The sequence below is a fragment of the Acanthaster planci genome, linkage group LG09, assembly GCF_054643075.1.
Source record: "Acanthaster planci isolate LZ-2023a linkage group LG09, COTS_SCS, whole genome shotgun sequence".
NCBI classification, from domain to species: Eukaryota; Metazoa; Echinodermata; class Asteroidea; order Valvatida; family Acanthasteridae; genus Acanthaster; species Acanthaster planci.
The window spans coordinates 14,341,530-14,467,862 of record NC_141785.1 but is presented as its reverse complement, the minus strand read 5'-3'; the positions used below and the strand labels follow the sequence as shown (position 1 = coordinate 14,467,862).

The window sequence follows — 126,333 nt, the reverse complement described above, 5'->3', positions numbered from 1 at the left end:
AGCCAAAAGCTAGCAACTAGGACATGACAAGACTCACACAAGACAAAAGTATGACAGGACAGGACAAGATAAACAAAAGAGACAATGACAAGAGACGACACAAGACAACATGAGACAAGAGGGGAATAAAGGGAACAAGACAGGACAAACAGGATAAGACAAAGAAACAGTCCAAAACAAGAGACTACATACAGAACAAGACAAAAACACACGAATACAAGACGAGGACGAAGGGGACAAGGAGACAAGACAATAACAGTACAAACAAAAGACTTACGACAAAACAGGACAAAGACAAACAACATAGGACAAGACATTGGTCTCACATGGGCAGGGCTGACCACTCCCCTGGGGTACTAAAGAACTTGCTACCCTGCTACCCATCCCCACAAGACAACTGGGTGATACAGAGAGAACAAGACAGACAAGAAAGGTAAATCCTACCTATAACAAGCCCATAAAAACAGGACTTGGGTCTCGCACGGGCAGGGACAACCACTCCCCTGGGGTATTAAAGAAAGCACTACCCTGCTACCCACCCTACAAGACTAAACAACTAAGAACAAAAAAAAAAAAAGCAATGAGACATTAAACACAAAAACACAAACGGATACAACATGAAACAACAAGGCAAACAACAAGCAACAAAGACCAACATGAAGGAAACCAAAAACAAACACTCCAACTCCAGAAAAAATACAAACAAAAAACAGACATACATGAAACAATTCAGACAAAAAAAACAAACAACAACACAGGTGACAGGTAACAAACAACTAAGACAAAGAAACTACAAAGGAAAAAGACATTAAACACAAAAAAACACAAACAGATACAAAAACAAACATGAAACAACAAGGCAAACAACAAGAAACAAAGACCAACATGAAGGAAAACAAAAACAAACACTGGAAAACACCAGACAGAAAAAATACAAACAAAAAACAGACGGACAAAAGAAAGAAAGGACGAAAGAAAGGACTAAAGAAAGAAAGGATGAAAGAAAGAAAGGTTGAAAGAAGGAAAGAAAGGAAAGGAAGAAAGAAAGAAAGTAAGAAAGAAAGAGACGACGAAAGAAAGGACGAAGATAGAAAGAAAGGACGAAGAAAGAAAAAAAGGATGAACGACGAAGGGACGAAAGGACGAAAGGACGAAAGGACGAAAGGACGAGAGGACGAGAGGACGAGAGGAAGAGAGGAAGAAAGGAAGAGAGGAAGAGAGGAAGAAAGGAAGAAAGGACGAAAGGACGAAAGGACGAAAGGACGAAAGGACGAAAGGACGAAAGGAAGAAAGGAAGAAAGGAAGAAAGGAAGAAAGAAAGGAAGAAAGGAAGGAAGAAAGGAAGAAAGAAAGAAAGGGAGAAAGGAAGAAAGGAGGAAAGAAAGAAAGGAAGAAAGGACAAAAGGAAGACAGAAAGGAAGAAAAAAACGAAGAAAGGAAGATAGGAAGAAAGAAAGAAAGGAAGAAAGAAAAAAAAGGAAGAAAGAAAGAAAGAAAGGGAGAAAGGAAGAAAGGAAGAAAGGAAGAAAGGAAGAAAGGAAGAAAGGAAGAAAGGAAGAAAGGACAAAAGGACGAAAGAAAGACAGGAAGAAAGGAAAAAAGGAAGAAAGGAAGAAAGAAAGAAAGAAAGGAAGAAAGGAAAAAAGGAAGAAAGGAAGAAAGAAAGAAAGAAAGGAAGAAAGGAAGAAAGGAAGAAAGAAAGAAAGGAACAAAGGAAGAAAGGAAGGAAGAAAGGACAAGATAAAGAAAGAAAGGACGAAAGAAAGAAAGAAAGAAAGGACAAGAGAAAGAAAGAAAAAAAGCACGAAAGAAAGAAAGAAAGGACAAGAGAAAGAAAGAAAAAAAGGACGAAAAAAAGAAAGCAAAAGAAAGATAAGACAAAAGGACAAAAGAAAGGACGAAAGGAAGGATTGAAGGATAAAACAGGTGCAGGTAACAAACAACTGAGACAACGAAAATACAAAGGATCAAGACATTAAACAAAAAAACAAATACAAACACAAACATGAAGCAACAAGGCAAACAACAAGGAACAAAGACCAACATGAATGAAAACAAAAAGAAACACTCCAAAATACCGGACAGAAAAATACAAACAAAAAGCAGACATACAGGAAACAATTCAGATGAAACAAACAATAGCACAGGTGACAGGTAACAAACAACTAAGACAAACAAAGAAAATATACACACAAAAAAGACATTAAACACAAAAAGATACAAAAGAAACATGAGACAGGACATACAAAACAAATACATGGGCCCTGTCAATAAACATTAGACAAACAGTAACAAAACACAAACAAATACAAAAAAGACACAGAAAAATGAATAAACATTATAAAAACAAGACAACACAAACGCAAGACAAAAAACAAAGAAATAAAACACAAAAAAGAACAGACAGAAAAACAAAGACTAACATGACATATGAACCAAGACAAGACTGAAACAAACAACACAGACGCATGACAAACACAAAGCCTAAAAAGCTACAAAACGACCTTACCAAAAGACCAAACCAATACAAATCTAGCCAAGACGACCGACCGACTTAAGAACCAGAGAGAAAAAGCTGCAGATAGAAGAGGAAGCCAAGATAAAGAATAAGGTTAGTGGGGTTAGGATTAGTAGGGTTAGAACAGGGTAAAGGCACCTTTCCCTATGTACATTTTTGGGCGCAATGCTTACACAGTGTATTCTTGCATTTCAAATTCAAAGACTCAAAAATCTACTCAATTAACAAAACACACTTGTGCATTGCATATGGCCGCAAAAATTGCCCCGGGAGCAATTCTGACGGATATGCAATGCTTGGGGCAAGTGTTGACGTGCATAGGGAAAGGTGCCTTTAGTGGGTTAGTTGAGATAGGGAGAGAGGAGGAAAAGGAGACCAGAAAGAAAGGATAGACAGAAAAGAAAGAAGACAAGCCTGAAAAAGTACATTCAAACCAGACCAGCCCGAGCCAATAGCCAGACTCTAAAAAAAAACACAAAAAAAACAAAAAAACACACACCCACGAGACAAACAAGAAAAAAATGAAAAACAAAAAAAGCCAAAAGCTAGCAACTAGGACATGACAAGACTCACACAAGACAAAAGTATGACAGGACAGGACAAGATAAACAAAAGAGACAATGACAAGAGACAACACAAGACAACATGAGACAAGAGGGGAATAAAGGGAACAAGACAGGACAAACAGGATAAGACAGAGAAACAGTCCAAAACAAGAGACTACATACAGAACAAGCCAAAAACACACGAATACAAGAAGAGGACGAAGGGGACAAGGAGACAAGACAATAACAGTACAAACAAAAGACTTACAACAAAACAGGACAAAGACAAACAACATAGGACAAGACATTGGTCTCACATGGGCAGGGATGACCACTCCCCTGGGGTACTAAAGAACTTGCTACCCTGCTACCCATCCCTACAAGACAACTGGGTGATACAGAGAGAACAAGACACACAAGAAAGGTAAATCCTACCTATAACAAGCCCATAAAAACAGGACTTGGGTCTCGCACGGGCAGGGACAACCACTCCCCTGGGGTATTAAAGAAAGCACTACCCTGCTACCCACCCTACAAGACTAAACAACTAAGACAAAGAAACTACAAAGGAACAAGACATTAAACACAAAAACACAAACAAATACAATAACAAACATGAAACAACAAGGAAAACAACACGCAACAAAGACCAACATGAAGGAAAACAAAAACAAACACTGGAAAATACCAGACAGAAAAAATACAAACAAAAAAGAGGACAGACAAAAGAAAGAAAGAAAGGACAAAAAAAAGAAAAGAAAGGAAGAAAGAAACGACGAAAGAAAAAAGGAAAGAAAGAAAAGAAAAAAAGAAAGCAAGAAAGTAAGACAGAAAGAAAGGACGAAAGAAAGAAAGAAAAGAAGAAAGAAAAAGATGAAAGAAAGAAAGGACGAGAGAAAGAAAGGATTAAAGAAAGAAAGAAAAATGACAAAAGAAAGAAAGAAAAGAAAGGACAAAAGAAAGAAAGAAAGAAAGAAAGAAAGGACAAAAGAAAGAAAGAAAGGACGAAAGAAAGAAAGGACGAAAGAAAGAAAGGACTAAAGAAAGAAAGGACGAAAGAAAGAAAGGACGAAAGAAAGGACGAAAGAAAGAAATAAAAGAAAGAAAGAAAGGCAAAAAAAGAAAGGACGAAAGAAAGAAACGAAAGAAAGGACAAAAGAAAGAAAGGAGGAAGATAGAAAGAAAGGAAGAAGATAGATGAAAGAATGAAAGAAAGGAAGAAAGGAAGAAAGGAAGAAAGAAGGAAGAAAGGAAGAAAGAAAGAAAGAAAGGAAGAAAGGAAGAAAGAAGGAAGAAAGAAAGAAAGGACGAAAGAAAGAAAGAAAAGACGAAAGAAAGAAAGAAAGAAAGGAGGAAAGAAAGGACGAAAAATGACGAAAGAAAGAAAAGAAAGGACGAAAGAAAGAAAAGAAGAAAGAAAAAAAGAAAGAAAAAAATAAAGAAAAAGGAAGGAAAGAAAGGACAAAAGAAAGGACTAAAGAAAGAAGGACAAAAGAAAGGACGAAAGAAAGGACAAAAGAAAGAAAGAAAACACGAAAGAAAGGACGAAAGAAAGAAAGAAAAGAAAGGAAAAAAGAAAGAAAGGACGAAGGAAAGAAATGACGAAAGAATGAAAGAAGGAAAGAAATAAAGTAAGAAAAAAAGGAAAGAAAGAAAGGACAAAAGAAAGGACTAAAGAAAGACAAAAGAAAGGACGAAAGAAAGAAAGGACGAAAGAAAGAAAGAAAACACGAAAGAAAGGACGAAAGAAAAGAAAGGAAAAAAGAAAGAAAGGACGAAAGAAAGAAAGGACGAAAGAAAGAAACGACGAAAGAATGAAAGGACGAAAGAAGGAAAGAAAGGAAAGAAAGAAAGAAAGAAAGAAAGAAGAAAAGAAAGGGCGAAAGAAAGAAAGGACGAAAGAAAGAAAGAAAGAAAGAAAAGACGAAAGAAAGGACGAAAGAAAGAAAAGAAAGGAAAAAAGAAAGGACGAAAGAAAGAAAGGACGAAAGAAAGAAACGACGAAAGAATGAAAGGACGAAAGAAGGAAAGAAAGGAAAGAAAGAAAGAAAGTAAGAAAGAAAGAAGGAAAGAAAGGGCGAAAGAAAGAAAGGACGAAAAAAAGAAAGGACGAAAAGAAAGCTACATACAACAAGAGACTACATACAGAACAAGACAAAAACACAGGAATACAAGACGAGGACGAAGGGGACAAGGAGACAAGACAATAACAGTACAAACAAAAGACTTAAGACAAGAGGAGACTGTAGACAAACAACACAGGACAAGACATTGGTCTCACATGGGCAGGGACAACCACTCCCCTGGGGTACTAAAGAACTTGCTACCCTGCTACCCATACCTACAACACAAGACAACTGGGTGATGCCGAGAGAACAAGACAGACCGGAAAGGCAAATCCTACCCCTAACAAGCCCTTAAAGACAGAACTTGGGTCTCACATATGGACATGAACTGCGACCCTGCTACCCCATCCCTTCATGGCAAGATAAATGTGATTATACAGGTAAAAAACCAAATACGAAAAAAGAGCCACAAAAAACAACTTGGAAATGACAGAATACGACCCTCAAAGACAACAGACACGAATAAGAGGAAGTATTAAGAAATGACAAACATGAACTGACCACTCACCCATTTCCTCCAGAAAGGCAAAGAACGACTGCTTTCAGACTCCTTGTGGTGCAACAGAATTCATTCTTGAACTGTTTACTGCATCGTCCAAAGTCCTGGTACAATTCTCTGATGTCTTTGGTTTCCTGGCTGGTGGAGAAGTCAGTAGAATGCAACTTCAAATCTGCCCGAAACGGGTTTTGAGGATTCCATTCGGTGAAACTGAAAGTGAAATATTGAGACTTGATGATGGGCAGATTCACAGCAATGTGGAAGTTGTGATTAGTTACATAATCTGCAGGAACTGGGACTAACGGTTTTTACAGACAGATATAGAGGGAAGTGCAGAATTCCCAATTCTAATTTCAGACCTCATTTCCCCCATTTTTTCCCAATATTCTCATCAGAAAAAACATTGCATTCTGGTGACTTCGCTTCTTCAGTAGTTGCGTACAAATTGAAGTCTATCATGGGGAGTCTGGAAAATTTCTGAGAATTGGGAGGACTTCAATATTATGGACGCTAGTAATTATTCCCTACAGTGAACAATTGCCCATCAAAAGCTAAACATTTTAAGAAATGTTCAGTTTAGAAGGGCAAAATCCAAGTCATTTACAAAGAAAACACTGAAATTTCAAGTTTCAGACCAGTCTCATATGGTTTATGCACAGGGTGTCAGGTGGCTTCCGTATATGGATTTTTTTCCAATGAATGTCCTAACAAAATTTGATGTCTTTTCTCGGTCCCCGATTCATCTGATTTCCTGACAGTCGCTGATTCATCTGATTCATGCGATTGCAACATTCTTGCAATGACTGAAATAATGAAAAGGTGGAGGCAGGATGCAAAATATTTTCCTCTATTACATAGTAAACATCCATAAAGCTACTTACAGATTAGCTTGAGCAGATTTACCATCCTGAAACGCGGAAATGTGGGCGGCAAAAGCTTGTCCTTCCTCCATGGTTGAAGCATGTCAGGAGAGAACGTGACGAGGTGCTGCTCCGTGCTATCCCAAGTAGCAAAAATGCTCGCCAACTCCGAGCGCGACTTTCCGAGAGCTGCGTGCGAAGAAAGACCAAACTTTGCATATCAATCGAAAGCTTTCTCTTTCTGTATCCAGAACAGCAGGGGGAAATACTGCGGCTCATTCGACAACAGGCAGATGTACAAATGACAAACATTTGCCCAGAATCTTTGTGCTTATAACAATAAGGACAATTACACTTCACCTGCCTCGAGAGAAAGTTGCTGCATGGGAAACCATATGTACAAGGTGCGCACTGGAATCGGTCGCATAGGAAACGCGGGGGCTCATATTCGACCGACAAACTAGATTTTGCATATTATATATACAACTATGAAATCATAGAAGGGTACGATTGAATAAAATGGAATCATAGAAGGGCACTATTAAATACAAAATAGCATTGCTGTTATCTGAAAGCGTTATCGTAGACATATAAACATCTAGGAGTGGGAGACAGGCAAGTCTTTTCTGAACAATTGCCTACCTACGGAAGCGCATAAAGGCCACTTGCAATTTTTTTGGTGAGATTTTTTATCTGACTGCAGTGAAATAATATCTCGCCGCGGCGCGGCGAGCCATGAGATCTTCCCGCGGCGTCAAATAGCATTGCAGGTGTTTTATGGGTCCTATTGAGCATGCTATCGTTTTCAGATGTATCCTTATGGTGGAATGCAATGACATTTGATTTTAAAATGCTTGGAATAAAAGGAGATGTTACGTAAAGCTTGGTTTCCAACAAAAGAAAAAACCGGGCAAGGCAGACTTTCAACATATCAACAGCTTCCCTTACGTTGATTCTCCAGGAGAGAGAATGCTTCCTGAGGCACTTAGACAACTTTACTACTTTGGTGCAATCAACAAGTGAGTGCCATCTATCATAAACTTTAAATGCTGGATTGGATGTTCTTGCTAGTGGTTACAGTAAAATGATGCAAACAGTTGAGGCGTGGTGGTGCTGGTTGCGATAGAAATGATTGTGGTGAAAATAATAACGAAGTTGGTGATGCAGGTATGATGGTGATCATGATTTTGACAGTTACCTAGCTCCCTGAAATTTATCCCACTGTGTTGAGTTACAGTAGTTATTGTCTTCTGAGTTCACTAATTCAAACTTTAAATTTGACCCGACAGGAATGGGCGCATCACTTCCCTTGGGAGTCTGATGGTTGAATACCCCTTGCCACCCGGCCTAGCCAGGGCCGTCATCTACTCTGGTGCCCTCCAGTGTCACGAGTTGATGCTGCCAATAGCGGCCATGCTCTCCGTGGAGAACATCTTCATAAGACCAGGTATGAACCCATATATCTGCCAAAATGCAGCACTGTGCAGAAACCAATTGAACAATGATAATAGAGACAGACATTTGGAGCTGGGTTTTGAGCCCGAGTTGAAACTGAAATTTGGAAAATAGCCCAGTTGTTGGATTTGAAAGATTTATGGAAGGTTGTGTTAACATTAATGTATACTTTATAGGGCTGAGATGTAAATAGATGGGAATGAAACTTCTCCCTTGCTATTTAGTAGTTTTTACCTACTCACGGTTAGCAAAGGAATAATTCACAAAGTCTTTAAAAAGCTCACTCAGCTTTCAAAACACAACATAATAAAACTGCTAAATACTAAAATGAAAATACCGCCCTCTTTATTACAAATGGGTTAAGAGTGCAGTTTCAGGCAAACCAGTTGCCAATCTAGAGTGAACTTTCCACCAACCTTCAATAATAAAGGGCGTATGCGTTGCCACAAGCCTGGGAATGGTGGAGTTACCATTAAGTAGCAACTGTAAGGTGAAGAAAGTCTACCCATATCACCAAATATGGTCATAACTTTTTCCAACGGGCTAATTTGGCAAAGATTCCATGTAGTCCTCACCCCAGGCATACACCACAAGCCTGTAGACTCCCATTGGTTAGACCCCAACCACTGCAGAGTAAGGAGTGTTGAAAGATCAGTAACCCCTAAGGGCCCATGTGGTCACTCTCAGCATAGAGCTACAAACCCAACTGGAGCTCATTATTTACAGACATGTGCTGATAGGTCACAGCTGTTTGGGGTGTGACTGGTCTTACTGTACTTCCACAGCAGCATAATGAAATGTAGTAAGAGAGGGGACCTGAGGGATGTGTCAGCTGCCATGAAACAGTGGTACAGGTTCAGGCATAACCCGGAAACTGACCTGGAGACCCAAATCGCCACATGGAGTAACGGTGTTAGTTTGTGGGAGTGGCTCGTGGGAAAACAGAATATAATTGTATTCAACCTTTTTTGACAGGAGATGCCGAGAAACAGAAAGAAGCGGCCAATTGAGGCTCACGCAACACTTGCCAAGATGGCTGGAAGCAACAATGACTTTGCCACACTCCTTGCCGTGTACAGACGTTATGCTGACAGGTTGGTGTGGGTTGCATGCTGCCATTAAGTCTTTGCAAGTGCCTTGTCATTAACTGAAGTGGGTGTTTCAAGCAATCAGCCCCCAAGCTTGAGGTTGGCTTGTTAATCAGCAATGCTTTGTGTTAAACACAGTTTAGAGCAAAAGTAGGATTGATATGAAAATCATTTCCTGTTGTACTCTTTTCTTGCTTTCTTTCCTAAAACTGTGAGAAGTGCAGCAACTGAATTTGAGTTCCTTTTTTTCAGTTTTTAACCATTTTCCCTCTTTATTCTTTCATATTGCTTGAACAGGACAATATCAGTGTCAATGTTTCTATTGAGGGAAAACCTGCCCTAACCTCACAGATCATCACATTGAGACGTTTATGTGATTTGATTCTTTCCCTGTGAGTCTCCCTCGTCATGGTGCCAAAGGAACTACATACACTTGAGAGCAGTTAAGACAGCATCCAGCATCCACAAACAGCTGGAAAACATCTTGAACAGGCAACTGAAGGTACGATGCTACCAAATAATGATGCAAGATTGTCACTGTGAAGTTTTTAGTGAAGCCCCTAGTAAATAGAGCCTTTTTCCAAGTCCCCGAGTAAATTTCAGTAGACTTGAAGCTGTGAGTGGCAGGTGAAACGTCTGGTAACAACATGGTTATGTCCCAAATACTGATTAAACACTGTGAATACTTGAACACTTATACCTGACACTTAAAAATGTACATTGGAACACGACTATGGAGATTTCTTACGTGACATAACATAACGGGCGAAGGCATTACAGGAAGTGTACCCTATCTGTTGTTGTACTTTTTTGAATCTGTGTATTTGCATCGGCATTTTCTGAATGTTGAGAGAGTTTGAAGGCGAGCGTTTCCACGCACATCCGTGTCAACTGAACACTGACCGTCAAAAGTAATGTGACTGAAAATCCTCTTTAACAAGGTCCTTGGGAATTAAACAGTTTTTCTTGTTACAACAAGTACATGTCTGTGTACCTTTGTTATCAATAAGGCAAAACAAAGAAAAACAAAGATTTGGGACCTAAACTTGTACCTGTTATAAACGAGACTTTATACGAACAATGCTCTTCTTATCAGAGTTCAAATGTACCATACTTTCTTGCTTTTCATTGATACCACCTTGAGTGTCAATATTCTTGGCAGACTGAATAAAAAACTTCATTCCCGTTCTGGTTTGTTGGTTTGAGGTTTAAAGGGTGTATCTGTACAGTTGAGTCGGCAAATAAATATCCGTTAGGACACATCCCACCAGCCTGCGCATTGTGTGGATTGTCCAAACATGTCATTGTTAACCCATCTTTGAATATCTCTCGTGAAGTGCAAATAATGATGTTTGCAGGTAACGCCTTCCAATCCTTAACAGATGATGGGGGAAAAACTAGTTCCAAAGGCTTGAGTAGAGGATCGGATTTGACGAAACTGTTTATGGTGTTTTTCCTTGAGTGGTATTTCTGCCATGTTATTTTCCATCTTGTAAATCAGGCTGAGTTTCTTATTTTCCTTCTCATTTCCAAGGACTCCAAGCCAATATCCTTGAGCATTTTAGTGGCTGTTCCTGGTGAATTTTTGTAATTGCCTTTTGCGAAAACGTGCTGCTTGTCTCTGTATAGCTTCGTGATGTTTTTCTTTTGATATACTCTAGGACAGGCTGTATCTCTTATCTGTATATTTTCCCCTCTCACCCCTCCGCAGAGCTAGATAATTTCCAATTTTATCCATCTGAATCAAACAAAGGTTGCTTTTGTATTGACCCTGCATTAACAAAAGATTTTTTTCCTTTCTTGTCAGTTGTAGTCATCTGCTTTCCCCGAAGAGTCAAACCAGCCTGTGGCTCCTGTGTTGACTCAAGTCTCAAGATCAGTCTCTGTGTGATGACTCGCAGGGAGCACGGGCGTGGTGACTCGCAAAACTGGGGGAAAAATGAACAAATTAAACTTATATTAAAAAAGATCCATTTTGTGGCTCTTGTGAATTTTGAATTTTTTTCTCAAATGTGAAATGGAAACCTGCTGCAAACTGCTTGCTGACTGCAGTGACCAACATCAACAAGACAAATCAACAAGCAGAATCTTTCTTAAGTGTTTTTCTGTTTCATTGAATGATCAGGCAAAGTATGAGTGGATTAAGGAGCTGTTGCCACGGTTACACCAACTTGATGTGTACGCCTTGAGTGGATGTCTTGCACCCAAGATTTCTGATGAAACTGACATTGTCGAAGCGGAGTTCTCTGACAGAACTGCTATTGAACAGCCCAAATGTGAGATCCTTTCTACAAAATTATAAAGTTTATAGATTAATGATAGAATGTGCTTTTCAATTTGAAACACTAAACTCCTGTACTCTTTTTTTTCTCACACAGCTGAGAAGTCAGGAGAGACGCGGGTTCAGATCAGCAAAAGAAATAGCGAGGACTCTGTGGCAGAGGCAAGGAAGTGCTATTTAGAGCGCAAAAAAGCCAAACTTCATAGATGATCAGATGACTTTGCCCTGGCTGGCTCTGTATTGAGGAGACACATTGGGACCGAGTTGTGGGATAAAATTTTGCCCCATATAGAATTCAACACGTCATGAAACGAAAGGCCGAACTCCAACATTTTGGCCGAGGAGAGTTGATTTCCTTTGTAAAAAAAAATGTTCAGTATTCATTGCAAAAACAGTGTACTGTACATGTACTTGTCCAAATGTTAATTTGGAACCTATTTTGTAAAAAAAAAAATTACAGTATTTCTCTGATTCAACCCTCATAGTTTTCAAAACATTTTCCAAGTAGGCCTGAACGATTCGATGTTGTCTCTCCTAAATGTAACTCTTAAAAACTGTTATCGCTTACTGATGGCTGATACATCATTGTAGAGAAAAAGACATGAAAGAAGTATATGAAACTCTTCCCAAAGAGGCCTAACATTCTTTTTTATCTATGTGAAATTGTATCATACCTCTTATCAATGGAATTGTTATGCCCCTAACTGCAGTATCACTCTGAACTACAGTTGGACCATCCCAACTAAAGTGCTATAGTTGAGCTAGCCCAGCTACAGCACAGAGGTCCAGAGTAAGCAAGTAGGCGCCAACATCACTTTGTTTACATCAACTTGTGCCTGTAGAAACAAGTTTTTACTATTTAATAGACAAAGTGCCATATTTTAGATGAATTATGTCAGGTGTGAAATGCATAAAGTTGGAGAAGGTTGAGAAATTTTGTACAGAGACTGGCCAACAATAGTTGGGCAGCCCAGCTTCAGCCCAACAGAATTATACTATTGGTCAATCGTGGTTTGCCTTGTATGCAGTCTTTCACTTGGATTAGTAACTCGGAACTAATGTTTTTTCTTGTTATAATGTCCAGGATGAAGAGATTGCGTCATTGGAACAGTGACCGATGTAGACCGATGGCTTCGATGGGAAGACCAGTCAGCCCGTCATCATGGCAGCTGCTGTCACTGCCTTTTTCCTGTCAGTCTTTCTCCTCCCTGGTCTTTGGTTACATCAGAGTGCAGGCGTAGTCGGGAAAGATTCCAAACTTCTAATTCATGACAATAACTGACCGCCAAGTTGGGCAATTCGGTGAAAAGCTATGCAAAAGAGGAAATATCAAAAGAGCATATGTCTATTCCAAGTTGTTTTGCACTGTGTGTAGTTTCATGTCAGACCAGTGCTGAGAGATGAGAAATGTGAGAAATGATCTTGAGGACTGAATATTATTCACAAAAATGGTTCCTCCTGGAAGTTTCTACTTTCGTGTAGACTTTTTTTCACCTCTTTAAGTACATAAATGTAGACGAGTTGCATCTGCAAAGTTACAGCACCATGTTACTTCAATATGCCAAAATAAACCCACCATTAAAAACACATAATACAATTTCAAACAGAATGAGGTAGAGATTAAATGGTTGCTGAATTTTGTCCAGTCTGAGGGACCATCTTGTCAAAAAGTAAAATTTATTAAGTTAGACAAATTGTTAGAGAACGTTGCCAAATGTTGTCAGCTAGTATGTCATGGGGAATAATATCTACGTGTATGATATTTTGCCCACATTTACAGTATTTGAAGTATCAATCAACTGTGTTGAATTGGGTCTTTATGTGAACATAGGTTGGTTCCAGTACATGCCACACTCTTGCTGCATTAGAATGACCCTTCAGTTTTCAAGCTTGTAACTGGAAGCTACTTGTTTATGGTCTCTCATCATCAGGATGCTCTGTACTGACAACCATCTCATTGCTCGTCATGGTCGTCTGTTTAGCTATCTTGGACCCACCGTTTTCCATTCTTACATCTGTCCACCTGCAGAATGGTCAGTGTCATTCAGTCACTTCTTCACTGCAACAGGCCAGATGCAGTGGTTTGTCTGTATGGTTGGTTTTACATTAATTAAAGAGATTCTGCGCACACAGTTTCCCTATTCAAGCAGGATGTAATAGTTTTTTTCATTGTACCTAATATTGTACACGTACATGAGTTTATGATGTTGGGATCGATTTAAAGTAGTTACAACAATTCAAGTTACGATAAGTAGCATGTATTTTCTGTAATTGCCATTTCAAAGTTGTTTATTTTGTTGTTGAAAGTGGACGAGCCTATATAACCCCAATACCTCTATTTGTATGAATTGTAGGACAGCTGAGCATCAGCGACAGTACCAGCAGGTGTGCATGAGCCTCATCAGAACCAAGGGTGCATTGATGCATAGTTACCAGTGCCTGAAAACAATGAAAGAAGAAAAACAGGTAGGACCAACTTGTTCATCAGTTGGTATTGCTGTAATATACAGTGTAGTTGAGCTAGTTGAGCTGTTTAAGAGATGTGTGAACTTGAGACCTTTCATGTCAGCATCCCTGTTAGTTCATCTTAACAGTCCTCAATTTTCAAATGGGAGGATTGAAGCCTGCTAGAGATGACCTCATACATTTTCCTAGATCCAGCTGATTATAATGCCACCGAGTGTAATTAGTTCCACCTTTTAGTTATCCATAATACTCCCCACATTGGAAAAGCCATTGGAGTAAATTGCCTTGCTCAAGGACATAAGCGCTTTGGTTTCAGAAAGACATGACTCCTTCATATGAAAGTATATGATAATGGAGAAACCATTACCGAATCAAAGCCTCCATCAACGGCTGTTCAAGATGTCTACCAGAAACCTTCAGTATGTTGTTTTTGCTTTGTTGACAGTACTTCATTCTGGTCATTGCTGTGCTGGCAGTCATTGCTTTCATTGGTAACCTCATCCCTAATATCTGCTTGGCATACTTGTTAGGTAAGTCACTTCTTTTCAAATGACTGATCCATTTAATATGTATACAAATGATTAGAGAAATGATTAAAAACTTAAGAATTATTTCATTTTTAACTGGTACATTATAACATATTTCATGAACATTTGTTTCTTTGTGAATTGCCTAGCTTACAGTTGTAGATTTGACTCAGTTCATTTTTTTATGAGGCAGGTCCATGGTATAGCACAAGAAAACTTACATTTTTATCTCTAATTTATTATTTTTTAAATTAATAATTTGAAGTTTATTTACCGTTTATTTATTATTGCAACATTAAAACAAGGAATTATGCTATTTGCTTTTATTTTCTTCATGATCAAAATACTCAAGCCCATGAATTACTTTAGCCAGAAAAGTTCAGATGTGATAATTTTACCACGTTAAGAATGACTGATATTTCTTATGGCACTTTTCCAGCCGTGTTCCTTGTACTTCTGCTTGGCCTGCACCAACGGGGATTGCTAGCTCAGGCCTACGCCACCTCCCTGCAGGTGGTCGTCATCCTACTCAAACAGACCAAGAAGAAGGATTAGGCTGACAGAGATCTTGGATTGGTTATCTCATTTCCTGGTCCTTTACATCAGTGCGACAGGGAGAGGGAGATATTGGTAAAATTGACTGTTGAACAGACAGAATGTGACCTGTGGTTTGGAGACTGTTACCATTCATACATAAAGATATACCCGCCGCTAGTTCTTACGTTCTAAGGAGTAAAAATACATATGCCAGATATAAATTGGGTCCCTCAAATGTGCCATGAAATTAGTAACTGGGTACATTATTCTGAGTTATTTGCTCATGTCTTGGAACTCCGTGTTTGTGTTGAAGTCTTATATCGTACTCTTGCTTCTGAATTTTGTTCACTCTGAAAAACAGAGAGGGGTCCGTAGCTTTTTCAAACAGAAGTTTTCATCCCCTCATAAAATGGCCACCTTATCTATCAATGCATATCTGTAGACAAGGCCCCTTCCCATCATAGCAATAATGGACACATTTTCAATATACGCCTCGTCATTTTAGATTTTTCCCAATATGCCTCTTGCATCATTAAAGTGCAATTTGTTGGAAAGTGATGGTATTTTCCTGGGGTGCTTTTTAGAGCAAAATTCATTATTGAAATATGGGTCCAGTACACAGAATTTGCACGAGTAAGTAAATTTTGTAAAGTAAATTTATGTGCTACTTGTTACGTTACAGAAGACATAATTGAACACAGTTAATAGATTCTTCAATAAGTCGGTTCGATATTTTAAAAAGGTAAGGTCGTTTGAAAAATAAAGCAAACGAGCAAGTCGGAGTACAGCTATGTTGATAGGGCAGACCTTGCATGTAACTATTGTATATTACCATGGAGACCATGTTCAGACTGGTTATAGTATTTGTATAAATTGGTTTGTTATGCACTGGCATAAAAATTGGGATTTTTTTTGTAAATAAACAAACTTGTTGAAATAAAAATCTCCGGATGCAATCAAGTTACCAAATGAATGTGTTTCTTTTACTTAAAAATCACTACAAATATAACGCAGCTCAAAATAAAGACTGGTGAAACCATCTGAATCTCTGCACAGATATAAATTACCTATTTTGTTTGTTAGGTAAGAGCTATAAACAAAATTATAGCTTTATGGTACAAATGCCAGAGTTTCATGAACTCTGAATGAAATTATCAAATCACTTTCAAGATAACGGCGAAAAAATAATTCATTTTTCATTTTCCTATGATAATATCACACAATGCCAAGAATTTTATAAATACAAATTATCTAGCATTTATGAGGTAATTGAGTTAATTCGTGAATTTTTTCAATGGCACTGGATATTATAGAGCTAAATGCATTTTGGAAAAATGACAAACTGATAGAAAAATAAGATTTTGGTAACTGTGACAAAAAGTTCTGATTAATAAAATATGCGTACATGTATAATGACAATTATGGTGATATTTTTTCCAGACAAAAGGAAAAATGACAAACTGATACAAAATCAGAATGAGATTTTGGTAATTGTGACAAAAAGTACTAATTAATTAACAAAGTATGTATATGAGGACAACTAAGGTGATTTTTTTTTGGACAAAAAGAAGAGTCTAATTTGGGATACCTGCCATTTTTGTGATATTTTGAGAGTCACTGCAGAACAAGAAATTTAATGCAAAATTACACATAGTTTGGCGTTTGACAAAGAACACAACTTAAAACATCACTGGCTCTGTAATTACCTCGTATTCCTCGCAATAAAGTGAATTTTTCTTGGGGGTTACTTATTTCCATTTCCCATCTTGCTTGTATGAAGCAAGACCTTTGCCTCATACATACTGTACACTGCAGTTCTTGACACACTCTGTGCAAATGGAGTCAAGAGTGGACTCTGATGTAACTCTCCTCAGATAGGCCAATCAGCAACCTCGGCAGCTCCTGGTGATTTGTGGTACTGTGTTTGGAATTCTCAAGTCCCGTAACTATTTCAAGCTTGGAATGCACTCAGAATATAAGTAGCAGTCCCTTTGAGGCCCCATCTTTTCACCGTAAGTGCGGTGACTACAGCCACTCCAATGGCGCCCCCAATGAACAATCGCCGCTTCCATTTTCCAACCTCTTCACCGTACCAATGAGTTTTCCTCTGGTTGTCGAGACATCAGTAACAAATCAGTAACCAATCCGCTCGGCGGTGAGGTTCAAGACGTCTTAGGACCTCGTCCGCTGCCCGCATCCCGGACTGCACTGCGCCATTTATGAAACCCGTGTGGTGTGTGGCTGTTTCTGTTCCAGCCCAATGCACCCTGGAAAAGGAAGGGGCGGGGGAAGACAGCCTTTTATAGGAGCAACATGGATTCGGAAGACTCAGATATTCATCCTCAGAACTGGTAGTTCAAGGGATAAATATGTTGCATCATGGTGCAGTTTCAATCAGAGCAACTAAGCTACCATCAAGCCCTAGACCCTTTTCCGGGTCTAAATTTATGCTGAACTTTGTAGGACACCAAACTGAACTACCGTAAAACAGTAAGCTTAGCTACTGACTCGGTATTTTATGCTATGCACCATACCAGCACTGCCTTCCCTACAGTCAGATATGTCTAGTCCCAGTTAAGCAATAAAGTGCCTACTCGTGTATCACATTGAGTTGACCCCCTACTGTGTCAGGGGTCATACGGACAACAATACAAAGGGCAATTTCAAGACCCTAAGTCCATGTGGGAAATATAGGAGCTGTGTTCAGTGTTAAGTCAGCAACCTGAAAAATGGAGTCCTGAGCCCACTGTGAAAGGTCATTGCTCCTGGTGTCATAATATTGACAGGGCAACCACCATTGTCAGACTCCAGTGCCCAGTCCTGGAAAAAGAGAACAATCAAACAGTTGGATTTATTCACTTGCGTTTTTTTTTCCACTAATGAAACTACAGGTTTCTGAAAGTGCAGGCACCAACTTGGAAGCCAAGCGAAACCTGCAATATGGCACATGTATGTGGGTTCTACAAGGGGTTGGGAAGACATGGGGGAGGCAATCATATTGCTGATTGCTCGCAAACAACCACAATGTATACTGACCTTTTCACAGTAGTCCAGTGGGTCTCTTGCCTTTGGCCCAAGGAACTCGGCTAAGGAGTCCAAAACAGCTTGCTTTCTGGTTGGGGCTGTTTTTGAGGAAGAAAAAAAATGCTTCCATTTACCTTTGGCAGAAACAAGGAGTAAAGAGGACTTTAAGGGTCACTGATCAAATGGTTTCCAAAAATAAGAGAAATTCTCTTTTTTTTCTCCACGAAGAAGAAATGCAACTTACTTCAATGTGACTCCACTCTCTACTGTTGGCATAGAATCCAACAATGGCAGGGTTGCCGTTGGATGTCATGCAATCGTAGGTGAGTTGGAGAGGGCCTGAGCTGAGACCTTCAATAGTTGGTTTACTCCCATTGCTGACAATTTCACCAGAAAAACCATCCTCCCTCCAAAAAGCCTACAAAGGAAACTGAGACTGTATGGCCTGGACTTTCTCAGTAATTACTAACCTGAGCTACATTACTATGGTTGCCGATATCGATGTACATATTAAAACAAGCAAGCAGAGGTGAAAGACAAGATGTAAGCTAACAGGTACTGTCTTTCTAACAGACAACGAATCAACATGTCATCTTTAAACTACAGTCCACAAATGAAGATGTCTTAATGGAATGACATGCTCACAGTTACTTAATTAACATGGTATCGCTTTCAATGGTAGAATATTTGAAAATTAATTACTGTCAAAGATTCAGAAGACCAGGGGTGCGTTCTATGGCACAATAAGTATGCAAGTACATGTATTGGCATACCCTGTATACTTTATTGTTTCTGATATGCATATGCATGCAAAGTATTGTGTAATTGAATGTGCTCCCCTCCCCCGGAAGAGAGATAATTTATTTATTCACCGTTTGATATGTGACAATGAACTTGATGATATGTCCCATCGGAGACAGCTGTGCCAGATTGATCCTGCTGAATGGCTTGGCAGGGGTGTAGTTGATGACAACTAGAACAAAATAAACTACAAATGTACAGGCTGGTTTATACTCCCCTTTAAGGAAATGCAAATTCTGAATTTGACATTTCAGAGCAGTGTCTGCTCTGCAAATACGTTAACTCATTCCAACTTTGATGAAAAAATACAATTATTTTGCTAGTCATATTCACCTTCATGCCAAGCGTGACCTGATTTTAACAACTTTGTGCTTTGAAAAAGAACAAATTGGAGCAGGCATTTTTCTCACCAACTCTAATTTCAAGAGTTTAGGTTAACATAACTTACTTGAGCAATGAAGGGGTGCGGCAACGACCACATACTGACAGCTGAATGCTTTGCTTGAAGCAGTAACCACGGTGACCTTGTCAGCCTCCTGTTGGTCAATGTGTTCTACAGGCTGGCCAAGTAGCACTTGCTCCTGGCCTATCTTGTCTACCAGTAACTTGGAAATTTGCTGAGCTCCACCCTCAATTAAGAAAAAACATGTCTGACTGTTCCAAATATAATTTGATCACATGCATAAATGTATGTTCACCCATAAAGGCATACTACAGATATTTAATAATGATGAAAATAATGTATATTTATACCGTGCCATATCTGTCAGAACTAGACACTCCTTGCACAAAATTACGGAGGGTGAAACAATACTTTATACAGTAATTGGCAAATAATAATAAGATAATGAACACAGATTTACGAAGGAAATGAAACATATTGGACAACTGTCTTGTATATTTCAAAGTCTGTTTCATTAATTTTTCTTACTTTGTTCAAAGCACTAAAACTACGGAGGTTTTTGATGTCTAAAGGAGAAGAATACAATCATTCAATTCTGAAGCAAGAATTGAATTTCAGGGCATGGTTGCAGATGGGGGGTGGTGGACTGCAGCGGGCAGGGAGATAGTGAAGAGTCAATGTGGGTTGCCTTGAAGGAGTGAAGATTGAAGAACAGTGGGGAATATGTGGGAGTAGGAGGAGGCTGCGAAGTAGGCAACTGATGATATCCCCCAAGGAGTGATGTGGACATAAGAATGGGAGGAGAGGTGCGAGGAAGTATGCAGGGAAGGCAGTGCAGGGCAGAAAGGGATGAGGACTGGAGAAGTGAGGACAGTCCATCTAGCTGTCATTGTAGAGGAGTGCGGGGTCAGGTATTTGACAGGGCAGGGAGTGCAGTGTTGCATAATATAGGATTGGAGCTAGGAGGGTGGGAAGTAGGGGTACAGAGGAGGTGGGGGGCCTTAAGGGAAAGACAGATAAGCATGCAATACTTTTATCCTGAAGCTGTTGTTGGAATCACCTTCTGCTTCTATCAGATTCTTTACGCCCCCAGCACTGCTAATGTAATGCATAAAGTACATGACTGACATCATACGTGGTGAGGCACCATTGATAAGAGCTGTGGAGAACACTGACTAATACTTTACTGACTAGTACTTTAAGTGAATAATCTCCTGACAACTCACTGTATGACAAGGAAGCTGAGATGTCTATTTGAAGTGTTAAGTCTGAGAATGGATGAACTTTCACGATAGTTACTGTAATTCACCTCTTCCTTTATAAGTAAAAAAAAAGCATGAAAATGTGGCCAAAAATTCTAGCCCTCTGAAATAAACGATTAATCAGTGAATGTTTACCTTCTAACCCACTGGCCACCTAGGTCCCAGACATCCTTCCCATAAGCTCCTTCCAGCTCAGTTGTGAGTGTTCAACCTCCTACACGGTCTGGAATAGCACCGATTAAACAGAAGAGCACTATGATGAATCATACGTTAGCTTCAGCTGGGGCTAATTTCATAGAGCTGCTTAAGCAAAACATTTTTAATCATGAAAAACCTTGCTTGACAAATCAGGTTACCAGCCAAAACTTCTTATGATGTATATTGTTTTGGAATGTATTTACCTGTCTTTTGGTTAGCAAGGATTTTTTATGCTTAACCCCTTCGCGCCGGTAGACGGTAAGAGCCGCTGTAAAAATTGAGATCCCCAACCTGCTTTTCAGCTATTATTCTCGGCCCATGCTCGAGCAAACACGGTGAAAGGAGGCAGACCCTGGCTCTTGTATATATGGTGATTGGCCTTTGTATGTAGCCCAGAAATGAAAAGACCAAATTTGCATCATAATCACCAGCCTCACAATAGTCCCCACTTTGAAACGAGGCAACGGGAATGTGGAAGCGTGAGTAGAGCCGCATGCCATCCAACAATGAGCCTTTTCACTGTGTAATTCAAAGCATGCAGAGCACGCAGGGCCACAAACTGAGAATTTGCAGTTTGGCAGGTGGCCTTTGTGGCAAGCGAGGCTGGAATTCTTGGAGTCGGATTTCGGAAAATAATTCCCGTTGTCAAGGGTTTAAGCAAATTCTGTGCTTAAGCAGCTCGGTCAATCGGTGAATCCAGCAATTTTTACATTGGGTGGATATTAATTTATATTGGTGATGCATGCATTTATGAACCGTACTCAAGGTGTTACCCAAGGGCTTGTGATAAAATTGAAGAAGTGACTCAGATCAGACTCCCACCCACAACCTCCTGCTTACTGATGCAGGTGTCTAAACACTCAACTGCCAAGCTTACCAGGGTCTGCTGGCCCATCTTTGTTGCAGTGTCTCTTGGGGGTTGGAGCTAACACACGTTAACACACTCTAATTTTCATCTGAGAGTGTACAAAACTGTACGGTCTTTGCATGCACACAATGCACAGGGCACTTATCTGCCTGTGTGACCTTTCTTTTTTCCACTAGCAAAGAGGACTTACATGTATGCAAGCAGCCCAAAGAGCAATAATACTGCCATTACATTGAGGCCACCATGCATTTCAGTGCACATGGACCCAATCTAATAGCACACCTGCATGTAAGCCTAAATTAAACCTACCAATAAAAATGCAGCACTGTTACTCTGTATGATGTCAGGCATTCCCAGTAGTGGCTGAGAAAGAGATTGAACAAAAGATTTAATACAAACTTTTAGCCTCTACAACCAGAACTTTGCACCCTGGCTTTTGTTGCTGGAGTCGGTAGGCAGCAGTCAGGCCAGCAATACCAGCCCCTACGATGATGAAGTCCCACTCTGGTGGTAATGTCGAAACGGATCCGTCCGCCATATTGCCAGCTCCTTGAATACCACTTCAAGTTGTCTTACTGATGAAAATAAGACAGAAGATGAAACAATGTCAAAAAATGTCACAGCATAACTTACTAAAAGTAGGTAAAATTTCTAAGGGCAATGAGGGGACACCCTTGTCTGAGTATCAGCCATTGTTTAACAGAATTCTAAACTACAAAACAACTCTGCAAAAAGTGTACAGGTTAGACAGGGGGTACCCAGAGGAGCGCACACATTTTTTCAAGGATGCACTGAAAGCAAATACCGGTTTACATTCATGGCATTTCAAGTTTCAAATTGAGAGATCCTGTGGGGTAAGGTCCTGGACTTTCTCTTGGGGGCATGTGAACCTGTGGCCCCCTCCCTGTTATGCCACTGTCTATCAGACACCAATACCAACATCTCTTCAATGAGCCTTTTGCAAGTTAAATATGAATAAAATCTGGAGTTAAATCTGATTGCAAGTGAACATAATTTGAATTTCCCAGACAAAAGACTCTAGTTCTTAGTTTTGCTCAGTTCATTTATTTTCCACATAATGTTACTCTACAAAACAGTTTCACAAAGTGTCTACATGTGGATGGGGGCCCCAAGAAGCAGTGCTTGTCGAGTGGGGGCCCCAAGAAGCAGTGCTTGTCATGTGGGGGCCCCAAGAAGCAGTGCTTGTCGTGTGGGGGCCCCAAGAAGCAGTGCTTGTCATGTGGGGGCCCCAAGAAGCAGTGCTTGTCGTGTGGGGGCCCCAAGAAGCAGTGCTTGTCATGTGGGGGCCCCAAGAAGCAGTGCTTGTCATGTGGGGGCCCCAAGAAGCAGTGCTTGTCGTGTGGGGGCCCCAAGAAGCAGTGCTTGTCATGTGGGGGCCCCAAGAAGCAGTGCTTGTCATGTGGGGGCCCCAAGAAGCAGTGCTTGTCATGTGGGGGCCCCAAGAAGCAGTGCTTGTCGTGTGGGGGCCCCAAGAAGCAGTGCTTGTCGAGTGGGGGCCCCAAGAAGCAGTGCTTGTCGAGTGTGGGTCCCCAGTTACGAATAACCCTGATGTACTCCACAGTATAGATTAGGAGGAAGAGATTGGGTACCATGAATGGATAAAAATTGCTGACGGTTAGACAGGTAATTTCTGATCCATTACAAGGCCACTCCTCAAATTCCGTAATATTCTACTTTAAACAAAAGTTTATCATGATCAACTGTATCAAAGGCCTCGGAGAGGTCCAGAAAAATACCAGTTGTTGATAAAGAATCATCTAAATCAGTAGATACTTTAAATAATAAGTTGAGTACCGGCATGTGTAGTTGAACGATTTGCACGAAATCCATACTGGTCATTAGATAATATATTGTACTTATCTAAGAACTGCATCGTATGTTTGTAAATAACTCGTTCGATAATTTTAGAAAATGAAGTAAGTGCAGTCTTGGTCTGTAATTACTGATAATAGTTCAATCACCATGTTTCAAAATGGAGGTCACCCTAGCAATCTTCATGTCATCAGGTACTACGCCAGTAGAGATAGAAGGATTTATGACAAATGTCATGGGCACAGAGATTGCATGGTTCACCTGTTTGATTAATGAGCTATTAATCAGATCAAAACCTGCACTCATTTCGTAAGGTAAGTTACTGACAATATCAAGAACTTCATTTCTTCCCTAACCAGTTTTCTATGAAAACTCTGACATCTAATACAAAATCACAACTTGAACACACTTCATGGGTTCTGTCAGTGTATTTGGGTGCCGGTGGGACCTCACAATCTCAACTAACTTACAAGTCCACTCCGATAAATCTACTCCCAACCGCAAAAAAATCCGAACAAAGCAACCGGTATACTGCCAGCTAGGAAAAAACTCACCCTCTTCTCTTTTTTTTTAAAGGATGAGAAGCGTAGGTCTGAACTTATGCAGTATAGCTTAGTGTCAGACACCACTATGCTTTGTGCATCCCCTTTCAATCCTAACAACCGTCAATCTTCCAGATCATAATCCAACCCGCACATAGTGTAAGGAATTAGGGTTAATAGGGAACATTCAAAAAGCTTCCATTTGTTAATTCATATTTCACACTTCCATGAGCCAAATAGTGAATAAGGACTGATCAAGATACAATACAAAGTAGTTAACTCCAGGATGAACAAGACAAAATATCTTATTGATACAAATCAATTCAAATCCATCTTATAACCGCAAGACAAGTGTAACTTAAGAACTAATTGAAAACCATAGATTTCTTACATCTAAGCCAATCATGACGACCTTTCAACAGCCGTGATAACTGACAAATCATAACCCCAAATTGTTATCAGAATCATAAACATACCCGTCTTTTGCACTTTCCGATTTTCATCTACCATGTCGCTTAAATAAGCGATCGGGGATACCACCATCGGCCACAACAGTGGCACCTCCTGCCCGCAGGCTATGAACTCCGAAATGTGAAACATCATCCGCAAAAGGTTTAATGGCATCCAAAATCAGTTCTCTTGCTCTGCTGTACGACAGCAGCAGCAATATAAGATTTCAGCATTTCTACCAGACAATATGGCGAATGCCAACAATGCGTTGCCAACAAGTACCGATCTACAACTTCTGTACGTCGGTTATCCTAGATAGTAGAAACAATTTCAAGCCAGTTGAGGTGAAAACTACATGCTCCAGCTTCACTTGAGATAACTTGTTAAAACGCAAAAAAACAGCGTATGCCACTAAACACACTGTGACCATTCTTACATTCAATAAATTAGCCACATTATGACCATTAGGCCCGATATATTTGTCGACCATCTGCTTGAGGATGTCTATAGACATGGGCTCCTTTTTTATAACTGGTTTAGCAAGAGACCTTTTAATACCCTCGGCAGTAAACAAAACTAGGGAAGATGAAATATCATTTACTCCAGCTAGTTTGTGAGCCCAAGAAATAGCTGCCACTGCCTTGGTGATGGGAGCAGGCGATTTCGGAAATTTACTCAAATGAACTAAATAAAGAGCAAAATGAAACGGATTAGCTGGAACTGAGGGCTTACTATACTTAGTTGCCCAATCAACCCATCTCCTAAGCGCTCTGGCATAAGCACCCACCATGGAGCTGGCGCTTGCATTTAACATGACTGCAGGGAGTTGTAACGCTAGTTCCCCTAACTCCAGACTACTCCCTGGTTGCCTTCGATCCCAGATTCCTTTGCTGAATATAACCTGGCTTGAGCTCAGAGTTGAATGCTATTAGCAAGGATCAAGTACGTAAGAGTGTTTTAACACCAAATAATTCAACCTTATAAATTCTTCACTACCGCCTCTACCTGGGATAAACAATCCCGGATATGTTGCCATTTCATAAATATCCTCCACTGCTCTAGTTGGATTATAACCATCTGGAAAGAGCAGGGGCCAAAAAGGTGCCGAGTACCAGCATGGACATATCAAGGTACCAACTGACTTGGTATCTGCCATGTGCAGTAGCACTCGAGGAATTAATGATATTGGGGGAACAAGCCAATTGTTCTCGTTACTCCAATCTCGAGTACAAGCATCTATAGCTTCAGTACCCGGGTTCCAAAATCTGGAATTCAAACGCTGTAACTTTGTCTATAGAATGAGGTCCCCATAAACCATCGAAATATTTGAACACTTCGTCAGAAATGCTCCAATCATCATTGTCTATAATTCAACTGAGTTTGTCTGCCTTTTCATTCTCTGAACAGGGGACCCACTCCATGTCAAGCTGAATATTATATTCCAAACACGTCTTGCAAATGGCCAAAGCCAACTCTTGTAACTCGCTCTTCATATTACCACATACTGCAATCTTCTCTACTGCTTGGTTATTGGTAAACCATTTAGTCCTTCGCCAGGACAGCTTGGGGGCCAACGCCTTCAGTGCTAACTCACCAGCTTTGAGCTCTCTCTACGTACTACTCTGAGCTTCATTCTTGTTCCACAAACCGTGAGACACTGTCTTGGCCATGTCAACTACATAACCACCGAAACCTGAACCACTGGCATCTGAAAATACAATCCTCGAGCAATCTGCACAAGGCCCTACAACAAAACCTTCGACATTTTTCTTCAAGAATTTTAACTCGTCTATGGCTTCAAAAGATAGGGATACTGTCCCTGCCCAGGAACTTCTGGATTCTATACACACATGGAGAGCTTTGGTCATAACCCTGGCAATGTTACCTGTAAATAGGCTGGTTGACATGACTTTTCCTACAATACTGGCCAACATTCGTGCATTGATACAAACCGGCGATCGTTTTCCGGACAGTATACTATCTATTGTGTTAACTATATCTGAAATCCGCCTCCCTGGGATCGATATATAACCATCCGAAAGATCGATATCGTATCCTAACCACTCAATCTTTGAAACTGGTAACCCTATACTTTTTTACACATTTGGTACAAAACCCGAAGCTATAATATCTTCCTTTACTTGGGAGCTAAGCTTTAACGCCTCTGAATGTGCATTAGCAAATCCGAGCCCGTCATCCAAGAAAACTACAATGAACTTATCCTCGCTTCTCCATTTCTTCACAAGAGGCCTAACTACATGTAACTTCGTAATATACATGGAGCAGATGAGAGACCGAATGGAAGCTGCTTGAATCTGAAAAATTCAAAAGAGCCGTTGAACACCCACGCAAATCCTAAGTATTCTCTATGTGCCTGGCACATATCTACATGATGATATCCTGACTTGAGATCAAACTGGTACACATAGCCTCCTTTTTTTGAGGAAAACCATCGCTGTGCGCATATCTTCATACTTAACCGAAATCTTTCAAAGATGTTCGTTAAAGGCTAACCTTAAATCCAAGATAAGGTGCTTCTTACCGTTGTTTTGTTCTGAAACCGTGAGTGGATTAACTACTTTAGGTGGATTTTATATCTTTTTACAGTACCGAGATGAAGTAATTCCGTAATGGCTTGCTGTACAAATTCTGCATGAGATAAAGCAGATTTATCATTTTGTGAAAACATTCTGGCCGGCTGCGTAATAAATGGGATCACGTAACCAATTTTTATAGTGTAGAGAATGAAATCTGGTACCAAAATGCTCGGCCAAAAACAGAAATAGTTTGCCAATCTGCCTGCTACTTTAATAGGAAGTACTCCCTGTTTTCTTCGTATTCACAAAAATTATCTACGTAAAGAAACTGGCCATCTATACTTTCAAGCATACATACATCATTCAACTTAACTTCATTGTGAAGCACTGGAGGCGGAGGTTGCACTAGCTCTGCACTTTGGGCAAGTGGCTTTCCAGTGGTTAAAACTGCCGCATATGAAGCAGGCTCCTCTCCCTGTGTAGGATCGAGTGGCACTTTGGTTGAATGGTGAAAGTGAGCTTGCTCGGCGAAAAAGATGACTGCTACCACCAGTGCCGTAACCGGCCAAAAGCTGATCCCCCTTGAACCTTTTGGCTTGACTGGAAGCCACCATCTCCTTCTGCTTGACTTTCCGCCCGGCCTGGTTTTCTGCTCTCGTGATCTTGTTGTCATCACTCTCATCATCGGCCGCGACTGACCATGAATGACACACCCGTGGATCACACCATTCACCCAGCTACACCCTTACATAACACCTAACCATACCCATAGAAATCCATGCACCGTGAAGGAAATAAATATGTTCTAATTCACACCTGGTCGTTCAAACGAATATATATGAATTTTCTGTGACATAAGAGAGGAATAGGGAATTGGGATTAGCATTCAATAAATGATTCAATAATGATCAGTGACTTTAAAATTATATATAATTAAATAATAATATTGACATTTGGAATTCTGAAGGACATTTACAAGTATATTCTTATAATGTAGGCCTACATACTTGCAACGATTGAAGTCGGTGGGACTGGTAACATATCTGTGATAAAGCATATTCTTATGATTAATACATTTACATAAACTGGGAGTAACCCAAAGGGATTTAGGGGTTGATTTCCTTGCTTAGGTTTATTCTGAATAATGGGAATCTGTTTATTGACACTTGCTTGAAAAATATTCATAAAATTAATAAAGGCAGAATTGGCATCATCATTGCACGTCAAAAAGGTGTCCAGTCACTAGAAAAGTTTGTGTTTAAGGTTGACAAGATTATTATGTGAATAGTCACGAGTGACAATACCCATATGTTGTGAATCAGAGCGGTTTAGTGTAAATGGAAATGATGATGGAAATATAGGGAAATGATCTGGTATATCAGTGATTATACATGTAATACCAGATTTTGGTTGGGGTAGTAATTTGGAAAAAGTGTTTTCAATAAGTGTAGCAGAAGTCTTTCTTACTCTAGTTGGTTGATGGGTTTACGGCAGGAAAGAAACAGAATAGACAGTGTCTAAAAATTGTTGTCACCTGGTTTTGGCTGACTGCTACAGAGTATAGCCCCATTAATATGGCCTACGGTACGCTGCGCTCCGGCTACCGGAATGTAGGGGAGCGCAACGTACCGTAGGCAATAATGAGGCTAAGCTGAGTAAATTCTGGTTAAAATCACCGGTAACGATACTGGGTTTGTTTTCATCACTTACATGGTAAAACAAAGACTGAGAGAGTGGGAGCATGTTGAGAATTTCTAAAAATAGCTATCGGGGGCCTTAACTCCAACAATAATATTTTGGCATTATTTGGTGTACCTACAAACTTTGATTTAAAAATCAAAGGAGTCGTCACCTGCGACCCCACCACAGCAACTGTGAAGTTTTACCTGTTAATTACCCCGTACTTCTGTTTATTTCCTCAAGTCCTCCTGTCAATGCCACGGTTCATCAAAGTTAAATTTGGATGTAGGCCTATTTCTGATGATATTACTGCAGGGAATTGAGCCTGTGTTTTTATAAAGTATTTTATTTTTTTGTGTGTAAATAGAGAGAGGCGCTGCATTCTACTACAATGTGAGTACTGTAGTACACGAGCCCGTCCTACTTATTGCGATCTTCAGAGGGCGGTGTTTACAGAACACTTGATCGAGGGGCGGGGCCAAGACGCGCATTTCTGCTACTTGGAATCGCACGGATCAGCACTCGTCACGCTCTCTCCTGACATGCTTCAACCATGGAGGAAGGACAAGCTTTTGCCGCCCACATTTCCGCGTTTCAGGATGGTAAATCTGCTCAAGCTAATCGGTAAGTAGCTTTATGGATGTTTACTATGTAATAGAGGAAAATATTTTGCATCCTGCCTCCACCTTTTCATTATTTCAGTCATTGCAAGAATGTTGCAATCGCATGAATCAGATGAATCAGCGACTGTCAGGAAATCAGATGAATCGACGGAAGCCACCTGACACCCTGCGCATAAACCATATGAGACTGGTCTGAAACTTAAAATTTCAGTGTTTTCTTTGTAAATGACTAGGTTTTTGCCCTTCTAAATTGAACATTTCTTAAAATGTTTTGCTCTTTAAGGCGGTGTGAAGTTGGTTCCTCGTTTGACGTTCGACATTCAATGTTGAACAAGTAACTGTTCCATATTCGAACGTCGAATAAGTAACCGTTTGACATTCCGGGTGAACTCACCTTAACGGCAATGGAGTGCAACAGGAACAAAACACAAACTGTTTCCAATACATGTTGATTTGAAGCTTTGCATGGTGAAGTCATGAGATGTACAGTACAATAGGCTTGCGGGTACAGCATGGACTCAGTCTCTTAGAAGATGTGTGGTTATTAAAAGAACCAGTAATTGTTGACTCGGTCAGGATACTCTTGCTGTCCTTTGGAGAGGGTGCTAGACTCAAGCACCTGAAATGAAGGCGCGGGATTTTTACCCCAGTGGAATTATGAGAGGGAAAGTATATTTCATTAATACAAACTTCCCGTTTTCATTGAACTACTTTCCGAAATCGAAGAAATACACATCAATCCCACGTCCAGCTCTAAACTTCTTTTGATCAAAGTCTTTCCCTGGACTAAAGCCACAGTGTTGCCTACATTTCACACAGGGAAAATGCAGATTTCCACTGTGAAAACGGGATTGACTAACATTTTGCCTTGTTGGAGGATTTCTTCATCTGGAAACTAGAGTGGAAAAAATAATGAATTACGCAAAACTTTTCTAAAATCGATATAAAATACCTAAATCCCTTATACCGGCCAGGGATTACATTGAATACGATGTCATTGGTCTCTTCAATCGGGGGAGGGGTGAACCCTGAAAACCTGGGGCATGGGGTTCTTCGGGGTCAAACAACCCCTGAAATGAAGGCGCAGGGTTTTTACCCCAGTGAAATTATGAGAGCGAAATTAGAGGGTCATTATAAAAAACATCCTGTTTTCATTTAACTACTTCCCTAAATCGAAATAATACACATCAATCCCACATCCAGCTCTAAACTTTTTTTGATCAAAGTCTTTCCCTGGACTGAAACGACCCCGTTGCCTACATTTCAATCATGGCAATTGCAGATTTCAACTGTGAAAAAGGGTGCGATAAACGATTTGTCGCGTAGGAGGATTTCTTAGTCTGGAAACCAATGAAGTACAGCAAACATTTCTAAAATCGATATAAAATAGCTCAACCCCATGCCCCGGCCAGGGATTACATTTAATGAGATGTCATTGGTCTCCTCAATCGGGAGAGACTCCCTCCAACCTTGAGCATGGGGTTTCTTCGGGGTCAAACAACCCCTGAAATGAAGGCGCAGGGTTTTTACCCCAGGGGAATTAAGAGAGTGAAAGTATATTTCATTAATACAAACTTCCCGTTTTCATTGAACTACTTTCCGAAATCAAAGAAATACACATCAACCCCACGTCCAGCTCTAAACTTCTTTTGATCAAAGTCTTTCCCTGGACTAAGGCCATGGTGTTGCCTACATTTCATACAGGGAAAATGCAGATTTCCACTGTGAAAACGGGATTTACTAACATTTTGCCTCATTGGAGGATTTCTTCATCTGGAAACTAGAGTGGAAAAAATAATGAATTACGCGAAACTTTTCTAAAATCAATATAAAATACCTGAATCCCTTATACCGGCCAGGGATTACATTGAATACGATGTCATTGGTCTTTTCAATCGGGGGGGGGGTGAACCCCTGAAAACCTGGGGCATGGGGTTCTTCAGGGTCCAACAACCCCTGAAATGAAAGCGCGGTGTTTTTACCCCAGTGAAATTATGAGAGCGAAATTAGAGGGTCATTATAAAAAAAACCCTGTTTTCATTTAACTACATGTACTTCCCTAAATCAAAATAATACACATCAATCTCACGTCCAGCTCTAAACTTCTTTTGATCAAAGTCTTTCCCTGGATTTCAAAATGGACGTCATATTGGTCCTACTTATGCCTATAACTTCTAAACAAAGGCAGATAGAAATGCCATTTCGATCCCGTTGCCTACATTTCAACCATGGCAATGGCAGATTTCGACTGTGAAAAAGGGATTGACAAACGTTTTGTCGCGTAGGAATATTTCTTAGTCTGGAAACCAAAAGGGAGAAAAGAATGAAGTACAACAAACCTTTCTAAAATCGGTATAAAATAGCTCAACCCCATGCCCCGCCCAGGGATTACATTTAATGAGATGTCATTGGTCTCCTCAATCGGGAGAGACTCCTTCCAACCTTGAGCATGGGGTTGTTTGGGGTCAAACAACCCCTGAAATGAAGGCGCAGGGTTTTTACCCCAGGGGAATTATGAGAGTGAAAGTATATTTCATTAAAGACTGATTTTTTAGGATGTTGTCCTGGTGCCGCGTCTGACCATGAATGACACACCCGTGGAACACACCATTCACCCAGCTACACCCTTACATAACACCTAACCATACCCATAGATATCCATGCACCTTGAAGGAAATAAATATGTTCTAATTCACACCTGGTCGTTCAAACGAACATATTTGAATTTTCTGTGACATGAGAGAGGAATAGGGAATTGGGATTAGCATTCAATAAATGATTCAATAATGATCAGAGACTTTAAAATTATATATAATTAAATAATAATATTGACATTTGGAATTCTGAAGGACATTTACAAGTATATTCTTATAATGTAGGCCTACATACTTGCAACGATTGAAGTTGGTGGGACTGGTAACATATCTGACTGCTACAGAGTAAAGCCCCATTAATATGGCCTACGGTACGCTGCACTCCGGCTACTGGAATGTAGGGGAGCGCAACGTACCATAGGCAATAATGAGGCTAAGCTGAGTAAATTCTGGTTAAAATCACCGGTAATGATGCTAGGTTTGTTTTCATCACTTACATGGTAAAACAAAGACTGAGAGAGTGGGAGCATGTTGAGAATTTCTAAAAATTGCTATCGGGGGCCTTAACTCCAACAATAATATTTTGGCATTATTTGGTGTACCTACAAACATTGATTTAAAAATCAAAGGAGTCGTCACCTGCGACCCCACCACAGCAACTGTGAAGTTTTACCTGTTAATTACCCCATACTTCTGTTTATTTCCTCAAGTCCTCCTGTCAATGCCACGGTTCATCAAAGTTAAATTTGGATGTAGGCCTATTTCTGATGATATTACTGCAGGGAATTGAGCCTGTGTTTTTATTTTTTATTTTTTTGTGTGTAAATAGAGAGAGGCGCAGCATTCTACTACAATGTGAGTACTGTAGTACACGAGCCTGTCCTACTTATTGCGATCTTCAGAGAGCGGTGTTTACAGAACACTTGATCGAGGGGCGGGGCCAAGACGCGCATTTCTGCTACTTGGAATCGCACGGATCAGCACTCGTCACATTCTCTCCTGACATGCTTCAACCATGGAGGAAGGACAAGCTTTTGCCGCCCACATTTCCGCGTTTCAGGATGGTAAATCTGCTCAAGCTAATCGGTAAGTAGCTTTATGGATGTTTACTATGTAATAGAGGAAAATATTTTGCATCCTGCCTCCACCTTTTCATTATTTCAGTCATTGCAAGAATGTTGCAATCGCATGAATCAGATGAATCAGCGACTGTCAGGAAATCAGATGAATCGACGGAAGCCACCTGACACCCTGCGCATAAACCATATGAGACTGGTCTGAAACTTAAAATTTCAGTGTTTTCTTTGTAAATGACTAGGTTTTTGCCCTTCAAAATTGAACATTTCTTAAAATGTTTTGCTCTTTAAGGCGGTGTGAAGTTGGTTCCTCGTTCCTCGTTTGACGTTCGACATTCAATGTTGAACAAGTAACTGTTCCATATTCGAACGTCGAATAAGTAACCGTTTGACATTCCGGGTGCACTCGCCTTAATGGCAATGGAGTGCAACAGGAACAAAAAACAAACTGTTTCCAATACATGTTGATTTGAAGCTTTGCATGGTGAAGTCATGAGATGTACAGTACAATAGGCTTGCGGGTACAGCATGGACTCAGTCTCTTAGAAGATGTGTGGTTATTAAAAGAACCAGTAAGTGTTGACTAGGTCAGGATACTCTTGCTGTCCTTTGGAGAGGGTGCTAGACTCAAGCACCTGAAATGAAGGCGCAGGGTTTTTACCCCAGTGGAATTATGAGAGGAAAAGTATATTTCATTAATACAAACTTCCCGTTTTCATTGAACTACTTTCCGAAATCGAAGAAATACACATCAATCCCACATCCAGCTCTAAACTTCTTTTGATCAAAGTCTTTCCCTGGACTAAATCCACAGTGTTGCCTACATTTCACACAGGGAAATTGCAGATTTCCACTGTGAAAACGGGATTGACTAACGTTTTGCCTCGTTGGAGGATTTCTTCATCTGGAAACTAGAGTGGAAAAAATAATGAATTACGCAAAACTTTTCTAAAATCGATATAAAATACCTAAATCCCTTATACCGGCCAGGGATTACATTGAATACGATGTCATTGGTCTCTTCAATCGGGGGAGGGGTGAACCCTGAAAACCTGGGGCATGGGGTTCTTCGGGGTCAAACAACCCCTGAAATGAAAGCGCAGGGTTTTTACCCCAGTGAAATTATGAGAGCGAAATTAGAGGGTCATTATAAAAAACATCCTGTTTTCATTTAACTACTTCCCTAAATCGAAATAATACACATCAATCCCACATCCAGCTCTAAACTTTTTTTGATCAAAGTCTTTCCCTGGACTGAAACGACCCCGTTGCCTACATTTCAATCATGGCAGTTGCAGATTGAAAAAGGGTGTGATAAACGTTTTGTCGCGTAGGAGGATTTCTTAGTCTGGAAACCAATGAAGTACAGCAAACATTTCTAAAATCGATATAAAATAGCTCAACCCCATGCCCCGGCCAGGGATTACATTTAATGAAATGTCATTGGTCTCCTCAATCGGGAGAGACTCCTTCCAACCTTGAGCATGGGGTTTCTTCGGGGTCAAACAACCCCTGAAATGAAGGCGCAGGGTATTTACCCCAGGGGAACTATGAGAGTGAAAGTATATTTCATTAATACAAACTTCCCGTTTTCATTGAACTACTTTCCGAAATCGAAGAAATACACATCAATCCCACGTCCAGCTCTAAACTTCTTTTGATCAAAGTCTTTCCCTGGATTTCAAAAAGGGACGTCATATTGGTCCTACTTATGCCTATAACTTCTAAACAAAGGCAGATAGAAATGCCATTTCAGTGTCTAACCCCCCATTTTCAGGATCAAGGAATTCGCTCAAGTCATTATTTTGCACATCCGGTGTTGGCCATATTGGATTCCAAGATCGCCGCCGTATTAAACTTAGTTGCCCATAACTTCGAAACTAAGGCATATTGAAAAGCAATTCCAGTTGCTAATACCCCATTTTCAGGGTCAAGGAATCCAGTAAAATAATTGTTTTGAACATTGGTGTTGGCCATATTGAATTCCAAGATGGCCGCCGCCGTAAACCTGATTGTCTATAACTTCGAATCTAAGACAGATAGAAACTCAATTCCAATGGCTACCCCCATCAAGGATTCCAGTGAAAGAATAGCTGTCAGATATCTGCCATATTAAAATCCAAGATAGCCACACCTTTTTTGTTTGTAAGGCATAATGCCGTGCACTGTTGTACCTCGCAGTTAACTCAATTCGCATAACACTGTCCATCACAAGCGCATAGTGAAGTGCACTGGAGGTTTGCCCCATAGCACTTGCAGTTCCCCTTGCAGGTCTTCTTGCACTTGCAGCTCAGCAGCTCGTAACAAGCTTTAGTGGCCTCAGGAAGCATGGTCCGTAAAACTTTCCATTGTCCATCACACTTCTCCCAACCCCAGTCACCTGGTGAGGGAACAGCTGGATTGGCAACTAAGCATTGACCCCAGATGTGGCCTGCTTGGAATGCAGCTCTTTTTGTGTGTTCTAATAGAGCTGCTGCCATTGGAGGAATATTTTCGATCTCCCTGGACTTCTTGGAGAAGAGATAGCGCCTTGCCTCATCTACACCATGAAGTTCATTGGTGCGGTCATACATTAGGACAACGAATCGCCCCAGAATTTCGATGACTGTCTTCAGTACGTCAGGTGCTGCCAACACAGTGCCTGGAAGGCCTCTGTAGCCTCAGGATATACCTGCCATGCCTGCCAAGCAGATTTCTTCCCACGGTTTGAGAAGAAGACACTGTGTCGCAGCCTGTAAATGCATGGAAAAATGCCAGTGCCTGTGACTTCTCTGCCCCAATGTTACTGACTATCTGGTGTACTGCAATGTGTCTGTAGTTCTTACCAGTCCCGAAAGCGACCCAAAGCTCCTTCAGGCCAATCTCCTTGAATATACTAACTGCTATGACCACCACATCCGTGTCCACAGTGCGGATCATCACTTTCTTGTGTCCTTGCTGGGCCATGTCATTAACATTAACTTGATTGTTCACCGTGCTGTAGATTGTCTTGTCACCTGCAGTTTCATACTCCACACATCTCTGTGCAAGAAACTGAAACAACTCCTGCTTGTTTTCATTGTTCCGAAGAAATCCTGGCCAGTTGCCTGGAATTCTTGTGGAGGATGAAACCCGACGCCTAGTGCCACAGCCCCTCTTCTCTCTTGTTGCGTTTTTCAAGCTTTCGGACAGATACACATCCCATACAATATCAATTCGTCTGACACTATGCAGTTCCTTGACAACATATGGTAGGAAGACCTCCTGGGCATACTCCTCGAAGGTACCACAGGTTCCAGGAACCAGAAAGTGAACTACAGCAGGTCCATCGAGGACTTTAACATCAATCACCAAGGACGTACCATGACTGGTTGTCACATTTCCTTCGATACAGTCCAAAAGGTAATGTTTGTCACCCTGGCGCATCTGACCTCCAGTTGCCAATGACGGTGGAGTAGATTGGTTCTCATGCCTAAAGAATTCATCAACATTACCTTCTCTAGTTTGACTGGCAATGTACAACCTTGAAAACAGAGCCCTGTCATTCTTCAGCTCCATCAGTCTCCCCGCTGCTTTGGTCTTCTCCACACCAGGCTTGCTAAACATGGCCAGATTGTTGCGGGAAATGGTGTCTCCAATTGACTTCGAATTGGAATTTAAACGCTCTTCCATGAATTGGTAATATTTTGCCTTCCCCAGTGAATGAACGCTCCTCGTGGCAAGTACAACTTCCTCTGGCATGATGGCTTTGGAATTGAGATTTAGCAAGCCATACTCTCCTCCATAAATGGATTGCCCATCTCTTCAGTTGTGGTCACCAGTGACTGTACATCTTGAACGAATTTCTCTTGGACGTTTTTTGTCTGCTCATGGAGGCGATCAGGGGTCGTGACAGTCCAACCTTCGTCCAAGTCATCCTCAAACTCTTCAACTAGCCTCGCTATTTTGGGCCCAGCCACTATCCATCTCCGAAGTGCTCCAGGGTTTTCAGTTAGGCCAACAGCTCCACCGTCACCCTGAACCAGGGCATTAATCTGTTCGTGTGCCTGGTCCAATGAAATGGCAGAGAACGGTCTGCTTGTCTTGGCAGTAAATGCCCCGCGTTTGAACTCGCAAAAGACATCTGGACACCTCTCCTCCAAGGTTGACATATCTCTCACATGAACCGGTAACCAGCGTGCATAATTTGGATGGTCCAATGCGAAGAACCAGGGTACTAACTCGGCTTGCGATGCAATGTACAAGCCAAAATCGGACACTCACAAGGACCTCACAAACTGGAAAATAGTCCGTTCAAAATCTAAGACTGTCTGCCAAAAATAAAACTGTGGGTACATTTCTGATCTCTCAGCACACCACTGTGTCAATCTATCTGCTTCGGTCTGACCACTGTCATTCTGTTCCATCTCCTTGGAGTTCAAGTAGGCTTTCTGCTGTAACTGATACAAAGCTGCAGCTGTAACCTGATGGGCCCTGTGGGTTTTGGTCACGTGATGCGTGAAGGAATCCTTCACAGGTGCCTGCAGTCAGAGCGTCTGTCCATCCACTTCCGTCAAGAATATCTCCGATCGTCCTGAAAGCAGCGATCTCTGTATGCAATCCCCCTAGCATAATGACATACTTGTCCTCGCCATACAAGTTGGGAAACCGCCATTGGATCTTTTTCGCTATGGCAACGACACATTCGTCTTTGTAGCTGGGGGTTCCTCTTTCTGTGACGTATGGAATGCTGCCCAAGACGCATTACCAGTGTCACACAGGGTCTCCTTTAGGCAGAGCTTCATCCGGTGTTCTAGCCACATATACTCCAGCTTACGGTCCTCCTTCAGTATCTACGGTTCATCTATAGGTGGCCTAACAGGACCATAGTATACAGGAACATACGCATCATTATGAAGAGCTTGTGCTAGTGTACTGTGTTGGCAGTGGTTGAACATGCTTGGTCCGACTAGATTCTTCCTGAAACAGAGACGCATCCGAGCGTGTTTGGCCAGAATCAGTTCCGTCTGGATGCTGACAAAGCGAATGAGCAGTCCCGTGAAAGGAATCTTTTGCCGAAACTGAACTTGGGTTGTGATCTATATTATCAGCTTGACCTGTGGTGAATACACCCTTCAGAAGCTGCGGTGGGCAGACCACACCGTCCTCTTCATACTGTGTGCAAAGACGGTTTGCTACACCAGAAGACATCCTCAGCAAGCGGTCATACAAAATGCTGAGCCCCAATGTATGCAACCGATCCACAAGTTCACGCTTCCTGGTCTCTGAATGCATCTTTAGGCCAACATAAATTGGCAGAGGGTTTTCCCGTGATCTGTTGTGTCTAACAGTACAACTCTTGAGACTGGCGTGCTTAACACTGTTGAAGACAAGTAACTGAGCAAGTGTTAATCCAGCATTTCGCTGGAGCCTTGTCCGATCTATTTGGTCTTTAATGTTAGGTCCTTCAAGTAGCATACTAACGAAGGCAAGCAACACGCTGGGCACAGATTTCATTTGCTCATCCCGACTTAATTTTGCGTTGAACGTGTAATAGTTTTTAAAAATTTGTCTGCGAACTATTGTTGCTGCTTTTGCCAAGCACATGAAATCCGAATCCGTGTTGCAGGCTCTAATAACCGCATCTCCAATGTTGCGGTCAACTACAAATATGACTTCACGACCATGCCTTGTTGCAGTCAGATGTGGACAGTTCAGAAGGAGTCTCTCCTTTAAACGCCTTTGATTGACTTGAATCTCAGGAGCCATCCCAAGATCAACCAGACGTTGGCGATACGTCTCAGTGAGGTCAGCTAGACGGAAGACAGGAGCTGTGTCTTCCAAACTACTGGCTTCATTAATGTGAGCTATAAGTTCTGCCAATGCTATACCATCAAATGATGAAATGTCTGTTTCATCACGGCATTTCTCTAGATTCCTTGCATTGTGAAACAGTTTAGTCATACAGGCTTTGTGATACTCTGCTTCTATCGCTACCAGATCACCACCAGCAAGTTTTCTGAGCAAATTTGTGTCCTTTAGTTTAATTGCATATTGTCGCACTGTATTGTCAATTGCAAACGTTGACGCATTATGGAGGTCACCATCAGTACCATCGCAGAACAGGCACATGTTATTTTTGCCTGTTTTACTCTGACCTGCACTCATTCTCTGATGAGTTTTGCGAGGAGAGGCTTCAGGCGTATCGTCACAGGGAGCACTACGTTTTCTCCACCTATGGAACTTCAGCTGACTGTATTCATTTCTACACAATTTATGCCAGCAAGCTTCACGTGCACGAAGTGTTTGTTCAATGCCAAGTCCATCATCAAGTCTATCAAAATCAATTTTGAGTGGGTTGAAGCCAGCATCTCTAGCGTCACTTAGTTCTCGGGCCAATGTACAATATCTCATTCCTTTGGCAAACCGCTTTCCCCTCCCTGGCACGACAATGGAATTTTGTGTTTCACTTTGGCAAAGGACACAGATACTCCAGTTGAAGTCAGGTTTTTCTGCTCCTTCCGATGCACCGTCCGTTGACGTAGAAGGGACTAACTTGAAAGACTTGGACATCATCAGTTTGTTTCAACACCTAAAATATATAAAAAACAACTTGCAATCCTGAGCTCTGCGAGCTCTTCCTCCCGTCATAGCTTCGAGAGCGGTGATGAGAGGTAGAGCTCGCACAAGCACCTATGTGCTCACGATGATATTATATCAAGCAGTAAGAGAGGACTCAGACATAATATTGCCCTATTACACCACGCCACACCTTGTGGAAGAGCCCAAATAGCCTGATACCAGTTTTTGATCTGTCTGTCTGAGCTGCACCTCGAGTTAGCTATGTGTGCACTTTGCGCTCCATATTCATTAAGCTATCATGTGAATGACTTCTTTAGGCTTTTAACATCACTTTACATGTACCTGCCAAATATCATGCATTATTAGTTACATGTAAGCTGAACATGTCTGCATGTAGGTCTTGAACTTGTCCTTTATGCATTATTGAAATAAGAATGAAATTATTTTGTCTTAACTGAAACGTGGAACAAGCTTAAGGTGGCAGCACTGGAAACCTACGGGAGTCTAATTAATATATACAAAAAAATACCAACATATCCAATTTGTCCTTGACGCCTCATCCTTCATACAAGATACTGGAACTTCATAAATATACAAGTTGATACATGTATTAATAAGTGGATTAATTTATCATAAAATAAACAAATATGAAATGTTGCATTTTATATAAGGCTTGCCGCCATCTTGCAAATCAATCTGGCCAACACCAGATGTTCCAAATAACGATATTAACAATGGCGGCCACCGGGGGGCATTTTAGAGTTGGGTCCTATGGAAAAATGATCCTATAGGGGTCCCCTGCATGTGTGCCAAGTTTCACAATTTCTCCACAAAGTGAAATATTCTGCCATTATTTTGGTCTTGGCCGCTGGACTGTGTACTTGTAGTTTCCAAGCGGAGAAGTCCACCGACGAGACAAGACTTCCGTCACAGCTGTTTTCACTATGGGAATGTCTGCCTTAGGTTTACCCTGGTTGAAATGGACGCAACGGGGTCACTAATGTGCAGATAAGCACAGTAAAAAAGTATACTCAGTCTTGGGATTGGTGTGTTTTCGATTCTGTGAAATAGTTTCATGAAAAAAGGACGTTTTTAGTATTAACCTCTACTTCTATCTATTAAACGACAAATCCTTCATTTCAGGGATTGTTCGACATCGAAGAACCCCATGCCCCAGGTTGGAAGGAGTCTCTCCCGATTGAAGAGACGGATGACATCATATTCAATGTAATCCCTGGGCGGGGCATGGGGTTGAGCTATTTTATATCGATCTTAGAAATGTTTGCTGTACTTCATTCTTTTCTCCATTTTGGTTTCCAGAGAAATATTCCTACGCGACAAAACGTTTGTCAATGCCTTTTTCACAGTGGAAATCCGCAATTGCCATGGTTGAAATGTAGGCAACGGGGTCGCTTCAGTCCAGGGAAACACTTTGATCAAAAGAAGTTTAGAGCTGGACGTGAGATTGATGTGTATTTTTTCGATTTCGGAAAGTAGTTCGATGAAAACAGGAAGTTTACTTATAAATACCCTATAATTTTGCTTTTATAATTCCACTGGGGTACTGCGCCTTCATTTCAGGGGTTGTTTGACGCCGAAGAACCCCACACCCCGGGTTGGAAGGAGTCTCTCCCGATTGAAGAGACAGATGACATCGTATTCAATGTAATCCCTGGGCGGGGCATGGGGTTGAGCTATTTTATATCGTTTTTAGAAATGTTTGCTGTACTTCATTCTTTTCTCCATTTTGGTTTCCAGACTAAGAAGTCCTCCTACGCAACAAAACGTTTATCAGACCCTTTTTCACTGTCAAATTCCGCAATTGCTATGGTTGAAATGTAGGCAACGGGGTAGCTGAAGGTCCAGGGAAAGACTTTGATCAAAAACAGGAAGTTTGCATTAATGACCTCTGTTTTGGCCCTAATAAGTCCACTGAAGTATTAAACAACCCTGCGCCTTCATTCCAGGGCTTGTTTGACCCCAAAGAACCCCACGCCCCGTGTTGGAAGGAGTCTCTCCCAATTGAAGAGACCAATGAAATCACATTCATTGTAATCTCTGGGCGGGGCATGGGGATGAGGTATTTTACATCGATTTTAGAAAAGTTTCGCGTAATTCATTATTTTTTCCACTCTAGTTTCCAGACAAGGAAATCCTCCAATGAGGCAAAACGTTGTCCATCCCATTTTCACAGTCGAAATGTGCAATTTCCCTAGATGAAATGTCGGCAGCACGGTCGCTTAAGTCCAGGGAAACACTTTCATCAAAACAACTTTACAGTTGAACGTGAGATTGATGTGTATTTTTTTTATTTCGGAAAGCACATGTAGGATGAAAAAAGGAAGTTTATTTATAATTACCCTCTAATTTTGCTTTTATAATTCCACTGGGGTAAAAACCCTGCGCCTTCATTTCAGGGCTTCTTTGACGCCAAAGAACCCCACGCACCGGGTTGGAAGGAGTCTCTCCCAATTGAAGAGACGGATGACATCGTATTCAATGTAATCTCCAGGCGGGGCATGGGGTTGGGATATTTTAATTTGGTTTGAGAAATTCAGTGCAGTGTGAGGCATTCACCCGTCTACTCTGGTTTGCAAGCGAAAAAGTCCAGTGAAGAGACACGACTTTCTTCAAAGCCCTTTTGACCATGGAAAACTGCCTTTGCCCGGTTGAAATGCAGGCAAAGGGGTCGCTAAAGTGTAAAGAAAGGCACCCAAAAAAGAACGTTGATGGCTGGGGCGTCTGACTGATTTCTTTTGAGTTGGGTTGAGTTGGGTGAAAACAGGGAGAACATAACATTAACCTGTATTTCTCTTCTAATATTTACAGTGCCAAAACAAAACATACAATCGGCTACACCTCAGGCTTCTTTGACCGGTTACCCGTTGGCCCCGAAGAACCCTACTCCCAAGGTTCCCTTTGAGGGAGAGAGTTGTTTGTTTATACACGTACATTTTTGTGAAAAGGCACGTACAATGTTATTTGCGTACATGTGAATGGAAGTGGACGTTCGCGGTGCGTTTCTTTTTTGTCCCTTTGGCGCACCATACTCAAACGGTTACTTATTCAACGTTCTAATATGGAACAGTTACTTGTTCAACGTTGAATGTCGAACGTCAGACGAGGAACGAGTAACTAACTTCACATCAGTTGCTTTTGATGGGCAATTATTCAATGCAGGGAATAATTACTGGCGTCCATACTATTGAACTCCTTTCAATTCTCAGAAATTTTCCAGACTTCCCACGATAGACTTCAATTTGTACGCAACTGCTGAGAAAGCAAAGTCACCAGAATGCAATGTTTTTTCCGATGAGAATATCGGAAAAAAATGGGGGAAATGAGGTCTGAAATTAGAATTGGGAATTCTGCACTACCCTCTATATCTGTCTGTAAAAACCGTTAGTCCCAGTTCCTGCAGATTATGTAACTAAACACAACTTCCACATTGCTGTGAATCTGCCCATCATCAAGTCTCAATATTTCACTTTCAGTTTCACCGAATGGAATCCTCAAAACCCGTTTCGGGCAGATTTGAAGTTGCATTCTACTGACTTCTCCACCAGCCAGGAAACCAAAGACATCAGAGAATTGTACCAGGACTTTGAACGATGCAGTAAACAGTTCAAGAATGAATTCCGTTGCACCACAAGGAGTCTGAAAGCAGTCGTTCTTTGCCTTTCTGGGGGAAACGGGTGAGTGGTCAGTTCACGTTTGTCATTTCTTAATGCTTCCTCTTATTCGTGTCTGTTGTCTTTGAGGGTCGTATTCTCTCATTTCCAAGTTGTATTTTGTGGCTCTTTTTTATATTTGGTTTTTTACCTGTACAATCACATTTATCTTGCCATGAAGGGATGGGGTAGCAGGGTCACAGTTCATGTCCATATGTGAGACCCAAGTCCTGTCTTTACGGGCTTGTTAGGGTAGGATTTGCCTTTCTGGTCTGTCTTGTTCTCTCTGCATAACCCAGCTGTCTTGTCTTGTAGGGATGGGTAGCAGGGTAGCAAGTTCTTTAGTACCCCAGGGGAGTGGTCATCCCTGCCCATGTGAGACCAATGTCCTTGTCCTGTTTTGTCTTATGTCTTTTGTTTGTACTGTTATTGTCTTGTCTCCTTGTCCCCTTCGTCCTCGTCTTGTATTCCTGTGTATTTTTCTTGTCCTGTATGTAGTGTCTTGTTTTAGACTGTTTCTTTGTTTTAACCTGTTTGTCCTGTCTTTCTGTCCTGTCCGTCTGTCCTGTCTGTCCTGTCCGTCTGTCCTGTCTCTCCTGTCTGTCCTGTCCGTCTGTCCTGTCTGTCCTGTCTGTCCTGTCTGTCCTGTCCGTCTGTCCTGTCTGTCCTGTCTGTCCTGTCTGTCTTCTCTGTCCTGTCTGTCTTTCTGTCTCCCTGTCTGTCTGTCCTGTCAGTCCTGTCTGTCCTGTCAGTCCTGTCTGTCCTGTCTGTCCTGTCAGTCCTGTCTGTCCTGTCTGTCCTGTCTTTCTTCCTGTCTGTCCTGTCTGTCCTGTCTGTCTCTCTTCCTGTCTGTCCTGTCTTTCTTCCTGTCTGTCCTGTCTGTCTTTTTTCCTGTCTGTCTGTCCTGTCTGTCTTTGTTTTTTCCTGTCTGTCTGTCTGTCCTGTCTGTCTCTCTTCCTGTTTGTCCTGTCTGTCCTGTCCGTCCTGTCTGTCCTGTCTGTCCTGTCTTTCTTTTTTCCTGTCTGTCTGTCCTGTCAGTCCTGTCTGTCCTGTCAGTCCTGTCTGTCCTGTCAGTCCTGTCTGTCCTGTCCGTCTGTCCTGTCTGTCCTGTCCGTCTGTCCTGTCTGTCCTGTCTGTCCTGTCTGTCTTTCTTTTTTCCTGTCTGTCCTGTCTGTCTCTCTTCCTGTCTGTCCTGTCTTTCTTCCTGTCTGTCCTGTTTGTCTTTTTTCCTGTCTGTCTGTCCTGTCTGTCCTGTCTGTCTTTGTTTTTTCCTGTCTGTCTGTCCTGTCTGTCTCTCTTCCTGTCTGTCCTGTCTGTCCTGTCTGTCCTGTCCGTCTGTCCTGTCTGTCTTGTCTGTCTTGTCTGTCTTGTCTGTCCTGTCTGTCTTTCTGTCTCCCTGTCTGTCTGTCCTGTCTGTCCTTTCTCTCTTCCTGTCCGTCCTGTCCGTCTGTCCTGTCTGTCTTGTCTGTCCTGTCTGTCCTGTCTGTCTTGTCTGTCCTGTCCGTCTGTCCTGTCCGTCCTGTCTGTCTTGTCTGTCCTGTCTGTCCTGTCTTTCTTTTTTCCTGTCTGTCTGTCCTGTCAGTCCTGTCTGTCCTGTCAGTCCCGTCTGTCCTGTCAGTCCTGTCTGTCCTGTCAGTCCTGTCTGTCCTGTCCGTCTGTCCTGTCCGTCTGTCCTGTCTGTCCTGTCTGTCCTGTCTGTCCTGTCTGTCTTGTCTGTCCTGTCCATCCTGTCTGTCTTGTCTGTCCTGTCTGTCCTGTCTTTCTTTTTTCCTGTCTGTCTGTCCTGTCAGTCCTGTCTGTCCTGTCCGTCTGTCCTGTCTGTCCTGTCTCTCTTCCTGTCTGTCCTGTCCGTCTGTCCTGTCTGTCTTGTCTTTCCTGTCCGTCTGTTCTGTCAGTCCTGTCTGTCCTGTCAGTCCTGTCTGTCCTGTCAGTCCTGTCAGTCCTGTCTGTCCTGTCTGTCCTGTCTGTCCTGTGTGTTTTGTCTGTCCTGTCTGTCCTGTCTTTCTTTTTCCCTGTCTGTCTGTCCTGTCAGTCCTGTCAGTCCTGTCTGTCCTGTCTGTCCTGTCTGTCCTGTCTGTCTTGTCTGTCCTGTCTGTCTTTCTTTCTCCCTGTCTGTCTGTCCTGTCAGTCCTGTCTCTCTTCCTGTCTGTCCTGTCCGTCTGTCCTGTCTGTCTTGTCTGTCCTGTCTGTCTGTCCTGTCAGTCCTGTCTGTCCTGTCAGTCCTGTCTGTCCTGTCCGTCTGTCCTGTCTGTCCTGTCCGTCTGTCCTGTCTGTCCTGTCCGTCTGTCCTGTCTGTCCTGTCTGTCCTGTCTGTCTTGTCTGTCCTGTCTGTCCTGTCTTTCTTTTTCCCTGTCTGTCTGTCCTGTCAGTCCTGTCTGTCCTGTCTGTCCTGTCTGTCCTGTCTGTCCTGTCCGTCTGTCCTGTCTCTCTTGTCTGTCCTGTCTGTCTTGTCTGTCCTGTCTGTCTTTCTTTCTCCCTGTCTGTCTGTCCTGTCTGTCCTGTCTCTCTTCCTGTCTGTCCTGTCCGTCTGTCCTGTCTGTCTTGTCTGTCCTGTCAGTCCTCTCTGTCCTGTCAGTCCTGTCTGTCCTGTCCGTCTGTCCTCTCTGTCCTGTTCGTCTGTCCTGTCTGTCTTGTCTGTCCTGTCTGTCCTGTCTTTTTTTTTTTCCTGTCTCTCTGTCCTGTCAGTCCTGTCTGTCCTGTCAGTCCTGTCTGTCCTGTCTGTCCTGTCTGTCTTGTCTGTCCTGTCTGTCCAGTCTTTCTTTTTCCCTGTCTGTCTGTCCTGTCAGTCCTGTCTGTCCTGTCTGTCCTGTCTGTCCTGTCCGTCTGTCCTGTCTGTCTTGTCTGTCCTGTCTGTCTGTCCTGTCAGTCCTGTCTGTCTGTCCTGTCAGTCCTGTCTGTCCTGTCAGTCCTGTCTGTCCTGTCAGTCCTGTCTGTCCTGTCCGTCTGTCCTGTCTGTCCTGTTCGTCTGTCCTGTCTGTCCTGTCTGTCTTGTCTGTCCTGTCTGTCCTGTCTTTTTTTTTCCTGTCTGTCTGTCCTGTCAGTCCTGTCTGTCCTGTTTGTCCTGTCTGTCCTGTCTGTCCTGTCCGTCTGTCCTGTCTGTCCCTGCTGTCTCCCTGTCTGTCTGTCCTGTCTGTCCTGTCTCTCTTCCTGTCTGTCCTGTCCGTCTGTCCTGTCTGTCTTGTCTGTCCTGTTTGTCTGTCCTGTCAGTCCTGTCAGTCCTGTCAGTCCTGTCAGTCCTGTCTGTCCTGTCCGTCTGTCCTGTCTGTCCTGTTTGTCCTGTCTGTCCTGTCTGTTTTGTCTGTCCTGTCTGTCGTTCTGTCTCCCTGTCTGTCCTGTCAGTCCTGTCTGTCTTGTCCGTCTGTTTTGTCTGTCCTGTCCGTCTGTCCTGTCTGTGCTGTCTGTCCTGTCTGTCCTGTCAGTCCTGTCAGTCCTGTCTGTCCTGTCCGTCTGTCCTGTCTGTCCTGTCCGTCTGTCCTGTCTGTCCTGTCTGTCCTGTCTGTCCTGTCTGTCCTGTGTGTATTGTCTGTCCTGTCTGTCCTGTCTTTCTTTTTCCCTGTCTGTCTGTCCTGTCAGTCCTGTCTGTCCTGTCTGTCCTGTCTGTCCTGTCCGTCTGTCCTGTCTGTCTTGTCTGTCCTGTCTGTCTTGTCTGTCCTGTCTGTCTTTCTTTCTCCTTGTCTGTCTGTCCTGTCTGTCCTGTCTCTCTTCCTGTCTGTCCTGTCCGTCTGTCCTGTCTGTCCTGTCAGTCCTGTCTGTCCTGTCAGTCCTGTCTGTCCTGTCAGTCCTGTCTGTCCTGTCTGTCCTGTCTGTCCTGTCTGTCCTGTCCGTCTGTCCTGTCTGTCTTGTCTGTCCTGTCTGTCTTGTCTGTCCTGTCTGTCTTTCTTTCTCCCTGTCTGTCTGTCCTGTCTCTCTTCCTGTCTGTCCTGTCCGTCTGTCCTGTCTGTCTTGTCTGTCCTGTCTGTCTGTCCTGTCAGTCCTGTCTGTCCTGTCAGTCCTGTCTGTCCTGTCAGTCCTGTCTGTCCTGTCCGTCTGTCCTGTCTGTCCTGTCTGTCCTGTCTGTCCTGTCCGTCTGTCCTGTCTGTCCTGTCTGTCTTGTCTGTCCTGTCTGTCCTGTCTTTCTTTTTCCCTGTCTGTCTGTCCTGTCTGTCCTGTCTGTCCTGTCTGTCCTGTCCGTCTGTCCTGTCTGTCTTGTCTGTCCTGTCTGTCTTGTCTGTCCTGTCTGTCTTTCTTTCTCCCTGTCTGTCTGTCCTGTCTCTCTTCCTGTCTGTCCTGTCTGTCTTGTCTGTCCTGTCTGTCTTGTCTGTCCTGTCTGTCCTGTCTTTCTTTTTTCCTGTCTGTCTGTCCTGTCAGTCCTGTCTGTCCTGTCTGTCCTGTCCGTCTGTCCTGTCTGTCCTGTCTGTTTTGTCTGTCCTGTCTGTCTTTCTGTCTCCCTGTCTGTCTGTCCTGTCTCTCTTCCTGTCTGTCCTGTCCGTCTGTCCTGTCTGTCTTGTCTGTCCTGTCCGTCTGTCCTGTCCGTCCTGTCTGTCTTGTCTTTCCTGTCTGTCCTGTCAGTCCTGTCTGTCCTGTCTGTCTGTCCTGTCTGTCCTGTCCGTCTGTCCTGTCTGTCCTGTCTGTCCTGTCTCTCTTCCTGTCTGTCCTGTCTGTCCTGTCTGTCTTGTCTTTCCTGTCCATCTGTTCTGTCAGTCCTGTCTGTTCTGTCAGTCCTGTCTGTCCTGTCAGTCCTGTCTGTCCTGTCAGTCCTGTCAGTCCTGTCTGTCCTGTCCGTCTGTCCTGTCTGTCCTGTCCGTCTGTCCTGTCTGTCCTGTCCGTCTGTCCTGTCTGTCCTGTCTGTCCTGTCTGTCCTGTGTGTTTTGTCTGTCCTGTCTGTCCTGTCTTTCTTTTTCCCTGTCTGTCTGTCCTGTCAGTCCTGTCAGTCCTGTCTGTCCTGTCTGTCCTGTCTGTCCTGTCTGTCTTGTCTGTCCTGTCTGTCTTTCTTTCTCCCTGTCTGTCTGTCCTGTCTGTCCTGTCTCTCTTCCTGTCTGTCCTGTCCGTCTGTCCTGTCTGTCTTGTCTGTCCTGTCTGTCTGTCCTGTCAGTCCTGTCTGTCCTGTCAGTCCTGTCTGTCCTGTCCGTCTGTCCTGTCTGTCCTGTCCGTCTGTCCTGTCTGTCCTGTCCGTCTGTCCTGTCTGTCCTGTCTGTCTTGTCTGTCCTGTCTGTCCTGTCTTTCTTTTTCCCTGTCTGTCTTGTCTGTCCTGTCTGTCTTTCTTTCTCCCTGTCTGTCTGTCCTGTCTGTCCTGTCTCTCTTCCTGTCTGTCCTGTCCGTCTGTCCTGTCTGTCTTGTCTGTCCTGTCAGTCCTCTCTGTCCTGTCAGTCCTGTCTGTCCTGTCCGTCTGTCCTCTCTGTCCTGTTCGTCTGTCCTGTCTGTCTTGTCTGTCCTGTCTGTCCTGTCTTTTTTTTTTCCTGTCTCTCTGTCCTGTCAGTCCTGTCTGTCCTGTCTGTCTTGTCTGTCCTGTCTGTCCAGTCTTTCTTTTTCCCTGTCTGTCTGTCCTGTCAGTCCTGTCTGTCCTGTCTGTCCTGTCCGTCTGTCCTGTCTGTCTTGTCTGTCCTGTCTGTCTGTCCTGTCAGTCCTGTCTGTCTGTCCTGTCAGTCCTGTCTGTCCTGTCAGTCCTGTCTGTCCTGTCAGTCCTGTCTGTCCTGTCCGTCTGTCCTGTCTGTCCTGTTCGTCTGTCCTGTCTGTCCTGTCTGTCTTGTCTGTCCTGTCTGTCCTGTCTTTTTTTTCCTGTCTGTCTGTCCTGTCAGTCCTGTCTGTCCTGTCTGTCCTGTCTGTCCTGTCTGTCCTGTCCGTCTGTCCTGTCTGTCCCTGCTGTCTCCCTGTCTGTCTGTCCTGTCTGTCCTGTCTGTCCTGTCTCTCTTCCTGTCTGTCCTGTCCGTCTGTCCTGTCTGTCTTGTCTGTCCTGTTTGTCTGTCCTGTCTGTCTTGTCTGTCCTGTCTTTCTTTTTTCCTGTCTGTCTGTCCTGTCAGTCCTGTCAGTCCTGTCAGTCCTGTCTGTCCTGTCCGTCTGTCCGTCTGTCCTGTCTGTCCTGTCCGTCTGTCCTGTTTGTCCTGTCTGTCCTGTCTGTTTTGTCTGTCCTGTCTGTCGTTCTGTCTCCCTGTCTGTCCTGTCAGTCCTGTCTGTCTTGTCCGTCTGTTTTGTCTGTCCTGTCCGTCTGTCCTGTCTGTGCTGTCTGTCCTGTCTGTCCTGTCAGTCCTGTCAGTCCTGTCTGTCCTGTCCGTCTGTCCTGTCTGTCCTGTCCGTCTGTCCTGTCTGTCCTGTCTGTCCTGTCTGTCCTGTCTGTCCTGTGTGTCTTGTCTGTCCTGTCTGTCCTGTCTTTCTTTTTCCCTGTCTGTCTGTCCTGTCAGTCCTGTCTGTCCTGTCTGTCCTGTCTGTCCTGTCCGTCTGTCCTGTCTGTCTTGTCTGTCCTGTCTGTCTTTCTTTCTCCTTGTCTGTCTGTCCTGTCTGTCCTGTCTCTCTTCCTGTCTGTCCTGTCCGTCTGTCCTGTCTGTCCTGTCAGTCCTGTCTGTCCTGTCAGTCCTGTCTGTCCTGTCTGTCCTGTCTGTCCTGTCCGTCTGTCCTGTCTGTCTTGTCTGTCCTGTCTGTCTTGTCTGTCCTGTCTGTCTTTCTTTCTCCCTGTCTGTCTGTCCTGTCTGTCCTGTCTCTCTTCCTGTCTGTCCTGTCCGTCTGTCCTGTCTGTCTTGTCTGTCCTGTCTGTCTGTCCTGTCAGTCCTGTCTGTCCTGTCAGTCCTGTCTGTCCTGTCAGTCCTGTCTGTCCTGTCCGTCTGTCCTGTCTGTCCTGTCTGTCCTGTCTGTCCTGTCTGTCCTGTCTGTCTTGTCTGTCCTGTCTGTCCTGTCTTTCTTTTTCCCTGTCTGTCTGTCCTGTCAGTCCTGTCTGTCCTGTCTGTCCTGTCTGTCCTGTCCGTCTGTCCTGTCTGTCTTGTCTGTCCTGTCTGTCTTGTCTGTCCTGTCTGTCTTTCTTTCTCCCTGTCTGTCTGTCCTGTCTCTCTTCCTGTCTGTCCTGTCTGTCTTGTCTGTCCTGTCTGTCTTGTCTGTCCTGTCTGTCCTGTCTTTCTTTTTTCCTGTCTGTCTGTCCTGTCAGTCCTGTCTGTCCTGTCTGTCCTGTCCGTCTGTCCTGTCTGTCCTGTCTGTCTTGTCTGTCCTGTCTGTCTTTCTGTCTCCCTGTCTGTCTGTCCTGTCTCTCTTCCTGTCTGTCCTGTCCGTCTGTCCTGTCTGTCTTGTCTGTCCTGTCCGTCTGTCCTGTCCGTCCTGTCTGTCTTGTCTGTCCTGTCTGTCCTGTCAGTCCTGTCTGTCCTGTCTGTCCTGTCAGTCCTGTCTGTCCTGTCCGTCTGTCCTGTCTGTCCTGTCTGTCCTGTCTGTCTTGTCTGTCCTGTCTGTCCTGTCTGTCTTGTCTTTCCTGTCCGTCTGTTCTGTCAGTCCTGTCTGTTCTGTCAGTCCTGTCTGTCCTGTCAGTCCTGTCTGTCCTGTCAGTCCTGTCAGTCCTGTCTGTCCTGTCCGTCTGTCCTGTCTGTCCTGTCCGTCTGTCCTGTCTGTCCTGTCTGTCCTGTCTGTCCTGTCTGTCCTGTGTGTTTTGTCTGTCCTGTCTGTCCTGTCTTTCTTTTTCCCTGTCTGTCTGTCCTGTCAGTCCTGTCAGTCCTGTCTGTCCTGTCTGTCCTGTCTGTCTTGTCTGTCCTGTCTGTCTTTCTTTCTCCCTGTCTGTCTGTCCTGTCTGTCCTGTCTCTCTTCCTGTCTGTCCTGTCCGTCTGTCCTGTCTGTCTTGTCTGTCCTGTCTGTCTGTCCTGTCAGTCCTGTCTGTCCTGTCAGTCCTGTCTGTCCTGTCCGTCTGTCCTGTCTGTCCTGTCCGTCTGTCCTGTCTGTCCTGTCCGTCTGTCCTGTCTGTCCTGTCTGTCTTGTCTGTCCTGTCTGTCCTGTCTTTCTTTTTCCCTGTCTGTCTGTCCTATCAGTCCTGTCTGTCCTGTCTGTCCTGTCTCTCTTGTCTGTCCTGTCCGTCTGTCCTGTCTCTCTTGTCTGTCCTGTCTGTCTTGTCTGTCCTGTCTGTCTTTCTTTCTCCCTGTCTGTCTGTCCTGTCTGTCCTGTCTCTCTTCCTGTCTGTCCTGTCCGTCTGTCCTGTCTGTCTTGTCTGTCCTGTCAGTCCTCTCTGTCCTGTCAGTCCTGTCTGTCCTGTCCGTCTGTCCTGTCTGTCCTGTTCGTCTGTCCTGTCTGTCTTGTCTGTCCTGTCTGTCCTGTCTTTTTTTTTTCCTGTCTGTCTGTCTGTCCTGTCAGTCCTGTCTGTCCTGTCAGTCCTGTCTGTCCTGTCTGTCCTGTCTGTCCTGTCTGTCTGTCCTGTTCGTCTGTCCTGTCTGTCCTGTCAGTCCTGTTTGTCCTGTCAGTCCTGTCTGTCCTGTTCGTCTGTCCTGTCTGTCCTGTTCGTCTGTCCTGTCTGTCCTGTCTGTCCTGTCTGTCTTGTCTGTCCTGTCTGTCCTGTCCGTCTGTCCTGTCTGTCCTTTCCGTCTGTCCTGTCTGTCCCTTCTGTCTCCCTGTCTGTCTGTCCTGTCTGTCCTGTCTCTCTTCCTGTCTGTCCTGTCCGTCTGTCCTGTCTGTCTTGTCTGTCCTGTTTGTCTGTCCTGTCTGTCCTGTCCGTCCTGTCTGTCTTGTCTGTCCTGTCTTTCTTTTTTCCTGTCTGTCTGTCCTGTCAGTCCTGTCAGTCCTGTCTGTCCTGTCCGTCTGTCCTGTCTGTCCTGTCCGTCTGTCCTGTTTGTCCTGTCTGTCCTATCTGTTTTGTCTGTCCTGTCTGTCTTTCTGTCTCCCTGTCTGTCCTGTCAGTCCTGTCTGTCTTGTCCGTCTGTTTTGTCTGTCCTGTCCGTCTGTCCTGTCTGTGCTGTCTGTCCTGTCTGTCCTGTCAGTCCTGTCAGTCCTGTCTGTCCTGTCCGTCTGTCCTGTCTGTCCTGTCCGTCTGTCCTGTCTGTCCTGTCTGTCCTGTCTGTCCTGTGTGTCTTGTCTGTCCTGTCTGTCCTGTCTTTCTTTTTCCCTGTCTGTCTGTCCTGTCAGTCCTGTCTGTCCTGTCTGTCCTGTCCGTCTGTCCTGTCTGTCTTGTCTGTCCTGTCTGTCTTGTCTGTCCTGTCTGTCTTTCTTTCTCCTTGTCTGTCTGTCCTGTCTGTCCTGTCTCTCTTCCTGTCTGTCCTGTCCGTCTGTCCTGTCTGTCTTGTCAGTCCTGTCTGTCCTGTCAGTCCTGTCTGTCCTGTCAGTACTGTCTGTCCTGTCCGTCCTGTCTGTCCTGTCTTTCCTGTCTGTCCGTCTGTCCTGTCTGTCTTGTCTGTCCTGTCTGTCTTGTCTGTCCTGTCTGTCTTTCTTTCTCCCTGTCTGTCTGTCCTGTCTGTCCTGTCTCTCTTCCTGTCTGTCCTGTCCGTCTGTCCTGTCTGTCTTGTCTGTCCTGTCTGTCTGTCCTGTCCGTCCTGTCTGTCTTGTCTGTCCTGTCAGTCCTGTCTGTCCTGTCTGTCCTGTCCGTCTGTCCTGTCTGTCTTGTCTGTCCTGTCTGTCTGTCCTGTCAGTCCTGTCTGTGTTGTCTGTCTGTCCTGTCAGTCCTGTCTGTCCTGTTCGTCTGTCCTGTCTGTCCTGTTCGTCTGTCCTGTCTGTCCTGTCTGTCTTGTCTGTCCTGTCTGTCCTGTCTTTCTTTTTCCCTGTCTGTCTGTCCTGTCAGTCCTGTCTGTCCTGTCTGTCCTGTCTGTCCTGTCCGTCTGTCCTGTCTGTCCTGTCCGTCTGTCCTGTCTGTCCCTGTCTGTCTTGTCTGTCCCTTCTGTCTCCCTGTCTGTCTGTCCTGTCTGTCCTGTCTCTCTTCCTGTCTGTCCTGTCCGTCTGTCCTGTCTGGTCTGTCCTGTTTGTCTGTCATGTCCGTCCTGTCTGTCTTGTCGTTCCTGTCTTTCTTTTTTCCTGTCTGTCTGTCCTGTCAGTCCTGTCAGTCCTGTCTGTCCTGTCCGTCTGTCCTGTCTGTCCTGTCCGTCTGTCCTGTTTGTCCTGTCTGTCCTGTCTGTTTTGTCTGTCCTGTCTGTCGTTCTGTCTCCCTGTCTGTCCTGTCAGTCCTGTCTGTCTTGTCCGTCTGTTTTGTCTGTCCTGTCCGTCTGTCCTGTCTGTGCTGTCTGTCCTGTCTGTCCTGTCAGTCCTGTCTGTCCTGTCCGTCTGTCCTGTCTGTCCTGTCCGTCTGTCCTGTCTGTCCTGTCTGTCCTGTCTGTCCTGTGTGTCTTGTCTGTCCTGTCTGTCCTGTCTTTCTTTTTCCTTGTCTGTCTGTCCTGTCAGTCCTGTCTGTCCTGTCTGTCCTGTCTGTCCTGTCCGTCTGTCCTGTCTGTCTTGTCTGTCCTGTCTGTCTTGTCTGTCCTGTCTGTCTTTCTTTCTCCCTGTCTGTCTGTCCTGTCTGTCCTGTCTCTCTTTCTGTCTGTCCTGTCCGTCTGTCCTGTCTGTCCTGTCTGTCTGTCCTGTCAGTCCTGTCTGTCCTGTCAGTCCTGTCTGTCCTGTCAGTCCTGTCTGTCCTGTCTGTCCTGTCTGTCCTGTCCTGTCCGTCTGTCCTGTCTGTCCTGTATGTCTTGTCTGTCCTGTCTGTCTTTCTTTTTCCCTGTCTGTCTGTCCTGTCTGTCCTGTCTCTCTTCCTGTCTGTCCTGTCCGTCTGTCCTGTCTGTATTGTCTGTCCTGTCTGTCTGTCCTGTCAGTCGTTCTGTCTCCCTGTCTGTCCTGTCAGTCCTGTCTGTCTTGTCCGTCTGTTTTGTCTGTCCTGTCCGTCTGTCCTGTCTGTGCTGTCTGTCCTGTCTGTCCTGTCTGTCCTGTCAGTCCTGTCTGTCCTGTCCGTCTGTCCTGTCTGTCCTGTCCGTCTGTCCTGTCTGTCCTGTGTGTCTTGTCTGTCCTGTCTGTCCTGTCTTTCTTTTTCCCTGTCTGTCTGTCCTGTCAGTCCTGTCTGTCCTGTCTGTCCTGTCTGTCCTGTCCGTCTGTCCTGTCTGTCTTGTCTGTCCTGTCTGTCTTGTCTGTCCTGTCTGTCTTTCTTTCTCCTTGTCTGTCTGTCCTGTCTGTCCTGTCTCTCTTCCTGTCTGTCCTGTCCGTCTGTCCTGTCTGTCTTGTCAGTCCTGTCTGTCCTGTCAGTCCTGTCTGTCCTGTCAGTCCTGTCTGTCCTGTCAGTCCTGTCTGTCCTGTCTGTCCTGTCTGTCCGTCTGTCCTGTCTGTCTTGTCTGTCCTGTCTGTCTTGTCTGTCCTGTCTGTCTTTCTTTCTCCCTGTCTGTCTGTCCTGTCTGTCCTGTCTCTCTTCCTGTCTGTCCTGTCCGTCTTTCCTGTCTGTCTTGTCTGTCCTGTCTGTCTGTCCTGTCCGTCCTGTCTGTCTTGTCTGTCCTGTCAGTCCTGTCTGTCCTGTCTGTCCTGTCCGTCTGTCCTGTCTGTCTTGTCTGTCCTGTCTGTCTGTCCTGTCAGTCCTGTCTGTGTTGTCTGTCTGTCCTGTCAGTCCTGTCTGTCCTGTTCGTCTGTCCTGTCTGTCCTGTTCGTCTGTCCTGTCTGTCCTGTCTGTCTTGTCTGTCCTGTCTGTCCTGTCTTTTTTTTTCCTGTCTGTCTGTCCTGTCAGTCCTGTCTGTCCTGTCTGTCCTGTCTGTCCTGTCCGTCTGTCCTGTCTGTCCTGTCCGTCTGTCCTGTCTGTCCTGTCCGTCTGTCCTGTCTGTCCCTTCTGTCTCCCTGTCTGTCTGTCCTGTCTGTCCTGTCTCTCTTCCTGTCTGTCCTGTCCGTCTGTCCTGTCTGTCTTGTCTGTCCTGTTTGTCTGTCCTGTCCGTCCTGTCTGTCCTGTCTGTCCTGTCTTTCTTTTTTCCTGTCTGTCTGTCCTGTCAGTCCTGTCAGTCCTGTCTGTCCTGTCCGTCTGTCCTGTCTGTCCTGTCCGTCTGTCCTGTTTGTCCTGTCTGTCCTGTCTGTTTTGTCTGTCCTGTCTGTCGTTCTGTCTCCCTGTCTGTCCTGTCAGTCCTGTCTGTCTTGTCCGTCTGTTTTGTCTGTCCTGTCCGTCTGTCCTGTCTGTGCTGTCTGTCCTGTCTGTCCTGTCAGTCCTGTCTGTCCTGTCCGTCTGTCCTGTCTGTCCTGTCCGTCTGTCCTGTCTGTCCTGTCTGTCCTGTCTGTCCTGTGTGTCTTGTCTGTCCTGTCTGTCCTGTCTTTCTTTTTCCTTGTCTGTCTGTCCTGTCAGTCCTGTCTGTCCTGTCTGTCCTGTCTGTCCTGTCCGTCTGTCCTGTCTGTCTTGTCTGTCCTGTCTGTCTTGTCTGTCCTGTCTGTCTTTCTTTCTCCTTGTCTGTCTGTCCTGTCTGTCCTGTCTCTCTTCCTGTCTGTCCTGTCCGTCTGTCCTGTCTGTCCTGTCAGTCCTGTCTGTCCTGTCAGTCCTGTCTGTCCTGTCAGTCCTGTCTGTCCTGTCAGTCCTGTCTGTCCTGTCTGTCCTGTCTGTCCGTCTGTCCTGTCTGTCTTGTCTGTCCTGTCTGTCTTGTCTGTCCTGTCTGTCTTTCTTTTTCCCTGTCTGTCTGTCCTGTCTGTCCTGTCTCTCTTCCTGTCTGTCCTGTCCGTCTGTCCTGTCTGTATTGTCTGTCCTGTCTGTCTGTCCTGTCAGTCCTGTCAGTCCTGTCTGTCCTGTCAGTCCTGTCTGTCCTGTCCGTCTGTCCTGTCTGTCCTGTCTGTCCTGTCCGTCTGTCCTGTCTGTCCTGTCTGTCTTGTCTGTCCTGTCTGTCCTGTCTTTCTTTTTCCCTGTCTGTCTGTCCTGTCAGTCCTGTCTGTCCTGTCTGTCCTGTCTGTCCTGTCCGTCTGTCCTGTCTGTCTTGTCTGTCCTGTCTGTCTTGTCTGTCCTGTGTGTCTTTCTTTCTCCCTGTCTGTCTGTCCTGTCTCTCTTCCTGTCTGTCCTGTCTGTCTTGTCTGTCCTGTCTGTCTTGTCTGTCCTGTCTGTCTGTCTGTCCTGTCAGTCCTGTCTGTCCTGTCAGTCCTGTCTGTCCTGTCAGTCCTGTCTGTCCTGTCCGTCTGTCCTGTCTGTCTTGTCTGTCCTTTCTGTCCTGTCCGTCTGTCCTGTCTGTCTTGTCTGTCCTGTCTGTCTTGTCTGTCCTGTCTGTCTTTCTTTCTCCCTGTCTGTCTGTCCTGTCTCTCTTCCTGTCTGTCCTGTCTGTCTTGTCTGTCCTGTCTGTCTTGTCTGTCCTGTCTGTCTGTCCTGTCAGTCCTGTCTGTCCTGTCAGTCCTGTCTGTCCTGTCAGTCCTGTCTGTCCTGTCCGTCTGTCCTGTCTGTCTTGTCTGTCCTGTCTGTCCTGTCCGTCTGTCCTGTCTGTCTTGTCTGTCCTGTCTGTCTTGTCTGTCCTGTCTGTCTTTCTTTCTCCCTGTCTGTCTGTCCTGTCTGTCCTGTCTCTCTTCCTGTCTGTCCTGTCCGTCTGTCCTGTCTGTCTTGTCTGTCCTGTCTGTCTCTTTTGTCAGTCCTGTCTTTCCTGTCAGTCCTGTCTGTCCTGTCCGTCTGTCCTGTCTGTCCTGTTCGTCTGTCCTGTCTGTCTTGTCTGTCCTGTCTGTCCTGTCTTTTTTTTTCCTGTCTGTCTGTCCTGTCAGTCCTGTCTGTCCTGTCAGTCCTGTCTGTCCTGTCTGTCCTGTCTGTCCTGTCTGTCTTGTCTGTCCTGTCTGTCCTGTCTGTCCTGTCTGTCCTGTCCGTCTGTCCTGTCTGTCTTGTCTGTCCTGTTTGTCTTTCTTTCTCCCTGTCTGTCTGTCCTGTCTGTCCTGTCTCTCTTCCTGTCTGTCCTGTCCGTCTGTCCTGTCTGTCTTGTCTGTCCTGTCTGTCTGTCCTGTCAGTCCTGTCTGTCCTGTCAGTCCTGTGTGTCCTGTCAGTCCTGTCTGTCCTGTCCGTCTGTCCTGTCTATCCTGTTCGTCTGTCCTTTCTGTCCTGTCTGTCTTGTCTGTCCTGTCTGTCCTGTCTTTTTTTTCCCTGTCTGTCTGTCCTGTCAGTCCTGTCTGTCCTGTCAGTCCTGTCTGTCCTGTCTGTCTTGTCTGTCCTGTCTGTCCTGTCTTTCTTTTTTCCTGTCTGTCTGTCCTGTCAGTCCTGTCTGTCCTGTCTGTCCTGTCCGTCTGTCCTGTCCGTCTGTCCTGTCCGTCTGTCCTGTCTGTCCTGTCTGTCTTGTCTGTCCTGTCTGTCTTTCTGTCTCCCTGTCTGTCTGTCCTGTCTTTCCTGTCTCTCTTCCTGTCTGTCCTCTCCGTCTGTCCTGTCTGTCTTGTCTGTCCTGTCCGTCCTGTCTGTCTTGTCTTTCCTGTCTGTCCTGTCAGTCCTGTCTGTCCTGTCCGTCTGTCCTGTCTGTCCTGTCTGTCCTGTCCGTCTGTCCTGTCTGTCCTGTCTGTCCTGTCTCTCTTCCTGTCTGTCCTGTCCATCTGTCCTGTCTGTCTTGTCTTTCCTGTCCGTCTGTTCTGTCAGTCCTGCCTGTTCTGTCAGTCCTGTCTGTCCTGTCAGTCCTGTCTGTCCTGTCAGTCCTGTCAGTCCTGTCTGTTCCTTCCGTCTGTCCTGTCTGTCCTGTCCGTCTGTCCTGTCTGTCCTGTCTGTCCTGTGTGTCTTGTCTGTCCTGTCTGTCCTGTCTTTCTTTTTCCCTGTCTGTCTGTCCTGTCAGTCCTGTCTGTCCTGTCTGTCCTGTCCGTCTGTCCTGTCTGTCTTGTCTGTCCTGTCTGTCTTGTCTGTCCTGTTTGTCTTTCTTTCTCCCTGTCTGTCTGTCCTGTCTCTCTTCCTGTCTGTCCTGTCCGTCTGTCCTGTCTGTCTTGTCTGTCCTGTCTGTCTCTCCTGTCAGTCCTGTCTGTCCTGTCAGTCTTGTCTGTCCTGTCCGTCTGTCCTGTCTGTCCTGTTCGTCTGTCCTGTCTGTCTTGTCTGTCCTGTCTGTCCTGTCTTTTTTTTTTCCTGTCTGTCTGTCCTGTCAGTCCTGTCTGTCCTGTCAGTCCTGTCTGTCCTGTCTGTCCTGTCTGTCTTGTCTGTCCTGTCCGTCCAGTCTTTCTTTTTCCCTGTCTGTCTGTCCTGTCAGTCCTGTCTGTCCTGTCTGTCCTGTCCGTCTGTCCTGTCTGTCTTGTCTGTCCTGTTTGTCTTTCTTTCTCCCTGTCTGTCTGTCCTGTCTGTCCTGTCTCTCTTCCTGTCTGTCCTGTCTGTCTGTCCTGTCAGTCCTGTCTGTCCTGTCAGTCCTGTCTGTCCTGTCAGTCCTGTCTGTCCTGTCTGTCTGTCCTGTCTGTCCTGTTCGTCTGTCCTGTCTGTCCTGTCTGTCCTGTCTGTCTTGTCTGTCCTGTCTGTCCTGTCTTTTTTTTTCCTGTCTGTCTGTCCTGTCAGTCCTGTCTGTCCTGTCTGTCCTGTCCGTCTGTCCTGTCTGTCCCTTCTGTCTTTCTGTCTCCCTGTCTGTCTGTCCTGTCTGTCCTGTCTCTCTTCCTGTCTGTCCTGTCTGTCCTGTCCGTCTGTCCTGTCTGTCCTGTCCGTCCTGTCTGTCTTGTCTGTCCTGTCTTTCTTTTTTCCTGTCTGTCTGTCCTGTCAGTCCTGTCTGTCCTGTCCGTCTGTCCTGTCTGTCCTGTCCGTCTGTCCTGTTTGTCCTGTCTGTCCTGTCTGTTTTGTCTGTCCTGTCTGTCTTTCTGTCTCCCTGTCTGTCCTGTCAGTCCTGTCTGTCTTGTCCGTCTGTTTTGTCTGTCCTGTCCGTCTGTCCTGTCTGTGCTGTCTGTTTTGTCTGTCCTGTCTGTCTTTCTGTCTCCCTGTCTGTCCTGTCTGTCCTGTCTCTCTTCCTGTCTGTCCTGTCCGTGTGTCCTGTCTGTCCTGTCTGTCCTGTCTGTCCTGTCCGTCTGTCCTGTTTGTCTTGTCTGTCCTGTCTGTCCTGTCCATCTGTCCTGTCTGTCTTGTCTATCCTGTCTGTCCTGTCTGTCTTTTTTCCTGTCTGTCTGTCCTGTCTGTCCTGTCTTTCTTTGTTTTTTCCTGTCTGTCTGTCCTGTCTGTCTCTCTTACTGTCTGTCCCGTCTGTCCTGTCTTTCTTCCTGTCTGTCCTGTCCGTCTGTCCTGTCTGTCTTGTCTGTCCTGTCTGTCCTGTCTTTTTTTTTCTGTCTGTCTGTCCTGTCAGTCCTGTCTGTCCTGTCAGTCCTGTCTGTCCTGTCTGTCCTGTCCGTCTGTCCTGTCTGTCCTGTCTGTCCTGTCTTTCTTCCTGTCTGTCCTGTCTGTCTTTCTTTTTTCCTGTCTGTCCTGTCTGTCTCTCTTCCTGTCTGTCCTGTCTTTCTTCCTGTCTGTCCTGTCTGTCTTTTTTCCTGTCTGTCTGTCCTCTCTGTCCTCTCTGTCTTTGTTTTTTCCTGTCTGTCTGTCCTGTCTGTCTCTCTTCCTGTCTGTCCTGTCCGTCTGTCCTGTCCGTCTGTCCTGTCTGTCCTGTTTGTCTTGTCTGTCCTGTCTGTCCTGTCTTTCTTTTTTCCTGTCTATGTGTCCTGTCTTTCTTTTTTCCTGTCTGTCTGTCCTGTCAGTCCTGTCTGTCCTGTCAGTACTGTCTGTCCTGTCCGTCTGTCCTGTCCGTCTGTCCTGTCTGTCCTGTCTGTCCTGTCTGTCCTGTCTGTCTTGTCTGTCCTGTCTGTCTTTCTGTCTCCCTGTCTGTCCTGTCTGTCCTGTCTCTCTTCCTGTCTGTCCTGTCCGTCTGTCCTGTCTGTCCTGTCCGTCTGTCCTGTCTGTCCTGTTTGTCCTGTCTGTCTTGTCTGTCCTGTCTGTCCTGTCTGTCCTGTCCGTCTGTCCTGTCTGTCCCGTCTGTCTTTCTTTTTTCCTGTCCGTCTGTCCTGTCTGTCTCTCTTCCTGTCTGTCCTGTCTTTCTTCCTGTCTGTGCTGTCCGTCTGTCCTGTCTGCCTTGTCTGTCATGTCTGTCTTTCTTTTTTCCTGTCGGTCTGTCCTTTCTTTCTCTCTTCCTGTCTGTCCTGTCTTTCTTCCTGTCTGTCCTGTTCGTCTGTCCTGTCTGTCCTGGCTGTCCTGTCTGTCCTGTCTGTCCTGTCTCTCTTCCTGTCTGTCCTGTCTGTCTGTCCTGTCAGTCCTGTCTGTCCTGTCAGTCCTGTCTGTCCTGTCAGTCCTGTCTGTCCTGTCTGTCTTCCTGTCTGTCCTGTTCGTCTGTCCTTTCTGTCCTGTCTGTCTTGTCTGTCTTGTCTGTCCTGTCTGTCCTGTCTTTTTTTTTCCTGTCTGTCTGTCCTGTCAGTCCTGTCTGTCCTGTCTGTCCTGTCCGACTGTCCTGTCTGTCCCTTCTGTCTTTCTGTCTCCCTGTCTGTCTGTCCTGTCTGTCCTGTCTCTCTTCCTGTCTGTCCTGTCTGTCTTGTCTGTCCTGTTTGTCTGTCCTGTCCGTCCTGTCTGTCTTGTCTGTCCTGTCTTTCTTTTTTCCTGTCTGTCTGTCCTGTCAGTCCTGTCTGTCCTGTCCGTCTGTCCTGTCTGTCCTGTCCGTCTGTCCTGTTTGTCCTGTCTGTCCTGTCTGTTTTGTCTGTCCTGTCTGTCTTTCTGTCTCCCTGTCTGTCCTGTCAGTCCTGTCTGTCTTGTCCGTCTGTTTTGTCTGTCCTGTCCGTCTGTCCTGTCTGTGCTGTCTGTTTTGTCTGTCCTGTCTGTCTTTCTGTCTCCCTGTCTGTCCTGTCTCTCCTGTCTCTCTTCCTGTCTGTCCTGTCCGTGTGTCCTGTCTGTCCTGTCTGTCCTGTCTGTCCTGTCCGTCTGTCCTGTTTGTCTTGTCTGTGCTGTCTGTCCTGTCTGTCCTGTCTGTCTTGTCTATCCTGTCTGTCCTGTCTGTCTTTTTTCCTGTCTGTCTGTCCTGTCTGTCCTGTCTTTCTTTGTTTTTTCCTGTCTGTCTGTCCTGTCTGTCTCTCTTACTGTCTGTCCCGTCTGTCCTGTCTTTCTTCCTGTCTGTCCTGTCCGTCTGTCCTGTCTGTCTTGTCTGTTCTGTCTGTCCTGTCTTTTTTTTTCTGTCTGTCTGTCCTGTCAGTCCTGTCTGTCCTGTCAGTCCTGTCTGTCCTGTCTGTCCTGTCTGTCCTGTCCGTCTGTCCTGTCTGTCCTGTCTGTCCTGTCTTTCTTCCTGTCTGTCCTGTCTGTCTTTCTTTTTTCCTGTCTGTCCTGTCTGTCTCTCTTCCTGTCTGTCCTGTCTTTCTTCCTGTCTGTCCTGTCTGTCTTTTTTCCTGTCTGTCTGTCCTCTCTGTCCTCTCTGTCTTTGTTTTTTCCTGTCTGTCTGTCCTGTCTGTCTCTCTTCCTGTCTGTCCTGTCTGTCCTGTCCGTCTGTCCTGTCTGTCCTGTTTGTCTTGTCTGTCCTGTCTGTCCTGTCTTTCTTTTTTCCTGTCTATGTGTCCTGTCTTTCTTTTTTCCTGTCTGTCAGTCCTGTATGTCCTGTCAGTCCTGTCTGTCCTGTCCGTCTGTCCTGTCCGTCTGTCCTGTCTGTCCTGTCTGTCTGTCCTGTCTGTCCTGTCTGTCTTGTCTGTCCTGTCTGTCTTTCTGTCTCCCTGTCTGTCCTGTCTGTCCTGTCTCTCTTCCTGTCTGTCCTGTCCGTCTGTCCTGTCTGTCCTGTCCGTCTGTCCTGTCTGTCCTGTTTGTCCTGTCTGTCTTGTCTGTCCTGTCTGTCCTGTCTGTCCTGTCCGTCTGTCCTGTCTGTCCCGTCTGTCTTTCTTTTTTCCTGTCCGTCTGTCCTGTCTGTCTCTCTTCCTGTCTGTCCTGTCTTTCTTCCTGTCTGTGCTGTCCGTCTGTCCTGTCTGCCTTGTCTGTCATGTCTGTCTTTCTTTTTTCCTGTCGGTCTGTCCTTTCTTTCTCTCTTCCTGTCTGTCCTGTCTTTCTTCCTGTCTGTCCTGTTCGTCTGTCCTGTCTGTCCTGGCTGTCCTGTCTGTCTTGTCTGTCCCATCTGTCTTTCTTTTTTCCTGTCTGTCTGTCCTGTCTGTCTCTCTTCCTGTCTGTCCTGTCTTTCTTCCTGTCTGTCCTGTCTGTCCTGTCTTTCTTCCTGTCTGTCCTGTCGGTCTGTCCTTTCTGTCCTGTCTGTCTTGTCTGTCCTGTCTGTCTTTCTTTCTTCCTGTCTGTCTGTCCTGTCTGTCTCTCTTCCTGTCTGTCCTGTCTGTCCTGTCTGCCCTGTCTTTCTTCCTGTCTGTCCTGTCCGTCTGTCCTGTCTGTCTTGTCTGTCCTGTCTGTTCTTTGTCTGTCTGTCTGTCTTGTCTGTCTGTCTTCCTGTCTGTCGTGTCTTTCTGTCTGTCTTCCTGTCTTTCGTCCCGTCTGTCATCCTGTCTGTCGTCCTTTCTGTCGTCTTTTCTTTCGCCCTTTCGTCTTTTTGTTTGTCCTTTCTTTTGTCTTTTCTTCCGTCCTTTCTTTCGTCCTTTCTTTCTTTCCTCTGTCTGGTTTTTTTTTTATTTTTTCTGTCTGGTGTTTTCCATTGTTTGTTTTTGTTTTTCGTCATGTTGGTCTTTGTTGCTTGTCGTTTGCCTTGTTTCATGTTTGTTTTTGTATTTGTGTTTTTGTGTTTAATGTCTTGTTCCTTTGTAGTTTCTTTGTCTTAGTTGTTTGATACCTGTCACCTGTGTTATTGTTTGTTTGTTTTGTCTGAATTGTTTTGTGTATGTCTGCTTTTTGTTTGTATTTTTTTGTCTGGTGTTTTGGAGTGTTTGTTTTTGTTTTCCTTCATGTTGGTCTTTGTTGCTTGGTTGTCTGCCTTGTTGTTTCATGTTTGTTTTGGATCTGTTTGTGTTTTTGTGTTTAATGTCTTGTTCGGTTGTATTTTCTTTATTTGTCTTACTTTGTTACCTGTCACCTGTGTTATTGTTTGTTTGTTTTGTCTAAATTGTTTTGTGTATGTCTGTTTTGTGTTTGTATATTTTCTGTCCGGTGTTTTGGGGTGTTTGTTAGACCAGTGTCTGTGTGCTGGGTGATGTTGGGTGATGCAGAATAGCAATTTCTTTAGTACCCCGGGGAAGTGGTCGTCCCTGCCCTTGTGAGACCAATGTCTGTGTCCTGGGTAATGTTGGGTGATGCAGAATAGGTAGGGTAGCAGGGTAGCAATTTCTTTAGTACCCCAGGGAAGTGGTCGTCCCTGCCCTTGTGAGACTAATGTCTGTGTGCTGGGTGATGTTGGGTGATGCAGAATGAGTTAGGTCTTTTACTTTCTGCAGTCTAGTTTCTCTCCTACTTTCTCATGGTTGTCTTGTTAGTTTTTCTGTTGATTTTATCCCTGTAGTCTGTCAGGCTCTTGGTCTCTTCTCTTTATCGAGCCCCTTACTTTGCCATTTCCTTTTCCACTTCCTTTTGCCATCCCTTTCCCTAACCTTGCTAACCCTAACATCGCTAACCTAATCCTCCCAAAGTGGTCATTCATTTATCTTACCATTTTCAAGAGTCTCGTATAGCTCTGTCCCCTTCCTAGCATGTGTACAAATAATGAAATTGAAAGCAATGGTTATTTTTCTGCTTGATATTGCCCAAATTTGCAATCCCTCCCAGCGCAAAAGTTTGATGCTCTTGATAATGGTAAAAAAATTGATGACTCTTTTACCCAGCCCCACTTACGACTTCAGTAGGCACAGGACATGTTTTCAGTGTTGATTCCATGGTGAAATGATGCTGAAATGACATCACAGTGTCATTTTGTCATTTAAACAATATTGGGACAATGTCCTGTGCCCGCTGGGCCAACCCCTCTTACTTGAAACCCTCCTAATCCTAACATACCTAACCTAATCCTCCCTAAGGGCCCTTCTATTTTTCTCACCATTTCCCTGAGTGTATATGGCTTCCATCCCCTCCTGCAGCGCATACAGTGTGAACAGATAAAAATTTACTTTGCACCAAATACTTTCCAAATTTTTGAAACTTCAAAGGATCGATATGGACATACATGTAGGTGCAGTGCGCAACCCCTTTAAAAAAAGATATTTTTGTTCCACAAATTGGTGAGATACTGTATATGAACGACTGCTTACCCAGTGGGCACAGGACATTTTTCCAATGTTGATTCAAAACTGAAATGGTTCTGGAATGACGTCACAGTGTCATTTCAGTACTGAAACAATGTTGGAACAACGTCGTGTACCTTCTTCTCTAGTCTGTCTCTTACGTCTTTTTTCCCCTTCTTTTCTTCTTTTCTTTCCCTCAACTCCTTACCCTGCTTATCCCAACACACTTATCAGAAGGGGCCATTCATTTTCCTTCCTTGGTTTAATTTCTTTATGTGTAAAGCGTCCCTCTCCTATCACTGCACGTACAGCTTGAAAAAGACAAGAAGTTACTCAGATACTTTCAAATCTTTGGAATGTGTGCCTGTACCTAGCCCCCAATCAAAGTAAAAGGTGTTTGCAATTTTGATTATGGAGAGGAAAAGGATGACTCCTCACCCATACCCCACTACCTCACCTGTGGGCACAGGACATTTTTTCAAAGTTGGACCAATGCTGAAATGATCCTGAAATGACGTCACAGTGTCATTTTGGCATTGAAACAATGTTGGAACAGTGTTGCATGCCTTCTTAACCAAAGCCCTTCTAACATGTTCTCCTCTTTGCCTCCTCGTAGGGAAACTCTTGCTTATGTCATGTCCTCTTGTCCATCTTTCATGTCTGGCTTTTTCTTGGTCATATTTCCTGTTTCATGGAGTATTTTGTGTCTGGATTTGGTCTGGTTTGATAGCATAATGTACGTTGCTGTGTGACACGATTACGCAAAATGAGTCATTTGTCATGATTGTTTTTTAGATATGCCCAAAATGAATAATCTAACACTAAGTGTCCATCTTTCCAAATGCTCAACCTTGATTTACATACTTGTAAATCACCAATTTCAATAGGATTTAAATCAAATGTAGTTTGATTGATTTCAGCGACATAGAATTTGAAAATGGTAAAGTTACTGGTATGTGTTGCTGTTTCAACTGATTTATAATTTTGTTCTCTTTGTCAAGGGACAGAAATACACAACTCTTTATTATTAATGCACAAGACAGACAATACATGTACATGTAAGATATACACAAGGCCAGCAGCAGATGCCGGGAGATGAAAAGTTGACTTAATAACTGACCTAAGAGCCTCGATTTCCTATGCTACTGACCATACAAAAACACATTTAAAATAAATATATCTAAATGTACATGTTAAAAAAGGTTTAATCATTCCAGTACATAAAGAAATAAAACAAATAATAAAATGAAGTAGCAGAAATAAAATGAATAAAGTAAAACCATCAAGACTAATGAAATTAGATAAAAATGAAACAGGATGAAATAATTATTTATAGGCTAAGATCAGAATAGAAAAAAGTGGAGAATTCTGAAGGAAGAATTAAGAAAAGAATTAGGTGGGTTATAAAAGGCATTAAGGCTGCAATAAAGCTTTTTGGAATCAATCGATATTATGATATAGGACTCTGCCGAGTCCTTAAATTTAAATATGAGTGCAAGTGTGTATGTAACAAGCAATTTAGGTTGACAGCTTTTTTGTTAAATTTCTGACACTTGCATTGCCTTGATTTTGTCTTTGGATTAAGTGTAGGAATTAAATGATTTTCACTCGTGATTTCATGTCACTTCGAAGTGTTTAATTCGGAAAGTAAAAAGCCTTGGTTAAATCAACTTTTTTCTCCATTTTATGTTCCTGAGAAATGTCAGTCGTTATATGCAGTGAACCAAAACCAGTATGAAATATTCTTTGAATTAATAATCTATTTATCACTAGGAGCTTGATCTTCAGCAAACCCAATACATGTTGCAGGTCATTAAAACTTGGGTTTTGTTAAATATATGTACATGTATAGACCTGTTGAGGGTAAATAACCATAAGCATGCTTTATTAGTTGTTTATCTCGGGTTAACTTCTCTAGACCAAATTTTACTGATGAGACAGCTTCGTATAAAGAGAGCCTTGTTAAATACCAAATCCTGTGTTAGTAGAAAATCATTTTCTATTAATTAAAGCAGCGCCAAGAAAACGTACCTCATTAACAGAATTTAGACCATAACTATGAACGTGGTATTTTACCCTGGGCTGTAACTAGGCTACAGGTACTAAAAGCTATTAAAGTACTAGCTTAAATGGTAAATGTATGTGGGCTTAGTCATCGTGAAAAGCTTAAGATCATGGCTATTAATACGAGCATTTGGAAAGGGTCAACAGATTTTGTGCATTGTGGTGGCCAATGCGTTGCAAACTGGGCGGCACACTATTGTGAATCACCCCTATTGCTTGTGTGTGATTCCAATTACATAACTGAATTTAATCTTCTCAATTGAAATCAAATGTATTGAATTTGGTAACAAATGAAAGAAAAGCTTAAGGTCATGCACACATACAGCTAAATTGGCTTACTTTGTAATCGATAATCAGGCCAACTTACTTGTAAATGGAAAAAAAATCACCAAAAGTATATCCTGATCTTCACCAGGTCATAGTAACTACAGCTTTTAAATTGAAGTTGACGCTGCATAGTTTTCAAATGTATAAAAAAGTCAATAAATTGAGCAGTGTCAACAAGGAACTCATTTTGATTGATCGTGTCACACGTTTCTTATTTTTTTGTTTTTGTCAGATTCATATTAGATCGGCATGGAGAGAATCCTAATTTTAACAGCTTTGCTGCATTTACTGTGTGAAAATCGGCCTTGTCTGAATCCCCTTCACCATGGAGCAAGAGAGCAACATAGCATCAATTGATGTCAGTGTCTCCAGAAAGCAGAATGACACATTGTGGCTGGTGTACCATTCACCTGGGGGACATTATACGCTGCCCCTACAGCATCTGTGATGAAGAGCATCCCAAGAACTCCATAACCTGATCCTCACATCGAGGGACAAAGGATACAAGATTAGCCAAGTTGACTAAACATCCTAGACCCACAACCAGACCAGAGGGTCTCCTATACCCAAGGTCAGATTAGGGCCACTAGTTCTATCACCCTGCCCTATGGGTGCACTGAACCAATTCAAGCTCCATCGAAAATAGTGTAAAATCAACCAAAATTGGAGCCCCATGGCAGGCAACTGAAGTCCCTGAGGCCTCTCAAACAAAAAACAATGTGTTGCTTGGTCCTTCAGATTTCATTTGATTTTCAATTTTTAGTAGATTAACCAATGAATTTTTTAATTATCCGCCCAAAACAAACCCCCCCCCAAAACGTGAATGTTGCCAAGCCCTCCCAACGGCCATTTTTCAAATGACATCCCTCACCTTCCTGGGGCTCTTCTGACTAATTTTCAATCCCATTTTTGTCTGCTTTGCCCCCAGATGGGTGCCCCTGAATCTACAGAGATGATCCTGGACCATACTGACACAATTTCACCACTTCTTGGCCCAAACAGACCCCTCTTTTCGAAACAATCTCTGGGGGTACTTTTTGTGCTGCTCGGCCTGGCGGAGAATTTTCCTTGAATTGGGACACTGCACCCCTATATAGCCTATGGGTCACCTTTACCCTTGGCAACCTACCTACCTCACCAGCATTGCCACCCAATCTGCACTTTGCCTGCAGAGTGACATCCTTCAAGCCTCCACACTGCATCACAGTCAGGATCAAGCAAAAGTCCTCCAGAGCTACCACAGGCTGTGCTGCCCAAAACATAATCAGGTTCTCTCCAGAACCTCACAAATTCACAAAAGAGATATGTATCTGCAGCGCTGTTACTGCAAACATTAGATATTGCCTGGCCCTGACCGTAATTAACAATTCAAATCCCCTAAGAGTGGGCCTGAAGCTTAAATTTCTCATATGTGGTCAGCAGATTGTTTATGTGGAAATCATTCCCATAAATCTTTTTTTTTTGCATTTGATATCTTATACTCCTTTCTTTATATATATATATTGATTGTGTGGGAAACATGTCATTTGTTGCAGTGTGCAAACTACAGAACGCACTCAACTCATTGCTTTTGCCCGAGTGTTGGTCACTTTGTAAAACAAAGATACAGGTTGACTTGAAGAGTTAATTAATGACATTTCACAGAAGCATTCTATCCTAAATTTTCCGCGATGAATTTACACAGAAATATGAAAGGTTAAAGTTCCAGCAAATTTGATGTGTAAGCATTGGGAACAACATACCTTGAGGGCCACTTTCACTTTTAATAAGATCACACAAATTACATCCCCCAAATATCCTTAATTTCAAGATAATTGGAGCATGGAAGGAAAGCAAAACAGCACAACTCGACCTGTATTGATCCATTTTCCTCAATGGTTTGAGCAAATCTAGACAAACAATGGACAGTCGGTGTCTGACAATGAACGCCATGAAAATTATTTTTATCAGTGATGTTATGGGTATTGCTAAATCTAACAGGGAATTTCTCCAAATCAAAGAAAGTGGTAGGAATCATCACAGAATCATCTATGAAGGTGAAGAAACCATTTCCTGCTCCTGGGAGACATGATCTCAAAGTAACGATGGGTACAAAGTAGTTGCAGTGATCGTTCAGTGAAATTTAAGGTGGCAGTTTCAAGTTCGCAAGCATAACAGTTTGGTTTAATGTGAAAGTTAGTAGTTGGTGTAAGTTCTTCAATTCTTTATTTTTCTGTAGAAACGATACAGTTGACATCAGCCGACATCATCAGATGAACGTACTGCATCACCTGAGTTGTGATGTAGATGAAGGAAATGAAGACTCAAGATTCCTAATGTAAGCCTATTCCTGGCAGTCTCTAGTGTTTGGTCAAGCACTTAAAAGGTACGTGTACGTTTACCTACATTCTGAAAACAGATTGAGTATGCACATGTCTTTTGTCGTATATGGATTGCTAGGATTTGGGAATCATGACTCCCTCCCTACGGTAAGAATAAATGATAGAGATCTGAGAACTATTAATGACAACAGCACTCATAATTATACATGGGGCCTACTTTACAATTTACCTGGTCAAGAACTTACTTAATGCTGGCGATAGAGAAGTATCCACATTGATCAATTCAGTGACTAGAATGAGAAGCCATTACCAGAAGCATCAAAAGCAAATAATCATCGACATCCATAGATCTGCAGCCCCACATCAGGTTGTAGAATATTAAATTACAAACAGTCAGTAAAACTTAGTTTTGTATTTACAATAAATGGTTTAAGACATTAAAAATACGTGAAATTTTGAGCAGCTTATGCATGCAAAATGATATACACGTTAAAAAAATGGAAATTATTTTTAAAAAATGCAGGGAAAAGGGCATATTATATGATTTATTTAGTAAATAAAAAAATATATATTAGAATGAAAATAAGAGTGGAAACAAAAAAAAAGAATATATTAATGTCTAAATGAATCTGTTCATGGATGTGAGTGGTTGCATTTAATAACTCTTCAACCAACAGAGTGTTGGGACTTGCCTAAGTTTTAAAACCTTGCCCGAGTGTGGAACAAGTCAAATTTACTTTGCCTTGCCTCAAAAACCCAATAATTTCAATTCAATTGTTGAAAATGGGAATTGAACCATTTCATCCGTAGGGGATTTTAGGTTTAGATGCACTAACAAAAGTAAAAGGGAATTTGGAAATGATCATTCCTTTAAGTCCCACTGAGCCTAGCAGACAGGGAAAACATTCCACTTGGGCATGTTACGGTCACAAAACAATTTACACATGTACCTAAATGTACTTTTCCATTTATGAGACCTCGAAGGCCACAAGGTAAAAATGAAATGGAATGGAGAGTTCACTGGTGGGTCACATTCAAATTGGAGTTTCCACATTTGTACATGATCAGTTGTCCGTCTGACGCAGCATGTTTATCCTGTTAATATTCATTTTGAAATAGTTTTCATGGAAAGTAAGCAATGAGCTGTAAAATGTAATAATGTGTGTGATCTCTGTTCACTTTGAATCTTTTCTGTTCCCTACAAATTACCCCAAAGACAGGGTTTTCCATGTGAACACGTCAACTGCCATATAGTGTGGCGGGACCACTGACACCTTTTTGAGGCGGACCAGCAGACTGGCCTGATCGGAGATAGGATTGACTTGGCCTAACCCCACAAATATATTTATTTAACCTTACGCAAGAATGAGCGGCTATCCAAACGCAAGAAGAAATAATATCCTGACATCGATCAAGTGACGTGTATATGAAATACCATTTTTTGTTACATAAATGAATTAACAAAATAAACTTTTGTTAGGGTAGATTGTTTTTCTCGATAACTTAGTTACTCTAGACTTAGCTTTACTCATTAATGGCCTGACTTTAGGTCTATAGCCTATGTAATATTTCTGTCTGTCCATGCACGATATCCCACAGAACGGAATGTAGATAACAAATTAATTACAATGTTTGATTCCTTAATAGTTTTCATAAGAGACGAACTGACTCAATATTTTTTTGAGGGCGGGTATACCTATGATGAAATCTGCTGTATTCCCCAAATTAGACATGACTTGAGTTGCAGGTAGACTCACAGAAGTCTTTTAAACAGTAACGTTACTTGTTAGCCCCATAAATACTGCTGATATGCTGGACAACCTGTTCTCATCAGTCTGTCCACCGTGGCAACCACACCCACAAAAACCAACACGTCACACTTTCTGAAACTTAAACCAAGTGGTAATTGCCCCCTAACAATACATTTAATAAACAGTTTGTTATCCACAGCACTGTCTAGTATTTCTGTATTTCAAAGTGAAATTGAGAGGACAAAATGGAACATCTGTATCGCTTGGCAGATTTCTTTCTAGGATTTGATGAAAACAAGTTGGCACATTTGTAAAGTATGCAAATTAGAATTAGACTGTGGATAAGTTGGCCTGAACATTTTTGCTATGCTGAAAATGCTTTTCCCCCAAAAAACACTTGGTTGAATTCTCAGACAGGTGACATTTTCTTGTCAAGGGGCAGGGGTAGTCTAGCATTATTGGCATTAATTATGGGACTAGTATTGCAGGTGGGATTTGTACTTGCCTTATTGGGAAAAGATCCTTAGAAGTGAATGGAATCATCACATTGTCATTTGTTAAACCCCGGCTTTTGCAGGTCCTGTTTGCGATGCACGACTAGCCCCATAAGGATTGGATCGGGAGTGAGAGTCCTTGCCACACTAGTGGGGCTAATGCACGACAGGCAACGCACGGCGGGTGACAGAAAATAGCATGTTTGGAACTGGTAAATGGCAGAATTGGGACACAACAAAAAGCAAAAGGCAGACGACAGGCGACGGCAGATATGGAACTCCATAGAGACATGTGCTTGAGTATGCAACGGCTGCGTGGGATTCTGGTTTTAGTAGAGCTAAAACCAGTATACCATCATTGGAAAGAATCCAACAGCAGGCTGCCAGATTTTGTACCAACAACAACAGTAGGGTCGAGAGCTCCGTAACCAGAACCCTAAATAAGCTGGGTTGGGAAACTTTCCGGTCAAGAAGGAGAAACCAGAGACTTTGTGTGCTCGACTAGATGAAATACGGATTGGTTGATGTTAACCTAGTTTATCCAGCCTAACACCAGGAGAACTAGGGGGAATGATCAAAAATTTCTACAAATTCGTCATAAGTCTAAAGCATTCCAGGACTCATTTTTTGTTTCCCCTATAAAAGACTGGAACAATCTACCTGTTGTAAATAGTTCTTCACAGGATGTATTCAAATCCAAGCTAAAGCAGCACCGTTAAAATGATTTGGTCTAGTCATTCTACACGCTGTGCACTTCTCAGAAGTTAGCGAGGATGTGGACAGCATGCAGCCAATCACAACGCTGCACGCGCTGTCCACATGACTCACTGGGGGACTCCCCTAAATTGACTAATCTTTTAAACTAAACTTCATCGTACTTTCACTACAGTATTTCACCTATATTTATGCATTAAAAATACCAGTGAAAATATGTGTATTAATATTATGCCAAATATATCAAATCTCTGAGAACAATTTGATTGCTTTTCCTTCGTTTTACTCATTGTTTTTTTACATTGTTTAGGTTTTGTAGAAACATTTTCAATTAATCTCCCTCCTTATAAGTTTAATAGCTTATTGATTATTCTTCCATATTAGATCCATTCCATAGTCTGTCACAGCTCGTACTTCTGCTCTTTTGAAAGCCTTTAATGTCCGCGCCTGGGAGGCGTTAAAACTTATCAGAGTGGGGTATGACAACAAGTTTAACAACCTGTGGATGGAGTCCCTTCTCATAAACATATCCGAAGTAATTACATCAACTTATTTTCTTGGTAAGTTGCTTTACTCACAAGTACTGCCACTGGCTATTCAACTACGGCCCATGCGGGCGTGGCACCACTCGCTGGCAACAGGTCTACCAGGAACTTACCCCGCACGGTGCACTTGCACTTTTATACCCAGACATCGATGACAATTCATTAAAGGTACTCTATCATATGTGCATTATGCTCAAATTGTGAAGACAGGTACCTAAGGCAAACTGCCAATGAGAATTTTTAAAAAATGCATCTTTAGAGGTGTCATTAGAAATGGCCTTCTTTCACTGCTATCTTCAAAACGATCACTTGCCAGAAAAAAAAATTCAAAAGGAGTATTAATCAATCAGTCACTTTTTATGATGGACTGTATTTCTAAATATACTTGTGTTTGTCTGTTGAACTTGGGACAAGTCCATAAGTTATTCATTCATGATTTATTATTAAAATCTCAATAGCAGCCAAAGGCTGAATTGCAGAGATCTTTACATGCATACATTTGAAACGAAAGATTAAGTAAGAAATAAAATACAAAGAGGATGCAATAAAAAAACAAACCATAACAAAAGTATGGAATCGAGTTAAACAAACAGGCAAAACATTGCCAATGACTTGTCGTCCAGCAACTGGATAAGATAGGACGTCACACTTTTCTTAAAAAGTTCTGTTCCACAGGACGGTACAGAAAATTGTACTGCTTTAGTAGTTGATATGTAGTCAAGACAGCAGAGATGAGACATTTATTCACTTCAGAAGTAGGTATAGACTTTGCAAGTGACTCGCACAGCTTTTGCCTTTATATCTGTAACATGTCTTACCCAAGTGTTTGGAGGGCATTATCACAGGAATCATATTCCAAGCCAAGGATAATCTTGCATGTTCTAGATTAACACACAGTGTATTAGTTATCTGTAATGATCTTGCTAGAAGTGAAATCATTGACAACAGCCAAAGGAAACTATAGGTATCAATAACAAAACAAGAAGACAAAGATGATCTTCTATTTTTACTCATTTATGTATGTAGGGCACTACATATGCAATGAATTCTGTGGGGAGATCTAAAGGCTGAGCTCTACACAAATGCAGATTTATTATTACTTGAATGGAGGTTTAATCTGAATACATCAGGGCATATTTGCAGATCTGGTGGCATCTAACAATCAATGCACACTCAGCTAGATGACTTGTTGTTGCCGTGAAATATATCATTGAGAAATGTTGATCTGAGTCATTATGCCTCCCTCTCAAAAAACGTGTCTACATGTAGGTGTAGTCACACCATCTTCAGTAGACCATACTTCTAAATGGAAACAACTAGACAAACAACGGCTTGCCAACTCCTGACAAGTTGGTAAATGTGTCCTTGCTGTTGAGTACACTGCTTTAAGTTTGTATTTGCAAAGGTTTGACTCAAGAATCTCCATGGCACGTTTCGAAGGACAACTATATGTTGTGTGACCCTTTCCGGGTCCCTAAATCCAACTATAGTAGCTTAAGGCTGACAAATCAAACTGTTGGTGTGCTAGAATAGCTTTTGAATGATTTATGCAAGAGACCTATCAGAGGTAGTTACATCTAAAAATACTCCTTGGGCAGGGAAAAAATCCAAAATTCATTTACATCTCCCCGGTGCAATCTCATCTTTGAAATTAAATATTCCTGTTCATTAAAGTACAGGACAAGGGTAAACTTAAAATATATAGTTTAATATTGTTGTGAGTAAAGCGGTTCTTTCATTTCAAGGCTAGATTGAGTGTTCAGACTGAATGTCCATACTACCAAGGCAATAGTAAAACCCATCTGGCCGGGGAGGGTCCATCATGGAGCACAGGTGGATGGTATCTATGGGTTGTACACCAATAAATGCTTGTGAGAATTGTTGGTAATGATCAAGGCGTATGGGTGTGTTGTCAAACGCATCAGTTGCCCTCCAATCCACCTTTAGGAGAGTTATATGGGGGCTGAATTTGGGACGATTGCCCGCTAAATTGATTCCTGCCTCAGCCAACCCCACCTGTAGCATCTGGGAGAGTTTAGCCAGAGCCGGGGACTCCTCTGGAGCAGAGTACAGGATGCGGCCGTGAAATTGGTCCAACCCTTGAAACCTGAGCATGGTGACAAGGGAGAGGAGGCTGGAGATGTCTCCCTGGAGCACCTTGAGGACTTGGATGGCCTTGGACATATCCTCCTGGCCGTCCAGGCCCGTTGTGCACAGTGTGAGGTGGAGACGGGCAGTGTCAGTGCGCCAGTTCTCCAGACGTGGCTCCTCATCACAGACTGCATTCTGGATGCGTTAGACACACCTACGGATGACGGGATCGGTGATGCGGATAGCAAAGAAGTAATTGGGGCTGCGTGAAGGTCGCTGCCTCCTCTCTGTTTGTAGTGTAGCATGTTCTTGCTGTGATTCTTCTGTTACTTCCATTCGCTCCTCATTCTCCACTGCATCACATGCCTCCTTCTCCTCAGTGTTCTGGTTCTCTTTTTTGAACATCTCCACAGTGTCCAGAATTGATTTCTGGGCAGTGCTGTAGTTGAGCCAGACCTTCTGGTTGCACTTGCACCACACAGCAATAGTCTCCATCTTTTGGTAACTCCTCAACTTTAAATTCTCCCTCACCCACAAATATTGCACGGAGGGCCTCCAGTTCACTAGACAGATCCTCTGAGAAATGAGAATAAGGGTCCAGAGCCATGATCTGGGATTAATTGCAAGGAATGAAGACATATGCTGTAAAAATGACACTGTATTAATACTTGAATTTGTTAATAAATACTAGAAATCATGGGTGTATGCTGGAATGTCATCCAAGAGTGTTCCACATGTACCATCTGTGAGCTGCCTTGCCTTGTTTCTTGACAATTTTAATGTCATTACTTGCCAGCACTAGTCAGAAGCTGCATATTGTATTTTCATAATAAAAGAAAATTAATATTTATTAACATGTCATCACACAGATGTTCAGGAATTAATAGCTGAAAATTCAAACCAAAGTTTTCAATTAATTCAGCATTTCATTTCTCTGTAAAATAGCTCACATACATGTACTGCATCTGTTGGAAAGCTAGCTTTAGAAATCTTAGCTCGTGAATATAGTTCAATACATGTACATACATGTGCAATGCTCAGACTCAGTGCATTAAACTGACTGGACCAAAATTCCCACTCTCAAAAAAAAAAAATTATTATCATGTTTGCTGCTATCGCTGCCCATGTCCAAATGTTAAGAAGTGATGTCAAAGATGATGTTAAGAGAGTGTCAAAAGAATCCCATCGAAGTATCACAGACAGAGCATGTACTTTAACTTACATGTAGAATGAGTTCAAAGTGAAATCAAGTGTCAAAAGACACCACATGTACATTTAAAAACTTGATTTCATGCGTTTCATTTATTCTTTCATGTCCTTTGATCTAAACTTGACAAGAGGGTGAAACTACCTGAAATTATACAAAGTTAAACGCGCCCTGCCCCCTCATCACTCCTAAGAGTAATAATGCCATGCTCAGCCGACAGTGGTCGGTACCCATTGCTCTGAACCCACCCTTTCCCGTTCACGTCACCGTACCACTGAATCTGATCACACTCCTGCACAGAAAACCTGACGACTTGGGCAAGCAACCCGTGTTTTGTGTTCTGATGAGTGACAACATGATTTCTGATCTTCTTTTATCATGTTTATACAGCCTCTAGCTTCGGAAGACAAAATTGCACCAAACATCGACAAACTTATTGCACAACATAATGAAAAGATGTTTACCGTTGGATACTGTATGTACATGAGTTGTGGTGGAAAGAAGTCCAGGATTCAACTGTTAAATTGATAGCTTTATGTGTAATAATAGTCTGGCGCCTCTACCTTCGCTACGTAACCGATCATTCAAGATGGCAGCCTCCATGACTGACAGTTCCGGTTCTGTTTCGCTTCCAATTCAAAAACACAAAAAAGACATTCTTCAGGCTGTTAAGGATTCACAGTCCCTTGTTATTGTTGGCGAAACCGGGAGTGAAAAGTCAACACAACTTCCGCAGTTCCTTTATGAAGCAGGTTTGTTGTTCTTGTTCTCATTTTTGATGTTTTTTCCTAGTAGTACGGTACTAGTACTAGCAGTATTAGGCCTACTACTACTAGGCTTAACCTATCAGTATCAGTAAGCATGGTAAGGCCTGTGCCGCCGGCAAGGTAAGCCTGTAGGCTGGCAGTACAGTTCCAGCGAGGGAGTGATAGCATAAGTAAGGCAAGAGTTCCATACACGGACATCACTCCTTTTCCCTTGCGGTAGTTTATAACATTAGCATGATTAGCCATCTCAAGGTGATAACATACATCCTAAAAAGTCAATTTTAGCAGTGAAAATGTTGAAGCATTTCAAGATTTATTTCATTACAGCATAATAATCACACACAATAATAAAACTTTTAATAAATACATAAATATGATTGAATGATACTACAATACACTTTAGAAAGGATGCTGTAGAGGGGTACCCAATGAAAGCAATGCTTGTAGATTTGGGCCCCGTTTGTAACATTACTTATTAAATTACAAACACACACACACAAAACCACACAAAGACAGACAAAACAAGTAAACATGTAGTTGCAAGTTTGTGTAGCCTGAAACCAGTATGGTATGTTAAATTAAGATATCAGTATTAATTGCAAAAACGCAGAAATGTGTGTATGTGCGAATTACGAATATATATTTAACGAAGAGATCTTGTATATTCTTTTTAAAAGCTGACAGAGTATTTAAATTTCTAAGTGAATCTGATAATGAATTCCATAACTTAGGTCCCTCATATTTAACAGTTCTTTGGGCAAGGATAGTACAGGTTTGTAGGGGGTGAAAATGAAAGGCTAGATGAGTGAAATAAGTGTGTAGGTCAAGATTACGAATGAACATTGCCTGAACAAGAGAAGGTAAGGTATTTGTAGTAAACTGGTACATGAGAGACCAAAGTTAGTGGTAATATATATCCTTAATGTTAAGAGTCCTACACTGAGCAAATAGAGGGTCTGCATGAGCAAATTATGGGAAGAGCCCTTTTCTGTAGAAGTAATAGTCTGTTAAGACTATTTGATGAGGATTGTCCCCAGATAAGTGTACTATAATTCAGGTATGATAAAATCAATGTATACAAATGACCCCAATGTTTGTGGGTATTATGTTACACAAGTAATTAATATGATCCTTCCAAGTTAAACCAGCATCTATATAAACTCCAAGAAATTTAAGACAGCTTTCTAAAATTGAAGTATCATTAATTATAATATCCCCAGCAAATTCATGGGCAGAGTTGTTAAACAGCATATAATAAGTCTTAGTGATATTTAGTGATAATTTGTTAGCCTTAAACCAATTAGCAATAGATTTCAGCTCTAAATTAACATTTTCAATAAGTGTATTTAAGTCATTTTGTGAGAGAAACAGGTTTGAGTCATCCGCAAATAAAATAAATGAAAAGACATCTGACGATTTAACAAAATCATTAATATAAATTAAAAACAGCAAGGGACCAAGGATTGAGCCTTGTGGAACTCCACAGCTTAATCTTTGTATACATGTATCTGAATTTGACTGTCCAATAGTTAAAAATACTGTCTTCGGTCCAAGAGATAACTTCTAAACCACTACTCCTCGCACGCCATAATAATTCAATTTATACAATAGAATGTCATGATCAATTGTATCAAATGCTTTAGAAAGGTCAAGAAATATCCCCAGAGTGTGTTTGGAATCATCAATAGCACAAGAAACCTTGTCCAGAAAGTCAAAGATTGCATGAGTAGTAGTATGATTGGTACGGAAACCAAATGGACAGTCAGTTACCGGACTAAATTTATTTAAAAACTTAAGAATACGAATATATACGCATTTTTTGAATATTTTAGAAAAATAGGATAATATTGAAATGGGTCGGTATTGTTGATGCTATTAGGATCACTATTTTTATATACAGGAATTAATTTTGCAATCTTTAATTGTTTAGGAACGATACTACATGAAGTTGTGAAAGAAAGATTAATGATACTGGCCAAGGGTTTACCAATTGCTGAGGAGGAATATTTGATTAACGATGCACTAACTAGGTCATGCCCAACACTTTTTTGTCGTTTAGTTTTCTTATTATGTTAAGAACCTCCAGCTCATCAAGTGGTTTAAAGAAAAAACTCATTGTGGAACCTATGGAGATTATCAGGAGTAACATTCCGAGTTGCAGTACAAGTATGTTGAACATGAGAAAAAGCATTGGATATACCACATTGCGTTAGTGTAAATACAGGTAGGTGATCAGATATATCACTTATTATTATACCTGATTTTGCTGAGGGTAAAACATTTGTTAAAACTTATCAAAAAGTGTGGCAGAAGTATCTGTTGATATAAGCAAGGGCTTGTAGAGAACAGCCTGTAGACAGACAATTGGACTAATGCTTCTTGGGGCCCCCACTCGACAAGCACTGCTTCTTGGGGCCCCCATCCACATGTAGACACTTTGTGAAACTGTTTTGTAGAGTAACATTATGTGGAAAATAAATGAACTGAGCAAAACTAAGAACTAGAGTCTTTTGTCTGGGGAATTCAAATTATGTTCACTTGCAATCAGATTTAACTCCAGATTTTATTCATATTTAATTTGCAAAAGGCTCATTGAAGAGATGTTGGTATTGGTGTCTGATAGACAGTGGCATAACAGGGAGGGGGCCACAGGTTCACATGCCCCCAAGAGAAAGTCCACGACCTTACCCCACAGGATCTCTCAATTTGAAACGCCATGAATGTAAACCGGTATTTGCTTTCAGTGCATCCTTGAAAAAATGTGTGCGCTCCTCTGGGTACCCCCTGCCTAACCTGTACACTTTTTGCAGAGTTGTTTTGTAGTTTAGAATTCTGTTAAACAATGGCTGATACTCAGACAAGGGTGTCCCCTCATTGCCCTTAGAAATTTTACCTACTTTTAGTCAGTTATGCTGTGACATTTTTTGACATTGTTTCATCTTCTGTCTTATTTTCATCAGTAAGACAACTAGAAGTGGTATTCAAGGAGCTGGCAATATGGCGGACGGATCCGTTTCGACATTACCACCAGAGTGGGACGTCATCATCGTAGGGGCTGGTATTGCTGGCCTGACTGCTGCCTACCGACTCCAGCAACAAAAGCCAGGGTGCAAAGTTCTGGTTGTAGAGGCTAAAGGTTTGTATTAAATCTTTTGTTCAATCTCTTTCTCAGCCACTTCTGGGAATGCCTGACATCATACAGAGTAACAGTGCTGCATTTTTATTGGTAGGTTTAATTTAGGCTTACATGCAGGTGTGCTGTTAGATTGGGTCCATGTCCACTGAAATGCATGGTGGCCTCAATGTAATGGCAGTATTATTGCTCTTTGGGCTGCTTGCATACATGTAAGTCCTCCTTGCTAGTGAAAAAAAGAAAGGTCACACAGGCAGATAAGTGCCCTGTGCATTGTGTGCATGCAAAGACCGTACAGTTTTGTACACTCTCAGATGAAAATTAGAGTGTGTTAACGTGTGTTAGCTCCAACTCCCAAGAGACACTGCAACAAAGATGGGCCAGCAGACCCTGGTAAGCTTGGCAGTTGAGTGTTTAGACACCTGCATCAGTAAGCAGGAGGTTGTGGGTGGGAGTCTGATCTGAGTCACTTCTTCAATTTTATCACAAGCCCTTGGGTAACACCTTGAGTACGGTTCATAAATGCATGCATCACCAATATAAATTAATATCCACCCAATTTAAAAATTGCTGGATTCACCGATTGACCGAGCTGCTTAAGCACAGAATTTGCTTAAACCCTTGACAACGGGAATTATTTTCCGAAATCCGACTCCAAGAATTCCAGCCTCGCTTGCCACAAAGGCGACGTGCCAAACTGCAAATTCTCAGTTTGTGGCCCTGCGTGCTCTGCATGCTTTGAATTACACAGTGAAAAGGCTCATTGTTGGGTGGCATGCGGCTCTACTCACGCTTCCACATTCCCGTTGCCTCTTTTCAAAGTGGGGACTATTGTGAGGCTGGTGATTATGATGCAAATTTGGTCTTTTCATTTCTGGGCTACATACAAAGGCCAATCACCATATATACAAGAGCCAGGGTCTGCCTCCTTTCACCGTGTTTGCTCGAGCATGGGCCGAGAATAATAGCTGAAAAGCAGGTTGGGGATCTCAATTTTTACAGCGGCTCTTACCGTCTACCGGCGCGAAGGGGTTAAGCATAAAAAATCCTTGCTAACCAAAAGACAGGTAAATACATTCCAAAACAATATACATCATAAGAAGTTTTGGCTGGTAACCTGATTTGTCAAGCAAGGTTTTTCATGATTAAAAAATTTTTGGCTTAAGCAGCTCTATGAAATTAGCCCCAGCTGAAGCTAACGTATGATTCATCATAGTGCTCTTCTGTTTAATCGGTGCTATTCCAGACCGTGTAGGAGGTTGAACACTCACAACTGAGCTGGAAGGAGCTTATGGGAAGGATGTCTGGGACCTAGGTGGCCAGTGGGTTGGAAGGTAAACATTCACTGATTAATCGTTTATTTCAGAGGGCTAGAATTTTTGGCCACAGTTTCATGCTTTTTTTTTCTTATAAAGGAAGAGGTGAATTACAGTAACTATCGTGAAAGTTCATCCATTCTCAGACTTAACACTTCAAATAGACATCTCAGCTTCCTTGTCATACAGTGAGTTGTCAGGAGATTATTCACTTAAAGTACTAGTCAGTAAAGTATTAGTCAGTGTTCTCCACAGCTCTTATCAATGGTGCCTCACCACGTATGATGTCAGTCATGTACTTTATGCATTACGTTAGCAGTGCTGGGGGCATAAAGAATCTGATAGAAGCAGAAGGTGATTCCAACAACAGCTTCAGGATAAAAGTATTGCATGCTTATCTGTCTTTCCCTTAAGGCCCCCCACCTCCTCTGTACCCCTACTTCCCACCCTCCTAGCTCCAATCCTATATTATGCAACACTGCACTCCCTGCCCTACACCCTACCTGGCATCCCCCCTTACAGGCACCACTTGCTGCCCCATCCCCCTATACATATCCACACTGTACTCCCCCAGACTGTCCCTACACCTTACATTATACCTTGCACTCCTCCACCACAACCCCACTTCCCATCGGCAGGGCCCCACCCCTATCCACACTGCACCAGTCCCAACACCCAACCTCACACTCCTCCACCACAATCCCACTTCCCACCATCCAGGCCCCTGTGACCTCTATCGACACTGCACTCCCTGCCCTGTCAAATACCTGACCCCGCACTCCTCTACAATGACAGCTAGATGGACTGTCCTCACTTCTCCAGTCCTCATCCCTTTCTGCCCTGCACTGCCTTCCCTGCATACTTCCTCGCACCTCTCCTCCCATTCTTATGTCCACATCACTCCTTGGGGGATATCATCAGTTGCCTACTTCGCAGCCTCCTCCTACTCACACATATTCCCCACTGTTCTTCAATCTTCACTCCTTCAAGGCAACCCACATTGACTTTTCACTATCCCCCCGCCCGCTGCAGTCCACCCCCCCATCTGCAACCATGCCCTGAAATTCAATTCTTGCTTCAGAATTGAATGATTGTATTCTTCTCCTTTAGACATCAAAAACCTCCGTAGTTTTAGTGCTTTGAACAAAGTAAGAAAAATTAATGAAACAGACTTTGAAATATACAAGACAGTTGTCCAATATGTTTCATTTCCTTCGTAAATCTGTGTTCATTATCTTATTATTATTTGCCAATTACTGTATAAAGTATTGTTTCACCTCCCGTAATTTTGTGCAAGGAGTGTCTAGTTCTGACAGATATGGCACGGTATAAATATACATTATTTTCATCATTATTAAATATCTGTAGTATGCTTTTTGGGTGAACATACATTTATCCATGTGATCAAATTATATTTGGAACAGTCAGATATGTTTTTTCTTAATTGAGGGTGGAGCTCAGCAAATTTCCAAGTTACTGGTAGACAAGATAGGCCAGGAGCAAGTGCTACTTGGCCAGCCTGTAGAACACATTGACCAACAGGAGGCTGACAAGGTCACCGTGGTTACTGCTTCAGGCAAAGCATTCAGCTGTCAGTATGTGGTCGTTGCCGCACCCCTTCATTGCTCAAGTAAGTTATGCTAACCTAAACTCTTGAAATTAGAGTTGGTGAGAAAAATGCCTGCTCCAATTTGTTCTTTTTCAAAGCACAAAGTTGTTAAAATCAGGTCACGCTTGGCATGAAGGTGAATATGACTAGCAAAATAATTGTATTTTTTCATCAAAGTTGGAATGGGTTAAACGTATTTGCAGAGCAGACGCTGCTCTGAAATGTCAAATTCAGAATTTGCATTTCCTTAAAGGGGAGTATAAACCAGCCTGTACATTTGTAGTTTATTTTGTTCTAGTTGTCATCAACTACACCCCTGCCAAGCCATTCAGCAGGATCAATCTGGCACAGCTGTCTCCGATGGGACATATCATCAAGTTCATTGTCACATATCAAACGGTGAATAAATAAATTATCTCTCTTCCGCGGGAGGGGAGCACATTCAATTACACAATACTTTGCATGCATATGCATATCATAAACAATAAAGTATACAGGGTATGCCAATACATGTACTTGCATACTTATTGTGCCATAGAACACACCCCTGGTCTTCTGAATCTTTGACAGTAATTAATTTTCAAATATTCTACCATTGAAAGCGATACCATGTTAATTAAGTAACTGTGAGCATGTCATTCCATAAAGACATCTTCATTTGTGAACTGTAGTTTAAAGATGACATGTTGATTCGTTGTCTGTTAGAAAGACAGTACCTGTTAGCTTACATCTCGTCTTTCACCTCTGCTTGCTTGTTTTAATATGTACATCGATCTCGGCAACCATAGTAATGTAGCTCAGGTTAGTAATTACTGAGAAAATCCAGGCCATACAGTCTCAGTTTCCTTTGTAGGCTTTTTGGAGGGAGGATGGTTTTTCTGGTGAAATTGTCAGCAATGGGAGTAAACCAACTATTGAAGGTCTCAGCTCAGGCCCTCTCCAACTCACCTACGATTGCACGACATCCAACGGCAACCCTGCCATTGTTGGATTCTATGCCAACAGTAGAGAGTGGAGTCACATTGAAGTAAGTTGCATTTCTTCTTCGTGGAGAAAAAAAAGAGAATTTCTCTTATTTTTGGAAGCCATTTGATCAGTGACCCTTAAAGTCCTCTTTACTCCTTGTTTCTGCCAAAGGTAAATGGAAGCATTTTTTGTCTTCCTCAAAAACAGCCCCAACCAGAAAGCAAGCTGTTTTGGACTCCTTAGCCGAGTTCCTTGGGCCAAAGGCAAGAGACCCACTGGACTACTGTGAAAAGGTCAGTATACATTGTGGTTGTTTGCGAGCAATCAGCAATATGATTGCCTCCCCCATGTCTTCCCAACCCCTTGTAGAACCCACATACATGTGCCATATTGCAGGTTTCGCTTGGCTTCCAAGTTGGTGCCTGCACTTTCAGAAACCCGTAGTTTCATTAGTGGAAAAAAAAATGCAAGTGAATAAATCCAACTGTTTGATTGTTCTCTTTTTCCAGGACTGGGCACTGGAGTCTGACAATGGTGGTTGCCCTGTCAATATTATGACACCGGGAGCAATGACCTTTCACAGTGGGCTCAGGACTCCATTTTTCAGGTTGCTGACTTAACACTGAACACAGCTCCTATATTTCCCACATGGACTTAGGGTCTTGAAATTGCCCTTTGTATTGTTGTCCGTATGACCCCTGACATAGTAGGGGGTCAACTCAATGTGATACACGAGTAGGCACTTTATTGCTTAACTGGGACTAGACATATCTGACTGTAGGGAAGGCAGTGCTGGTATGGTGCATAGCATAAAATACCGAGTCAGTAGCTAAGCTTACTGTTTTACGGTAGTTCAGTTTGGTGTCCTACAAAGTTCAGCATAAATTTAGACCCGGAAAAGGGTCTAGGGCTTGATGGTAGCTTAGTGTTGCTCTGATTGAAACTGCACCATGATGCAACATATTTATCCCTTGAACTACCAGTTCTGAGGATGAATATCTGAGTTGCTCCTATAAAAGGCTGTCTTCCTCCGCCCCTTCCTTTTCCAGGGTGCATTGGGCTGGAACAGAAACAGCCACACACCACACGGGTTTCATAAATGGCGCAGTGCAGTCCGGGATGCGGGCAGCGGACGAGGTCCTAAGACGTCTTGAACCTCACCGCCAAGCTGATTGGTTACTGATTTGTTACTGATGTCTCGACAACCAGAGGAAAACTCATTGGTACGGTGAAGAGGTTGGAAAATGGAAGCGGCGATTGTTCATTGGGGGCGCCATTGGAGTGGCTGTAGTCACCGCACTTACGGTGAAAAGATGGGGCCTCAAAGGGACTGCTACTTATATTCTGAGTGCATTCCAAGCTTGAAATAGTTACGGGACTTGAGAATTCCAAACACAGTACCACAAATCACCAGGAGCTGCCGAGGTTGCTGATTGGCCTATCTGAGGAGAGTTACATCAGAGTCCACTCTTGACTCCATTTGCACAGAGTGTGTCAAGAACTGCAGTGTACAGTATGTATGAGGCAAAGGTCTTGCTTCATACAAGCAAGATGGGAAATGGAAATAAGTAACCCCCAAGAAAAATTCACTTTATTGCGAGGAATACGAGGTAATTACAGAGCCAGTGATGTTTTAAGTTGTGTTCTTTGTCAAACGCCAAACTATGTGTAATTTTGCATTAAATTTCTTGTTCTGCTGTGACTCTCAAAATATCACAAAAATGGCAGGTATCCCAAATTAGACTCTTCTTTTTGTCCAAAAAAAATCACCTTAGTTGTCCTCATATACATACTTTGTTAATTAATTAGTACTTTTTGTCACAATTACCAAAATTTCATTCTGATTTTGTATCAGTTTGTCATTTTTCCTTTTGTCTGGAAAAAATATCACCATAATTGTCATTATACAGAAACCTAAAAATATGTACAATACCTGTACTTGTCAGACAAGGATCAAGATACCTAAACTGTACTTCCATTTTTGTGATCAGCTTTTACACCGAACTTTTAAGAGGTAGAACAAAATCAAAATGAGAATTCCACACATCACTGCTTCATCAAAAAGCTTGTTACTCCGAGCAAACATCTGCACTAAATGATATTTTCTCAAACAACTCTCAGGAAATCAGCTTCAAAATAATTTTAAAAAACTGAGAAATCAACAAGATCATAAAGGGATGTAAGATAACTCTAGGTCCAGATTTTTCCATTTGCTCTCCTTGAGAATGAGCCCCCCCATGGACTGCCATGAATAAATACCCTGATATGTCATAAATGCATGTACATCCTGAAAAAATCCCGACAGCACCTTTGTACAACTGACTAAACTGATGCGTGTAAGTTATTCTTGTTAAGTATTCAGCAAAAAATAAAATCTATACATCTGAGATCTAAAGACAATTCTTTTGCACAGGTAAAGCAACACATTATTATATCAAAGTACATGTACACATCATTCAGTGACTTTCTGGTTACTCTTTGGACCAATATGTGACCTGTCACCACAAAATGAGCTGAAAGTTGGAATTTTTGACAATTCAGATATTGGTACATGTATATTTGGATTTAGCAAAAAGCTAGCTTTCCAATGGTACATGTACATGGAACACTTAGAGTAAAAGTACAAGTTAACATGATATTATTTTGGCAGCTTTGCATCTATATTCCTGACACTTTCAACATTTCTGATATGGCACAAATAATGGTACCGTCAAAATTGCTGACAAAATTACATTTTTAAATATATGATCCTACAAAATCTTTACAATTAAATAGGAAACAGCTCACTCTTTCCAAATATTACAAATCCAAAAATTGAACTCCACTTCAATATGACTTTGAACCCTCAAAACAGAAGAGAGCTGAATGTGACTTTACGCTCATTTTGTTGTGATGGGTCACATACATGTACACTGTATGTGTGTACATGTATATGTATTTCTTTTGGTAATAAAAAAATTTAAACTCTGCTGAAAAGAGACAGAACAGTGTTAAAAACCTGTTCATACTTCTAAACTGCTTTGGCAAGTTGCTGATGGTAACATGTATTTTTAATATTGAGCAATTCAATTAAACAGCAAGTTAGCAATTTCCAATTGTACATTTTTATCAAACTTAACAAATTCAGTGACTCAACTATTTCCACTCTGGTGGGAAACTCTAACTCCGCCAGCTAAGCTGACACCCTGAAGTGAGGCTATTCCAAGGAGAGAGAGCATTCCCAATAACTAATGAAAACATGTATTACAATGCACAAACAATGCACATACATTTTGGTACATGATGAAGCGAACAAGAACAAGTCAACTTTTACTTTTACATTGATTTTAAATTTTTGCCTGCCAAAAGTGGGGAACACTTTGGAACACAACAAAGTAAAACAGTTATTAAGTTTTAAAATCTGTTAAAACTTTTTTTAGGTGTTAAATTACCACTGGTACTACTAAATGCTCAAGGAAAATACATGTATAACCTGATGTAAAGGTATAATTAGGAAATTGTACATTTTGAGATCAAATCTGAGACCCAAAAGGTACCGGTACATGTAATACAGTACATTACATTGCAATTGAAAATTAACTTGTGAATAGGAAAATCTGTGCACGTTTTTTTCTCTTCCCATGCAGGAATTCACTTTCATTTCACAAAACATGAAAAATGTTTCCTGAAGCTGGAAAAGATTTTCAAAGGCTTTCACACAAGTACATGTAGGAATAAGTGAGATATGTTTTCTTAGACTTTCCAACAAAAAGGGAAAAAGCGGGAAAAGATTTTCACAGATTTTCCCACAAGTGGCAAATCAATTCCATGCATTGTATAATGTCAATGTGAGTGTAAATATGAAAGTGAATTCTTTTAACAAAATTTCCTATACCAATTCAGTGTTAACTTTCAATTGCAATGTACTGTACATGTACATGTACCTCTGCAAATCTTGGCCGCAATAAGGCAATGTCAGAGCAGCCCATTGGTGTTGTGGAAAAAAAGTGTATTTTTAAAGGAGCGAACTTCACAAATTCAGTCAAACTGGATGAACATTTAAGTGGGAAATCTTGACTTCATCAGCCTAAAGCTCACACCGTGTTGTGAGACTGTTCCCAAGACAGACGATTCCTACTAATTTATCAAACAAAATCAATAAAAATAATATCTCTGTGATGTTTAAACAAAAATGAGAATGTCAATTAAACCATCGTATCATTTAACATTTCTTTACAGAACTGAAGCATCTGCATAATACTGAATTATCTCACAAAATTTAGTCATTTTTCTGTGTGTACTACTCAAAAAAAGTTAAGAACCGCTTTTTATTTTGTCATGTGCCTTTTCCCTGAAACTGTCCATTTTGAGAAACTGTACATTTGATGTTTTGAAACAGTTTTTAAATTTCTTATTCCAATGAGGACACCATCTACAATGTAGATAATCAAAACATGAAATAACTACATGCACACCTCACTCATTTCAAAGCAGAAAATTACTGATGTAAGTTAATGAACAAGTGGGATACTATGATATTCATAACGTTATTTCACCACCATTAAATAAATTAAAAGCAAGAAACCATATTGTATGGGTCTTTTTCCTCATGAATTCAAAATGGCTGAAAAGAATCAACTAAACCTTTCCTCAATACATGTACCTTGGAGAGAATTTACCAGAATGAAAAAATGGTCATCAGAAAACAATGTTATGGGTTTCCAATTGATACAGTCTGCAACTTGCTGGAGAAAACTCCTACAAAGTCTTGCAGTTCACACTCATAGCAATATCGATGTTATAAAATGCCAGTAGGTTTCTATTTTTTACCAAGTGATGAGTTACCATTGTCATTGTCATACATGTACACGTATAACTGAGTGGAGACATGACTCATTATGATTTGTAACAATATGCCATTTTGTGGAGAAATGTCAACACTGATTAACTATAATAGGTCTCCACTTGCTACCGGATAGAGAGCCATCAATGCCATGATCTGTCATAGTCTATTCTTGGGTGGACGGATGTCAAATCTGATAAATGTCGCAGTTCTCCACTTACAACTGCGGGGAGATCCGTTAATGTCATGATCTGTAGCAATGTGCTCTTGGGTGGAGGGATGTCAATTGTACATGTAGATGGAGAGGCATCATAAGTGTTGCATGCCTTCATTTGCAACTGCGCTGAGATACATTACTGTGATGAGCTGCCATACAGGTAATGTCAGCTACATATGTAACGTAGTCCCTCAAGCAGGACCGCTTCTGCAGTGGATCCCCAGTAGATGTCCTCTGGGAGCTTCATCATCCACTTGGCCTTGTGCAGGTCTCCACTGGCAACTGGGTGTAGAGATTGCTGGTTTTCACTTGCCACAAGTTGGAGACACTGATGTGATGAGCTGTCACAGGCCTGTAATTGCTTTTTAGTGAGGGGACACCACTGTGCTGAATGATCTCACAGGCCTTCATTTGCGACATTAGTGAGGAGACATCACCATGATGAACTGTCCAAGGCCTCTATTTGCTTCTTGGTGGAGAGATATCATTGCGATGAACTATCATATGTACTGGTATGCCCCTACATGTATTTGCTCCTTGGGAGAGATATCATTGTGATGAACTGTCATGTAGGACCCTATTTGCTCCTTGGTGGAGAGATCATTGTGATGAACTGTTAAAGGGCTCTATTTGCTCCTTAGTGGAGAGATGTCATTGCTATGAACTGTCATGTACATGTTGTAGGCCCCTATTTGCTCCTTGGTGGAGAGATATCATCCTGATGAACTGTCACGTAGGCCCCTATTTGCTCCTTGGTGGAGAGATGTCATTATGGTGAACTGTCACGTAGGCCCCTATTTGCTCCTTGGTAGAGAGATATCATCGTGATGAAGTGTCACGTACGCCCCTATTCGCTCCTTGGTGGAGAGATATCATTGTGATGAAGTGTCAGGTAGGCCCCAATTTGCTCCTTGGTGGAGAGATGTCATTGTGATGAAGTGTCATGTAGGCCCCTATTTGCTCCTTGGTGGAGAGATATCATTATGATGAAGTGTCAGGTAGGCCCCAATTTGTTCCTTGGTGGAGAGATGTCATTGTAATGAAGTGTCATGTAGGCCCCTATTTGCTCCTTGGTGGAGAGATATCATCGTGATGAACTGTCACGTACATGTAGGCCCCTTTTTGCTCCTTGGTGGAGAGATATCATTGTGATGAAGTGTCAGGTAGGCCTCAATTTGCTCCTTGGTGGAGAGATGTCATTGTGATGAACTGTCATATTGGCCCCTATTTGCTCCTTGGTGGAGAGATATCATTATGGTGAACTGTCTGTACATGTAGGCCCCAATTTGCTCCTTGGTGGAGAGATTGCGATGAACTGTCACAGGCCTCTATTTGCTCATTGGTGGAGAGATATCGGTATGACATTGTGACGAACTGTCATGCACATGTACAGTAGGCTCCTATTTGCTCCTTGGTGGAGAGATTGTGATGAACTGTCGCAGGCCTCTATTTGCTTCTTGGCGGAGAGATGTCATTGTGATGAAGTGTCACATCGGCCCCTATTTGCTCCTTGGTGGAGAGATATTATTGTGATGAACTGTCATGTAGGCTCTATTTGCTCCTTGGTGGAGGGATGTCATTTTGATGAAGTGTCACAGGCAAAACCAATTTTATTTCAAGCTAGCAATTCTACAAATGAGCATGTCTCATTTTTCTTTGAAAAGATATGGTTCTGAATTGGCTATTTTGTGTACTGTATCTGCAAAATTAGCTCAATGTGTCATGAGGAATAAGACACCATAAAAGAAAGTTTCTTTGTTTCTGACACAAAAATACCTTTAACTAATTACATGTGGGTGCTACTTTAATTCCTCAAAAGGAAGTGAAACTAAAAATTCAATTGTTTAAGTGGCTATTACATTAAATAACTGATTGAAAAGTTACAGAATTAGCTCTTTTCAAGGTACATGACTATCATAAATTCTGACCAAACATCAGTTGACTCCCAGCTTCCTCATTTAACCCTCGAGTCGTTTTATTTTCACCCATGTAGCCCCCCCCCCAGAATTCGGCAATGCCACAATGGATTTTTTAAACTTAGCACTCATGTAAAGACATTCATTACCAATATGAAATTGAACTTTAAACTCTATCAAACATATAGTTTTGTTGTTTTACAGTAATTGAAGGTTCAAAGTGTCAGCCAATGCACTTTGAACATGAAAGTACATATACAAAACTGTACGTTTGGCTGACCCGTCTCAGAAAAATGCCTGCTGTGCTAGAATGGTATGTTCCATTTTTACAAAAATGATGTCAAAATGACCACAAAAACTCACTCCAAAAACTCTGAAAGGCCCAGCTCCTGAAAGAAATCCACTGCAGTGATAACAAAAAAAAAGTTCAGGATGGAATCTGCCCACACCTCTGGCTCTTTTAGGATTAACTGGAAGACAGAACCTAGTCTTGAAACTCATCACATAAAAATGCATGTTTTCTTACTGCTTTTCGTAATTTACAGAGTTATCACATACTTGATTACAACAACCCTACTTGTATGGAATCTTAGCGCAGATTGTCAGGAACTTTGAACACAATTTTTTTTCCGAAATAAAAACAGCCAGGCAAGTTTACTTACACCAGTCGACTACTCAAGAGTTTACTATCTGACTATCCCAATAAAACTCCTTTGACAAAAATTACCGCATTTGTCTTTTTTTTTAACCCCTTCACGCCGGGAGCGGCAAGACCCACTGTAAAAATTGAGATCCTCGGCCTACGCTTGAGCGAACAGAGTGAAAGAAGGCAGACCCTGGCTGTTGCATATATGGTAATTGGCCTTTGTGTGTAGCCCAGAAATGAAAAGACCGAATTTGCATCATAATCACCAGCTTCACAATAGTCCCCACTTTAAAAAGAAGCAACGGGAATGTGGAAGCATTAGTAGCGCTGCATGCCAGCGAACAATCAGCCTTTTCACCGTGTAATTCAAAGCGTGCAGAGCATGCAGGGCCACCAACCGAAAATTTGCGGTTTGGCAGGTGGCCTTTGTGGCCAAGCGAGGTTGGAATTCTTTTGAGTTGGCTTTCGGAAAGAAATTCCCGTCGTCAAGGAGTTAAAGAAGGCATCTTTTAACCCAGCCTGTAATGCGCATGTATGCTGACGACACAATTGTCATCATAAACTTACTGAAGGTGTACATGTACATGTATTTATCCCGATACGTTATATCAATTTACTGTACTCTGCAGAAGCCTCAACATTAGGAGAATCAGTAAAGTCGGCTATTGTATATGCAACACAAATGAAACAAATTTTATGGTACAGTACGTACAGTACTCATATGTATATTATACGGTTTTACTGAAAATTCTATTTATTATTTCTTTTTGTAAATACAAGCAGATTTCGGGCCAAATTACACAAGCAAGTGGCCCGGAAAGTCCCCAAGATTGCATCAGAGAGCATCTAGAATCCAAAATTTCCTGGGGCCCTTGAGCAGGCCCCAAACCCCATGCCATGGTTTCACAAAAATCGATCACCTGAGGATGGAAAACACTGGTGCCCCCCACTGTTTTATACCTTCCGACAGGCCTGTGTACTAACAGTCAGGATGAAAGGCTGAGGGAAGAGAAGAAAATCAGGAGTTTTCTAGCAGTTGGGAAAAAACATGAGAGAGATAGGTCGGCAGAAAAAGATCTATTTCAACATGTGGCAATAGAGGTGAATTTGTATATTGATTTTTTTGGTAGGAAAGATGGCTTGATCATAAGGGTAACTAAAAGTGAAATCTGAAGTCTGGACTACATACTGAGGTTGATAGGAAAGAAAATAATTTTGGACAAATCTAAAACAAGGATTACATTAAGCTGCAACAAGGCTGAGTATCCAACATAACGGTAAAGATGGTTCATTATTTCACTTGGCCTAATGCTGGACCCTTAAAGGTTGAAGAGAGAATGACATTTACATGTATGTGTACATGTAACAGACAAAATGGAAACCGATGGATACATGTAAGAGGGTTGGGGGTTCGAGAAATATTGTGTTGGAAAGACTGTTTTCCTTTTCAAGTATAGCACAGAAAATGATTCTTTTTATAAAAGAATAAAGACTGGAAATGTACATTGACCATTTAAGCGTTTTGCACAATGTCAGCCATTACCTCAGTCCCAATACTTGGAGCATAGGGGAGAAAACAGACAGAGAGCCATTAGGAGAAATCAACAGTGTTAAATAACATGTGGGGAAGTGACCACTGCCCAATCACCATTGAAAAATGTACATGTAGGCCTATATGAAGATACACCTACATGTACATGTAGATGGTCTCTTGAAGAAGCTGACTGGGGAAAATTTGTCAAAGAATGTACATGTAAGCCGTATTACACTGAAACCATTGATGATACATACACTAATTCATGTAGCAACTCAATCGTGTAATGACTGGTTCCATAACCAAGATCAACCCTATACAAATAAACCTCCCTCTTCCTGGAGGAATGACTGTCAGTGAGTTACTGAAAACAAAAGGAAGGTTCTGAAAAAAACAACGACAAACAAGACTACCATCTGACTTATAAAAGAGCCTGTGCTATTGCTGAGAGAACTGTTCAAATTGCACAAGAAAAGACTGGGAAAAATTTGGCAATGTTATCTGGAATAAGAGTACATGATTTGACCCTACTTACAAAAAGACTTGAGAGTAATAGTGGCATCAATAGTACATGTACATGTACATTACCAGTGATAAAGGTAAGGCTGAGGCACTTGTTGACAACTTTGCTAAAACAAGTAATACTGAAATTACAATCCCTCTTTTATCAATACTAAACAAGAGGCTACAAACAATCTCAATTTAAACGACAACAATGATAGTGTTATTAATGAACCATTCAATATAACAATATAGTGATGAAACATTTTCCCACAAAACTCAGGGAATACTCATTATCTTCAATATGATTTGGCACACTTTCCAATGTCCCAAGACACTATCTTTATTCTCATCCTCAAACCGGGAAAAGATCCTGGCATTCTGTGAACCTTTCATTTATGGCTCTCACTCCCAGTCTCTGCAAACTAATGGAATGCATGGCTAAAGTAATTCCCGTCTCCTCTGGTGTATGTATAGAAACATAAAACTTTTCCATTCATCAACAAAATGGGTTCCAAAAAGGGCAAACTCTAGTTCAAAAGACCACATCCTTAATATTGAATCATCCATCAACAAAGCTTGAACTAGCGAGGAGAAGTACTCTTGCAGTTTTCAATGACATTGAAAGGGATTATGACATGCTATAGTGCAAAGGAGTTATGAACTCCAAACCATGGGCCATCATAGTAAGTAACTAAATGTACTTTTTTTTTCATGTTAGTATCTGCGGTTTCGGCACCGCGCTAAACATGGTCGTACAAAATTTGGCCAATGCGATCTCACTGCGATTTGTACTTCCCGCGAGTGGTTGCCAGGGGCGGCGAAAAACAACCTTGCCCTTGTATTCCCACGGCGATGAATATGATGGAAAACAACTTTCGATGTGCTATCGACATCGAAGTCCAAGGGCCAATTTCATAGAGCTGCTTAAGCACCAAATTTGCTGAACCTTATAAGCGTGAAAAAAAAATCTTGCTTGACAAATCAGGTTATGTTATTATATGTTATTCATCTGACTTTTGGTTCAGTAGCATGATAATCACATAGTTTTTGAGTTGGTAATCTTTGCTTTTCAAGCAGGGTTTTTCGCGCTGAAACAAATGTTGTGCTTAATTTTAAGCAGCTATAAATTTGGCCCCAGATGTACAAATAACCTTTTATTTCTGGTTTAGCCACCCTGATCTACAGGGTGCCAGCTAACCACTGTTCCGTGTATAAAGATAGGGACGGGGACCAGTCCAAAACTGGAATTCGCTCGTTTAGTCTGCATCACCTTCGGGCACTAGAGCTAAGGGCGCATTGCTCCTTAGATTTGACTCAAGTCGTGATCTCTGTGACGTCTTGGTTTCTAGGATTGATACACATCGGGCAAGACTGGGCGCCGTTACTTGCTTCACGCCCTCTTGTGTCCACTTATTACTATGAGTTCAGTTCAGAAATCCTGACTTGGCGAACGTGCCAGCCATTTGTACACAGCGAATGGGCGCATCTATACCGAAAGTGGTATAACAGCCAATCACAATTCCGGACTTGTTTTGCGTCGTCCACACCTGCATTATAAATGAACGAGTCTGCAAATCTGGCCACTTTGATTGGTGGAAATTCCATACGTTATGCAAGATCATGTCGTTCATATGAATAGAGCCTGAAAGTTGACCCATGATCGTGCGCTTGCCTTTGGAACCTTGGATAGCAAAAATAATATATGTGTGAAGATTTTGGAATTTGTAATATTTTTTCGTTCAGTTTCTTCTTTAAAAATCCAACTTGGAAAAAGGGCTTTGGAAAACATTTGCTCGTATGTCTATGATCCTGCCAAAACTGACCCATCACCCCAAAAGTCTAAATTACACGGAGAACAGTGCAATGCGGCAGTCTCGTTCTCAGCTCAGAATAGAATAATATTTACTGTTTGAAATTTTATGGTAGTCTGTAGGTAAAAGCCAAAATGAAACAGACCACAATATTTTACATAGTTTGATGATTTATAAGGTAATAAACATAAAGCAATATTTTACTTTTAAGAAAGATTCTAATATTTTATCTAACCTTTGTGACAACAGATGTGTGATGTCAACTTAACGGAATCTGGAACCCATCGACTGCAGGTAGGTAAATCTTTGCAAGGTTGTACAATCTCGTTTTCAAGAAAGCACGGCGAATGAAAACAAACGTGCATGAACAAGGAGACCTAGGTACGATATCGCTCGACATGAAAGGTCCTTCAAGTAATAACTTACAATCGTTTAAATGTAAAAACCCAATAGGCATGGTAGGCGGATCGCGGACAGCGCTAGGGTTCCGGAAGCTCGCCGGTTGACCTTTTACTTTCAAGCTCTGTTACTTAACGCCGCACCACGCGCAATCACATGACCGCAGATTTTTGAATCGTTCATTTTAGTACATGCTTTTGTATTGTGCGCTCTTGAGTTGCATTTTAGTTGTTCTTCTTATTCATTTTAAAACCCGTTTTCATCATTTTTAATACCGGAAATTCTGCTTTTTAAACCTTGAAACTACAGACGAAGGCTGAGAATCGTAAAGGTAATACAGGTTTAGCTTTTAATTAGTGCTGTGCCAGACGTAACATTTTTGGATTTGGCATGCACAGGCAAATTGTGGGAACTACTGTAAATAAAGTTGTTTGGTAGGCCTACCATTATCTGTTCTTGGTAGAAGGAGGGAGGGACAGGGGCATTATGTGACCCATTCTACCTACCATGGACTCTGTGTTTCTTCGTCTGATGTTGAAGTTTTTGTTTGTCTCCTTAGTGTAGGTCATGTCACATTTATAGGAGGTCTGCTGGGCTAGGTTTTGGGGTCTGAATTACCCTAGGCTGTTACAGATCTGTTGATGTGGGCCACTGCCATCCAGGATGTGCTGGGAATGAAGAGAGCTACCCTGTGTTGGGGCGTGTAGTGGGTGAGGTAAGCCTGGTGGGTTCGACCTTGGGTGTAGGGGGCTCTTTGGTTGACGAAAGACGATGGATCTTGTGTCTTGACCTGATGCGTCCTGAATCTGTTTGTGCTATAATGCTGTCTTGGCACATTGGAGTGTGTTACTGGCGAAGACCTTGCCTGATGCAGGCTTGCTGGACACGGTTGCTGATGGTAGGTGACTCGATGATGTTCGCTAAAACCGCAGAAATTCCAGAGTCCGCCCAATTAATCAATCTGTCCACTGGAAGGGGGACAGTAGGAGGCAGGTGGGTGGGAGTTTTGTGAATCCAGTCCCGAGGGAAGGTTTTATGTTCATGAAGGGAGTTGTCTTCTTGTAATCTTCCTTGGATATGGGACAGACTTCACTCATGGGGATGACGGTGAATACCAGCTGTTTCTTAGGCAGTGGACTGCATTGAGATTGTTCATGGTGCTGTTGGGATATCGTGTGATGTTCTGGTTCATTGCATGGGCTCTTGTATGTCATCATCCTAACATCATCCTTCTAACACTAACACTGCATGACTGGGTCTCTTTCCTCACTAACTTGCATGTATCATTTACATCACTTACATCACTTATCACTGACATTATCCATATTAATAACATGGCACGGTATTGCAACAGTAACATGAGTAATTTCAATGCAGTCTTGGTATTCACTGGCATCCCCGTGGGTGGGGCCTGTTTCATCGCCAGGGGATGAAGACTTGATGACAACTCCCTTTGTGAATGTGGAACCTTCCCTTTGAACTGGATCCTCCCATTCACCCAAATCTTACTGTCCCCCATTCACTGGACAAAACAATTTTTTGGGCAACCTCTGGAATTTCCCCGGGGCGGTTCCAGCGGATATCATCACGTCGGAGAGTTTTTTGGGCATCACTGCTTTTGTGGATTTGAGAGTAACAGATTGTTTTCGGTACAAGGATGACATTTTCTTTGCTTCATCACACGGCACAAGATTTCCAGCAATTCCCAAGATACTTTAGCTGGGAACATAGCAGCATCTGGCTCACCATGGATCACTTTCAGAATTGTTGAGTCTTCTTCCCAGACGTCAAGGCCCTTACACAGTCTGGCGGCACCCTCAGTCTCTTTGTTTGCCAGAGATCCACATACATAGATGGCATCTCCACGACCAATTCATCCTGTACCTTGGGATCGACTTACCTGTCATCGGTACCCGTGTTCCGTGGGTCTGCATAAGTGACTAAGGTTTTCTCTGCTAACAACTTCATTATATCGGGGCAACATTCCAGCACAACTTATTCATGGCACATCAAGTTGAGACACAGATCCTGACTCTTTCATCAGCTGAAGAGACTCGTACACTCAAGGTCTACCCATCAGGTTTGCCTTGCCTACTACACTTCCCTTCACATGGGGCTCTTGTCATTTCCAGTGCATCCTGGGTGGCAGTGTTCCACACCAACAAATTCTGCAACATCCTGGGGCATGCAAGACCTCAAGACTGAACCTGGTAGATCACCTGTGAATGTGGCAGGCCTATGCTTGGGAGACTAACAGGGACCTTGGCATCAGGCTGAATGAACATGGGGGCTTTGGTAGTTGAATGGGTCACACTACAAAGTACCAAATTGTGAACATTTTCAACCAGTAATTATGCAAATGAACAGAGCACATGTACGCACGCATTGATTTATATCCTGGTTCTGAAGCTAATACCTTTAAAACATAATTGTGCAACTGAATTGTGTCCATATTGATGCTCCATAACAAATTTCTTTATCTTTTTATTTTGTAAATGTTTCTAAAAGAAATGACTCGGCATTAGGTATCCTTCTACCAAGAACAGTTCCCACTTTTGCCTGTGATCCAATCCAATCCAATCCAGCCTTTTTATTTGGCTGTTTTTATTGCCATATTTTATGCCATTCCTTGCCAAAATGCCCACTCTTGCCTGTGTTTATTGCCAATTGATCTTGCCATATTTTATTGCCATTCCTTGCCAAAATGCCCACGCTTGCCTGTGTTTATTGCCAATTGATCTTGCCATATTTTATTGCCATTCCTTGCCAAATTCCCACTCTTGCCTCTTTTTATTGCCAATAGATCTTGCCATATTTTATTGCCATTCCTTGCCCAAATGCCCACTCTTGCCTGTGTTTATTGCCAATTGATCTTGCCATATTTTATTGCCATTCCTTGCCAAATGCCCACTCTTGCCTGTTTTTATTGCCAATTGATCTTGCCACATTTTATTGCCATTCCTTGCCAAATGCCCACTCTTGCCTGTTTTTATTGCCAATAGATCTTGCCATATCTTATTGCCATTCCTTGCCAAAATGCCCACTCTTGCCTGTGTTTATTGCCAATTGATCTTGCCATATTTTATTGCCATTCCTTGCCAAAATGCCCACTCTTGCCTGTGTTTATTGCCAATAGATCTTGCCATATTTTATTGCCATTCCTTGCCAAAATGCCCACTCTTGCCTGTGTTTATTGCCAATTGATCTTGCCATATTTTATTGCTATTCCTTGCCAAAATGCCCACGCTTGCCTGTGTTTATTGCCAATTGATCTTGCCATATTTTATTGCCATTCCTTGCCAAATGCCCACTCTTGCCTGTGTTTATTGCCAATTGATCTTGCCATCTGTTGCCCCTTTCTTGCCAAAATGCCCACGCTTGCCTGTGTTTATTGCCAATTGATCTTGCCATATTTTATTGCCATTCCTTGCCAAAATGCCCACTCTTGCCTGTGTTTATTGCCAATTGATCTTGCCATATCTTATTGCCATTCCTTGCCAAATGCCCACTCTTGCCTGTTTTTATTGCCAATTGATCTTGCCACATTTTATTGCCATTCCTTGCCAAATGCCCACTCTTGCCTGTTTTTATTGCCAATAGATCTTGCCATATCTTATTGCCATTCCTTGCCAAAATGCCCACTCTTGCCTGTGTTTATTGCCAATTGATCTTGCCATATTTTATTGCCATTCCTTGCCAAAATGCCCACTCTTGCCTGTGTTTATTGCCAATAGATCTTGCCATATTTTATTGCCATTCCTTGCCAAAATGCCCACTCTTGCCTGTGTTTACTGCCAATTGATCTTGCCATATTTTATTGCCATTCCTTGCCAAATGCCCACTCTTGCCTGTGTTTATTGCCAATTGATCTTGCCATCTGTTGCCCCTTTCTTGCCAAAATACCCACTCTTGCCTGTTTTATTGCCAATTGATCTTGCCATCTTTTGCCCCGTTCTTGCCAAAAGCCCACTCTTGCCTGTTCTTATTGCCAATAAATCTTGCCATCTGTTGCCTCTTTCTTGCCAAAAGCCCACTCTTGTCTTTTTAACATGCCAATTGATCTTGCCGTAGGTTTTGCCGCATCTTGCCAAAAGCCCACTTTTGCCTGTTCTGACAATCAAAAATCACTTCCCAGGATACAGGGCCCCATTGATTTGGAAGGCAGTGATTTCTTGCTAACGGCAGGCAACATTTGTCTTGTTGGATTGGGCTTTACACGTTGCCCCCCCCACCATGCTCTGAGGACTGACAGAAGGAGCATTTGTGAGTGTATTTGCACTGCACGTTTTTGCATCCAGCGCAATTGAATGCGAAGCATACTCCACTGCTTCTGGGAAATGTGTAGCCGCGAAAGGAATGCTGTTTAGATAGGAATTCCTGCCCAGATCTGCGTTGACCACTAAACCCTGCATGAAATGTCCCCCGGGAAGACCAACAAAGAGCTCAGAGCTCACCTTTGATTGTAGCCCGTGACCTGTGGGGGGTGGAGCTGTTGACGCATCCAGAATTGGCGGTCATATTCTAACCAACCGCGTCCTCCTAAACGAGCAGCTGTCAGCCTAAGTACATGCATATATTTCAGCAATTCTTGCGCACGCGCAAGGTGAGCCCCTAAGAAAACTGAGGAGTACACTAAAAAGGCATCCGTCCACCCTTGGATTGAGCTAGTTGTTGTTTTGCTTTTGCCTCTTTCAGTAGGAGCTGTCCTGACTGATCAAGGCTCAATGTGAAACTTGAGGAGAGGGAGGGGTTGTTATGATCCAGGAGCAAGCCCAACTAATATATATATTCACTTTTGACAATTTTTTCCTTAATGTTTGCAGGAACAGTAGCACCTATATATGTACATGTAGGGGGGTCACAAACTGACAACAATGCCAATGCAGTGGTTCCTCCCCCGATTTGTTACCATTGAGAACCACATTAGTTGACCCCAAGGACACCCCCAGGACAGTAGGAGCCGAGGGGCCACCCAAGATTGGCCAATTATACTCACCCAGTGGGCGGTGACTGCGCCCCACTGCCATTTGCATGCCATTAGTGAAGTGGCCTGGCTCGCTGGAGCTCCACTGTAACTGTTGAGGACCGCTGGGCTGGTAGTGCTAGTGGTAATGGTAGCAACTCCCCCTGCCATAACAGTCGATGAGCATGTCAGCAGTGATGAACAGTCTTATGTTCCCCCGATTCCGCTCTCGAGCGCTTGACCCACACCCGACATGCCCGATGCTGCACATGCCGTCAAGGCCGAGAAAACATAGTAGACCCATGGATTCTACCTCCATGGTAGACCTAACGTTAGGGATAAGTCCTGTTGCAGAACTTGATGAGTATCCTGCAGATTTGTTGCCGTGGACAGAGGGGAGGAGACCACATTCACGGCTCCAATCATGTCAATCGGGGGCCCGATGTTCGTACCTTCGTCACTGGGAACGGTGCCATGTTGTTGGGTGACAGCCGAGTGGAATGAGGGTGCCCTTCCGCTGGACCGCTGGCATGTTGGCCTACTATAACAATATCGGCGATTGACACGGGCCGATCAACGTCTGTGTAACACAAGCTAGCGCTTGTGCACGCGTGCGCGTCCATGGTTTGGCTTACGGTCTCCGAATCTTGACAACCGGTACGTGTCATAGCCAAATTTGCATCCTTGTTGGTGTTTCGTCCCGCAGCCCCTGGCACTTTTCTCTCGTTCTGCCCACGGCATGCTCCCGGCTGTTCAGAACGAAGATGGGTTGAATCATTGTTATTATGGAATTTGTACAATTTATGAGATTTCATGATCACTACTTGTGATGAAATAGCGCATTTTGTTACTTACAAATTTAGCTTTCCAGTAAAAGCCAACATTTTGTTAGCCAGTCTTAGCCAAGTCTTTGAACACTGACGTATTGGAGGGTGGAGAATAACATTACATACTTTGCATGGGTAATGGAACAGTGTATCCATATTTTAAAAGTTCATTTACGATGGCAAAAGTAGGTCTCATGTCAGGTATTTTTCTCCATTTCCTGGTCACAGCAATATTTGTATTATTTTTTTTTACAAGCAACAAATTACAACTGCTAGGATATTTCTGGCTTCGCTTGTTCAGCTAAGATGCAGGCAGTAATCAGACTATCAGTGAACACTTTCAAGTGCCAGAGTTGTAACTCCTTTTGTGTCTTTCCTCTATGAAAACCCTACTCACAGTCATCCCACTATCTTTGTTTTTATATCATGGTGTTGTTTTGGCTTCTGGTAATAACATTTGATAAGTATACCGATTACTTTCTTTCCTACTCTCTTATGAAGTTTTTTTTTGTTACGCCGGCGGCAGGAGGAGAAAACATGACACATGCCAACAAACCCTTCCCCCCGACACTCTACAAATTGATGTCAACAACAAATGATACATTATGTTAATTTTGGCCTGCTGGTTTCAAATTCATTAAAATAATACCCACCGAATAGCAGTTACAAACCAACCCTCGTATCGTCTGGTAGGAGAGTAGAAGAAATAGCTCATACTCTCCCGATAATTCTGCTTCAAAATACAAGTCACAAATTCTGTGGCACCTTCAAAACACCCGCCATTGCAAGACTGCGTGCGCATTTAGAGCACGTGTTGTGGCGTCAGACGCAGAAAGGGGGACTGGTTCGCGCCAAGAGTTGTGAACTGCTAGTTTGGAAAGATATCTGACGGAAACCAGTCAGTTTGTTTTTGTTCTGCCGATATAATAGAACCTGGAAGTTGCAATGCCGCAGTCTCGTACGCACATAAACATTCACAATTTGAAGTTTTATGGTAGTCTGTCAGTGAAAGCCGAAAAAATATTTTACTCGGTTTTACCATTTATAAGGTAATAAACATGAAGCAATATTCTACTTTTATGAAAGATTCTAATATTTTATCTAACCTTTGTGACAACAGATGTGTGATGTCAACTCAAACGTATCTGGAACCCATCGACTGCAGGTAGGTCAATCTTTGCAAGGGCAGGTTGTACAATCTATCTCATTCTCAAGAAAGCACGGCGAGTAAAAACACGTGCGCGTGAACAAGGAGACCTAGGGCAAAACGTACATGTCCATCGCTAGACGTGAAAGGTCGTCAATAAAATTCGTATACCCGTCTCCAGGTGACTTTTCCCAAATGTTACTGAAGAAGTCAAAGGTAAAATTCCAACGTGAGTGTTTAATAGGGTGGTTTCAGTGAGGTATTACACTGTACTCTTCCAAAAATTATCGAACGTGATCAATGTAAAATCCCCATAGGCAGAGATCTGGGGAAATTAAACATTTCCTGTAGTTTTACTTCAGAAGATCTGTTGCGCGGAACCCCAAAATTATGCCATGTTACCATGAACAAATAATCTAGGTATCTTTGCATCAGTTGAAGTCCACTTCAAGTGAATAACTGACTTCCCTGTGTTGACCAGTCCCATTTGCCATTAGGTTGAAGCATAGTAAGTTAGTAATGAAACAAGATTGTTAATTGGTGGAAAGCTGTCAGCTGACTGTAACACATGTGGTAAATGCCTGCTGTAGGAGTGTCTCAAAAACTGGGAACTTTCCCATTCTGTTGGACCGTTCCAACTGGAACGTTTGTGTTCCATCATGTTGTTCCAGAACATTCCAGGCAGCGTTAATTCCGTTGGGAACACTTGTTTCCTATGGAACAGTCCTGCCATTACATCATTAAGGTAATGATACTCTTTGCACCATACAGCACTTATAAAGAATAAAACTTCCCTGAAACTAAAACCCACCTACATGTAGATTATTCAAAATGCACTTTCAGAATTGAGGATGGTAGAGCCAACCACTCTTAATTTTTATGTAATGTTGTGTCCATTGAAAGTTGCATTTTTTTCTTTAAAGTGGAAGATTTCTATGAATTTCAGAAGGTTCAGTTAAATTATCCCTGCCACTGAAACCTTTATCTTGTTTTTGGAGCTAACTCAACATTAAATACTGGAGAAAAAGTTTTACTGACAACCCTGACCTCATACCGCAGACTTCTTCTTTCACTTGGTGTTCTTTTTCTCCTGCCCAAATCAGCTGCCGCAGGTTACTTGATTGCATGACCTGGGACTATCGCTAGAATGACGGTGGCCACTGCTGACTTCCACACTGATTCCAGAGGAGAAGACAGGAGTCCAGATGAACCTGATTTGAGTTCTTTCAGTAAGATTTTAATTTTTTTTCTTAAAAAGTTCAAGTTGTAAACTTGTATGGTATTTTACAAATTGTCACAATATGAGTTTTGCCAGTGAAGATGTATGTCAAAGAGATGGTATTTGTGATAATCCTTAGAATCAGTTACATGTATCTCCATAGAGGATAATTCCGAACACAAATAATGCAAATATTGTGTGACAGTAGCACCATTACATTTGGTCAAACTTTTTTTGTGTATGAAATACCAATGAGGCCTAGTGACAGTGTGATAAATTTCTAGCGTGGCATGGAATTGCCCTGAAGTTAACTTCATTAGCTAGATGAAGTGGATGTTTTGGAACCTGCCTCTTCAGTATTGGTTTTGGGTGTGTGTTTAATTATATAACTCTTTCTGAATGTTATTTTTTAAAAATGGCAGCGCAGCCATTCCATGGTGACTCGTGTGACATTTAAACAAAATGTTGAGTTTTAATGCATTACTGTTGCTAACATGGCACTTATTCAACTCAAATTAGCATGTAATTAAAACAAGACATTTTGGATGTATCTCTTAGTTTTTATTTGATCACTTTAAATGTTTGTTGTTTTCTTTATCACGGTTTCTTTGACATGACTCAAGTGACAGGATAGAAATGGGGATTTTTCATATCCCTTGATTCTAAAAGCATTTCCTATGAATGTACAAGTGTGCTAAAGTAAATTTTTACTGAACTAAAAACTTAATTCTCTGACGTAATTCACGCATAGGTTACATTGTGCCAAGTCTCTCTTGTTGTGAGAAATGGCCTGAAGAAAATGTGACTCGCATGGCACAAATGCATGACTCGCGTGACACAGTAGCGTTTTACTTTTACACTATAACTGTAATAATAGTAAAACAAATCAAATTATAATATTACATTAATAAAACTGATGGACCTGCAAACATGGCAAATACATTATGGAAGAGTGTGAAAATTGCTATTTATCCCTTTACTTTGGCAAATTTTAGGGTGGAAATCTGGTATTTAACACACTACACCAAGTATGTGGCCTGTCACGACAAAATGAGAGTAAAGTCGCATCCCACTCTTTCCTGTTTTGAGGGTTCAAATTTTTATATTGAAGTAGAGGACACTTTTTTGATTTTGTGATATTTGGAAAGACGATAGCATTATTTGTGCCTGGTCTTAAATGTTGAAACAATGTCGGGAACAAAGACGCAAAGCTGCAAGAATAAAGCCACATCGTCAACTTATACATTTACCCTAAGTGTTCCATGTACAGCTCATTTTGTGCTGACAGGTCATATATTCATAACATTGACTTTGAGTAAAACTGCCTCTGAATTTAATTAAAGTGAGTGTCATGAATTCCACACGATTATTTCAGAAAAATATTTGTAATTTTTGGTTCGTCCAGTGCTTTTTCTTTTGCACTTTCAATGATCTCATTGAACTGCAGCTGTCCCCTGTTGTTCATCAGGTTGGGTTGTGGCACTGTGCACAGTATATTGTCTACTGGCTGCCAAGATTCTTCAGCATCTGCTGACCAGGGTGTGTATGTTTGCCCATCTTACCTACATGTATTGTACATTTACATGTGCCCATCATCATACTTGCATGTATTGTACGTATAATTGACAGAGTTTACAAAGGAAAGAGCTGCAATTAATGATGCAATTGTACTGGAATGTAGACGTAGCTACAGCATCATTTATTTGGTAAAAATCTTTAATTTCATTAACTGATTCAATTTCATGTTTTCACAGTGAAAATTACACTCAATTTCAATTCCTGGCGTGTGACTCGTGTGACATACGGCGCGTGTGTGACTCGCGTGACACTCTTGAAAGAGTTTTTTCTACAAGGAATGCAAAGCAAATAAGAATATTTATGCTTTTATTGATAAACTACTACTGTATTTGATTTACAAATATCAAACACTAGCTGAATCCCTGTCTAGTTTTTAGTAATCTAAAAAAAATTGTCAGATTATGTGACTGGCGTGACATATTTTGAGGGTGTTTTCATGATGAAAACCTAGGAAAATACAAAAAGTATTTGGAGACCTTTTCGATGTTTTATCAAATAGACTGGAATAGCTACCTAATGTATGCATATGAAGTAAAATCATATGAATGAGCTTCAGTTACTTTCTAAGTTTGTGATTTGTACCCCAGCCACTCCTTTTTGACCACAAATTTCCTCCATATTCAGGAGACTGTAACCTAAATAAAAAATTCTTTGATTTAAAAGTTCTTTTGAGATTTAGATGGTTTAAATATTCCTCTTATCAAATACAACTGAGAAAAATTTATTTATTTCACTTCAGTTTTTAAGTTTGATGATGACCCTTACACGGAATGGCTGAGCAAGATATTGAAGTTTGAATGTGTGTAAAAATCAATTTGCCAGAACCTGAGCCAGGCTGTTCACCAGATGCCATTGAGCAAGCAGACCAATCCTGGAAGACAATGTCTAGTTACAGAGCACCCCCAAGGCATTCCGAGAGAAAAATCTGGTGCCCCTTGTCGAATGCAAGTCTCGTTTTACTAGCCTTCGTTTCGCTGCTGATTAGCTGGTCATTTCTCTGAGGTACATTTTAATACTTTCAATACAACTCTTAAAGCTGTGAAACTAACCCATTAACTTATTTCTTCCCCCTTAGGTTATATGCCAAACTATATTAAATTCAGAAATTCAAAATTTTTAGTTTTTTCTTCAAAGTCAGCATTGTGATGTAGGCCTGTGCCAGGTACCCAGATACTGGGGTACCTGCCTGTCAATATCAAAACCTGGTTCCATTTTTTCATCCTGGCTGCCTGTTGAAAAACAGACAGAAATCTTTGTATAGAATGTATGTGAACTTTCATTGTGAAGGGCAGAATTGCTGGAAAATCACCATACCACTGAAAAACCCTGTCCTGCAGTCATAACTGTGGTTCAGAGGTCACATACCCCACCCATTGTAACAGCAAACCTGTGAACACAAGCCGAAGGAATTTCATATCCTGAGGTGGCCGCACCGTTGATGTACAAAAAAAGATCCCTGTTTCGGGCACATGGTCCGCCGAGATTATGTGCGGTGCCATTTGTTAATGTGTATTTTTTTTAGATTTTAAGGGTATCCAGTATTGACATCAAACAGGTACCAAGGTCATACAGGTCATACTCGTGTTGTCATGTAGGTGGTATTGAAAAAAATTGATTTTTGGAGAGTGGTTACCTTGTGTATGACAAATGTGATGTGGATGAACATTATTTGCATTGACCCTAGCCTGTTAACACTAATTGTGGTTTTTAGAAGTTGTCTATGGTATGTACAACACAAGTGAGGGACACTGACATGGCGCTACAACAAATGTTACTGTGCTCCTGAAATTTTAAAGTAGTGGCCAACAAGTACTCATTCGGGTACAATGAGAAAAAGTGTGGTCCTGAGAATTTTACCTACAGAGTTTGAGCTTGTTTGATGAGAGTTTTGGAGACGGTGTCTCCCAAGCCTTTTTCCTTGCTTGTTTGTATTTGAATGGACTTTCTGTGGATTGTGATACACAGAGCCCTAAGCTCATGATGTACCAGTACCACAGCATTGAGCATGCACTCTGCAAAGTTTAGAGACTACATACAGTGTATTTTTTCTTATAAGAAATGCAAAATCCAGTCGGTTCTTGCAACACATAGTATTATTCATTCTACATAGATCCCTTTGGTGATGAGGCCAAGCAACGTGTGTTCTCTACTGGCAAGGAGTTTGGGCCCATGCAGCCTAACTCGTGAATATTCAAGATGTGGTGATCTACATGTATACACAAGGTCCATCTAATCCAGACCAACTGGGTGTTGGAGAGACCACCAGGTAATCAAACCTTCTTGCTGAATCAAACACTTCCTGTAGATTTACTTCAGAAGCACTGTTGCGCTGAACCCCAAATTTATGTCATATGATCATGAACAAATATTCTAAGTATCTTTGCATTTGCTGATTCCACTTTAAGTGAATAACTGACTTCCCTGCGTTGCCCAGTCCCATTTGCCATTAAGTTGAAAGCAAAGTGAGTCAGTAATGAAACAAGACCGCTAACAGGAGGAAAGCTATCAGCTGACTACAATGTGTATGGTAGACTGCCTGCTAATTCATCGTAGTCTGAAGGTGAAGATGATTATCTCTTCCGCACTTAGTGATTGAATTTTCATAAAACTTTTGTAAGCTGTGGTGCATACTAAGGCATTGAAGCTGTGTGAAAAGTCGGATCAGTTTCAAAAACTTTTTTCTACGATCTCAATCTCTGTTATAGCAATTTAAGCTCTTGTTTACATCTAGCAATTTGTTCTCAACAGTGTGCATCCACGGCCTGCATATGTTCACATTGATCTGGATCATCAGCCTCCCTGTCTTGTCAACGAGTACTACTGCATGAAGGTGGCAATAATCAACAATGAAGAAGTAGCCATTACACTTCCTATGTATGTGCATCATAGGGTACATACGGCGAAAAAAACAAAATCAATGGATAAGAGACTATGCCACTTAAATTTATGTCCAATTTGTGCAGGGGATGAAGCATGTATGTTTGCTTAGCATGGAGAGACTTTGTCCAGCACAGATGGGTTACAGCCAAAATGTTGCAATGTGCGTTGGTAGTAACTGGTCCCTGGCTGGTTTTCAGTCAGCCAGAAAATGTGCTTAGCGACATGTTCTGCTAGCCTTCCCATGAGATTGGACCAGGGAGAAGACTTTAAACTGCTGTGAACTGCTGAATCCAATTTATTCTGCTTTGGTTAAGACTAGCATGTCTGCCTGTGAAAGCCACTAGTCAGCCACAGGGGCTACTTCCCGTAGACTTTGGTGTTAATGCCACAAGTTCACTGTGGTCATTAGGAGGGTTGTGTATTTTGATGACATGATATTTGTTCAACCATTTGTGGACAATTGACAATAGGTTTTTTCTGTTCAATTATTCTCTGATATTTCTTTATGTACATGTATATTGATACACATGTATATTGGTCAGTTAAGGAAAGAATGCAAACTTATCTCAAGGTTTACCCCAAGGCACCTCACCAACCCTGTTAAACCTTGTAAAACTTCCAGGTAATCCTGTTTAAAATTGCATTCTTCCCCAACATTGCCTGGTGCATACAGATGTTCATAGTAATGACCACTTGCATCATTAGCATTGTTCTCTTAAGACTGTCACAGGACTCCACGGGATTGTCACAAGACAACAAGACCTCCAGTCTGAATTTAAGTCACAAGCTACAAATGATGTGCAACAAAAGTATTCCTTTGTGTTGTCCTTGTTACTTTTGACTCGTGTGACATGCCTTGTAATGGTGTCAACTACAAACGGATCATTAGCACTCTGTTCACCTGCTTAAAACTCCCATTTTCATGAAATGAAAAACAAATGAGTCAATGGCATATAGGCAGGTGAAAGGAGAGTGACAAAGTCCTGTATGCCCCAAGTGTTTTCAGACAGATTAGTGTCACTTTTTGCAGTATAAAATCTCAAAAATGAAAAAACCCATGGGATGGATTGTCCCAAGTGGAACAAAAGCAGTGAAGACCAAAACTTTCATCAATAAAAACTTTTACAAATCAAAACTTTTTACCCGCCATGAGTTGAAGTGCTGCCTCATCAGCAAAGAAAAGACAGGTTAATTGGAAGTTTCTCTCTTTAATACGGAAGCATATAGAGGCCACAAGTTACTGCAGTGACTTAAGTCGTTGAATGCCTATCTCACTGTTATATGACCTTGCCGCGGTGTCAAACTGAACTCCCGCCGCAGCGAATATTTCAGTAGTTTCAAAATTCCTGTTATGTATCATCAGGGTGGAATGCATTGAGATTGGGTCTCAGATCATTTCAAACAAAAGGAGATTTGGTATTTCAAAACAGTTTGATTTCCAACAAAAAACAAAAGAAATCTCATTCGCGGCGTGAATTTCCATCTTTGCAAATTGGGTAGACTATTCTGCATTCCCTAGTTGACTGCCCGTTGGAAAGATTACCGTGCCTTTTCATTTATACTTACACAGGGTGTCCACTTCAAAAAGTTTAACTGCAATGGCAAAAACTTTATATGTGGGAAAGAGAAATAAGCGTAGAATGTCCTCTTTGCAATGGTATACAGCTTGTGATATTATTGACACAGATGACTGAACAAATTAGACTGATGGATCAAAAGTCACATGGAAAAGCACTCTCCACCAAGCAAAAATGACCCATGAATGGACAAGATTTTAAACAACCAATGACAAAGTGTACACCTGTTTTGTCAAAATGATGTGCACGAGTGGTTTCTGTATAGGGATGCCATCCTTACTGACTATGCATACACATTATTGAAAAGTAATGATTGTGGCTTCTTTATTTCGTCCTGTGACATTGATTTCTGCTTAAAACGTAAGGCGCTTTCTGTTACATGCTGTGACTTTTGATTCAGTAACCAAGTTGCTGTGCATGTCAATTTCTTCTTTGTTATAAAGATAATCACTTCTTTTTGGGCATGTGATTAGTAAGGCATGTTGCAGCATACCTGTGTATAAAAATTGTTTATTTCTATGGAGTGAAATTTTATGTGTGGCCTTTGACAGAAGTGGCAAGTTTCTTTTGCTGTCCAGTGTATTGCAAATGGCCCTTATAATTATACGCTTGCGTAGTTAGGAGATACCTGACAGAATGAAAGTGTGATATGATACGCAGGATATTGTTTCAAGCTGTAACGCACTAAACACATCTGAAACTTCTTGACCATGTTGTCAGATATTACGAAAAATTCAAATCATACTGTATGAAACTTATGAGATATCTTTGTTAATTCTGTAAATAAAACAAACCAAAGTAGCACCCAGTCCTTGCTGCAACGTAATTATTACGTCGAGCTGAACAAAATAATATTTACTGTAGGTTCTTATTAATGTTTATGTTCCTATTAAAACCAATTAAGCCTGGTTATCAAAAGCACCGTTAATTCGAGTTTCTAAGGCTACCAAGGAAATTTAGGTCAGTATCCTTCGTTCTTCAGCTTTTATTCCTGGTATTATGGTTCTCATTACTACCAGTTTAGCCCACAAAGTCTGAAGGATTTCTTATGTACATGCTTTTGCCGAGCGGCATTCAAGCCTAACACGAGTTAGTACAATCGCCCTTTCCACACTTATTTCTGTGTCTTCGATAAAAATTCCTTGACAAACTATTTCCAACCAGATCAAACTGTGAATTTGAATTTTGCAAAAGACATTTTTTTTTTTAGTTGAGTTTTAACGAAGTAACTAAATGTCCTTTTTTTTCATGTTAGTATCCGACGGTTTCGGCACCGCGCTAAACATGGTCGTAGTACAAAATTTGGCCAATGCGATCTCACTGCGATTTGTACTTCCCGCGAGTGGCTGCCAGGGTCGGCGAAAAACAACCTTGCCCTTGTATTCCCACGGCGATGAATATGATGGAAAACAACTTTCGATGTGCTATCGACATCGAAGTCCTAGGGCCAATTTCATAGAGCTGCTAAAGTACAAAATTTGCTGAACCTTAAGCGTGAAAAAAAAAACTTGCTTGACAAATCAGATTACCAGCCAAACCTCCATGTGATAAATATGTTATTCATCTGACTTTGGGTTCAGTAGCATGATAATCACATAGTTTTTGAGTTGGTAATCTTTGCTTTTCAAGAAGGGTTTTTCGCGCTGAAACAAATGTTGTGCTTAATTTTAAGCAGCTATAAAATTGGCCCCAGAAGCACAAATAACCTTTTATTTCTGGTTCAGCCACCCTTATCTACAGGGTGCCAGCTAACCACTGTTCCGTGTATAAAGATAGGGACGGGGACCAGTCCAAAACTGGAATTCGCTCGTTTAGTCTGCATCACCTTTGGGCACTAGAGCTAAGGGCGCATTGCTCCTTAGGGGTGCACCACTACAAATAAATTCCCATAGACAGCAGTGATAAATCCCCATACTTCACAAATATTTTAAAAATACTCACAACTCTCACAGGTGTTCAGGCTGCACAGAAAAATGATGTTCCACATGTCCTCTTTCATTTTCCTTTCAATTTTCGGGGGGTTGACCAATGAATTTTTGAGAAATTTTCACCAGAAGCAGACCACCCCTAAAATGCAGAAAATGTCCCTTCCAGAAAAGTAGCCATTTTGAAAAACCCTCCCTCAGCAAAATGGCTCAAATAGTGCCACTTTTAAACCCAATTGCATCCAAATTGCTCAGAATTGGAAGCCCTGAGTCCGGCCCAGAGGTCCAGTCTCATATTTCTTGAATTCCTCAGTTCCATGTCTCTCAGGACCCTCTAATGTAGAATACTTTGAGTCTATAACTTTTATTAATGAGCTCGGAGGACATATTTCTGGCCTAATTACCAGGGTGCACCCTTAGATTTGACTCAAGTCGTGATCTCTGTGACGTCTTGGTTTCTAGGATTGATACACATCGGGCAAGACTGGGCGCCGTTACTTGCTTCGCGTCCTCCTTTGTCCACTTATTTCATTTATTCATTTATTCATTTTATTTTCCACATAATTGGTTATACATACAGACAGATTAAGGCTACATAAATGTGGACGGAGTCCCTTAAAAGCAAAGCTTGTCGGGAAGGGAACTCCGAGTACTTACAAGTAGTTGAACATACGAATTGAATCACATATCACAATAATACACAACAGATTAACAATGGACTACACAAAATGACATAAAATTAGGACTAGTAACCCTGTGAAATAAAAGAGATTAATTAAAACATTGGACTAATTTGTATTCAAGTAACCATCTAATAGCTTGGCCTTATATTTACGTTTGAATAGGGAAGGATTATGAATATTTCGTAATGAGTCATCCAGGGTATTCCATAGCTTTGGACCCTCATGCTTGACTGTTTTTTGTGTCAATGTGGTACGAGCAAAGGACTGATAAAACTGGTTGCACTGTCTAGTACTGTGATTGTGGACATCTTTGGTTTTTATAAACATTACTATGAGTTCAGTTTAGAAATCCTGACTTGGCGAACGTGCCAGCCATTTGTACACAGCGAATAGGCGCATCTATACCGAAAGTGGTATAACAGCCAATCACATTTCCGGACTTGTTTTGCGTAGTCCACACCTGCATTATAAATGAACGAGTCTGCAAATCTGGCCACTTTGATTGGTGGAAATTCCGTACGTTATGCAAGATCATGTCGTTCATATGAATAGAGCCTGAAAGTTGACCCATGATGGTGCGCTAGCTTCCGGAACCTTGGATAGCAAAAATAATATACGTATAAAGATTTTGGAATTTGTAATATTTTTTCGTTCAGTTTCTTCTTTAAAAATCCAACTTGGAAAAAGGGCTTTGGAAAACATTTGCTCGCATGTCTATGATCCTGCCAAAACTGACCCATCACCCCAAAAGTCTAAATTACACGGAGAACAGTGCAATGCGGCAGTCTCTTTCTCAGCTCAGAATAGAATATTTACTGTTTGAAATTTTATGGTAGTCTGTAGGTAAAAGCCAAAATGAAACAGACCACAATATTTTACATAGTTTGATGATTTATAAGGTAATAAACATAAAGCAATATTTTACTTTTACGAAAAATTCTAATATTTTATCAAACCTTTGCTGACAACAAATGCGCGATGTCAACTTAACGGAATCTGGAACCCATCGACTGCAGGTAGGTAAATCTTTGCAAGGTTGTACAATCTCGTTTTCAAGAAAGCACGGCGAATGAAAACAAACGTGCATGAACAAGGAGACCTAGGTACGATATCGCTCGACGTAAAAGGTCCTTAATAACTTACAATCGTTTGAATGTAAAAACTCCATAGGCATGGTAGGCGGATCGCGGACAGCGCTAGGGTTCCGGAAGCTCGCCGGTTGACCTTTTACTTTCACGCTCTGTTACTTAACGCCGCACCACGCGCAATCACATGACCGCGGATTTTTGAATCGTTCATTTTAGTACATGCTTTTTATTGTGCGCTCTTGAGTTGCATTTTAGTTGTTCTTCTTATTCATTTTAAAACCCGTTTTCATCATTTTTAATTCCCGAAATTCTGCTTTTTAAACCTTGAAACTACAGACGAAGGCTGAGAATCGTAAAGGTAATACAGGTTTAGTTTTTAATTAGTGCAGACGTAACATTTTTGGATTTGGCATGCACAGGCAAATTGTGGGAACTACTGTAAATAAAGTTGTTTGGTAGGCCTACCATTATCTGTTCTTGGTAGAAGGAGGGAGGGACGGGGGCATTATGTGACCCATTCTACCTACCATGGACTCTGTGTTTCTTCGTCTGATGTTGAAGTTTTTGTTTGTCTCCTTAGTGTAGGTCATGTCACATTTATAGGAGGTCTGCTGGGCTAGGTTTTGGGGTCTGAATTACCCTAGGCTGTTACAGATCTGTTGATGTGGGCCACTGTCCTCCAGGATGTGCTGGGAATGATGAGAGCTACCCTGTGTTGGGGCGTGTAGTGGGTGAGGTAAGCCTGGTGGGTTCGACCTTGGGTGTAGGGGGCTCTTTGGTTGATGAAAGACGATGGATCTTGTGTCTTGACTTGATGCGTCCTGAATCTGTTTGTGCTATAATGCTGTCTTGGCACATTGGAGTGTGTTACTGGCGAAGACCTTGCCTGATGCAGGCTTGCCGGACACGGTTGCTGATGGTAGGTGACTCGATCTTGGGGCGCAAGAAGGATTGAGTTGTCGAGATACCCATTTGTGTGTGTTGGTAATCTTTGGTAAACTTAGGGGTTGAGGGTGTCGCTGCACTGTTACAGGACCTTGACATCTGGGGACGGGATTCACGTTCTGTTTCTGACCCTTGCTGGGCCAGATGCTGCTGTGGACCTGGTTGAAATCTCCTGGGAACTACTGTAGATTCTATGCCGTGTGATGAAGCAAGGAGCCCTTGTACTGAAGACAATCTCTTGGTCTCAGATCTACGAAGGCGGTGACCTCCTGCATGATGATGTTCGCTAAAACCGCAGAAATTCCAGAGGCCGCCCAATTAATCGATCTGTCCACTGGAAGGGGGACAGTAGGAGGCAGGTGGGTGGGAGTTTTGTGAATCCAGTCCCGAGGGAAGGTTTTATGTTCATGAAGGGAGTTGTCTTCTTGTAATCTTCCTTGGATATGGGGCAGACTTCGCTCATGGGGATGACGGTGAATACCAGCTGTTTCTTAAGCAGTGGACTGCATTGAGATTGTTCATGGTGCTGTTGGGATATCGTGTGATGTTCTGGTTCATTGCATGGGCTCTTGCATGTCATCATCCTAACATCGTCATCCTAACATCATCCTTCTAACACTAACACTGCATGACTGGGTCTCTTTCCTCACTAACTTGCATGTATCATTTACATCACTTACATCACTCATCACTAACATCATCCATATTAATAACATGGCATGGTATCGCAACAGTAACATGAGTAATTTCAATGCAGTCTCGGTATTCACCGGCATCCCCGTGGGTGGGGCCTGTTTTATCACCAGGGGATGAAGACTTGATGACAACTCCCTTTGTGAATGTGGAACCTTCCCTTTGAACTGGATCCTCCCATTCACCCCAATCTTACTGTCCCCCATTCACTGGACAAACCAATTCTTTGGGCGACCTCTGGAATTTCCCTGGGGTTACTACCCTCGCAGTTCCAGCGGATATCATCATGTCGGAGTGTTTTTTTGGCATCACTGCTTTCGTGGATTTGAGAGCAACAGATTGTTTTCGGTACAAGGATGACATTTTCTTTGCTTCATCACACGGCACAAGATTTCCAGCAATTCCCAAGATACTTTAGCTGGGAACATAGCAGCATCTGGCTCACCATGGATCAGTTTCAGAATTGTTGAGTCTTCTTCCCAGACGTCAAGGCCCTTACACAGTCTGGCGGCACCCTCAGTCTCTTTGTTTGCCAGAGATCCACATACATAGATAGGCATCTCCACGACCAATTCATCCTGTGCCTTGGGATCGACTTACCTGTCATCGGTACCCGTGTTCCGTGGGTCTGCATCAGTGACTAAGGTTTTCTCTGCTAACAACTTCATTATGTCGGGGCAACATTCTAGCACAACTGATTCACGGCACATCAAGTTGAGACACAGATCCTGACTCTTTCATCAGCTGAAGAGACTCGTACACTCAAGGTCTACCCATCAGGTTTGCCTTGCCTACTACACTTCCCTTCACAGGGGGCTCTTGTCATTTCCAGTGCATCCTGGGTGGCAGTGTTCCACACCAACAAGTTCTGCAACATCCTGGGGCATGCAAGACCTCAAGACTGAACCTGGTAGATCACCTGTGAATGTGGCAGGCCTATGCTTGGGAGACTAACAGGGACCTTGGCATCAGGCTGAATGAACATGGGGGCTTTGGTAGTTGAATGGGTCACACTACAAAGTACCAAATTGTGAACATTTTCAACCAGTAATTATGCAAATGAACAGAGTACATGTACGCGCGCGTTGATTCATATCCTGGTTCTGAAGCTAATACCTTTAAAACATAATTGTGCAAGTGAATTGTGTCCACATTGGTGCTCCATAACAAATTTCTTTATCTTTTTATTTTGTAAATGTTTCTAAAAGAAATGACTCGGCATTAGGTATCCTTCTACCAAGAACAGTTCCCACTTTTGCCTGTGATCCAATCCAATCCAGCCTTTTTATTTGGCCAAATATTCTTGCCATATTTTATGCCATTCCTTGCCAAAATGCCCACTCTTGCCTGTTTTTATTGCCAATCGATCTTGCCATATTTTATTGCCATTCCTTGCCAAAATGTCCACGCTTACCTTTTTTTATTGCCAATCGATCTTGCCATATTTTATGCCATTCCTTGCCAAAATGCCCACTCTTGCCTGTTTTTATTGCCAATTGATCTTGCCATCTGTTGCCCATTTCTTGCCAAAGGCCCACACTTGCCCGTTCTTATTGCCAATTGATCTTGCCATATTTTATTGCCATTCCTTGCCAAAATGTCCACGCTTACCTTTTTTTATTGCCAATCGATCTTGCCATATTTTATTGCCATTCCTTGCCAAAATGCCCACTCTTGCCTGTTTTTATTGCCAATTGATCTTGCCATCTCTTGCCCCTTTCTTGCCAAAAGCCCACTCTTGCCTGTTTTTATTGCCAATTGATCTTGCCATCTCTTGCCCATTTCTTGCCAAAAGCCCACACTTGCCTGTTCTTATTGCCAATAAATCTTGCCATCTGTTGCCCCTTTCTTGCCTAAAGCCCACTCTTGCCTGTTTTTATTGCCAATAAATCTTGCCATCTGTTGCCCCTTTCTTGCCAAAAGCCCACTCTTGCCTTTTTAACATGCCAATTGATCTTGCCATAGGTTATGCCACTTCGTACCAAAAGCCCGTTCTTGCCTTTTTAACTTGCCAACTGATTTTGCCGTAGGTTTTGCCGCTTCTTGCCAAAAGCCCACTCTTGCCTGTTCCCAGGTTTGGTTTTCTTTCTCTGCCAACTTTTATGTAATATTCAATAAAGTTTCATGTTAGCCCGCAAGAAAGTACATATTTCCAAACTAATTTGGAGAGGTCACCTGATCACGAAACAGTTTTGTTATGATCTGTGCAATGTCTTAACCCTATGTTATTCTTTGAAAGATGTGGTATATTTCAATGGCATAATGTTCAGATGCACCCTAAGGTGAATGCGAGATGTATTGATTCGTGATAATCATTTGAACAAAATATGTACTTTATTTCTAAATGTAATCTCATGTTTTGCACTAAGTGATATCACAGCAGGCTTTTGTGCACAGCAGCCAAGGTAAAGCTGGTCCACGACCTCGGAACTTCTTGGACTTTGTGTGGCCTCTGCCAAACAAACATGACAAATGGATGAATACCGGTAGGGATGGCTGAAGGTAGTGACTTGAGGAACGTGTGGCGGCTTATTAGTCAATCAGCTGTCTGTGAGAGGCAGACTGCCTAATTGTTTTCACACATCCTATGACAGCGAACTGTTTAAATTTAAGATCCAGTCCATCAGTCTGTGTTAGAGAAAGATTATTGTTCCTCATCTGGGAAACCAATTCGTTGTCACCGATCAGGGGTCATCATTAACCACTAACAGCAAAGATGGTTGTAGATTCAGCTCAGGTATTGAGCAGCTGCAGCCTCGATCCTGACTTAGTTAACAGAGGAGTGATGGAAAAAGACAAGGAGCAGCAGAGATCCAGATCTCCATGGATATATTGACCCAAGCTCATGCAGTCTTGGCTTGCTGCTTTTCAGTATTCAAGGTAAGGCACATCTGCTGTTTCCTTTTCACGATTTTCAACCCTTTCATCAAAGATTATGATGGACGGATGCAACAGATATTTTCTGAGCGTATGCATGTGACTTACTTATATGCTATGTACATGTATGTCCAATACAAGATTGAGTTGCATTACTGGATTTAACCTTCCCATTATGCTATCCAAATTGAGTATCTGATGTAAATGGACGTGTTGGCTAAAAATACTGAACAGGCTTTCATAAGCTCGAGGCCTACCTTCCGAAAATTGTACCACAACAGGACTGCTTCAAGCCTTCATGTATGGGCACCAGTATACACATGTACCGGTACTTGTACGAGTACATGAGTCACTAAGGTTTTACAGTGATAAAGCTGGTTTTGCGACAGACGCTATTTTTGAACATCAGTTGGAAGGGAAAGTATTGTAATCTCTACAATACAGAATTACTTGCTGTAAGAACTCTCAGTGATCAAGGCTACTTAGTGCGTTTACCTCTATCCTTACAAAAACGCCTGGGCTAATGTACATGTATGCCAGTACATGTACGTGTACAAAAAATAATAGTAAAATCCTCATCCTTCTAATTACTGCTTAAAACCTGGTTCATCTATTGCATCCTTTGTTTTTTTCTGCAGTGAAGTCTTTCATGCACTCTCCATTTTGATCATATGCCATTTACAGTACTTTTGTATCAATCAACTTCAACTACATGTATGAGACCATGCCCAGCAACAGACCGATCACTGAAAGATTGTTGTCTATGTACTTAGAGCAAGTGACCTGGATGTCAGAAAATGATGTTTGCCTTTTTGTGCACCCCAACTTTGAAGGGTGCTCATACATTTGTTAAAATAGGTGTCTGCTACATTACAAATTTACTTTAATAGAATTGGTCTAAAAGCACAAAAGTTTTTCCCACAATGTTTTCCTTAAAAGTCCGAAAGAGACCCCTCAGACCCATTTTCCCTACCTCCGCGTAAACACTTGTGATTGGGTGCTGAAGACTAAATTTTTTAAGTGGTGAGTTTTATTCTCAGTAATACCAGTACATGTAACTTACAAGAATTATCTTACCTAAAAAAGGCTGCAATTTTTAGATTTCCCTCTGGAAGTGAAAGATTGTGTCAATATGTGAAGGCTGGTGCCCATTTATATCCTTATCATGAGTATAATTACGGTACAATGCACCTTCAAGTGAACTAAAATAGGCGATGTCCAATGTATTGGTTAGAAATTAAACAAAGGAATGATGAAATTTGTCTGGAAGTGGAATTTTAATTGATGACCTTTGGAACACTTTTTGAAGCATTGCTACAATGTGCTAGAGGTTAGAGGTACATGGAGTTCCCAGTGTATGATTTATTACAGGATGTGCTTACTGCTTCTGCTATGGCTCAATTTCAAATGCATACTTGTATGTTTTAATCATGACCACAGTAAGTCTTATCAATATAACATTTGTATGTTTACATCTACGTACATACACGAAGGCTGGCATTATGAAATGTACCAGCTTTTGTTATTGGGAAAAAAAATCATAACATTTAAATTAATTCAGTCATTGCTTCTGAATCAATTGCAACTCTCTACAACTTTTAAAGGTGACGATTGCGAGTCATTTCAATGTTTACATGGATACTCATTTTATTGATGTGCTACATGTATGAAATTTACCTGAATTTTTCTTGAAAGAAATTATCACAAATTTTTAGCCAGTGGAATCTGAGCCTTTTGAGATACTTGGTAGCAGCAAATGTAACGGTTCTGTTTGGTTGTTTGCATCAAGTTTGATCTAATGCATACTCAAATCCACCAGTGGTGGAATAATTTGCAAAGTGGGGGGGGCAGTTCTGAGACCATTAGGCATTAGCCATTAATAGACCAGCCCCCCAAGTCCAGTGTTCAAAACCGACGGTGCTCAAAACACTGAAAAGGAAAGGATCATTGTTTGCCACCACCAAGTATCTTAGTATCCATTAGCAACAGTGTTAATTCTTCAAAGAATGGCTTCATTTTACTCATTTTTCAAGTAATTCCGAATTAATCAAAAATTAAGTTTAAACTAGGATTGTTAATTATTTTTAAATAAACTTTTAAATTAATCCTTCAATTAAGTCTCATACAAAGATGCAGTCTGTATCAAGTTGTCCTATCAGTCAAATACATGTATTAGTCAAATGACATCATACTGTACATGTACAATGTATGTCTACATGCGTGTACCGTAGAGGGAGAAGTGGAAGGAATTTTTGACGGACTGACTTTTACAGCAAAAAGAGGGTGAATTTTTTTTTAGGTTTTAGACAAATTTTTAAGTTTTAGATTATTTTGTTAATGAATTTCTATTTAATATTTAATAATTTCATATAAATTTTTAGTGTTAGTTAATGTTTAGTTGTGCAGTGAATTTTAAACTGGCAATTTAACCTTGATGGGCCAAAAATAAAATGAAAGACTTTTATACAATGTACATGTTCATATAAGTGGAAGCAATCTCAAGAAATTTGGTTTTTACCACATAACTAGTAAAAAGCCAAGTAATACATTGCCAAGATACCAATTAAAGTTTTATCAAAGTTATAGGTTTTTTGAGTTGTATTATAAATTTCAACTTGAAGCTATTTTAAAAGCCAAGTGTGAAAAGTCCAAGCCCAAATGCACGTTTGGAGTTTGATGCACCATAGAGGTCTTGCTCGGGTATTCAGAGGACATCATTTTTGAAAAAGTGCATAATAGTAAAGGTTTTGTAGTCACATGTATAGTCAGATTTTTATTGTTAAATCGGCTGATTATTTCAGTTTATATAACTGCCATACAGATCCTTGTCATTTGATTGGTGCAACACGTATCATGTGACATTCATTATTTCTGCCATTCACGCTGCGTCAGGCACTATTCGACCATGTGCGGATGGTGAAAAATATACAATTGTTAAGATCATCTTTGTTTCCACAACATATTGAATTGCCTCACTCTTCAAAAGGCAACACGAGGGTTACATGCAGTGCCGATTAAAACCTGAGGAGAATAAAATTTGTTCCAAAAGTTATTGGGATTTGAACTTGTTTGAAACTGATTTAAGGATAAATCAAAATCAAAGGATCTGACAGTTATATGAAACAAGTAATGAATGCTTTTCACTTGTGCAATGGTTTGAATATTTTCATTTATTGAAAGACGAATGTTCCATTCAACTCGGCTTTGCCTCATTGAATGGAACAGTCCATCTTCCAACTCATGAAAATAGTCTTACCATTGCACTTATAAATATTCAGCATTCGTATATTATACCTAAAACAACAGCAGAGTTAAACCCCACATGTACTGATACGTCATTATCAGTATATATAAAGATATAATTTGTAACACCTGAAGATTGCCAATTTTCAGCAACAAGTTGTAAACTTTTTGATCTGAACACAGTGTGCTCATGGCTGTTCAGCCATATAAGTGTAAACACGTGTGCACACATCATGGTTCCAAGGGGTTCACTTTAAGGAATGTTAATGGATTTTTTCAACCGCTGATTTCTTTTTCTATTATCATGAAGATTGTGAAAAATATTGTAGTGAGCAATTTATAAATGTGCCATATTGCTCCTTGCAGTACCGTAAAAATTAACAACAAAACTGAAGAGCTGTTAAAACACAAACATGTACTGAGTTAATCCCTTCGGGCCGCAACGCGGATAGAGCCGCTGTAAAAATTGAGATCCTTAGCCTGCTTTTCAGCTATTATTCTTGGCCCACACTCGAGCAAACACAGTGAAAGAAGGCAGACCCTGGCTTTTGTATATATGGTAATTATCTTTGTGCATAGCCCAGAAATAAAAAGACCGAATTTGCATCATAATTACCTGCTTCACAATAGTCCCTACTTTGAAAAGAGGCAACAGGGATGTAGAAGCTTGAGTAGAGCCACATGCCACCAAACAATCAGCCTTTTCACCGTGTAATTCAAAGCGTGTAGAGCAGGCAGGGCCACAAACTGAGAATCTGCGGTTTGGCAGGTGGGCTTCGTGGCCAAGCGAGACTGGAATTCTTGAAGTCGGCTTATGGGAAGAAATTCCCGTCGTCAAGGGGTTAAAGAATATATTGCAGAAGCATTGATCAAACTACCTGTATGCAAAAGTTGTCATTTTGCACTTCAGAGTCAAAGCTGTTAGTGGTAGACAAAACTCAATTGCTTCTTAAATAATGCTATTAAAGAAGTTGGATTAAATAGCAAATCAATCATCGTAACTGGCTTTAAGGCAATGCACTAGAAGATTGGTGATGTGATGATGCATATGTACATTGGATATTTGGGCAGAGGACTAGAGAAAGAATTGACTTTGGTAGCAGGGAAGCTCCTGGCTTCTTCAGTGAGTGGTCGTCCCTGTCAACGGCATGCCCCAGGTCCAACTGACCCGGTTGGTAGTACCTGGTAAGGGTCCCTACATGTAACTCTGGGTTACGAGTGAAGTGTCCAATGTACATGTACCTCAAAGCTACAGTAGCTGGCAAATGGATGCATAATACAAGATGATGAATATGACAAACATCTGTACTGATTGGCGGAGTTCAATATGCTCTACTTGCTGCATGAAGACTTGATGCTCAATGTTGCATGAAGCTGTGCTTTTTTCTGAATGAGGTGAAGGTGGAAGGCAGTCTTACTGTGCTTGCAGTCTTACTGTGCTTGCACTGCAGGGGCTGTGGCCGCTAAAGGATTCTGCAGCAGGATTTGCCATGAACACCACTACCTTGAATGCAGCAGAGATATGAGCCTGTTTTCACTCCAAACATTATTCGTCTGCTCCAGTGAACTGGAACTCAACACAGATAGGTCTGTGGACAGCAATGAAATTTGAACCAATGGTGATGATTGTTACCGGTAGTTCAAAAGTGCAGAGAACTTCACCGAGTCTTGAACGACAGAGTGGCAGATGGAGTACATGTACATGTATATGCCCATCAACCACATCCACTTGCCTGCAGTAACATCAATTGTTACCTTGTACATATGCATCTCTTTCTTGACACAAGAACTCAAGAATTTCACCACCTGTAAAATTTTCTTTAAAGCTGCCCCTTTTTTTCAGAAAGAATGCTTATTTCATGCATAAATCTTAATGGAAAACGTACTTCCTAAGTTGAATGCATATGCCTTTTCCCAGCTTACCCTTTGTTATTTGTATGGTGTTTGAACTTACAAAGTGATAAGAATATCTTCTGTGGTATTTAGAACCACGCATCGTTTTTAAGTTCTAACTTGATAAATGGTTACTGGTTTGTTCATTTTAACAACAGTTATTCTTGTGTGGAGGAAGATTTTACCGGTAGGTGCCTGATCCTTGGAACAGCCCAACATCAGGGTGACATTGGGGTATCAAACTCCAGCTGTCGGTGAAGGCACGTACCCCTTTGGCTTGAGAGGTGTGCAGCATGTGTACATGTATGTCATGGAATGTGTAATTTGTCTCATGTATATATGCATATGTGCTTGGATTAAAGTTCAATTTTGTTTGATAGTAAGCCTTAAAGGGTCCGTGCAGTGCAATTGATTTCATCACAATCCTTGAAAATGCACCAACATGTACCGGTATGTTTCAGTTCAACTGACTTTGTGTGATTTTAAAACATGTTTGGTCACTTTGGTGTCTTTTCGCGTAAACATACGTTTATGTAAACTTACATCCAATAGGAAAGCTAGCATTCTGGGCAAAACTGTAATGCTTCACCCACATGTATATCCCCCCTCCCAAAACACCCCTGGTTGTCAAGGAAAGACAACTTTAAATATTTAAGAGTGCACCTGTTTGTACACTCAACAGGGGATGCCTAATGTTTTTGACACATTCAAGAAGAGTTTAAGGTGCATCTACCGGTAAAAAATTAATTGCATGGACCCTTTAAGTAATAGTAATAATTTTCTTTGAAGACGGTAACGACCGTACGGGAATTTCAATGGAAATTGGTGACTCCATGTACTGTAGGGTGAAGAAAATATTAATGATAGGTTATGCGTTTGGCAAAGAAGGGCAGATCTAGGAGACTAAGGAATTCCAAGAGCCATAAGTTGTTTTTTTAATAAATAATGAAAACTTAAAGTCTTTTTGATTTCCCTTTCATGGAGAAGCATTCTGTATGTAAAAAGCCTAGAAAGGCCTTTAAAATTGACATTAAAAGTTTCACATTTGTAGACTCCAAACAAGGCCCCCCTTAAAAATTGGTTCTGGATCTGTCCTTGTAGGCCAATAATCATTTAGGCAAGACTGCTTGGAGCAGAAGTAGTGAGCACTCCTATATTTTATACCATTTGTTCCCCATCGATTTAGTAAGACGAAGTTGTGCAATACATTGGACGTTCTGTTCTAGTTTGCTGCATAGGCAAGAATGCTTGATCTAAAAGGGTGTAGTGGTCACAGATTGCAGAAATCTTTGAGCATGCACACTGTACATATCTTCATGAAAATTTTTAAGGTCAAGCCATTAAGATGACACTATTCTGTACTCATGCGGACATCAGATAAGGGTTTTTACATGATCACCAGTAATAAAAGTTATTAATGCACGTCATTGAATTTTAAAGTTAAAGGTCTTCATCACTCAATCCATCGATATTTGACTAAACAGTTGCATTCCGGTGAATATTGTCCCCAGATAGTGCATGTAGGGTCGATCGCGTAACAAATATACATGTACATGAGCATGTAACCAACGGTGTTTTGGGTTGAATTTCCATGTACATATATATGTGCAATACTTGCATGGTACTGAGCAGACACCCTATTGTCTTTGGTGGTTGATCTTCAGATATTTCTTGATTTGTAATTTAGCTGAATTGATAAATCCTGCACCATGATGAATCTTCAATTATTTACCGGTATCATGGGTAACTTACTATTGTCAGAGGTTGACAACACCATACATGTACATACAAGAGCAAACTCTGAACCGGTTACTCTCATGCCAATTCTGCTGAAAAGATGCATTATCTGAATTCCCTCAGCTAGTCTTCAGTGATTTCAGTCTGTGTTTGGCAGGGTTGTCCGATTTAAATCACCTTGATTTAAATCACCGATTTCAATCACAATTTAAATCAAATGATTTTTAAATCACTGATTTAAATCAACATATTTAAGTTTTTGGTCAAAAAAGCATAACCGTTTCATTTTTTGAATTTTTGTTTACTGATTAGAAATTTTTGCAGGTTTTGCACAGTTTGAACAGCAAATCTCACATCTGTGAGGCTTCTAGTATGAATGCACATAGGTTACACAAAATCTGGGTTGGCAAGACTTTTGCATGTATGTTCAATTCTGTCCACTTGTTTTGATTTAAATCAGCTTTTTGAATCCATCAGTGAGTGCATTTAATTTGATTTATAATCATGATTTAATTTTACTTCATTTAAATTGCCCACTTCAGAGTCTAACCATAGAGAAAGGACTAAAAGGAGTTACATGTAGAAATCTGGCACTTCAAAGTGCTTGATGAGCATGGCGGCCCAGTCAGACACACAATAGTAAACATTCCAAAAATGACTGATTACTGCCTGCAAGTTTAGCCGGAAAAGTGGGCCCAGCAATCCTAGCAATATATGTGTTTTGTTTGCAGTTACATGTAACTACAACGTATCGCAGTGACCAGGAAATAAAACACAGGGCCGATTTTTTTCCTGTCAATGCTCAAAGGGCGTCATATGTTGATCATGTAGTTTCACTGCACTGGGCTTAATTTTTACGCTTATTGCACCAAGGTGCTCTTTTCGAGATCACTTTGTTATAACCACAAAAATTTGACACCCCTAACACAATGAAACTACTCAGACAGCTGTCTACAGCTCAGAAACACATAAGAGAGACTGACCATTGATATAAGACAGGCCCAGGCTTGACCAGGCACCTTCTTTGTCAGTAATCCCTTATCAGCACATGGCTTAGATATTTACATACTGGTACAATCCCCATGGGACTTTGCTGGAGGCAGGCTCTGGAAAAGAATTACTCAGCTGAGGGGAAGTCCCCATGTTAAAGGTGACTAAACTAGGCTGTTCAGCATCTACAGAGGTACAAATTAACAGGATATTTTTGCATTTGGCCGATTTTTTTTTAATTATGTAATAAATTAGAAAAAAGTGGATCCCCAGTGTAGCACCTCCTCTCTACGCTGGGTTAAATTTGATGTTGTTTTCAGGTCATACCAAGCACCGTCGATGGCATAAATATTCAACTTCCTATACTGCAGTGTACAATGTTTTAAGGATGCAAATTACCAGCAAAAACTTGTGGCGATGATCATAGGGTACAAAGGGGGCTTATGGTTGTGAAACAGTGGTGAGTAGCAAGCATTCCCTGCGTTCTAGCTATGGACATACATGTACCAGGCATGCCAGAAAGCAGTAATTGGCCAGATGTTATAGCCCGGACAGTTCAAACTGCTTCTGTGTCTTACCTCCATGGTTTAGCATGGTAAAATATCATCAGTGTACATCGACTTTTTACATCTATACAAGTGTACTTGTATTTTATTGAGATTAGAAAGGTAATTAGTCATCATAGAGCAACTTGAAACCACTAAATTCTTGCCCTTAATAAAGTGATTTTTAATCAAGCCTAAGTCATTGCTCTGTGGAGCTGGATGACAAACAAAGTGATACTGCTTTTAGCTCAAAGAGCAAGGTAAATACTAGCAATGCCTACGTATACACTGTAGGTACATGTAGCATGCAAAATAAATGCATGTACCTGTTGTTAATGGCATGGAGTGTTTCTCACTCATTAATCATTTGATACATGTGTAAATAAGTATCCTGCTGTATTTACAAATTCTTGTGAACTCTACTTTTGTCAGAACTTAAGAGTTCGGTATAAAACCTGGTATGCACGTAGATGTATGTGCATGTACAT

The 126,333-nt window shown here is 42.1% G+C and overlaps 7 protein-coding genes and 1 long non-coding RNA gene across 20 annotated transcripts; 4 read left to right on the top strand and 4 right to left on the bottom strand.

The window, feature by feature from the left end:
• The first annotated feature begins 9,389 nt into the window (after positions 1-9,389).
• LOC147798182 (ADP-ribosylation factor-like protein 6-interacting protein 1) lies at positions 9,390-15,862 on the top strand. Of its 3 annotated transcripts, XM_087141157.1 has the most exons (8): positions 9,390-9,593; positions 11,217-11,367; positions 11,470-11,534; positions 12,457-12,563; positions 13,304-13,405; positions 13,727-13,838; positions 14,284-14,368; positions 14,805-15,862. In XM_087141157.1, exons 4-8 carry the CDS (start codon positions 12,535-12,537, stop codon positions 14,918-14,920), a joined length of 444 nt encoding a protein of 147 aa, XP_086997283.1. In that variant the 5' UTR covers positions 9,390-9,593; positions 11,217-11,367; positions 11,470-11,534; positions 12,457-12,534; the 3' UTR covers positions 14,921-15,862. The 3 variants fall into 3 exon arrangements, with proteins under 3 accessions (XP_086997283.1, XP_086997282.1, XP_086997284.1); XM_087141156.1 differs by lacking the exon at positions 9,390-9,593 and having other exon boundaries at positions 9,621-11,367; XM_087141158.1 differs by lacking the exons at positions 9,390-9,593; positions 11,217-11,367; positions 11,470-11,534 and adding an exon at positions 11,674-12,170.
• A 45-nt stretch (positions 15,863-15,907) lies between these two features.
• Positions 15,908-21,996, bottom strand: LOC147798181 (putative flavin-containing monoamine oxidase A). Its single transcript, XM_087141196.1, has 8 exons — positions 21,858-21,996; positions 20,162-20,301; positions 19,176-19,356; positions 18,799-18,899; positions 18,167-18,344; positions 17,939-18,024; positions 17,625-17,722; positions 15,908-17,169 (listed from the first exon to the last, which is right to left on the bottom strand). Exons 1-8 carry the CDS (start codon positions 21,994-21,996, stop codon positions 17,025-17,027), a joined length of 1,068 nt encoding a protein of 355 aa, XP_086997322.1. The 3' UTR covers positions 15,908-17,024.
• A 6,898-nt stretch (positions 21,997-28,894) lies between these two features.
• LOC147798180 (uncharacterized) lies at positions 28,895-68,159 on the top strand. 2 transcript variants are annotated; one of them, XM_087141162.1, is made up of 5 exons: positions 28,895-29,124; positions 32,547-32,803; positions 42,828-43,028; positions 66,505-66,843; positions 67,201-68,159. In XM_087141162.1, the coding sequence occupies exons 2-4, from the start codon at positions 32,733-32,735 to the stop codon at positions 66,566-66,568; spliced, it is 336 nt and encodes a 111-aa protein (XP_086997288.1). In that variant the 5' UTR covers positions 28,895-29,124; positions 32,547-32,732; the 3' UTR covers positions 66,569-66,843; positions 67,201-68,159. The 2 variants fall into 2 exon arrangements, with proteins under 2 accessions (XP_086997288.1, XP_086997289.1); XM_087141163.1 differs by lacking the exon at positions 28,895-29,124 and having other exon boundaries at positions 32,543-32,803.
• Positions 68,160-72,809: 4,650 nt separating this feature from the next.
• Positions 72,810-75,936, bottom strand: LOC110981785 (uncharacterized). The gene is made up of 2 exons (XM_022239673.2): positions 75,860-75,936; positions 72,810-74,764 (listed from the first exon to the last, which is right to left on the bottom strand). The coding sequence occupies exons 1-2, from the start codon at positions 75,878-75,880 to the stop codon at positions 74,393-74,395; spliced, it is 393 nt and encodes a 130-aa protein (XP_022095365.2). The 5' UTR covers positions 75,881-75,936; the 3' UTR covers positions 72,810-74,392.
• On the bottom strand, positions 73,844-74,281 carry LOC147798179 (uncharacterized). Its single transcript, XM_087141195.1, has one exon. The coding sequence runs from the start codon at positions 74,279-74,281 to the stop codon at positions 73,844-73,846; it is 438 nt and encodes a 145-aa protein (XP_086997321.1).
• Positions 75,937-75,970: 34 nt separating the features above from the next.
• LOC110990755 (putative flavin-containing monoamine oxidase A) lies at positions 75,971-85,089 on the top strand. Of its 7 annotated transcripts, XR_015426429.1 has the most exons (10): positions 75,971-76,147; positions 78,222-78,386; positions 79,123-79,298; positions 80,542-80,629; positions 82,061-82,241; positions 82,519-82,619; positions 83,074-83,247; positions 83,394-83,479; positions 83,696-83,793; positions 84,236-85,089. XR_015426429.1 is itself a non-coding variant. In XM_087141153.1 (7 exons), exons 1-5 carry the CDS (start codon positions 80,893-80,895, stop codon positions 83,427-83,429), a joined length of 645 nt encoding a protein of 214 aa, XP_086997279.1. In that variant the 5' UTR covers positions 80,664-80,892; the 3' UTR covers positions 83,430-83,479; positions 83,696-83,793; positions 84,236-85,089. The 7 variants fall into 7 exon arrangements, 3 of the variants coding, with proteins under 3 accessions (XP_086997279.1, XP_086997281.1, XP_086997280.1); XR_015426427.1 differs by having other exon boundaries at positions 75,973-78,386; XR_015426428.1 differs by lacking the exon at positions 78,222-78,386 and having other exon boundaries at positions 75,974-76,147.
• Positions 85,090-101,944: 16,855 nt separating this feature from the next.
• On the top strand, positions 101,945-110,034 carry LOC147798178 (uncharacterized). 3 transcript variants are annotated; one of them, XM_087141508.1, is made up of 6 exons: positions 101,945-101,990; positions 103,076-103,201; positions 104,639-104,730; positions 105,592-105,771; positions 106,880-107,035; positions 107,518-110,034. In XM_087141508.1, exons 2-4 carry the CDS (start codon positions 103,120-103,122, stop codon positions 105,730-105,732), a joined length of 315 nt encoding a protein of 104 aa, XP_086997634.1. In that variant the 5' UTR covers positions 101,945-101,990; positions 103,076-103,119; the 3' UTR covers positions 105,733-105,771; positions 106,880-107,035; positions 107,518-110,034. The 3 variants fall into 3 exon arrangements, with proteins under 3 accessions (XP_086997634.1, XP_086997633.1, XP_086997635.1); XM_087141507.1 differs by lacking the exon at positions 101,945-101,990 and adding an exon at positions 102,014-102,188; XM_087141509.1 differs by lacking the exon at positions 101,945-101,990 and adding an exon at positions 102,015-102,188 and having other exon boundaries at positions 104,660-104,730.
• A 9,021-nt stretch (positions 110,035-119,055) lies between these two features.
• On the bottom strand, positions 119,056-122,887 carry LOC110986365 (uncharacterized). Of its 2 annotated transcripts, XR_015426552.1 has the most exons (3): positions 122,759-122,887; positions 122,099-122,269; positions 119,056-121,491 (listed from the first exon to the last, which is right to left on the bottom strand). It is a non-coding gene; the product is annotated as an uncharacterized LOC110986365 (long non-coding RNA). The 2 variants fall into 2 exon arrangements; XR_002599133.2 differs by lacking the exon at positions 119,056-121,491 and having other exon boundaries at positions 121,578-122,269.
• Positions 122,888-126,333: the final 3,446 nt, after the last annotated feature.

Excerpts from the sequence above, each read along its gene's own strand:
- LOC147798182 (XM_087141157.1), top strand. The coding sequence starts at position 12,535 with ATGGCAGCTGCTGTCACTGCCTTTTTCCT. Across the intron at positions 13,406-13,726 it reads ATCTGTCCACCTGCAGAATG|GACAGCTGAGCATCAGCGAC; the intron begins GTCAGTGTCATT and ends TATGAATTGTAG. Across the intron at positions 13,839-14,283 it reads CAATGAAAGAAGAAAAACAG|TACTTCATTCTGGTCATTGC; the intron begins GTAGGACCAACT and ends CTTTGTTGACAG.
- LOC147798181 (XM_087141196.1), bottom strand. The coding sequence starts at position 21,996 with ATGGCGGACGGATCCGTTTCGACATTACCACCAGAGTGGGACTTCATC. Across the intron at positions 18,025-18,166 it reads GTGGAGTCACATTGAAGTAA|CCCCAACCAGAAAGCAAGCT; the intron begins GTTGCATTTCTT and ends CCTCAAAAACAG. Across the intron at positions 17,723-17,938 it reads CACTGGACTACTGTGAAAAG|GACTGGGCACTGGAGTCTGA; the intron begins GTCAGTATACAT and ends CTCTTTTTCCAG.
- LOC147798180 (XM_087141162.1), top strand. The coding sequence starts at position 32,733 with ATGGAGGAAGGACAAGCTTTTGCCGCCCACATTTCCGCGTTTCAGGAT. Across the intron at positions 32,804-42,827 it reads AAATCTGCTCAAGCTAATCG|TTTCACCGAATGGAATCCTC; the intron begins GTAAGTAGCTTT and ends TTTCACTTTCAG. Across the intron at positions 43,029-66,504 it reads TGCCTTTCTGGGGGAAACGG|ATTCATATTAGATCGGCATG; the intron begins GTGAGTGGTCAG and ends TGTTTTTGTCAG.
- LOC147798179 (XM_087141195.1), bottom strand. The coding sequence starts at position 74,281 with ATGTCCAAGGCCATCCAAGTCCTCAAGGTGCTCCAGGGAGACATCTCC.
- LOC110981785 (XM_022239673.2), bottom strand. The coding sequence starts at position 75,880 with ATGTACATACAGTATCCAACG. Across the intron at positions 74,765-75,859 it reads TGTACATACAGTATCCAACG|AGGATCTGTCTAGTGAACTG; the intron begins GTAAACATCTTT and ends CTCATTTCTCAG.
- LOC110990755 (XM_087141153.1), top strand. The coding sequence starts at position 80,893 with ATGATGTCAGTCATGTACTTTATGCATTACGTTAGCAGTGCTGGGGGC. Across the intron at positions 82,242-82,503 it reads CGCACCCCTTCATTGCTCAA|TTTATTTTGTTCTAGTTGTC; the intron begins GTAAGTTATGCT and ends GTACATTTGTAG. Across the intron at positions 82,620-83,073 it reads TCATTGTCACATATCAAACG|GCTTTTTGGAGGGAGGATGG; the intron begins GTGAATAAATAA and ends TTTCCTTTGTAG.
- LOC147798178 (XM_087141508.1), top strand. The coding sequence starts at position 103,120 with ATGACGGTGGCCACTGCTGACTTCCACACTGATTCCAGAGGAGAAGAC. Across the intron at positions 103,202-104,638 it reads ACCTGATTTGAGTTCTTTCA|CTGTCCCCTGTTGTTCATCA; the intron begins GTAAGATTTTAA and ends ATTGAACTGCAG. Across the intron at positions 104,731-105,591 it reads TTCAGCATCTGCTGACCAGG|AACCTGAGCCAGGCTGTTCA; the intron begins GTGTGTATGTTT and ends TCAATTTGCCAG.